Source organism: Carcharhinus amblyrhynchos, chromosome 1, assembly GCF_965287045.1.
Source record: "Carcharhinus amblyrhynchos chromosome 1, sCarAmb.v2.hapA, whole genome shotgun sequence".
Taxonomy (NCBI): Eukaryota; Metazoa; Chordata; class Chondrichthyes; order Carcharhiniformes; family Carcharhinidae; genus Carcharhinus; species Carcharhinus amblyrhynchos.
The window spans coordinates 153,675,998-153,820,176 of record NC_137324.1 but is presented as its reverse complement, the minus strand read 5'-3'; the positions used below and the strand labels follow the sequence as shown (position 1 = coordinate 153,820,176).

At 41.1% G+C, this 144,179-nt stretch overlaps 3 protein-coding genes across 5 annotated transcripts in view; 1 reads left to right on the top strand and 2 right to left on the bottom strand.

Annotated features, from left to right (window-relative positions):
- Positions 1–26,589, bottom strand: part of abhd18 (abhydrolase domain containing 18) — an 80,280-nt gene extending 53,691 nt beyond the window's left edge. The window contains exons 1-4 of the mRNA XM_080193828.1: positions 26,336–26,589; positions 13,658–13,779; positions 13,054–13,138; positions 5,531–5,631 (exon numbers count right to left, since the gene is read on the bottom strand). Of these exons, the coding sequence (XP_080049954.1) occupies positions 5,531–5,631; positions 13,054–13,138; positions 13,658–13,749 (278 nt within the window). The 5' untranslated portion in view covers positions 13,750–13,779; positions 26,336–26,589. The remainder of the gene's footprint in view (positions 1–5,530; positions 5,632–13,053; positions 13,139–13,657; positions 13,780–26,335) is intronic.
- A 23,924-nt stretch (positions 26,590–50,513) lies between these two features.
- On the top strand, positions 50,514–103,924 carry mfsd8 (major facilitator superfamily domain containing 8). Of its 3 annotated transcripts, XM_080193806.1 has the most exons (13): positions 50,569–50,666; positions 56,219–56,281; positions 60,922–61,013; positions 64,133–64,176; positions 64,901–65,141; positions 74,191–74,304; positions 77,848–77,992; positions 81,521–81,576; positions 81,669–81,777; positions 91,595–91,729; positions 91,821–91,924; positions 97,687–97,952; positions 101,092–103,922. In XM_080193806.1, the coding sequence occupies exons 3-13, from the start codon at positions 60,983–60,985 to the stop codon at positions 101,293–101,295; spliced, it is 1,449 nt and encodes a 482-aa protein (XP_080049932.1). In that variant the 5' UTR covers positions 50,569–50,666; positions 56,219–56,281; positions 60,922–60,982; the 3' UTR covers positions 101,296–103,922. The 3 variants fall into 3 exon arrangements, with proteins under 3 accessions (XP_080049940.1, XP_080049925.1, XP_080049932.1); XM_080193814.1 differs by lacking the exon at positions 56,219–56,281 and having other exon boundaries at positions 50,514–50,666; positions 64,901–64,985; positions 101,092–103,924; XM_080193799.1 differs by lacking the exon at positions 56,219–56,281 and having other exon boundaries at positions 50,514–50,666.
- A 588-nt stretch (positions 103,925–104,512) lies between these two features.
- plk4 (polo-like kinase 4 (Drosophila)) lies at positions 104,513–143,634 on the bottom strand. The gene is made up of 16 exons (XM_080193785.1): positions 143,568–143,634; positions 143,328–143,423; positions 141,629–141,724; positions 141,433–141,547; positions 135,569–136,616; positions 134,677–134,780; positions 132,373–132,779; positions 127,203–127,307; positions 126,769–126,871; positions 117,740–117,889; positions 117,518–117,648; positions 116,481–116,575; positions 116,211–116,331; positions 109,341–109,484; positions 107,570–107,676; positions 104,513–106,461 (listed from the first exon to the last, which is right to left on the bottom strand). Exons 1-16 carry the CDS (start codon positions 143,598–143,600, stop codon positions 106,353–106,355), a joined length of 2,964 nt encoding a protein of 987 aa, XP_080049911.1. The 5' UTR covers positions 143,601–143,634; the 3' UTR covers positions 104,513–106,352.
- Positions 143,635–144,179: the final 545 nt, after the last annotated feature.

The window sequence follows — 144,179 nt, the reverse complement described above, 5'->3', positions numbered from 1 at the left end:
GTCATTATACTGTTTACCCAGATTCGACTTGCCGTGACTTCACTCACGAGACAACCAATTAGAACCGTATAATGGGCCTTTTGAAGTCCATGTATATTACATACATTCTCTCATAACGTAATGTCTTCTGTTATTTGAAGGGTACTAATTATCGTTCTCCACAGACGTCCATATCTAGCAATCTTTCAATGATGTCACACAATCATGAGGCAAGAAGTGGCAGACCCCAAGAACTACCTTAGCCTTTAAAGTTAAAGTTTACTTATTAGTCACAAGTCGGCTTACATTAACATTGCAATGAAGTTTCTGCAAAAATCCTCTAGTCACCACATTCCAACAGTTGCTCAAGTATACCGAGGGAGAATTTAGCATGGCCAATGCACCTAATCTGCATGTAAGAACATAAGAAATAGGAGCAGGAGTAGGCCATCTAGCCCTTCGAGCCTGCCCCGCCATTCAATAAGATCATGGCTGATCTGAAGTGGCTCAGTTCCACTTTCCCGCTTTCTCCCCATAACTCTTAATCCCCTTGCCTACCAAAAACCTATCTACCCGCGTCTTAAATATATTTAGCGAGGTAGCCTCCACCACTTCAACGGGCAGAGAATTCCAGAGATTCACCACCCTTTGAGTGAAGAAGTTCCTCCTCAACTCTGTTCTAAACTGCACCCCCCGCGCCCCCCCTTATCTTGAGGCTGTGCCCTCTAGTCCTGCTGTCCTTTCTCAGCGGGAAGAACCTCTCCACCTCTACCCTATCCATCCCTTTCATCATCTTATACATCTCAATAAGATCCCCCCTCATCCTTCTAAACTCTAACGAGTACAAGCCCAGTCTATTCAGCCCCTCCTCATAGCTCAACCCCCTCAACTCCGGTATCAGCCTAGTGAACCTCCTCTGCACTCCCTCCAAGGCCAAAACATCCTTGCGCGAGTGCGGCGACCAAAACGGCACACAGTACTCCAGCTGCGGCCTCACCAGTGCCCTGTACAGCTGCAGCAAGACCTCCCTACTTTTATATTCAATCCCCCTCGCTATGAAGGCCAGCATCCCATTCGCCTTCCTGACCACCTGCTGCACCTGTAGGCTGGGTTTTTGCGATTCATGCACAAGGACCCCCAGGTCCCTCTGCACCGTAGCATGCTGCAGCTTTTCACCCTGTAAGTAGTAGTCCTTCCTACTACTATTCCTACCAAAGTGGATAACCTCACACTTGCCAACATTGTATTCCATCTGCCAGGTCCTTGCCCACTCGCTCAGCCTATCTAGATCCCTCTGCAGACTTTCTACACCCTCTGCACAATTTGCTGTTCCACTTATCTTTGTGTCATCAGCAAATTTTGACACCTTACACTCAGCTCCCTCCTCCAGATCATCTACATAAATGGTAAATAGCTGAGGCCCCAGCACCGATCCCTGCGGCACTCCACTAGTCACCAACCGCCAATCCGAATAGCACCCATTGACACCCACTCTCTGCTTCCTATTTGACAGCCAATCCCCTATCCACACTAACACCTTACCCCAACTCCATGCCCCCTAACCTTCTATAACAACCTTTTGTGCGGCACCTTATCAAACGCCTTCTGAAAATTAAGAAACACCACATCCACCGGTTCCCCTCTATCCACCGCACTAGACACATCCTCATAGAATTCCAATAAATTCGTCAGACACAACTTCCCCTTAACGAATCTGTGCTGCGTCTGCTCTATCAAACAATTCTTCTCAAGATGCCTCACTATTTCCTCTTTGATTACGGACTCAAGCATTTTTCCTACAACAGACGTTAAACTAACCGGCCTATAATTCCCTGCCTTTTGCCTGCACATCTTTCAGACTCTGGGAAGAAACTGGAGCACCCAGAGGAAACGCATGCAGACATGCGGAGAATGTGCAAATTCCATACAGACAGTGACTCAAGCCGGAAATCAAACCTGGGTCCCTGGCGCTGCGAGGTAGCAGTGCCAACCACTGTGCTGCCCCAGACATTATGGGTAGCCTTGCTGTCAGCATAATTAAAACATTGCACTCTAACCATCTGAGCTAACCAGCCATATGCATTATGTACATTGTATTATCCTCATTCACTTCAAAAAAAATAGAATGTTAGTCGTGCATGATTGCTTTTGAAAATCATTGATTTTTTTTATATATTGGGTTTTGACAACTTTTCTATTACATCGAGTGACATCCCCACTATATTTCTTGCCATGGATATTAAGCTAACTGGTCTATAGTTCCATCTCCCTTCTGATTATAGAAATAACATAGCCATCTGTCAGTCCTCAGGCAATATCCCCTTTTCTATTAAGTACCAGTATCTCTCCTACCGCTTCCTTAGATTTAAGTGTAGATGCAATCCATCTGGATCCATGATTACAATGAAGCTTTACTAAACCACATGCTATATTGCAGCTGGAGTTCAGAAAATGTTAAGATGCAAAATAGATTTAATGTTTATTACCAGGGATGTGGAGTGCAACTGCACAGCAACAACAGAATCTAGGATTGTTCTTCTCAGAGCAAAGAAGGTTAAGAGGAGATTTAATACGTGCTCAAATTAGGAATAATTTTGAGTTGGGAGAGAGAAACTGCTTTCATTGGCACAAGGGTCAGTAACTGAAAACATAGATTTGAGATTAAAAAAAGCCAGAGGTAGATATGATGGTCTGTAATGCACTTCCTGAAAAGGTGGGGGAAGCAGATTCAATAACAACCTTCAGCAGTGTATACAGTACATAGAAAAGATGAAAACTTAGGGCTATTGAGAAAGAGCAGGGGAACAAGGGTAATCATTAGCTGTTTCACAGAACCAGCTCAGACAATGGCCTGCTTCTGTGTTATATGAAACTATGTTTGATTAGTTTATTATCTCATTCCTTTCTATCTTAAATGTCTTAATAAGCATTTGATCTCTTTTTCTCTAAAGAGATATCTACCTTGTTATTCTCCCTGGTTAACAGGTAAAATAACTATTCCATACCTCTTGCATCTCACGACCATGACCTGCAAGTGTATTTTATTCTCATCATTTTTCTTTATGTACTAAACTGTTACTATTTGTTTTTATATATTTTGATAATTTAATTTCATAATTCCTCTTTGCCTTCCTAATCATTCAACTTCTTCAGGTTCACATTCATCATCCTCTCCTTTATGTACTTCGTGCACATTTTTGTTACATTTCAGTGTTATCCCTATCCCATTAGTGTTCATCCATGTCTTCATCAGCTAGTTTGTTCACAGGTTTACAAAACATACTTCTCTTGAACTGTACTAATATTCTTCTCAAATATTCCCTGCTGCTGTTCTTCATCTATCAATATTTTTTCAGTTTATCTTCCTTCGGTCCAACTTCATTCTTTTGTAATGAGTTTTTCTCCCAATTGCCGTCGTACTTATGTTGTTCACATTCATGATAAATCATTCAGGATAAATCTTACTTTGTTGTGATTATCATTTCCTAGATGTTCCCTCCCTTTTACTTTCCCCCTACTCCATTTGCATATTTCTCTAGTAGGATCTGGTTTGTTCCCCAATGTTAAATGCAGCAGTTATTCCTTTCTTGTTGAGCATCTTCTATCAGTTTAACTTCTGCATTCCTCCAGTAAAATCAGCATCCTTATGGTTTCTGGATGTTGGTCAAAAGCAATCAACTTAATATTGGCTAATTATTGCACTACACACTGTATCTAAATTAAAGGCTATCAACCATGGTAAAAATTGAGAACCAAAAATGTGATCTCAATAAATGGAACAAATGTTAGCTTTGTCCAGCAGCTTCCAACAAATTCAAATCATCAGGGTCATAACATGTGGTAGAGATTTCATCTGACTTTTCATGTGCAAAGTTTGATTAGGGAAACATTTTGCTTCATAAAAATGTATTCTTCAGCAGCACTAAATGTTAATTGGAAGCTATCTAAAAAAAAAATGCTGCTGAAGAATTCTGGCATAAAGTAGTCAAGTGACAATACATAGTTTACTAGTGTGCTACCCCTTAGTCAGGATGAAAGGAGATTATCTTGCAATTTTTGCAAACACTAGCTTTTGATCATGATCAAAGTATGAAGACCAAGAATGCAGAAGGAAAGAAAACTCAAGAAAATAGCAGGAAATGTAAAGGCATCAGTCACAGTAGGGTACATGGAGTTGGGGTGAAGTGTTAGCGTGGATTGAGGATTGGCCATCAAACAGGAAGCAGAGAGTTGGAATAAATGGGTGCTTTTCTGGTTGGCAGTTGGTGACTAGTGGCATGCCGCAGGGAGCGGTGCTGGGGCCTCAACTGTTTACCATATACATGGACGATCTGGAGGAGGGGACTGAGTGTAGGGTAACAAAGTTTGCTGATGACAAAGATGAATGGAAAAGCGAATTTCGTGGAGGACGCGGAAAGACTGCAGAGAGATTTGGATAGGCTGAGTGAGTGGGTGAGGATCTCGCAGACGGAGTATAATGTTTGCAAATGTGAGGTTATCCACTTCGGAAGAAATAATAGTAAAATGGAATATTATTTAAATGGTGAAAAATTACAACATACTACTGTGCAGAGGGACCTTGGGGGCCTTGTGCATGAATTGCAAAAACTCAGTCTGCAGGTGCAGCAGGTGATCAAGAAGGCAAATGGAATGTTGGCCTTTATCACGAAGGGGATAGAAAATAAAAGCAGGGCGGTCTTGCTGCAACTGTACAAGGCACTGGTGAGGCCGCAACTGGAGTAGTGTGCGCAATTCTGGTCCCCTTATTTGCAAAAGGATATATTGGCCTTGGAAGGAGTACAGAGAAGGTTCACTAGGTTAATATAGGAGATGAGAGGGTTAGCTTATGAGGAAAGATTGAGTAGATTGGGCCTGTACCCATTGGAGTTTAGAAGGCTGAGGGGTGATTTTATAGAGACTTACAAGATAATGAAGGGGCTAGACAGGGTAGAGGTAGAGAGATTCTTTCCACTTAGAAAGGAAACCAGAACTAGAGGGCACAGCCTCAAAATAAGAGGGGGGCCAGTTCAGAACAGAGTTGAAGAGGAACTTCTTTCCTCAAAGGATAGTGAATCTCTGGAATTCTCTGCCTATTGAAGTAGTGGAGGCTACCTCGTTGAATATGTTTAAGTCATGGGTAGATAGATTTCTGATTGATAAGGGAATTAAGGGTTATGGGGAGCAGGCGGGTAAGTGGAACTGATCCACTTCAGATCAGCCATGATCTTACTGAATGGCAGGGCAGGCTGAAGGGGCTAGATGGCCTACTCCTGCTCCTATTTCTTAAGTTCTTACAACATATGTCATACTATAGTTTTAGGGATCATTTCTATAGTTTCTTACTGGAGAAATGTGTACTAAATTGTCTGGGCAAATGAGTGGAAACATAAATAACCATTAAAGATTTCACTGGAAAAGACTTCGACCATTCAAGAATGTGTACATCCCAAACAGATGGATTCAACAAGTATTTTAAATGATGAAATATTTCATATAGTTCGGGGAGAAAATGCAGAAGTGAGAATTCAATTGTATGCCTTTACTTTCTTACCTAGCCGTGACAGATTCAGCTGGCATTATCCCTGGTAGATAATGATCCAGTGGAGACACAAAGTGCCCATCCAGGATCTGACAATCAGCCTGTTCTTCCATCTGTAACAAACAGTTTTCAGTTAGAATTTATTTCTTCGCAGACAGAAAGAAACAATTTATTTTTTGATTTACATTTTCTCACTTCAGACAGTGCCACGCCAAACATGCAGATCCAGATGTTGTGGGCAGCAGCAGAAGATCAGCACTTGCCACTAAACTCTTCAACATCTGCCTACAAAGTTTCTTAGCCTTTTGAGTGTAGACTTGCTTGAATCTGGATCTGATCCAGTACAACACCCGCTAACAAGACATCTGTGGCATCCATCAACCAACTTCAACCAATCCACATTTCTGTACTGAGTGAAATAAAGATTGGGAAAGACATTAAAATTAAGGTAGAGAAATGAAAAAGTAAGTTTTATATATGTCTCCAGCATTAATTAGCCTGTGAAGAAATGAGACTTAACACTTGTGAAATTAAATCTTGAGGCCTATAAAGATTTGGCAGCAATTATCATGCCACTAAAAATGAACTTATTCCTGAATGCATTTGGCCAAACTTTTACTGGGATATCTGCGGATTTCCACATTTAACTGCAAATATAGATGCCAGAAGAAATCATGTTACACAAATTTGATTGAGTTTTTTGAAGGGGTAACCAGGAAGATAGATGAGGGCAATGAAGTTGATGCTGTGTACATGGACTTTAGCAAGGCCTTTGACAAGGTACCGCACGGTAGGTTGTTGCATAAGGTTATATCTCACAGGATCCAGGGTAAGGTAGCTAAATGGGTACAAAATTGGCTTGATGAAAGAAACCAAGTGGTGTTGTAGAGGGTTGTTTTTCAAACTGGAGGCCTGTGACCAGCAGTGTGCCTTAGGGATTGGTGCTGGGTCCACTGTTATTTGTCATTTATATTATTGATTTGGATGAGAATATAGGGGGCATGATTAGTAAGTTTGCAGATGACACCAAGATTGGTGGCACAGTGGACAGTGAAGAGGGTCATCTCAGATTACAAAAGGATCTTTAATCAATTAAGCCAGTGGGCTGATGAATGGCAGATGGAGTTTCATTTAGATAAATGCGAGGTGATGCATTTTGGTAGACTGAACCAGGGCAGGACCTAATTCAGTTAATGTAGGGCGTTGGGGAGAGTTATAGAACAAAGAAATCTAAGAGTACAGGTTCATTGCTCCTTGGAAGTGGAGTCACAGGTGGACAGGGTGGTGAAGAAGGCATTCGGCATGCTTGGTTTCGCTGGTCAGAACATTGAACACTGGGATGTCTTGATAAAGTTGTACAAGATATTGGGAAGGTCACATTTGGTATACTGTGTACAGTTCTGGTCACTGTATTATAGAAAGGATATTATTAAACTAGAACGAGATTTACTCGGATGCTACCGGTGCTTGATGGTTTAAGTTTAAGGAGAGGCCGGATAGACTGGGACTTTTTTCTCTAGAGCATAGAAGGCTGAGGGGTGATCTTATATAGGCCTATAAAATAATGAGGGACATAGATCAGCTAGATAATCAATATCTTCTCCCAAAGGTAGGGGAGTCCAAAACCAAAGGGCATAGGTTTAAGGTGAGAGGGGAGAGATACAAAAGAGTCCAGAGGGGCAATTTTTTCAGAGGTCACAGAGGGTAGTGAGTGCCTGAAACATCGCTATGAGAGGACACAGGTTTAAGGTGCTGGGAAGCAAGTACAGAGGAAATGTTAGGGGTAAGTTTTTCACTCAGAGGGTGGTGAGTGAGTGGAATCGGCTGCCGTCAGTGGTGGTAGAGGCAAACTCACTGGGGTCTTTTAAAAGACTTCTGGATGAGTGTATGGGATTTAATTGGATTAGGAGTTACAGATAGTTCTATGGCTTGGTAGGCATGGATATGCGGCGCAACTTGTGGGCCAAAGGGCCTATTTGTGCTGTAGTGTTCTATGTTCTAGGTAGTAGTAGAGGCGGGTACAATTTTGTCTTTTAAAAAGTGTTTGGACAGTTACATGGGTAAGATACGTATAGAGGGATGAGGCCAAATGCGGGTAATTGGGACTAGCTTAGGGGATTTTTCCAAAAAAGGGTGGCATCGACAAGTTGGGCTGAAGAGGCCTGTTTCATGCTGTAAACCTCAATGACTCCAAGGTGCTGTCAGATTTCATTCTTTGTAACTGTGAGCATTTTAAACCTCACCAATATTAACAATGCAAAATTTGGAATAAACATCTCTGAACAAAGAAAGCAGTCAGAGACCTTGCATGAAAGATTTCATTTTCATCATGGGCATCTAGTTCCTCTACACACCCTCAACCCAAACTAGCAAGACCGAATGGCTCTTTCGCCCACTAACTGAAGTGCAAGCAGTCCTAATCCACCAGCATCCTCCTCTGCCTACACTGAACGACTTCTCCTTTGACGCCATTCACTTCCTCCAAACAAAAGGTACTGATGCAGAAACACATTTGGCTCCTAGCTATGGCATCCTTTTTATGATATATATGGAACATGCTTTGATCCAGTTCTATTCGGAACCCTCAATCAACTCTTGTTTCAATCCATTGAAGACTATCATTGCCATTTTCTTCTCTTGCACCAAATTTCAACAATTTTGCTTCTAACTTCTACCTTTCTCTCAGCTTCATATCATTGCAAACGTTTCCCTTCCTCAATTTCTCTACCTCTTGCTACAAAGATATTCTATATAGAATATTAATTTGTAATTTAATCAGCTGGTTAAAGGTAGTTATAAGCAACAAGAATGCTGGACAAATTATCATTGACGCAATGAGACCACTTGTTGTCCTAAGTTTATATAGCTTGGCACTGGTGAAAGACATTGTTGGTTCAATGGTATAAGACAAAAAACCTTATAGTTAAGAATTTTATGGCATAGCAAAAAACAGCAAATTATGCCTCTGTCATACTGATTTCTGCACTGTCCTCCCTGATGCAAATTTGGGATTACCTGGGAAACTACTTTGCATACTCTGCGACAAAGATAATGGTAATGCATTGGACTACGGAAAGTGGCAAGACCAATGGCAAATCCCAAGAATCTTGAGTGAAAACATAAAAAAAATCTCAAAACAGGAGTTGTAACGTATGAGGTGCCATGACACCTCATACATTACAACTTCTGCCTCTGCTTTTCCTCTATGATGATCACAGTGAATAAGGGAACATGTAATGGGATGCCCATTGAAACTTTCTTGTCCTTCTGAATGGTGTGAAGTAAATCCTAAAAAATAAATCCTTCAGGCCCTCCCAGGACTTTGATCAGGGAAGGGAAAAACAAAAACACTAAAGAAAATTCAGTTTAAAACAGCAGAGGTGAAGCTGCAAAATTTGAATTGTGCTGTCAGGTTGAGAATTGTCTGAGAGCTACAAAATAAGCTGCAAGCAGATGATGTCAGGCCCACCAGTGTTTGGAATTTTAAGTGAAATTGAATGTAATAAAAAAGCTCCAGTAAATCCACAAATTCAATCATGTAGAGGTTTTGAGTGGCATTTGAGTTACGTTAATGAAGTTTCTTAGATTTCAGGTAATATTTGGGCTAGGTGGTGCAGACGTTATCAGGAAATTAGAATGTGAAAATTGGCTTAACTCGTTCACACAAGATTTTCCTCATACTTTTCCACTGGAAACATGGATACACAATTGCAATGCTGCTAATTTCTAAGAAGTTATGGCTGACACATTTAACTACTGAAACAGCAGTGAGCCACTTCTATTTTGCAGCTAGCAAGTACATTAGAGAAAAAAAACTTGCATTAGCTACCTCAGACAAGAGGGTGCGAGTAGCTCTTCACAAAACCTCACACACTTAAATATACTCAATGTACAGGTTATCAAGTAAATCAAATCAACCAACATATCAGGCCACCAAGCCCCAAGGCAATGAAGAAGTGGCAACAAGACAAGTAGATGATGATACTGGGAGTCTACAGTCACAAACCAGCACATTTGATGCCTTAGTGTGATTGTCAATCTCCACACATCAGGGCAGATGTAGAATTTGTATCTTCCCAAGGTGACAAAGCATATCTTTAGCTACAATAATGTGCTCCCCTATCCGGTGAAGGAAAAGAAACCATAAACACAGTTTGTCCTCCCCCTCTGCTCTTGGTTGGTCACTAATCACTATAGTCCGAACAAAGAAAATATGACACTTAGCTTGTGAAATGTCACAACATGTCTTGATAGTAATACAAGGCCTGAATGTAGGACTGCCCTCACAGACAGAGTACTGGGGACATGTACAATATTGACATAGCTACTCCAAGTGAAACAAGATTTACGGAGGTGCCACATCTTCAAAACACAGGCACAAGCTACACATTCTACTGGACTAGCAAGTCCAAGACCATCCTTGATAGTCAGATGTGGGCTTTGCCATTCAGTCTGAACTGACACAAAAAGCTTGACTCACTGCTCATGGGTATCAACAACTGACATGGTACTTAAAATAAAAGTTTTGCTAGAAACTAATACACAACATTCTTCAGCACCAGTGCACCAAAAATGACACACAAAGACAAGATCAAAAAGGCATTGGTTAATCATGGCACACATCAACTCTGGTCTCTAGATTGCCTGGATTCACTACAGTTTGCCTATTACTACAATAGGTCTACAGCAGACACCATCTCCTTGGACCTACACTCACCCCTAGAACAGCTGGCTAACAAGATGTCAAATTCCTATTTATTGACTGCAACACAGCCTTCAACATTATCACCCCAACAAAACTCTGTGGCCTGGGGCTCGGTTCCTCCCTCTGTGACTGGATTCTAGACTTCTTACCCGCAGACCGCAATCTGTAAGGATAAGCAATGCCACATCCTTCACGATTGTCCTCAACACTGGTGCTCCACAAGGCTGTGTCATACACTTATGACTAAGCGGTCAAATTCCAACTCCATTTTCAAGTTTGTTGACGATACCACCATAGTGGGTCAGATCTCAAACAATGACAAGATGGAGTACAGGGAAGAGATAGAGAGTCTGGTGAAATGGTACAATGACAATAATCTTTCCCTGAATGTCAGGGAAACGAAGGAGATACCATGAATGGGTGGGTTATCTTATGAGGAAAGGTTGCAGAGGTTAGGTTTGTATCCACCCAAGCTTAGAATAGTAAAAGCTGACTTGATTGAAACCTTTAAGATCCTGAGCGGTATTGACAGGGTGGAGGGGATATTTTCTCTTGTTGGAAAATCTAGAACTATGGTTCAGTGTTTAAAAAGAGTCAGTCATTTAAGACAGAGATGAAGGGAATTTTTTTCTCTGAGGGTTGCAAGTTTCTGGAACTCTCTTCCTCAAAAGGTATTGGAAGCAAAATTCTTAGGTCCTTGATATTTCTGGAATGCTTCTAGTGTCTTCTACTTTAAAGTGAAGATGGATACCAAGTATTTGTTCAATACCTCTGCTATTTCCTTATTCTCCATTATTATTTTCCCTATCTCTTCCTGTAAAGGATCCATGCCTACTTTCACAAACATCTTCACTTTTACATAACTATAGGAGCTTTAATGGTCTGTTTTTGTCCCTAGCTAGTTCACTCTCCTGTCTTATTTTCTCTATCAATTTCTTGTTAATCCTCTACTTAATTTTAAAATCCTCCCAATCCTTAGACTTATTACTCTTTTGGCAATGTTGTAAGCCTCTTCCTTTAATCCAGCTCTATTGTTAGAAGTGTCCCTACTAATATTGGACTGACTGATCTATAGTTACCTGATTTCACCCTTTCTGAAAAGAGCCTCCAATCTTCATACTGGGGAATTTCAGCTAAAAGGAGACTGTACAGTTTGTATACCATTTTCCTATTATCTCCAGTAACTGTGCATTCTATTAGTATACTAACAATGTAAACAAAGAGGGTATTTTAATACATGGTCTATCTCAGAAGAGATCCTCATCTAAGTTCATGTACAGTTTCCTACATAGCAAGCTCTAAATCTCAAATATGGTATCACATATTATTGCCTGGTGTTGATTTAATACTGGTCCACAGAAATGAAAATACTGAGCAGCCACACATTCTCATTATCTTTATGTATCACCTTCCTGCACCACAGTTCAGTATGTAGAGAAGATGGTGAAAGGAAATACAATTAACAAACAACATCCAAAACTGAAATTAGTCTTTATTCCAATATTGGGTAAGTGGTTTTATAGGTTCTTATGTATGAAATCAATGGAACTTGATCTCCAATCTCTCCATCCAAATTCCTTAACACTTCTAGTTCTGCAATGATCCAGTGAATGGTCAGTGTCACCCAATAATTGTATTGTGAGTATAAGCTTATGTAAAGTGACAATCAGCTTTATTTCTCCACCACCCTAAATTAATGGGAAGTGCCTAGGGGAGGCTAGATATTGTTCCATAGGGATAAGATTATTCAGTCATGAATCATGCTTGACTAGCTGTGCTGTCTGACATGAAGTCATGATTGAATCATAACTTTCCTCACCTCAACACTGGCACAAACGAAGCTACTGTTCAGTTTTTGCCGGAAACTGGATTGTACCCTCTTCTTAGTGACTCACCAAAACTAAACCCAACAATATGCAACTTCTATGCCCTGCTCGACCCTATGTCGGGTTTCAGAATCTACACTCAGCTCATCTTCGACATAATTTATTTTCACCTACTTCATCTCCGCTACCACCAAAGCCCTCAACCATACCCTTCACATCATCAGATTTGACTTTTCCAACATCCTCCCAATCCACTTCCTCTCAAAAGTGTTCTAATTCATCAGTAACTGCAGCACCCACCATCCAATTGTACTAACTCAAATTCACTTAGTACTCTAATAGTAGCGTAACCTCCATGATACCTTTGTATCCATAGCATGCTGATTTAACTGACAAATCCTTTCATGGCTCAGTACCCTTCTCCATCCTCTCCCATGTCTAAATTCCAGCTCGTAATTTCTGCTCAAATCTGAGCCATGACTTACGCGCCCTCCCCCTATCCTATCAGTAGCAGCACTATAGTCTTCTTGAATTCATTTTCTTTCCTAAACCTCTTATTCTGGCTACGTTTCTCCCTACATTAGAAAAGAGTCTCAAAACTAACATCTTTGATGGTGTTTCTATCCTCTCCTAATTACCACTGTGTCTGATCTGACCTGCCCCTGTTTCTTACATTGAAGGCTCATTATCTAGTGAAAATCACTGTGTAATTAAACTCAGCTGAAGGCAAACATGGCTGCATGCAATTGGTACAGAAAATATCCATGTAACCCTACGATGGTTATCCACACTGTATTTGACCATTCATGAAAAATATTGCACGAGTGAAACCAAATTCAGTGCTTGTCTGCTTTCACAGTGGAGACCAAAATTTAATTTACTGGGTCATGCAAGTTAAATTAGGGCAAAATAAAATTCAAATGTTGTTTTACCTAATCCAGCAACATAACCAAAAACAGAAATATTGCACCTTTACAAAAGGCCACTGGTCACTAAATTGTTACCTTGTCAATGAATATAGGGTAGTCTTTTGGAACCAACTGTTGACATTTTTCTCTATTTCCTATTGTCTTCCTAAATTCAAACAACCTGCAATTAAAAAAGTACTTTTAAAACATGTTTATATAAAAATATTGAATTAAATCCAAGTCCCCATATCGTCCCATAACGTGCAATCTCCACACAGACAGCAAACCAAGTTGGGAAGCAAGCATGGTAAATCACAGTTCATCATATAATTGAAAGAAAACATTTAAAGTTACATTAAAAATGTATTTCTCATATTTTCCCCTCCCATCATCAGCAGCAAATTCTATCTCCGCCTCTACTATCCTTTGATTAAGATAAGCAGCTAGTCTATAAAGCAACAGCTGTCCATAGACACCAATTAAGCCTTATAGCAGCTTAAAAGGCGAGATGCATCAATGTTGCTGAAAAGGATGGAATCATTTCCCTACATACAAAAACAAAATTTGAATTTAAATACATGTACTAGCTTCAAAATCAGTTCCTTAAAAACTGAATCACAAGGATGTCTCAACAGTGCAACACCAGAACTACGCTTCAAGGAAGTCAATAAATGACACAAACAGTATCGTTCTACAGTACCTTCTGAGATCATCTGGCTTTCCCCATCCTTGAATGAAAAGTTTTGAAAGAAGGAACCGCCTGTAGAGAACGTCCAACTTACTGACACCCATCCGAAAGAGCAATTACTCTTAACAGCACATCTAATTAGAAGAAAGACACATTACTTTTTAAAAATATATAATCACAAAAGTATCTTAAAGATATTATATAAAATGGTTACTGTGACCATTTTAAGAAAAATCTAATGAGAAAAATACATTCATAAAATCTCGTTATTCCACACACCATTATAGTGGTCAAGCTGAAGTATCTGGCACTTTACAACCTATATATATCCTACAATAGACTACCACATTTATCCATCATTAATTAAAATACTGCAAAAATTCTCTCACCCCAAAAGTACAGAAATTCTGGGTAGCTCTCAACCTTGCTGGACCCTAAAAATCACAATAATAATTTGTCCATGGAGAAACTCATTACCTCAGTCCACATGTATCCCTTCAATAGAATCTTCCAACGCAGAGACAGGTCATTTGGGCGCTCATGCCTGTGCCGGCTCCTTGAAAGGACAATCCAACTAATCCCAATCCTCTGGTCTTTTCCCCACAGATCTGTGCATTTTTTTCAAGTACATATACAATTTCCTTTTGAAAAGTTACTACCCACCGTGCAGTGAACTATGTGTGGCATAAAAATATTCCATCTCGCCTCTGCTTCTTTTGCAGATTACTTTAAATCTATTCCTTTGGTCACCTACTCTGCTGTCAGTAGAAACCATTTTTCTAAAATTATGTGTGTGCGCGCGTGCACGTGTGTGTGCCTGGTCGCTGGCAAGGCCATTGTTTAATGCACACCTCTAAACGTCCCCAAGAAGGTCTTAATGAGCCATCTTCTTGAATCATTGCAGTCCATCAGCTGTAGGTATACCCACAATGTTGTCCAGTAGGATGTTCCAGCATTTTGGTTCTGATTTTTTAACATAAGGAAGAAAGAACAGATCGTGTTGGGCCTTGAACTTGCTCTGTTATTCAATATGTCTTTCATCTGAATTCCACTTGCCCTTCTTCCCCTAGTCCATGGATTCTCTGAAAATACATTGATTTTGGTCTTGAACGTACTCAGTGAATTAACACCTATCTGGAAGGAGAATTCCAAAAATTTACCAGCCTTTGAAGAAATTTCTCATTTCAATCCGAAATGGTCAACTCTTTATCTTGAGACTATGAAGCCTAGTTTTAGACTCTCGAGCTAGGAAAAAAACAGCCTTCCAGCATCTATATGATCAAACCTTCAAAGAATATTATATATTTCAATGAGGCCACCTCTCATTCTTCTAAACTTGAGAGAGAGGCCTATTCTCCTCAATCTCTCCACACAGACTAACCCTCTTAGCCCTGGAATCAAATTATGCCCCTGGAATCTTATTACGCTCTCTTTAGGTATATATTTCCTCTCTTTATTCAAGATGCGATTGCAAAGCTCCACATAAATGCAGCAAGACGTCTTTATACCTGTATATTTCGACCATCTTGCAATTAACATACCATTTGCTTTCCCAATTGCTTGTTGTTGCAGGATAATTCCAATCAAAACCCTTCATAATTATGAACACCTCTTCTGAATTGCCACTGAATTCTTTCTGTCCCAAGGAGAACAACTGGCTTTTCCAGTTTCTCAAAAATGTACCCTCACCAGTGAACTATCTACAAAGTCTTAATTTATTTCCATATTCAGTTAAAATCAGACGTGTTAGCAATGCAGTACCACATTGTTTTGTGACAAAACAATCACAATTCATAACATCACACTGTGTCATTATGACCTGGTCATAATGACCAAAAATTTCCAGAGTTGATATGTCATAATTATAGCAATTTTATAATATAGACTGACATTCTGTACTTGGTCAAAAACAGCACAACATTAACAAAAGGAGAAGACAGACTATGTTTATAAACTGATATTTTATTCTGTCAAGTCTTACAAATAAATAGGATGAGAAAAATATTTTTAAACATTTAAGATTTTTAAAACTTAACCTATAAAAAGGCCAATTGCTTTTATTCTCAGATGACTATTTAGTCAAAGAACTAAATTCTTGTGATTAAGTAGGAAGTACATCCAAGAAAGGAAATGATTTCCCTTTCAGATACAAGCACAAAAGGAAAGTAATAAAACATTACAGACAGCAACAATAAATTTACGATCAATAATTAAAATGCCAAAAACATGTTTAAAACAGAGTTCTCATTGCCACGCACAGATTTATCTACATTGAAGGCCACGCGCATGTTCTTGGCTAATGTGAAAAAAAATCACTATGAATAAAAAAGTCACAATTGAGTTAAAATACCCAATTCCCTATTGCCATCTCATGTCTTTTGATTTGGAACGAGGGGAACTTATGTTAAAGTCTAATTTAGCCAACTGTCATAGATACTTCCATTAAAAAAGATAATTTCTAAAAACAATCTCCAATGTATGCAATGGTCTAGAATCATAATTATAACCCACTACCAGCAACCTTTTTGCTTACAATTTCTACATTATAGCATATTTTTTAAAATTACATCTCTGTTTTCCAGTTAATTTTTCCATCCATTTTACATCCTAAAGAGAAAGCCCACCATAATCAACCACTCCAACAGGCTCAAGCAACATTTGCACACCAGCAATCTCCTTCCTCACATGATAGCTAGCTGACCAGCATACCACCCGCCCTAGGTGACACCATCCATTTGAAGAACTATTAGCAAAACCCCTAGTGAGCCAAAGAATCTCTCAACTCCCTCGTCCCCATTTGTGCTTCCTTCTTTCATTTCTTTCCCCTTCTCTCACTTGAATCTGAGGCTCCCATTCCCTCCATCACCCCACCTTCCCCCTGATTCATTTCTTGACCCTGGCCGCCTCCCTTTTAAGTTTGGTTCAACTAACACTCCACCAACTACAAAGTCAAATTAAATGATCAAGTATGAGAGACTGGTATGGTGCAACTCCTCCACACAATCATCCTTACCTGCCTCCAATCCATTAACCACACAATCTTCTTGGAGCGATGAAAATAATGGTAGGAAACAATGCTTGATCTAAAAACTGATTTCAGACCTTGACACGCCCTGTGTACCACATGAGACATTCATTAATGTCTTCAAAATTTTGCAATTTTGTAATTGTGTAATAAAACTAATTTCCAGCAGCAAGAGAAAACAAAAAGGCCAACAAAATCCACAGGATCAAGTCAAATCCTCTGAATTTAAAAAAAAAACTCTTTTCACCACCCCATTGGCTTCCCTGATAAATTTAGCACGAATTGCTGGAAATATATTTGTGAAATTGGCAAAGAAATTACCAGGAAATATAACTTAGCATATCCAGGGTCAATGTATGAAATATGAGCCTGTTATATCTGCAAACATCACTATTAGCTACAGCTCCCAGCATACACTTATCTGCTGACTGAAACCTTTACCGAGCAACTCATGTTTGTGGGCACAGCCCCATTTCTGAATTAGTTTACCAATGAATAAAAGGCCTCCTTCTGCTCTGTAAGGATCATGAGATTCTGTGCTGACAGCAGTGGAGCTTGAATCAAAGGAAGTTGCCAAATAAGCACTGGCAGTTAAATGGGATAAGCATCATATATATAAAAAGTGTCAAATAAATTTACTATTCAATTTATGGAGGTAAAGTGGTTTTCTATCCAATTTTTCTTTTGTTACTATTGCACATCTACTTTTGGCACTTCACCTAAAATGAAGCAGTGCAATTGAAGTCATTGAAAAGTATTTTATAAGCTAGTTGGTAAAGAAGGCTTAAGATCATGATGAACATAAGATAGCATGTCTCAGGGTTCCCGCTTTGTTCATATTACTTGCTTATTTAAATGCTATCCTTTGGCAACATTATTCAGAAGCACAAGTTCAGGTATGTTTGATAACTGCCATTCTATCTCTACATTTTTCCAGTAGTCCCAGCATTTCTCAGATTTTTGGAACTTTTACCTCAATACTTTCTATATGCTCAGTGCCAAAGATCAATTATAAGCGAGCACTTGCTCCCTAAACCGAATGCATCTTTTGATGCCTAGTACCTGGGTAATAGTAAACAAAAGCCTTACAATTTTGGCTTACAAAATACATCACATGATCTTGATCCTGCTAGAAATCTTAAAAATGATTATATTTTGTTAAAGCAGTGTTTTCACTTGTGGTGAATAGCAAAACTAGAGGCCAATCAGGTATCAAAATAATCTTTTCCTTTGTGAGGCTTCCACCTGAGTTTTCCTTGAGGACTGGCTCTTGACTTTCAAGGAGTACTTTTTGGTTTCGAAGATCTACTTTCTTATTCTCTAATTCTTTTGCTGACGTAGTCAAGGTAGCAATAGTAATCCTTTGTTTTTGTGTTGACATAAGCAGAATTAGAAGAATTCATCAATATCATCACCCCTTCCACTAAACTTAAAGCCAGAACACACAAGGAAAGCATTAATTTCTTAGAAACTACTGTATTTAAGTTGGTTCAAGAGAACAAGAAGCATGTTAGCAACAAAGTTCTTTTCAAAACAATTGACACACTTCTACACACAAAAAAAACCATCACCCTAATCACGCTTTCCGTGGACTGGGTCAAAGCTGATGTACTTTCATTGCACGTGTACAAAGTAGTAAGATTTTAACTAGGCAGTTACTACATCTCCAATCTCAATCTCAGTTTTAAATTTAACCGATCAAGCATTGATATTGATCTAACATCAACTGCTATCAGCAGAAAATAGTTCCAAATTCCTACCATCCTTTCTGATACCCAACCACAGGACTCCATCTCACTCACCCCCCAAAGGACTCCTCCCACACTCCAACCCCCCAGGGGACTCCTTCCACCACATCCTAAGTACCAGCCCAGACGGAAGCACGCATGCACATACAACATATGGCCTCATTCCCTTCAACTCAGCTGCACTTCAACATTCGGAACTAAAGGAAACCAGAAACAAAATACTACAAGTATGGTCAAAGAACAAAATCAGCCTGGGAAACAGGCCCTTCGGCCCAACGAGCCCACACTGCCATCTCAACACCACCTCCCTACCCATGACCCCTATCTAATGTTTTATGGCCATCCAGATTGAGGGAAAACTGATTTAGGGACAATTTATTCCTGCCAATTAGCCTAACAGCACATCTTTGGGGTGTGGGAGGAAACCGGAGCACCTGGAGAAAACCCACGCAAGCACGGGGAGAATGCGCAAACTCCCACAGACACCGGCCCAAATCCATGTGTCTGCACAGCAATCAGCGATAGTCACTGAGCTGTCGTCTTGCCCAGTATCTTGTCCAGTTTAGGCACACACTAACGACATGAAGCACTAGGCCAATCTCGAACAATCAAGAGCAGCCCCCATACGACCCATCGCGTGTATGCCCCTCGTTGGACATGAGGTGGACCGACTTAAAACCTGTGAATGAAAAGAGAAAAACATTATCATACTATATCCACTTACATTTCTAGGGACACCCCAATGCTAATGACCCTTAATTAAAAGGTTCTCCTATATCCACCCATCTCCAACTCAGTCATGTGCCTGTCTAAGTTACTCTTAAAGGACTCTAGCGTGTTTGCTTCCACCACCTTACTTGGCAGAGCATTCCATACCCCCACTACCCTGTGTGTGGAAAAACCTCCCTCTAATATCTGTGTTGTACCTCTCCCCCCTCACCTTAAGTCCATGGCCCCTTGTCCTACGTGACTCTATTATAGGAAATAGCTTACCTCTGTTTACTCTATCTATACCCTTCATAATCTTATATACCTCTATTAGATCCCCCCTCAGTTGGCATCTTTCAAGGGAAAAGAGCCCCAATTTCTTCAATCTTTCCTCATACCCCAGTCCTTCCATACCAGGCAACATCCTGGTAAACCTCCTCTGCACTCTCTCCAGAGTCTCCACGTCCTTCCGGTAGTAAGGCAACCAGAACTGTACGCAGTACTCCAAATGCGGCCTAACCAACGTTCTGTACAACTGCAACATTAGACTCCAGCTCTTATATTCTATACCCTTTCCTATAAAGGCTAACATACCATAGGCTTTCTTCACCACACTCTCCACTTGCACTGCCACCTTCAAAGACTTGTGCACTTGCACCCCCAGGTCTCGCTGCAACTCTATACTCCTTACAGGCTTACCCTTTATCACATAACTTCCCCCTACATTATTCCGGCCAAAATGCATCACCTCACATTTATCCGGATTAAACTCCATTTGCCACGTATCTGCCCAATCAACCAGCCTATCAATATCCCGCTGTATTGCCAGACACTGCTCCTCACTGCCCGCCAATCTAGCCATCTTGGTGTCATCAGCAAATTTGCTGATCACACCACCTACTCCCTCTTCCAGATCATTTATATACACTACAAAGAGAAGAGATCCCAGTACCGAGCCCTGCGGCACACCACTAGTGACAGACCTCCAGCTAGAAAAAGACCCCTCCACAACTACTCTCTGACTCCTCTTTGCAAGCCAGTTCTCTACCCATCTAGATACCTGACCACATATCCCATAAGCTTTAATCTTCTGTACCAACCTACCATGAGGGACTTTGTCAAACGCCTTACTGAAATCCATATAGACGACATCAACGGCTCGTCCTTCGTCAACCGTTTTTGTCACCTTCTCAAAGAATTCTACCAGATTCGTAAGGCAAGACTTCCCCTTGACAAAGCCATGCTGTGTATCCTTAATCAGATCGCAACGCTCCAAATGCGCATACATCCTATCCCTAAGAATCCTCTCCATCAACTTACCTACCACTGACGTTAAGCTCACCAGCCTATCCCTCCTACCCTTTTTAAACAACGGTACCACATTAGCTATCCTCCAGTCCTCTGGGACCTCACTTGTGTCCAAAGAAAAGACAAAGATTCACGTCAGAGGCCCAGCAATCTCATCCCTCACCTCTCTAAGCAGCCTAGGATAAATGCAATCAGGCCCGGAGATTTATCGGTCTTAATGCCCTCTAAAAGCCCTAACACTTCTTCCCTCGTAATCAATAGATCTTTCAATTGGTCTACTGCTCCCTCAATGACTGTACTAGACATCAAGCCCCTCTCCTTCGTGAATACCGATGCAAAGTATTCATTCAGGATCTCCCCCATTCCCTCTGCCTCTAAGCACAATTCCCCACGTCTGTCCCTGAGAGGACCGATTTTACCCCTAGCCACCCTTTTGTTCTTAAGATAGGAGTAAAACGCCTTTGGATTCTCCTTAACCCTACCTGCCAAAGCCATCTCATGCCCCCTCTTTGCTCTCCTAACTCCCCGTTTGAGATCCCTCCTACTCTCTCTGTATTCCTCCAACGCTCTCTCCGTTCCCAGCTGCTTAGACCTGGCATACGCCTCTCATTTCTTCCTAACCAGGTCTTCTATATCTCTAGTAATCCACGGTTCCCTAATCCTACCTTTCCCATCCTTTCTCCTAACCGGCACATGCCTTTCCTGCACCCTTTGCAGTTTTCCCTTGAAAAAGACTCCCACATGCCTAACGTGGTCTTGCCTTCTAACAGCCTATCCCTGTCTGTATCCCTAAGCTTCTGCCTAATCTGGCTGTATCTAGCCTTCCCCCAATTTAGCACCCTCCCCTTAGGACAGCTCTCATCTTTTTCCATTCGTATCCTAAAGTAGACGGAGTTGTGGTCACTATTAGCCACATGTTCGCCTACCGCAACCTCAACCACCTGACCCGGCTCATTTCCCAGAACTAAATCAAGTATCGCCCCCTCTCTAGTCGGGCTATCTACATACTGTTGCAAGGATCCTTCCAATACACATCTTACGAATTCCTCCCCATCAGACCCCCCCAGCCCTAGGCACCTTCCAATCCACCCCAGGGAGATTAAAATCTCCCACTACAACAACCCTATTCTTCCTACACTTATCCAAAATGTCCCTACACATACCCTCTTCCACTGCCCGCGGTCAAGCACACCAACTTTGTCACAGCCAGTGAAATTTCAAAAGACCAACCACAATCTGCACCAAACACAATTCCACCCAGGCCCTGTTCCCCTAACCCCACATATTTACTCTGCTAATCTCCTTGACACTAGGGTCAGTTTACCATGGCCAATCAACCTAACCCAGACATCTTTGGACTGTGGGGGGAAACTGGAGCATCTGGAGGAAACACACGCAGACACGGGGAGAAAGTGCAAACTCCACACAGATGGTGGCCCAAGGCCAGAACTGAACCCAGGTCGCTGGCGCTGTGAGGTAGCAGTACTAACCACTGCACCACCCTGCCGTCCATAATGTGCACTTCTGCACATTATTCTCTGAATATTTACACCCAACAACTCACTTCACTACTTTTAAAGCCTCCATAAATATTTTCTATTCCATAACTAATTTTAGCTTGCTTTTCTATTCTTCCTCCTTCTCTCCAGGGATATTAATCCCTGTGGTCCTTCATAAATAAATAAATCCATGAGCAAATGCAAATAATTGGGAAAAATATGCACCAAAATAAATCCACAACATTAAAGTGTTCTATGAAGAGGAGGCCTCACTTTTCGAAAGGTTCAAAGTGCTTAGACTAGTTTAAATCTTACTAATATATCAAGTTCAGTTCAGAAGGTGGTCATTTACCCCATCAAGTCTACACTGGCACTTTCAAAGAGAAGTCTCCCTGGTTCCACCACCCAATTCTTACCTAAATATTTCTCCAATTCCCCATTGAAAGCTACTATTGCATCTGTATCCATTGCCCTATTAGGCAATGCTCCTGCTAACCTGCATGGGCAACTGTACAGTGCCCTTAAAGATATTGCACAGGCTTTGTTCTGGGTTAAATAGGCACTTCACAGCCCCATAAATAAATTTAAAGATATTGAACATTGAAAAAAACTGTTCACGCAAAATAACGATTTTATAAGGGAGTTCCTCCTCAACTCAGTCCTAAATCTGCTTCCCTTTATTTTGAGGCTATGCCCTCTAGTTCTAGTTTCACCCACCAGTGGAAACAACTTCCCTGCTTCTATATTATGTATTCCCTTCATAATATGTTTCTATAACATCTCCCCTCTCTTCTGAATTCCAATGAGTATAGCCCCAGTCTACTCAGTCTCTCCTCATAAGCCAACCCTCTCAACTGCGGAATCAACCTAGTGAATCCCCTCTGCGTCCTCTCCAGTGCCAATATATCCTTTCTCAAGTAAGGAGACCAAAATTGTACACAGTACTCCAGATGTGGCCTCACCAGCATCTTTTACTGTTGCAACATAACCTTGTTGTTTTTAAAGTCCATCCCTCTAGCAATGAAGGACAAAATTCCATTTGCCTTCTTAATTATCTGCTGCATCTGCAAACCAACTCCTTGAGATTCCTGCACAAGGACACCCAGGTCCCTCTGCAGAGCAGCATGCTGCAATTTTTTACTATATAAATAATAGTCCATTTTGCTGTTATTCCTACCAAAATGGATGACCTCACATTTATCAACATTGTACTCCATCTGCCTGACCCTCGCCCACTCACTTAGGTTATCTATACGCCTTTGCAGACTTTCAGCGTCCTCGGCATACTTTGCTCTTTGAGCCTTCTGGTTTTCAACACTTCATCCACAAGAAACAGTTTCTCGTTATTTATTTTGTCTAATCCATCATAATTTTAAACACCTCTATCAAATCTCCTCTTAGCTTTCACTGTTCTAAGGACAGCAACCTCAGATTCACCAATCTACTGAAGTAACTGCAACCTGTCATTCCCTTGTCAACACCTTCAGCTCTTTCCCAATGTGTGTGAATAGACGTGGCAGGATTTTACAGAAGCAAATCGGGCTCTTGGCCAAGAAGACACCCACTTTGCCTCCTTTAGGGAGAGCCTATTGAATTTTTAGCCAATTAGGATATTAACAGGGCAGCACCAGGCCTTCCATTGCATCAGGACTCAAGGAATTGTAAGTCATGTCGACAGTTGTTGGCCATAGGCTGGCCTGTTCTTTTGTTCAGCAGTGCCATTGAGGAGATGGTGGTCACTGTTGGAACAACAACACTCAGAGGCCCAAGTTCACAGGAAGTGATCACGGGAAGGGTTTTGCAGGGCGAGGGTCATGACAGGAGATGGACAGGGAGATCAGGAGCAAGCACTGGGGGCTAGCTTTCAATGGGCATCCCCTTCCCAATGACAGGTCACTCAAGCCAGCACTGAGTGTCTTGGAATGAAGATCATAGAAATCATAGAAACCCTACAGTGCAGAAGGACATCGTTCAGCCCATCGAGTCTGCACCGGCCACAATCCCACCCAGGCCCTACCCCCATAGCCCTACATATTTACCCACTAATCCCTCCAACCTACGCGTCTCACAACACTAAGGGGCAATTTTTAGAATGGCCAATCAACCTAACCCGCACATCTCTGGATTGTGGGAGGAAACCAGAGCACCCATAGGTAATCCACACAGACATGAGGAGAACATGCAAACTCCACACAGACAGTGACCCAAGCTGGGAATTGAACCCAGGTCCCTGGAGCTGTGAAGCAGCAGTGCTAACCACTGTGCTACCATGCTGCCTGTCAATAGATCATCCACTTTACCCCACAAGAGACCACATGCTTTCTGGTCATGCTGTCTGCATGGCAACAGGACTGCCTATCACTGGTTTAATATTAGCAGCAGCAGAACAAGGCTCTGAAGTAGTCATTAAATTTCCCCTTCAGCGCTTCAATTTGCAGCATGGTGTGAAGGCTGTGGGGCAGTATGATGGAGCAGCACCAAGGTTTGATTCTAGCCTTGGGTGACTACCAATGTGGAGTTTGCACATTCTCCCTGTGTCTGTGTGGGTTTCCCCCAGGTGCTCCAGTTTCTTCCCAGAGGTATGCAGGGCAGGTGCATCAGGTATGGTAAAATCCATAGTGCTCAAAGCTGTGTAAAAGTGCAGGGATGATGTGGAGATGCCAGCGTTGGACTGGGGTAAGCACAGTAAGAAGTCTGACAACACCAGGTTTACTAAAAGTGAGTTTACTAAAAGTGCAGGGATAGAGATGGGGGATTTCATCATCTTGCCCAATTAAATACCTACACTCCATCACCGACTAAGCCCAAGCAAAGCCCAGAGAGGATAAAACAGCACCCAAATATTCTAACTGGAGTTGAACTAGCATTTTGATCTAAGTTTTAATTCCTGCATTTTGTACTCAGTGCCTCAAGCTCAGGATTCCATCTGCTTTCTCATCGTGCCCTGCCATCTTACAGATGTGTGAATACAAATTCATCTAGATACCAGTCCTCTCACCACCCCCTTCTCCCTTTAAAATGGTGCACTACAGCTTGTATTCACTTATTCTTTTCACAGAGAAAACCAAACTTGCAATTATATACTTCCTTTCATCTCAGGACATTCCACTTCTTCACTCAGAGTGGTTGGGGTGTGGAATGCCTGCTGTGATAGTGGAATTGAACACTTTAGGAACTCTCAAGCAGTTATTGAATAGGCACATGGAGCATACCAGAATTGTAGGGAGTGGGATAGCCCAATCTTGGGTTTGGACATAGCTCGGCATAACGTTGAGGGCCGAAGGGCCTGTACTGTGCTGTCCTGTTCTATGTTTTATGTTCACATTACTTCATAAAACATGTAGTCACTTTTGTAATGAGGGAAAATGTAATTTTGCGCAGAAAGGTCCCACAAACAACAATGAAATAATGGATTGTAGTTATCTTGGATATCACCGCTCTTCTTCGAAGAAAATCTTTTTTTGCATCCAAGTGAGGAGATAGACAGTGCCCAGCTTTAACAATAACCCAAAAAGCAAGTACTCCATCAGTGCAGCATTTTTTTTACTGCACTGATACATCATCTTAGATTATATGCTCAAATCTCTGAAGTGGAACTTGAACCTGTAACTTCCCGACCAGGAAACAAGAGTAACACCACTCAAGCACTGCTATCACCCTAGAAAATTATAATCCAAGTAAAACACATGTAAATTTTGCTGAGACCATTAAAAATATTACATGGAAACATTCTTCAATATTTGAGATCACCCCACAACGCAAGTGCTGGTTGCAAGTGTTGATATTTAAAACAAGCTTAACAGTGATTCCTTTTGTGCAAGTTTGAAGTCCTGTGCATGTATGGGAATTTTGAGGGAAATCTTACATCAAGTTACATGAATTATGCGTTTTGTAAACTTACACATTAGCTGGTTTACACGAATCTGCTCTCGACCACTTCAACAGCAATTCTTTACTACTTCCCCCTCCTAAAATCTAAAACTAAGTGTCCACAAATATGTTGTTTTTAAAAAATATTAACCCCAGTGTTCCAGAGCATCTTTCAGCAGCAGGAAAAGGCCGATTATGTCAATCGAAAAAGATACCCTCCAATGGCTATAATACACAAATATAATATATAAACACCACTAGAAAAAAGGCAGCCTCTGAGAGAGAAGATGCTGGAAAATCTCAGCAGGTCTGGCAGTATCTGTAAGGAGAGAAAAGAGCTGACGTTTCGAGTCCAGATGACCCTTTGGCAAAGCTTTGCTGCCAGACCTGCTGCAATTTTCTCTTTTGGTTTCAGATTACAGCACCCGCAGTCATTTGCTTTTATTAAGGCAGCCTCTAACCTTGGACTGCAATCCCCTTTAAATCCAACCAGTTACTTATTAACTAAAAGAGAGAGAGAGTAATCAATTACCAAAACTCATTAAAAATCTGTGCCGGGCCCTACGGAGCTCCCTAGCTGAGGTTAAACGTGTTGTCCTCTTTTCGCCAGTAGTTGTTCACCATCACCCCAGAGCGGGCTGGAGCAGGCCGGACCATCTGGCTAGCGGGCAGCCATTCAAACGGCCGCCTCAGAGTGAAGCAAAATGAAGTGGACGGACTGGGGCAGCTTGGCGCCTCCCCGGACCCTTTTGTCTGACAGACAAACAAACAGACAAACAAACACCAACCGCCGCTCCGTCAGCCTTTCAACAAGGCCTCGTCTCCCCGCAGCCAATCAGCACTCAGGACGCCGGGGTGGCTCAGACTATCGCGAGAGCTGGCCTGCAGGTGCCCAATGAGTGTAGTAACTCAGCCCATCCATCCATTCATTCATTCGTTCAGCGGAGCTTTAAAGTTTATTTATTTATCAGTGTCACAAGTAGGCCTACATTAACACTGCCATGAAGTTACTGTGAAAACCCCCGAGTCACCACACTCCAGCGCCTGTTTGGGTACAGTGAGGGAAAATTTAGCACGGCCAACGCACTTAACCAGCACGTCTTTCGGACTGTGGGAGGAAACCCACACAAACACAGAGAGAACCTGCAAACTCTGTACAGACAGAATTGAACCTGGGTCCCTGGCCCTGTGAGGCAGCAGTGCCACCATGCTGCCCATACGCTGCAGGTGAGGAAGGACCTATGTTCCCACAGTCTCCTTTTCTTCTCTATGAATGGTATGCTTTGTCTGTACACCACGCAAGAAACAATACTTTTCACTGTATCCCAATACATGTGACAATAATAAATCAAATTAAGTTGATCTTTCTCTGCACTCTAGTTATGGACTGTAACTCTACATTCTGTGCCCTCTCCTTCACTATGAACGGTATGCTTTGTCTGTATAGCGCACAAGAAAAAATACTTTTCACTGTGTACTAATGCATGTGACAATAATAAGTCAAATCAAATTGCTTGCATCCATTCCTCCTTCTGGATAGATCTCAATGTCCCACATTGTAAATGTTCCTTCACGACTTACCTGGATTCACTATAATAATCTATTCCTCAATGTCAGTAAAATGAAGTATTTGATTTGATTTATTATTGTCACAGGTATCAGTATATACATTGAAAAGTATTGTTTCTTGCATGCTATACAGAAAAATCATACATTTCACAGAGAAGGAAAGGAGACAGTGCAGAATGTTGTGTTACAGTCATAACTAGGATCTAGTGAAAGATCAATTTAAAATAAGGTTGGTCCATTCAGAGTTCCGATGGCAGCAGGGAAGAAGCTGTTCTTGAATCAGTTGGTACGTGACCTCAGGCTTTTGTATCTTTTTCCCGACAGAAGGTGACGGGAGAGAGAGTGTGTCCTGGATGCGTGGGGTTGTTGATTATGCTGGCTGCTTTTCTAAGACAGTGAGAAGTATAGACAGTCAATGGATCAATTCAAATCAAAGAAAGCCCACCTCTACATTCTCAGGAAACTAAGGACTCTCACTAATTTTTACAGATACACCCTATAAAGCATCCTGTCTGTATCACAGCTTGACATGGCTCCTGCTGTGAACAGGACCACAAGAAACTACAAAGGGTTGTGAACATTGCCCAGTCCATCTCTCATCCACTGATTCTGTCTACACTACCTCGGAAAAACAGCCAGCATATTCAAGGACCCCATACATCTCTGAGTTACTCTCTTCCACCATCTCCCAGTGACAAAAAGATAAAAAAGTCTGAGACCATGTATCAACCAACTCAAGAACAGCTTCTTCCCTGCATTCCATTAGCCTTTTGAATGGACCATATATTATGATCTTTCTCTACACCCTAGCCATGACTGCAACACTATTTTCTGCACCCTCTCCTTTCCTTCTCCCCTATGTATTCTATGGGCAGTATGTTTTGTCTATAACACTCAATAAACAATACTTTTCACCATATTCCAATTTATGTGACAATGAATCAAAGGCGTATAAAACCATAAACCCCGAAAAGAGGCCCTTCAGCCTATTGAGTCCTCTCCTCCACCCTATCCCCATAACCCCACACATTTACCATGACCAATTCATCATGGCAGCATGGTGGCACAGTTAGCACCAGTTTCCTCCAACTGTCTGAAAGATGTACTGGTTAGATGCATTGGCTATGCTAAATTCTCCCTCAGTGTACCCAAACAAACACCAGAGTGTGGCAACTAGGGGATTTTCACAATAACTTTATTGCAGTATTAATATAAGCCTACTTGTGACTAATAAATAAACTTTATCTAACCTGCCCATCTTTGGACTATGGGAGGAAATTGGGGCACCCAGAGGAAGCTAACACAGACACAGGGAGAAGATGCAAACTCCACACAGCCATCCAATGCTGGAATCAAACCCAGGACCCTGGCACTATGTGGGAGCAGTGTTAACCATTGTGCTACTATGCCACAATGTTGAAAAGTCTTGTGTAAAGCATTTTTCCCCACATCAGTAGTTACCTGTTGAACCTACAACCCCCTCCATTCTAATCTTGTAGATTGACTTCAAATATTACCTTACAGTGCTGAGTGGATGATCCATCTCAGCCTCCTCTAGGGGTCCCCAACATCACAGATTCTGCCAACTTGTTCACTTCCCATCAACAAGGCTGATGGATATAAGAACATAAGAACTAAGAAATAGGAGCAGGAGTAGGCCATCTAGCCCTTCGAGCCTGCCCCGCCATTCAATAAGATCATGGCTGATCTGTCGTGTCTCAGTTCCACATTCCCGCCCTCTCCCCATAACCCTTAATCCCCTTGCCTATCAAAAACCTATCAACCCGCGTCTTAAATATATTTAGCGAGGCAGCCTCCACTACTTCAATGGGCAGAGAATTCCAGAGATTCACCACCCTTTGAGTGAAGAAGTTCCTCCTCAACTCTGTTCTAAACCACCCCCCCTTTATTTTGAGGCTGTGCCTCAAAGATTATGGGCCCTAACAGCGATAGTAGGTGAAATGAGAGTGACTGTCCTTGATATCAAGACCACATTTGACAAGTGTAACATCAAGGAGCCTGAGCAAAGCTGGAGTCAATAGGAATCAGTGAGCGAGACTCCCCATTAGTTGGAGCCATACCTGGCACAAAGGAAGATGGTTATGGTTGTTGGAGGTCAGTCATCTCAGTTCCAGGACATCACTGCAGGAGTTCCTCAGGGGAGTATCGCAAGCCCAACCATCTTCAGTTGCATCATCAATGACTTTCCTTCCATCATGGGTTTTTGATAAGAGAGGGGATTAAGGGTTATGGGGAGAGGGCGGGAAAGTGGAACTGAGCCACGACAGATCAGCCATGATCTTATTGAATGGCGGGGCAGGCTCGAAGGGCTAGATGGCCTACTCCTGCTCCTATTTCTTATGTTCTTATATGGTCAAAAGTGGGGATTATTGGCTAATAATTGCACAACATTCAGCACCATTCACAACTCCTCCACATCAAGCACCAGACACGTTTCATACAAGTTGAACAAATTTATTTGTGATTGGGATTTACAGAAATGATGACTTTGGCAACATAAAGTATGAATTATAGTTCTGATGAATAGAATGCTCCCTTAATTGATCTGCCTGCTACTTCCTTCTATTCCATTCTGAGCTCTATTGGCATTAAACAAGTTACATGTGCCAAAGTACACTTAAATTCAAAATAAAGCATACCTTCAAACATTGCAGGAAATGCTATTGATGTACAGTGACACTTCCACTTCCCCTGGACTATAACACCACTACCAAATATTAAGCCATTGTGTCAGGACTGTCACTGACCTTACATCCTCAGGAGATTTTCTTTTACTATCTCCTATTACCTCAATTTACTATTTACTATTACCTCATAATTCCCCAGCCATGAACAGTCTGTTTCTACCTCCTTCCCGAGATCCATATACAGGACTGTCCAAGTTGACCCTTTGTTTCAGTCAGTTCCTGCCCCACTAAACTTATCTCTTCTGATCTCAACAGTTTTTTTCTCCCCTTGTGCAATCTCTTCCTATTCACGTTAGTGATTCTACTAATGCCATACATCACTTCAACACTTTACAGTTTCTTGTCCAAACCTCTTCCTCTTCACTTTGGACATCAAATCTCTCTACACCTTCGTCCTCCACCAGAACGGTCTCAGAGCTATCTCTCAATTTAATTGAATTCCAATTTCAACCCTTTCCTCACCTAGCCAATTTCTGACTTTTCTCTTCTGTTCTTCATCTGCTCTGTCTCCATTTCTGGGGATAGGCTATTTCTTAATGTTCATTACAAATCTATAGACTCCCACAGCTACCTTGACTATACTTCCTCACAACTTGTTCCTGTAATTACTCCATTGCATTCTCCCAGTTTCTCTTTATCTGTCACTTCTACTCCAATGCTACAATCTTCCACATCAGTGCTTCTGGTATGTCTTCCTTTTCCACAACCAAGGATTCCCAATGAACATGGTTGACAGAGCACTCCAATATTTCCAATCCGTTTTATGCATCTCTGCTCTCATACCTACCCTTTTCTTCGAGAACCACGATAGGGTTTCTTACCCTCACCGTCCACCCACCTCAAAGGATATTCCACCCATATTCAAAGGATCATCCGCCACATTTCTGTGAACTCTAGTTTGATACAATCATCAAACACATCTTTGCCAGCCCCTCCCTATCAACATTCCAAATTTGTTATGTTCGTGACAGCCAAGTTCACTCCTCAGTCACCCTCAAAACCTCCTTCCTTCTCTATGGCACTTTATGTTCAAGTGAAAGAGATGCAATACTTGCCCTTCTTACTGTCAAATGTTCCAAATATTCTTTTGGAGTGAAGCAGCAATTTACTTGTACTTCTTTCAATCTAGTTTACCATATTCACTGCTCACAATGTGGCCTCCTCTACACTGGGGAGATCAAACACAGACTGGGTGACTGCTTTGCAGAACATCTCCATTCAATTTGCAACCACAATCCTGAGCTTCAGTTGCTTGTCATTTTAATTCTCCACCATGCTCTCATGCTGACCTTTCTGTCCACAGCCTGCTACAGTAATCCAGTGAAGCTATACCCTAGCTATGACTGTAACACTATATTTTGCACCGTCTCCTTTCCCTCTCCCCAATGTACTCTATGAATGATATGCCTTTTCTATATAGTGCGCAAGAAACAATACTTTTCACTGTATACCAATGTGACTTTAATAAATCAAATCAATAAAAAATAAAGCTCAACACAAACTCAGTAATCAACACCTTGGGCAGGATTTTCCAGCCACGCTCACTCCAAAACTGAAAAATCCCGCCCGAGGTCAATGGACGTTTCCATGGCCTGTCTCTTGCCCGCCCCAATTTCTGTGATGGACGGAACAGGAATATTTGCCCCCATATCTTTTGACTCAGACCCTATCTAGCCTTCTAGAGTCAACATCGTGTTCAACAGCTTTAGGTAATAACCTCTGTCTCCATTTTATTGGGGTTTTTTCTCTTTTTTTGTTTTACTGAGTGATCTTTGTCTTCTTTATCTCTTCATTTTGCATTCAGATGCTTTTTACGTACTAATTAAGGCATCATTGAGACACAAGCTTTGTTTCTTTACAATATTTCCACTCACACTGCTTGTTGTGTCATGAAATATTTTGTTATTTGACTTCCTCTGCCCTCCACGCTACCACAGACTTTTCCCCTTTGTTATTCATCAGACAACACCTCATCCCCATCCAAATTCTGGCTTAAAACTTCTACATTTCCATCTTTATTCAGTTCTAATGAAAGATCAGTGATTTGAAACATTAGCTCTGTTTTCTCTACAGATGTTTCCTTACCTTAATTTTTTCCTGCTATTCATAAGGCATATTGGTGAAACAGTTTAAGCTGTGTTTTGCAAATCAATGCTGTGTTGTTAAGGGAGGTTCCATCCCAACAATGGCAACAATGTAATCAATAAATGAACAGTATTTTTTGTTGTCACTACTGTCTTGACTCTTTGATTGTGTCTCTAGTAATATGGCCCTGTAACAAAGTTACTATTAAAGGAAAGCTGCCTTACTTGTAATACATTCACGTGGTATATGATTTCAAGAGTATCTTATGCATGACATTGGCAATTATATTTTTTCTATTTTAATTTAATGTGGCGTTTATCAGTTTGAGAAAGTAGAATTGATTGGTTTATAAATAACTAACTATATAATTAATCTATTATCTTTATACATAATTTGTTTCCAGGCGACAGCAACTCAAAAATAGAAGCTGTAGCTCCAGTTTCAAATCCCTAAAGTATTGGAGAATTGACACCAGGAAACAGAGGATTAAAAATTATGGAGCTTTATTTACAGGATGGTATTCACTGCATGTCTACTTCTTCAGTCTGGCAATTTCCTGAGTTAGCAACCTGTGACATCACTTTCAGTGAATACATGAATATATTACTACAATGTATTCAGTGCAGCTATCAAAAATCAATATTAATACATAACATTTCCTCCCTCTTTAAATTGAACATGCCCAACAAATTAAAATGTGCACCATGAACAATAATCAATAAATCAGATGGTCTAGAGGTTGTCGCCCTCAAAACGGTTGACAGCGAACCTCTAATACCTTCTTCTTCATGCTGGTTGTAACCTCTGACATTTTTATCTTTGCATGAATACCAGAGTCCTGGCGAATCGTGTAGATAGGGCTTTAAACTAATTGGGGTGGGGGGGTGCGAGGGTAGGTGAAATTACAGGGTCTAAAGTAAAGAAGAGGGTACAGGTACGGGAAGAGGCCAAGGATGTCCCAATAATAAAGGGAGTAGGGGGTGTGAGTAAGGTTGGTGGCGTTCCTGGAAATAGGGTACAGGTGAAGGCTGGGATGAAGGCACTTTATCTGAATGCACGAAGCATTCGGAATAAAGTGAATGAGCTGGTGGCGCAGATCAGCACAAACGGATATGATCTGGTGGCCATTACAGAGACGTGGCTGCAGGGTGACAGGGACTGGGAGCTGAATGTACAGGGGTATCAAGTGTTTAAGAAGGATAGGCGGGAGGAAAAAGGGCGGGGGGGGGGCGTAGCTCTGCTGATTAAGGATAGCATCAGGGTGGTAGTAAGGGATGATATAGGAGCCAAAGAGCAGGAAGTGGAATCGTTGTGGGTGGAGATTAGGAACAGCAAAGGGAGGAAGACGCTGGTGGGTGTCATCTATAGGCCCCCAAATAATGATCTGGAGGTGGGGCGGGCAATTAACGCACAAATAAATGCGGCATGCAGGAATGGAACGGCAATAATTATGGGGGATTTCAATCTACATATTGATTGGTCGACCCATGCTGGATGCGGTGGGCTTGAGGAAGAGTTCTTGGAATGCTGCTGGGATAGTTTCCTTGAACAGTGTGTGTTGGAGCCGACGAGAGAGCGAGCTATCTTGGATCTGGTGTTATGTAATGAGGCAGGTAGAATTAGGGGACCTTGTGGTGAAGGATCCTCTTGGGAAGAGTGATCATTGTATGGTGGAGTTTCTGATGCAGATGGAGGAGGAGAAAGTGGGTTCCCGGACCCGTGTCCTTTGTTTGAACAGAGGGGAGTACGATAGGATGAGAGAGGAATTGGCGAATGTTGATTGGGGGAGCACATTGGAAGGTAGGTCTGCTGAGGAACAGTGGAGGATCTTTAAGGAGATCTTTCGTGGTGCTCAGCAGAAATTTATTCCGATGGTTAAAAAGGATCGTAGGAGGAGAGATAATCAGCCGTGGATAATGAAGGAGGTAAAGGAGAGTATTAAATTAAAAGCGGATGCGTTTAGAGTAGCTAAGAGTAGTGGGCGAGAAGAGGATTGGGAGAGGTTTAAATATCAACAAAGAATGACGAAGAAGTTGATAAAGAAGGGTAGGATAAACTATGAAGCTGGGCTAGCGCTAAATATATAAAAAGGAAGAGGCTGACTAGGGTGAACGTTGAACCCTTAGAGGATGAGAGGGGGGACTTAGTAGTAGGGGATGGGGAAATGGCTGAGGCCTTGAATAACTTTTTTGTTTCGGTCTTCACGGAGGAGGACGTGAATAGTTTGCTGGGGGTTAGTGATGGAAAGATGGTAGGAGTGGAGGACCTGAATGACATTATTGTTACTAGAGAGGCAGTGCTCGACAGACTGGAGGGACTGATTGTGGACAAGTCCCCAGGACCGGATGGAATGCATCCAAGGGTTCTGAAAGAAATGGCGGAGGTGATAGTGGATGCCTTGATGATTATTTTCCAAACCTCGCTGGATTCCGGGGAAGTGCCGGAAGATTGGAAAACGGCTAATGTTACGCCGTTGTTTAAGAAGGGTGCCAGGCAAAAGGCAGGGAATTATTGGCCGGTTAGTTTAACGTCTGTTGTAGGTAAAATGCTAGAATCTGTGATCAAGGAGAAAATAGCGAGGCATCTTGAGGAGAATTGTTTGATAGAGCAGACGCAGCATGGTTTCGTTAAGGGGAAGTCGTGTCCGACAAATTTATTGGAGTTCTATGAGGATGTGTCTAGGACGGTGGACAGAGGAGAGCCGGTAGATGTGGTGTTTCTTGATTTTCAGAAGGCGTTTGATAAGGTGCCACACAAGAGGTTATTACAGAAGGTTAGGGGGCATGGAGTTGGGGGTAGGGTGTTAGCGTGGATAGGGGATTGGCTGTCAAATAGGAGGCAGAGAGTGAGGGTCAATGGGTGCTATTCGGATTGGCGGGTGGTGACTAGTGGAGTGCCCCAGGGATCGGTGCTGGGGCCTCAGCTATTTACCATTTATATAGATGATCTGGAGGAGGGAACCGAGTGTATGGTGTCGAAATTTGCTGATGACACCAAGATTGGTGGAACGGCAAATTGTGCGGAGGGTGTGGAAAGTCTGCAGAAGGATCTAGATAGGCTGGGCAAATGGGCCAGGAACTGGCAAATGGAATTTAATGTTAGCAAGTGTGAAGTTGTCCACTTTGGTAGGAATAATGGTAGGAAGGACTATTACTTACACGGCAAAAAACTGCAGCATGCAACGGTGCAGAGGGACCTCGGGGTCCTTGTGCATGAGTCGCAAAAACCCAGCCTGCAGGTGCAGCAGGTGGTCAGGAAGGCAAATGGAATGCTGGCCTTCATAGCGAGGGGGATTGAATATATAAGTAGGGAGGTCTTGCTGCGGCTGTATAGGGCATTGGTGAGGCCGCAGCTGGAGTACTGTGTGCAGTTTTGGTCACCGCACTTACGCAAGGATGTTTTGGCCTTGTAGGGAGTGCAGAGGAGGTTTACTAGGCTGATACCGGAGTTCAGGAGGTTGAACTATGAGGAGAGGCTGAATAAACTAGGCTTGTACTCGTTAGAGTTTAGAAGAATGCGGTGAGATCTCATTGAGACATATAAGATGATGAATGGGATGGATAGGATAGAGGTGGAGAGGCTCTTCCCGCTCAGAAAAGACAGTAGGACTAGAGGGCACAGCCTCAAGATGGGGGGGGGGGTGCAGTTTAGAACGGAGTTGAGGAGGAACTTCTTCACTCAAAGGGTGGTGAATCTCTGGAATTCTCTGCCCGTTGAAGTGGTGGAGGCTGCCTCACTAAATATTTTTAAGACGTGGGTAGATAGGTTTTTGATAGGCAAGGGGATTAAGGGTTATGGGGAGAGGGCGGGAAAGTGGAACTGAGCCACGACAGATCAGCCATAGAACATAGAACATTACAGCGCAGAACAGGCCCTTCGGCCCACGATGTTGCGCCAACCAGTTAAAAAACATGGGGAGAATGTGCAAACTCTGCACAGACAGTGACCCGAACCAGGAATTGAACCCAGGTCCCTGGCACTGTGAGGCAGCAGCACTAACCGCTGTGCCACCATGCCACCCATGTGGAAAGTGGCGTTGAGACCGCAGTCAGATCAGTTATGATACTATCGGTTGGTGGAGCAGGCTCGAGGAGCCAAATGATCAGATGAATGACAGATCAGCCATGATCTTATTGAATGGCGGGGCAGGCTCGAAGGGCTAGATGGCCTACTCCTGCTCCTATTTCTTATGTTCTTATCAGTGGTTGGTTTGACTAGAATTGACATTGTAACCAGAGGTTGACTCTATGTTTGGTCTTCAGACAAGGTGTTGCTTTCAACAATAGCCTCTATTGGTGTCAGGAAGGTTCAGGTCAGGACTTTGCACAGTTCAACTCAGATTTTCAGCAGGTTCCATTTCCAGTGCATCAATTATCCCTGCCAACAGCTGGTCCACATGCCTCCTCCAGATGACATTATTTCTAGTTTTGATGGTATAAGAGAGAAGTCCAGCCTGAGCAAGGATCGTGGCAGGAACCAATTTCTCTCCTGTGAAGTAATTTCTGGCCAAAACTCTTTGTCCTTGGTGGAAGACAATATTTTGCTTTGTTTTCCCACATTTCTATCTGCCCTTGTTGTTGCTGTTGTATGATTTGTTTTATTTTTGGAGGTTTCAACAAGTTGAATGCCAAACATAATTGTCTCTTCATAATTAATTAATTCAGGCGAGGTCGAATGAACGGTATTCCAATACATTAGTAGGAATTGGTTAAGACATTTTATCAGTGAACCTTGTTCCCTGGTTGCTCTCAATGTATGCTTTATGCGTTGGACAAAATGTTCTGCTAGTCTGTTCATAGTAGGACCTAATGGGAATGATTTTCTGGCCCCATTCGCCACAGATGCAAATACCATTATGACCACTGGAGGGATTTACAATGGGAAGATCTTAGAATGAGATCTGCCCTGCCCCCACCAGTGACATAATCAGGTTCACACTCAGCAAGAGCATGAACATGATTACCATGAATTTAAATGTGCCTAAATGGCATAACGCCTCATCTTCCGGGTTTGCCATATGACCCTGTTACCACCACCCCTGCCATGATGCCATGCCAGTGGGAATCATTACTGGTTTCTAAAAACAAAAAAACAGTTATGATGACCATGCCAGGGGCCTTGGAGATGAGTATAGCCCCTGGGTGGCGAGGGACACAGCTGGGCAGTACACATTGGCAGTGCCAATCTGCTGTCTAAATTGCTCTGCAGAGGATTGTTACTGACATCCATTTTGCTCATTATGTCCAGAGCACATGCGAAGAACTTCTTTTTTAAAATCATCTTTTCCCAATATTTCTGGTAATTTTCCTCCTCTCTGGTGGCTAGCAAGCACTATTCAAAGTCCTTATCGTCAATTTTTACATTATAGATTGAAGAAATGACCTGGCCAAGTTGACCATTAACAAGTCCAGACAGCAGGTGGTCAAGGGGGTCAACTGACTGACTCGCTGCCCCTTTACCATGGCTACATTTGCAACTGGATGGCCTTAGAGCAAGACTGCGCAGAGTCTGCCAGCACCTTCAGAGATTCTGTGACTGATGAATACCCTGGGAGTTGTGGTGCATCAGCACCCCTGGGAATAACATTTTGATTTAATTTATTCAGTTTCCTTTGTTACAGTACCCCACCACGGGTTGTCACCACTGTCATTTTTGATTAATTTGTTTGTTTTATTAAAAAATGTATAATTTAGACTTAAGTTTTAATATCATCCCTCAAATTGTTAGTCAATCCTAGTTTGAGTAATTTCTTCTTGCAATTTAATCCTTAACTTCTGAAGTCCAGGAATCATTCTGTTCTTCCCCCCATGGCCAATACATACTTAGTAAGGTGTCGTGCCCCTAACTGCACATAATAGTCATCCTTTTCTCCTTCTCCAAAAACAATGACAATATCTAGAATGTATCAGTGTTACACTGCAATATCATATTTATTATAGTATAGAAAGGATTTAGATACTTGCCTGGAATAAATAGTTTGAAGGTTCTGAAACGAGGTGTTTTCTGTGAAGTCATTTAATTCTAAAGAAACTGGTCAAGTCAGAGATGCAAATTTTCAATGAGCTTTTCCAAATCTGTTCATAAAGAGTAACAAAATGAAAAGGTTACAATCAGCATCCTGAAGGAAAAAAGCTCAAGTTCTGAAGAAAAAAAAATACGATAATTACTATACATCACAGAAGAAGGAAACCCAAACTCAGCACAGCAGGGCCATTTGAACTAAGTGTTGAGTTCAAACATACCACATTTTGGTTGTTGCAAGGGCCTTAACCTGCAGTGTGGAGTAACAATTGGACCATTATGACCTGAAGATTTTTAAAAACTCCCCTGCTCTTTAAACTATTAAAAGAACAACTGCTTTAATTGACAGGCCAGCTGATGAAGCATCTTTTTTGAACTGAGACAAGGGTGAATATGAGGTTGGAAGCTCATCCTGGGGTCAGATATGACACCAGGATTGTAAACAGACTGGTTTAATCTCAAATTGTTACCAGGAAGAGGGATGGAGTCCAAAGCTAGGGAAAGGGGTTTGGACCGAGAACCAAAGTCAATGGCTTCAATGTTCCCCGTATTTAATTAGTCAAAATTTCTGCTCATCCAGCATTGACTATCAGCTAAACAGTCTAATAGATTTGCAACAGTGAATTTAAAACAGCAGCATTTGTTTAAAAAAAATTGAAAAACGATTCGAGGGGAGTTGAGATTTTTTAAATTACCCAGAGATTGGTAAGGGGCTACAACTCACAGATTGAAAGGATAGTAGAAGCAGAAACTCATATCACAATTAAATAGGGGCACTTGGATATTCACTTGAAGTCCCATAATCAACAAGATTACTGAACAGGAACTGCAAAATGGGAATAGGTTGGAGAGTTTTTTTTTGGCCTGCAACATTCATGCCACACAAAGGACAAGGAACGAACATCATCAATAAGAGACATTCTGAGCACCACCTCTTGACATTCAACGGTGTTACCATCATTGAATCACCCGCTGTCACAAAGCTGTGCTCCTGCTCCCGGCTGACAAGCAAAAACTGAAACTGGAGAATCCGTCAAAGAAAGTTGTGCAATGTTAGTCTGAGGAATCCGATGATCTCCTACGGGATTACTTAGAGTCAGTGGACTGGTCAGTATTTAAAAACTATGCGAGCGGCCTGAACGAATACACCACTACAATGACTGATTTCATTATTAAGTGTGTAGAAGACTGTGTGCCAAAGAAGCAAATCCATGTGTTTCCTAACAAGAAACCATGGATGAACAGGGATATCCACTGCTTGCTGAAGTCCAAGTCTGAGACCTTCAAGTCAGGTGACATTGACCTATACCAGAAAGCCAGATATGATCTAGGGAGATCCATCAAAGATGCCAAAAGACAGTACCGGAGCTAGAGTCCCAGGCTAGCTACATAAACCCCTGTTGACTATGGTAATGTCTGCAAGACATAACAAGATGAAGACATGTAAAAATCACCTGCATCGATCACCCCTCCCCAATGAGTCCAATGCATTCTATGCCTGTTTTGAGCAAGAGGTCAGTGAGAGCACACCCTCCACCCCAGGAATCTTGGATGAACTGATATCTGAGGTCACCACTGCAGATGTCAGAGCAGCCCTCTCAAAAGGTCAACCCACGGAAAGTGATGGGCCCAGATAGGGTACCCGGATGAGCATTCAGATCCTGTGCGGACCAGCTGGCAGGGGTATTCACAGACATCTTCAATCTCTCCTTACACCAATCTGAGGTCCCTATCTGCTTCAAGGAGATGACCATTATCCCAGTACCAAAGAAAAGCAAGGCAGTGTGCCTTAATGACTATTGTCCTGGTGGCTCTGACATCCGTCATTATGAAGTGCTTTGAAAGGTTAGTCATGGCACGAATCAATTCCAACCTCCCAGATTGCCTGGATCCACAATAGTTCATCTATTGCCACAATAGGTCCACAGCAGACACCATCTCCCTGGCCCTGCACCCAAACCTGGAACATCTAGATCACAAAAAGACACCTATGTCAGACTCCTATTCTCAACTACAGCTTAGTCTTCAACACACATTAATCCCATCAAATCATCTCAAACTCCATGATTTGGGGCTTGACTCCTCTCTCTGCCACTGGAACCTTCACTTCTTAACCGACAGGTAGCAATCAGTAAGGATAGGCAATAACACCTCTTCCAAAATCATCCTCAACATCGGTGTCCCACAAGGCTGTGTCCTCAGCCCCTTACTGTACTCCTTATACACCTATGGCTATGTGGCCAAATTCCCCTCCAACTCGATTTTCAAGTCTGCTGATGTTACCACCATAGTGGGTCAGATCTCAAACAATGACGAGACGGAGTACAGGAATGAGATAGGGAATCTGGTGAACTGGTATGACAGCAATAATCTTTCCCTCAATGTCAACAAAACAAAGGAGTTAGTTATCGACAGCAGGAAGTGTAGTGGAGGACTACTCTGTCTACATCAATGAGGATGAAGTAGAAATGGTCGACAGTTTCAAGTTTCTAGGCGTCCAGATTACCAACAACCTATCCTGGTACCCCCCCGATGCCGACACTATAGTTAAGAAAACTCACCAAGCCCACCTCTTGAAGGCCTCAGACCCGGACTTCAGCCCACCCAGCCTCTACTTTCTCAGAAGACTAAGGAAATTTGGCATGTCAATGACGACTCTCACCAACCCTTACAGATGCACCATAGAAAGCATTCTTTCTGGTTGTATCACACTTAGTATGGCTCCTGCTCTGTCTAAGACCACAAAAACTATAAAGGGTTGTGAACGAAGCCCAGTCCATCATTCAAACCAGACTCCCACCCATTGACACTGTCTACACTTCCTGCTGCCTCGGCAAAGAAGCTAGCATAATTAAGGACCCCACGCACCTCGGACACACTTCCTTCCACCTTCTTCCATCAGGAAAAAGATACAAAAGTCTGAGGACACATACCAACCAACTCAAAAACAGTTTCTTCCCTTCTGCCATCAGACTTTTGAATGGACCAATCTCACATTAAGTTGATCTTTCTCTATACCAAAGCTATGACTGTAACACTACATTCTGCAGTCACTCTTTTCCTTTTCTACATACAGTATGCTTTGTCTATATAGCATGCAAGAAACAATACTTTTCGCTGTATATTAATATGTGACAAAAATAATAAATCAAAAGTCAACATCCTTGGGGTTACCATTGACCAGAAACTCAGCTGGACTTGCCACATAAACACAGTTGCTACAAGGGCAGGTCAGGGGCTAGAAACACTGTGGCAAGTTACTCATCTCCTGATTCCCCAAGGTCTATCCACCATCTACAAGGCACAAGTCGGGAGTGAGTTGGAAAACTCCCCATTTGTCTGGAATGGGGTGCAACTCCAACACTCAAGAAGCTTGACACCATCCAGGACAAAGCAGCCCGCTTGATTGGCACATTTACACATGTCCACTCCCTCCACTGCCTATACTTAGTACACACTCCTGCTACTATCTACAAGATGCACTGCAGCAATTCACCAAAGATCCTTACACAGCACCTTCCAAATCCATGACCTCTTCCATCTAGAAGGACAAGGGCAGCTGATACATGGGAACACCATCACCTGCAAGTTCCCCTCCAAACCACTCATCATCCTGACTTGGAAATATATCACCGTTCCTTTGCAGTCACTGGGTCAAGATCCTGGAATTCCCTTCCTAACAGTATTGTGGATCAACCCACAGCACATAGACTGCAATGATTTAAGGTGACAGCTCACCACCATCTTCTCAAGGGCAACTAGGGATGGGCAATTAATGCTGGCTAGCCAGAGATGCCCATGTCCCACAAATGAATAAAAAAAACTTGTAAATTCAAGAAAGAAGAGTGAATCACCATTGGTGGAAAAGGAGGATGAAGTATGCAAATATTGCATAGCAATTCCAAGAATGGCACTTGAATCCTGTAAATATCAAACAAATTACCTCATGTCTCTGTATTTCATTTGGATTTACCCACATGGGAGCATCAGAACTGCTAAAAAAATTGGCAATTAGTGCAACACATATTCTGGTTCATTCAGACTGGGATGGGCTAGGCAGAAGGATATGTTAAGCACAGCTACTGACACATACCAAATGGTTGACTGTGCCTATTATCATTGTGTTTAAATCAAATGTTTTATTTTGAAACACCATATGTATCACATTTTATTTTTGAAGGAATCATAAGTATAAACAAACTGTTTCTTTGAAAAACCATGAACATCTATCCTTTCAGAACATTCCAGTTGATTGTTTATCTAAAGTAACGTGCATCAAAAGTACAAAGAAAAAAGGGTTTAAATGTATTTTCTTCAACACAAAACATTAAGTCATTTTAGTTGATCGAACCCACCTTTAAACCTTTCTGCTTCATCATGCTTTTTAAACATTAATTCAATGGATATGGGCTTCATTTGATAGACAAACGTTCTTTGCCCATCCCTAACTGCCTTCAAGAAGGTGGTGGTGAGCTGCCTTCTTGAACCACTGCAGCCTATGGTAGGTACACTCAAAGTGCTGTTGGGGAGGGAGTTGTAGGATTTTGGAATGGCAATATATTTCCAGGATCATGAATGGCTTGGAGGGGAACGTCCAGGTAGTGGTGTTCCATATATCTGCTGCCCTTGTCCTTCTAGATGGTAGTGGGTTTGGAAGATGCTATCTCAGGAGCCTTGACAAGTTCCTGCAGTGTACCTTGTAGATAGTACATGCTGCTGCCGCTGTTCGTCAGTGGTGCAAAAATGAATGTTTGTGGAAGGGGCGCCAGTCAAGAAAGTGGTTTTGTACTGGATGGCGTTGAGCTTCTTGAATGTTGTTGGAGCTGCACTCATCCAGGCAAAGGGCTGACTCATCCATGCAACATGTGACAGGTAAAAATAAGCATTTGTTTTGTGTGTGTGTATGTATCAATGACCTGTGAAACACGATTAATCTCCACAAACAGGAGCACTTAATTCCAGTGTACTAAATCTACTCACAGTAACGCTGGATTTTAATTTTTACAAGTTAGTTGATGTGGTAATTCAAAAGGGACAAGGTCAGAGGGGAATTATTATTGGTTCATCAGGGAGGAATATTCCATGGATCTCCACAATATATTCTATTTACAACATGTGTTCAAGCTCAGTTAGGTGGAGAATGAGGTAATGTTATCAAAGAGGCAAACACCCAAATCTGTCAACTTTCAGCTAGAGATTTAAATAATTGGAAGTGGTCTTCAGGATTCTGTTGTTTTTATTCTGGTTTTGCTTGAAGGCACATAAATGATGATTGTCAACATTATGTTAAGCGTTAAAATGTTTACTCAGTGAACATTGACTACAAAATGTGATTTTTAAAAATTTAAATCTTTGTAATTAATATATTTTGTAGGGAAAGGAACTTTTACATGTTTTGCAGAAGTTTGACAAGGGATTATGAAAAAAATTGTAGAATAGGTAATTACTCTGAAAATATGAAATTGCATTTATTTGACTAAACTGAAAAGTTTTGTACCGTAGCTAATTTATCAGAATAATTAAGCATTCGAACAAAGCTAAATTTTTCAGTTTCATGAAAGTTTGGTTTAATATTTTCCCAGTAGCCAAATGATATTTTCTGAAAAATTATTAAAGAACTATTTCTTTATTTATTAGCTAATCATGGCCTCACAGCGCCAGGGACCCAGGTTAGATTCCCGGCTTAAGTTGCTGTCTGTGTGGAGTTTGCATGTTATCCCCGCGTCTGCACGTGTTTCTTCCAGTGCTCCAGTTTCCTCCTACAGTCTGAATGATGCGCTGGTTAGGTGCATTGGCCATACTAAAATTGTCCCTCAGTGTACCTGAATAGCTGCTGGAGTATGGCAACTAGGGAATTTTCACAGTAACTTCATTGCAGTGTTAATGTAAGTCAACTTCTGACACTAAAAAATGTCCTGTTAATTTGATAAAAATGGTAGTAAAATATTGCACTAAGATAAAAGCAAAATACTACGGATGCTAGATTTATGAAATAAAAACAGAAAATGCTGGAAAATGTAGCTGGCCTGGCACCATCATCTACTGAGAGGGAGCTAAAGTTTCAAGTCCAATGTGACTTTTTTTTGGTTCCATAATTTCTTCACTCTGAGGGTAGTGAATTTTTGGAATTCTCAACCCCAGAGTGCTGTGGAGGCTCAGTCATTACATATATGGCGATGAGATCTAAATTACCATTTTCCGGAGAGGGGGCTGGGAACTCCTAGCAGGCATCAGGAGTTTCACACATATGCAGACTGAAGCTGGTGGCACAGATACAATGTGGCAGTTAAAGGATTTGACCACCCTGTTTTTGTATTCTTTCACTGGATATAAGCATCGCTGGTTAAGACAGCATTTAATGTGATCCCTAATTGTCCTTAGAGAAGGTGGTGAGCCACCGTCTTGAACAACTGCAATACATTTCATGTAGGCGCTGTTAGGAAAGAAGTTCAAGGAATTTGACTCAACAACAGTGAAGGAACAATGACATTGTTCCAAGTCAGGATGCTGTGTGGCTAGGAAGAGAACTTCCAGGTGGTGATGTTCCCATGCATCTGCTGCCATTGTCCTTCTAGTTGGTAGAAATTGTAGATTTGGAAGGTACGGTTGGAGCTGTCTTGGTGAGCTCTTGCAGTGGTACATACTGCTGTCACTGTGTTGGAGGAAGTGAATGTTCATTATAGTGGATGGAGTGCCATTTCATGTGGACTGTTTTGTCCTGGATGGTGTTGTGCTTTGAGTGTCGGAGTTGCACTCATCCAGGCAAGTGGTCTGTACTCAAGTCACACTCCTGACATGTAGATGGTGGATAAACTTTGGGGAATCAGGTGGTGAGTTATGCACCACACAATTCCCAGTCCCTGACCTGCTCTTTTCACCACTGCATTTATATGGCTAGTCCAGTTCCGTTTCTGGTCAAAGATTATCCCCAGGATGTTGATAATGGGGGATTCAGTGATGGTAATGCCACTGAATGTCAAAGGGAGATAGTTGGATTTTCACTTGTTGGAGATGGTGCAGATACAACATGCCAATTATCAGTCCAAGCCTGAACGTTGTCCAGGTCTTGCTGCTTATGGACACGCCTGATTCAATATCTGACGCGTGACGGATTATGCCAGATACTGTGCAATCATCAGCAAACATCCCCACTTCTGATCTTATGATGGAAGGAAGGCCACTGATGAAGCATCTGAAGATGGTAAGGCCTAGGAACTCCTGCAGTGATGTCCTGGAGCTCAGATGATTGACCCCCAACAACCACAACCATCTTCCTTTATGTTAGGTATGACTCCAGCCAGCAGAGAATTTCCCCTGATGTCTGTTAATTCCAGATTTGCTAGGGCTCCTTGATATCACAAATTGGTCAAACGCTGTTTTGATGTCAAAGGCAGTCACTCTCATCTCACCTCTGGAGTTCATTTGTCCACACTTGATCTAAAGCTGTGTTGAGCTAAAAGATGTACACCTGCAAACAAAAAGGAAAAAATAGTTTAAAAACCATGTCATGTGACCAGGAGCAGAGCACCATTGCCCACAGTGTCTGAGGCGGGGAAAGGGGAAAGGGAAGTTTCAATAAGGGAGGCAGCGAGGTTCCAATTGAGAAAAAAAAGAGGAACACAGAAAGAGGCTCAAATCAGAGAAAAGGCTGAAGTTCGGTGGTGAGGATTCAGGAGAAGCCCCTTAGCTAAGAATTATACCGACAACCTATTTATTATCAGTTGGACTTACAGTGTGTCTCACTTACATGTGCTAAAAGCTACAAATGTTCACAGACAGGGCCCTGTACTTCACAGCAGGAGCATCTCTGTGCACTGTGCCTTTTTCAACTAAGCAAAAGCTTATGGGACACTCATTCCCTGATTCCTGTGTCTGGTTGAATTTAAACAAAAGCTTGGCAGTTAACTGTCCCTGCTGCCACTCTTTATACAGCTTAGGCTGCATTGTGCTATTTTTGGGAATGGCTTTAGTAGGAACAGTTTCCAAACTGACAAATTTACAATAATAGCAGGATGAAAGATGGAGGAGTTAAACTCTTCAAAAGTATTAATTGTGCAAAAGTTGACTCCCTACTTTTGGGCTAAAAATTTAGTCTTAGAAACTCATTCTTTCTGAAAAAAAAAAGAACATATTGCACTCCATTGGCTATAAAGTGCTTTGAAATGTTTGGTGCCACAAAAGACTCCATATAATGCAGGTTGTTTTTGGTAAACAATGAGATGAGGAACGAGCTGCACTTAATTTCCTTTCCTTAGAGTTTCAAACTCACGTTAAGTTTTTGAATCTAAACATTTTCTCTTGATATTCAAAAGCATTACCATTGCTGAAATCCTAAGTGTTACCATGGAGCCGAAAATGAACTGGGCTAGCCATTTGCACACAGTGACTCTAAGAGTAGGTCAGAAGCTGGGAATTCTGTGGCACAATTTGGCTAAACCAGTGCAAAACATATTGGAATTTTAAGCACAAATTATGTTTAATGCAAATTAATTTTCCTTGATCTTATGTACTGGTCTAAAAAAATTTGGTGCTCAAAGGTAGTCCCACCCATAAAGCTGGCTACATCTCCAGGTCAAATTAATCACCTTGGTGAGTTTCCACTCATTGTGCCCATTTGGGTCCTTGCGGGGACTGTGAGCTGCTTCTTTTGGACTCAATTACATTATTGGGCACATTTTAGAAGCTTCACCTTCTGACTCCCCAGAATCTATCCACCGTCTACAAAGCAAAAGTCAGGAGTATGATGGAATGTTTGCTGCTTGACTAATAATTGTAACTCCACCAACATCCAAGAGGATTGATACCATCCACGATGAAGCAGCGCACTTAATTGGCACCCTATCAACCACCTTAAACATTCACTCCCTCTAACATTGACCCATAGTGGTGGCAGTGTGCACCACTTGCAAGATGCTTTTCAGTAGCTCATCAAACCTCCCAGAAAAAACAGCACCTCCCAAACAAACAACCTTTGCCACCTCAAACAGGGTAGCAGATGAATGAGAACACCACCATTTTTCCCTTCCAAGCACATTGTCCTCCAAGTCGCACACTATCCTGACTTGGAACTATACAGTTGTTTCTTAACTGTCACTGGATCAAAATCCTGGAACTTCCTTTTTAACAGCACTGTTAAGAAGTGCCTACACCACATGAGTTACAAAAAGAAAGCTCACCATTATCTTCTCAAGCACAATGAAGGCTGACCATGATATACTGGTCATCCAAATCCGATGAGCAAATAAAAAATAACTAAACAGGCTTTTAATATACAACTGCAGTAACATATATAAATATTTTGTTTAAACTTATCAAACAGAACAAATTGTGACGGCCAGGGTATAAGCCCTCAAATCCACATATCTTCTTGTATATCATTGTTAACATAAGAAATTGGAGCAGGAGCGGGCCATTTGGAGCTTCGAGCCTGCTCTGCCATTGAATAAATTTAGTCTGGCTGATCTAATTGGTACCTTAACTCCACTTTCCTGAACACGGCCCCGGCCCCCAAATCCACTTATCAAAAATCTAATTCAGCCTCAAATATACTCAATAATGATGAGAATGAAGGAGATAGTCATAGACTTCAGGAAACATCGTGGAGGTCATGTCCCTGTCTCCAACAATGGGATGAAATGGAAATGGTCGAGTGCTTCAAATCTCTAGATGTTCAGGTCACCAACAACCTGTCCTGGTCCCCCCACGCCAACATTACAATTAAGAAAGTACAGGCTTGGTAGGCTTTCTCAGGAGGCTGAGAAAATTCAGCTTGTCTGCTATGACTCTCACCAGCTTTTATAGATGCACCACAGACAGCATTCTTTCTGGATGTATCACAAGTTGGCATGGCTCCTATTCTGACCAAGGCCACAAGAAACTGCAAAGGGTTGTGAACGTAGCCCAGTCCATCACATAAACTAACCTCCCATCCATTGAGTCTGTCTACGCTTCCCGCTGCCTCGGAAAGTAGCCAACATAATCAAGGACCCCCACACACCCAGACATGCTCTCTTTCACTTTCTTCCAACGGGAAAAAGATACAAAAGTCTGAAGTCACATACCAACTGACTCAAGAACAGCTTCTTTTCTACTGCCATCAGACATTTGAATGGACCTAACCATCTATTAAGTTGCACTTTCTCTACACCCTGGCTATGAATGTAACACTATCAGCTGCTCTGGTTTCCTCCTGCAGTAAAAAGTCTGACAACACCAGGTTTTAGTCCAACCGATTTATTTGATAATAGACTCACAAGCTTTCGGGTTAGTCCCTTCGTCAGGTGAATGGAGAGTTCTGGCCTCAGACAGAGCATATAAAGCACAGACAGTTTAGAGATTACTGATTAGAATGCGAATCCTTACACCTAACCTGCTGTTCAAGACCTGAAGTGGCTGACAATGTGAGTGGAAGGAGCACTGATCACAGATAACAGAGATGTGTATTGTCTCCAGACAGTACAGTAAGTGAAGTTTTGCAAACCCAGGCAAGTCACGGGGGTTACAGATAGTGCGACATGAACCCAAGATCCCTGTTGAGACTGTCCTCATGTGTGTGGAACTTGGCTATCAGTCTCTGTTCAGCGACTGTGTCGTGAAGGCCGCCTTGGAGAATGCTTACCCGAAGGTCAGAGGCTGAATGCCCATGACCACTGAAGTGTTCGCCAACAGGAAGGGAACAGTCTTCCCCGGAGCAGAGAAGCTACAACATCTTCTCCGGAGTCTTCAACATATCATTGATGAAGACGAACATCTCGCCAGGGCTATCCCCACACCCCCACTTCTTGCCTTCAGACAACCACAAAACCTCAAACAGACCATTGTTCGCAGCAAACTATCCAGCCTTCAGGAGAACAGTGACCACAATACCACACTACCCTGCCATAGCAACCTCTGCAAGACATGCCGGATCATCGACATGGATACCATCATCACACGTGAGAATGCCATCCACCAGGTACATGGTAAATACTCTTGCAACTCGGCCAACATTGTCTACCTGATACGTTGCAAGAAAGGATGTCCCGAAGCATGGTACACTGGGGAGACCATGCAGACGCTACGACAACGGATGAATGAACATCGCTCGACAATCACCAGGCAAGACTGTTCCCTTCCTGTTGGCGAACACTTCAGTGGTCACGGGCATTCAGCCTCTGACCTTCGGGTAAGCATTCTCCAAGGCAGCCTTCACAACACACGACAGCGCAGAGTCGCTGAACAGAGACTGATAGCCAAGTTCCGCACACGTGAGGACGGTCTCAACAGGGATCTTGGGTTCATGTCGCACTATCTGTAACCCCCATGACTTGCCTGGGTTTGCAAAACCTCACTTACTGTGCTGTCTGGAGACAATACACATCTCTGTAACCTGTGATCAGTGCTCCTTCCACTCACATTGTCAGCCACTTCAGGTCTTGAACAGCAGGTTAGGTGTAAGGATTCGCATTCTAATCAGTAATCTCTAAACTGTCTGTGCTTTATATGCTCTGTCTGAGGCCAGAGCTCTCCATTCACCTGACGAAGGGACTAACCCGAAAGCTTGTGAGTCTATTATCAAATAAATCGGTTGGACTAAAACCTGGTGTTGTCAGACTTTTTACTGTGTTTACGCCAGTCCAACGCCGGCATACCCACATCATTCCTCCTGCACGCCAGAAGATGTGCTGATTAGGTGTATTGGCCATGCTAAATTCTCCCTCATTGTCCCCAAACAGGTGCTAGAATGTGGCAATTAGGCGTTTTCACAGTAGATTCATTGCAATGTTAACGTAAGCCTACTTGTGACATTAATAAAAACGTCCCTTCTCCTCTATGTGTTCTATGAACAGTATGTTTTGTCTACAAAGTGCACAAGAAACAATACTTTTGACTGTATACCAATATATGTGACAATAAATCAAATATGTTCCCTTAGGTAGGGAGACAAAACTATAGGCGTTTAACCAAGCTTCCATTCTCAAACCTGAACGTCTCTTTAATTTTTAATGTGTAACCTATTTTAAAGGAATACTAATAAAATAAAACACTGCACATTGATTTGGTCATTATTTTGGTCTCATCCCTTCGATAAAACATTCGTACAGGTTTTATTTCAAAGAGAACCTTTTCTCCAATTTTACTGAGCTAGATTCAAACCTGTTTGCCTCGGCTGTTTTCTTCTCAAGTTAAACTTTTAAAAAAATCAGTGATCTGTACACAACAAGCAGTGACTTTTTACCAGCCTCCCCCACAATTCAGCTGTAAAATTCTTTTGGTTTGTCCGGAACATTGTATCGAGAGTGCAGTTTCTTCCCTCTTGGTGGAGATGTTACACATCCTACTGTCCCACCAGCTTCAGTAGGCTTGTTCGCCGGGACCGTCACTTCCGATCATGAATAAAGAATTAAATTTGATGAAAGTCTGGAGATTTTTGTGAAAAATGGCGGAGATTCAGGCTGAGGTGGACGAGAGCACTCCGCTCTTAAAGTCAGCGTCGGGCAGGTGAGTGAGTGGAGAAGCTGCAGCTAAACATGCAGCAGGGAGAGAGATAGCCATTCGCTATTGCTGCTCTTTCGTCTTCAATAGCAATACATTAGCTGTAACATCAGAAACATGGTAATGCATAGCAAAGAGAAGATTGAGGAAGAAGTGACTTGTTGGCGCGATAATCCCCTGATATCTTACAGTCCCTCCTCTCTCCCAAACCTGAGCTCTCCCTGTCCTGACCCTTGCACTCACTGTGGTCTGCATTGTTTAAAGTTTAAAGTTTATTTATTAGTATCACAAGTAGGCTTACATTAATACTGCAATGAAGTTACTGTGAAAATCCCTTAGTTGATACACTCTGCCTGCCACTTTTTTGGGTACGTTGAGGGACAATCTAGCATGGCCAACCCAAGAAGAGTAAGAAGCCTCACAACACCAGGTTAAGGTCCAACAGGTTTATTTGGTAGCAAACACCACTAGTTTTTGGGGCTTTGCCCCTTTGTCAGGTGAGTGAGGAGTTCACCTGGGGTTGTGAGACTTCTTGCTGTGTTTACCCCAATCCAACACCAGCATCTCCACATCATGACAACCCAAGCAGATCACCCGACAAAGGGGCAAACCCTGAAAGCTAGTGGTGTTTACTATCAAATAATCTGTTGGACCTTAACTCAAGTAGACCCGGGGAAAGCGTACAGGCTCCACACAATCATCCAAGCTGGGATTCAAACCCAGGTTCTTAATGTTGTGAGGCAGCAGTGCTAACCACTGTGCTGCCCCTGCTAGTCCAGCAGTGGCACAATCTCAAAATTCTTACCTTTATTTTTAATTCACCTTTATACTTAATTCCCCTGAGTCTCCTGTCTTTTCCACAAACTGTGTTTTTCCAATTCTGGCCTACACAGCTTTCAATCCCCAACTGCTGGCAGGCTATGGAGGCCCAATGACATTATGGAGTGATCATGTGACTATGCTCCTAAGTGACTCATCAACTCACACTAAATCCCCAAATACATAACACCCAGCCTTCCAAACTGGGTAGTTTCAAAACAAAAGCTTTAATGTGCATAGCATTCTTTTATCTTGGATTTAATGTGCACTATTATCCTATACATTCTTAACAGTTGGTTTTTTGAAATGCCTGATTAGAGACTCAGCTAAGAAAGGAGCTGTTCACAAAGAAAGAACAATTTTCTCTAAATGACTTAGATTTTCCAATAGTAATGGATAAAATTAATGGGACACTGTGATCATGACAATCTAAAATCCTAGGCAATGTCTCCACATTATATACGTAAATAAATGAAATTAAAATGTTGCTTTAGAAAATTTTAAAGCTTGAATCTCATTTTCTTTTTATGTCTTCCTGCACCTGGTTTTCTATGAAGGCGTACTTTTGCCTATTTCCTTAGCTAGTAATTTCCGAAAGAGGTTGCTAGTTTCCTCTGGATGCTCTGGTTTCCTTCCACAGTCCAAAGAATTGGCCATGCTAAATCACCCCTTAGAACATAAGAACATAAGAAATAGGAGCAGGAGTAGGCCATCTAGCCCTTCGAGCCTGCCCCGCCGTTCAGTAAGACCATGGCTGATCTGTCGTGGCTCAGTTCCACTTTCCTGCCTTCTCCCCATAACCCTTAATCCCCTTGCCTATCAAAAATCTATCTACCCGTGTCTTAAATATATTTAGCGAGGCAGCCTCCACCACTTCAACGGGCAGAGAATTCCAGAGATTCACCACCCTTTGAGTGAAGAAGTTCCTCCTCAACTCCGTTCTAAACTGCACCCCCCTTATCTTGAGGCTGTGCCCTCTAGTCCTACTGTCCTTTCTGAGCGGGAAGAGCCTCTCCACCTCTATCCTATCCATCCCATTCATCATCTTATATGTCTCAATGAGATCTCCCCGCATTCTTCTAAACTCTAACGAGTACAAAGGTCAAAGTTTATTCAGCCTCTCCTCATAGTTCAACCCCGTCAACTCCAGTATCAGCCTAGTAAACCTCCTCTGCGCTCCCTCCAAGGCCAAAATATCCTTGCGTAAGTGCGGTGACAAAAACTGCACACAGTACTCCAGCTGCAGCCTCACCAGTGCCCTGTACAGTTGCAGCAAGGCCTCCCTACTTTTATATTCAATCCCCCTCGCTATGAAGGCCAGCATCCCATTCGCCTTCCTGACCACCTGCTGCACCTGCAGGCTGGGTTTTTGCGACTCTTGCACAAGGACCCCAAGGTCCCTCTGCACCGTTGTATGCTGCTTAGTGTCCCAAGATGTGTAGGTTAGACTCACTCAGAGAGTCAGTGCAGACTTGATGGGCTGAATGGTCTCCTTCTGCACTGTAGGAATTCTGTGAATCTAGTCTAATGCTGGGGGCTTATAAATTGAGGGGCACCACTCCACATCAAGCTGATCAGGAGTCTCTCTCGTATTTAACCATTAGGATTTACAGGTTGATGCACTCAACCTGGTTATCTATATTATGAACACACAATTTTCAATTCAATTATCTCTTATGCAATTAGAATCTATGATGTGCTACAGCGAGAGGAAAGTACTGCATTGTTTTGAAATATTCAGTATCTTTGACCTTTGAACCTTTGTAGGTTCTGTTTCAGATGTAATGGGTATACTCTGAAAACATTAGATAATGTGTTGGTATTCTTTGTTTTTAGTTTTTGTTTGAAAAATTACCCAATTTTGAAATAATCTTGTCTGGAATTAGATAATTGACATGCAAATTTTAATTAGACTATCATGTACAAAAGCATTGTTATGAAGTAGATATTCTTTATCTGACTATGTATTTGAAACAAATCATATTGTTCTTAATGTTCAAAGAGGATAAGGTAAATGTATTGCATTCACTGTCTGGGATATCAGTTGAAATCACCAACTATGGATTCACCATTTCATCCTATCTGGACATTGCAACTTACCCTTTAGATTATTCATGTACCAAGTTTACCTTAACCTGAATGTGTTACTCTCTGATCTTTTGGTAGTTAGAGGTTGTTGTGTCTTACACCAGTTTGGACTGGTATATCTTGTTCCCTTTCCAGCAGGTATAATTTCCATTTGGCTCCCTTTGATCCCAATGCTTAATTTGGGTTCTGTCAGAAATATTCCGTTCCTGATCTCATTACAAACTTGGCCCAAACATGGATAAAAAATTGAACCTGAGGTGAGATGAGGGTAGCTGCCCTTGACTTCAAGGCAGTGTAAGATTGAATATGACATCAAAGAGCTTTACAAAAAACCTGGTTAATGGGAATTGTGGGAGAAAACTCTCCATTGGTTGGAGTCATACCTGGCACAAAGGAAGATGGTTGTGGTTGTTGAAGGCCAATATCTCTCTCGTAGACATTCCTACAGGAGTTCCTCAGGATAGTGCACTGGGCTGAGCCATTTTCAGCTGCTTCATCAGTGGCCTTCTTTCCATCATAAGATCAGAAGTGGTAATGTTCACTGATGATTGCATGGTGTTCAATACCATTTGTGACTCTTAGATACTATGCAGTCCATGTCCATATGCAGACCGACAGAAGTAACATTCATGCCATACAAGTGTCAAGCAGTGTCCATCTCCAGCAAAAGATAATCTAACCATTTCCCTTTGACATTTAATGATATTACCCCACCATCTACATGCTGGATGTTACCCTTGACCAGAAATCTAAATGAATCAGCCAAATCGAGAGAATAATGGAATGTTTTCCATTTTCCTGGATGAGTGCAGCTTCAACAAGAAGCTTGCCACCATCCAAGACAAAATAGCCAGCTTGATTGGCACCTAATCCACACCTTAAATATTCATCCAGTCCACCACTGACACATAGTGATAGCAGTGTGAAGAATAGACAAGATGCACTGCAGCAACTTGCCAAGCCTCCTTTGAAAACATCTCCCAGTCCTGTGAGCTCTGCCATCTAGAAGAACAAAGACTGCTGACACAATGAAAGACCACCACCTGTATGTTCCATTCCAAGCCGCAACTATTCTGACTATGTTGTTGTACCTTCATTTTGGATTGAACTAGATCAATATCCCAAAACTCCCTTCCTAACAGCACTCTGGGTGTACCTACACAAGCTACATGACAGTGCTTCAAGCAGGTGGCTGACCATCACCTTCTCAAGAGCAGTCAAGATGGGCAACAAATGCTGGGCCGCGCAGCAATGTTCACAATCAATGTAAAAAGAGAAATATATCCCTTTCACACTCTTGCCCTACTCTTTACCTACCAGATGCATTTTCCATTCAAAAATTCCCTCCCTCCACTAGCTGGTCTTTTCATTCAAGCTACTGTTTAATTCCATTTGTAGGTAATAGCCCCCCACAGCTGGATTTCCCATTTTTACGACCACTTCATTACCATGTTAGCTGAGTTTCCTCTTCCTCAGCAACCATCTTGCCCAACATCACTATCCCTTCACTTTAGTAGAATTTTATGATCATTTGCTACACACGCTGAGAAGATTTCCTAGGCGGAGGCAGTTTGCTGAACAGCACCTTCTCCTATGTCTCTCCTTCTTCTCTGCTCATTTTCCTTTCTTTTTTGCCCCCTTGTACATCCTTTGCTTCCTCGATTTTATCTATTATCCCTTTCCACCTCCTTCACCCTCTTATGCTACTTCTGCCCTCTTCACCTCCCTCACATTTGTCTTCCTTCATCCTGGCTCCAGTCTTGCTGACTTACAGTCTCCAATATTTCCAACTTGCCACCTACATCGTTCCACCAGTTTTCCTTCGCACTTCTCCCCTTTCTATTCATCCTCCATATAATTCCCTTTTCTTCTCTCCCACCATCTATCTCCTCCTGTTCCACCTTCCTAACCATCTCTTCCATCTTCAAACCTGTTCCAATCCCTCTATCTGCCATTTTCTCTTTCATCTTCCACCTTTCTGAATCTCCTCCCTGTTGGTATAAAAAAAGCAAAATGCTGGAGATTTTGGAAAAACTCAGCAGGTCTGGCAGCATCAATGGAGAGAGGAACAGTGTCAACATTTCGAGTTGATTATGACTCTTTGAAACTGCAGAGGAATAGAAAAGTGGTGGATTTTTATGCTGTTGAAAGGTTGCGGAGGTCATAAAATGGAAGGTCAGGGATGGGTTAGAGATTGGGGGAGATAAAATTACAAAGATGTCAGAGAACAAAAGGCAAAGGGAGTGTTAAAAAAGCAAAGCTCCTTCCTATTAGCATCTCTCCATCCCTCTTCTTTCTTAGTCTTCCTACCTATCATTTCTTCCTTTTCTCCCTCAATCATCCCTCTCTCCTCCAATTCTTTCCTCCCTGCCATTGATCCTCCTCACCCATCACCTCACCATCCTATCTCTGTTCACCATCTTTTATTTCTCCGACCCTTTAACTCTTTCAAAGTTGAATATTGTGTTAGGGGTTGTAGGTTTTGAACAAAAAGAAAAGGACATGGTATGCATGTCCAATGTAGATTCCAATGAACAACAACAGATTTATTGAAAGAGATATTCTCTGCATTGCGTTGAGTACAAAATGAATCTAAAAGTGGGAATCTCTTCATCCAAACTCAAAATGCTGGTTCTATTCTGTTTCCACAGATGCTCTCAGTCCTGCTAGGATTTTCCAGCATTTTCTGTTTTTGTTGTTGAATAAAAGTCTGGGTATGTACTTGAAGGAGTCGAAAACATGTATTATATTGTGGACCATATGTAAAGTTGAAATCCCTCAACTCGGATTTATGCACCAAAAATTTATGCTTGAGGAAGAGTTCTTAGAATGCTGTCGGGATAGTTTACTTGAACAGTATGTGACGGAACCTACAAGGAAGTGAGCTATCTTAGATCTGGTGTTGTGTAACGAGGCAGGTAGAATTAGGGATCCTCTTGTGAGGGATCCTCTTGGGACAATGAACATAGGATGGTTGAATTTTTGATGCAGATGGAGGATGAGAAAGTAGGGTCCCGTACCTGTGTCCTCTGTTTGAACAGAGGGGAGTACGATAGGATGAGAGCGGAATTGGCGAATGTAGATTGGGGGCGCAGATTGGTTGGTGGGATGGCTGAGGAACAGTGGAGGATTTTTAAGGAGATCTTTTTCGGTACTCAGCAGAAATATATTCCGATGGTTAAGAAGGAATGTAGGAGAAGGGATAACCAGCCGTGGTTATCTAAGGAAATAAAGGAGAGTATTAAATTAGAAGCTGATGCGTTTAGAGTGGCTAAAAATAGTGGGCGATTAGAAGATTGGGAAAAATTTAAAAATCAACAAAGAATGACTAAGAAGGTGATAAAGAAAGGAAAGGTGGACTATGCAGCTAAACTAGCACTAAATATAAAAAAGGACAGTAAAAGCTTTTACAAATATATAAAGAAGAGAAGGCTGGCTAGAGTGAACATTGGACCCTTAGGGGATGAGAGGGGGGATTTAGTGGTGGGAGATGAGGAATTGGCTGAGGCTTTAAATAAGTTTTTTGCCTCGGTCTTCACGGAGGAGGACACAAATAGTTTGCCGGATCTTAAAGATAGAAGGATAGTAGGAGTTGAGGACCTGAATGCGATTACTGTCACTAGAGAGGTAGTGCTTGATAGACTAATGGGACTGAAGGTGGACAAGTCCCCAGGACCGGATGGAATGCATCCCAGGGTTCTGAAAGAAGTGGCAGAAGTGATAGTGGATGCCTTAGTAATTATTTACCAAAATTCGCTGGATTCTGGGGAAGTGCTGGAAGATTGGAAAACGGCTAATGTTATGCCGTTGTTTAAAAAAGCAGTCAAAAGGCAGGGAATTATAGGCTGGTTAGTTTAACGTCTGTAGTTGGTAAAATGCTAGAATCCGTCATCAAAGAAGAAATAGCAAGGCACCGAGAAAAGAATAGTTTGATAAAGCAGATGCAGCACGGATTCGTTAAGGGGAAGTCGTGTTTGACGAATTTATTGGATTTCTATGAGGATGTGACTAGTGCGGTAGACAGAGGGGAACCAGTGGATGTGGTGTTTTTAGATTTCCGAAAGGTGTTTGATAAGGTGCCTCATAAAAGGTTGCTACAGAAGGTTAGGGTGCACAGAGTTGGGGGTAAGGTGTTAGCGTGGATAGAGGGTTGGCTGTCTAATAGGAAGCAGAGAGTTGATATCAATGGGTGCTATTCTGGTTGGCGGTTGGTGACTAGTGGAGTGCCGCAGGGATCAGTCCTGGGGCCTCAACTGTTTACCATTTATATAGATGGTCTGGAGGAGGGGGTTGAGTGTAGTGTGATGAAATTTGCTGATGACACAAAGATGAGTGGAAAAGCAAATTGCATGGAGGGTGTGGAAAGTCTGCAGAGGGATCTGGATAGGCTTAGCGAGTGAGCGAGGACCTGGCAGCTGGAATATAATGTTAGCAAGTGTGAGGTTATCCACTTTGGCAGAAATAATAGTAGGAGGGATTATTATTTAAAAGGCAAAAAGCTGCAGCATGCTACGGTGCAGAGGGACCTGGGGGTCCTTGTGCCCGAGCTGCAAAAATGCAGGTGATCAAGAAGGCGAATGGAATGTTGGCCTTTACAGCGAGGGGGATAGAATATAAAAGTAGGGAGGTCTTGCTGCAACTGTACAGGGTACTGGTGAGGCTGCAGCTGGAGTACTGTGTGCAGTTTTGGTCGCCGCATTTGCGGAAGGATATATTGGCCTTGGAGGGAGTGCAGAGGAGGTTCACTAGGCTGATACCGGAGATGAGGGGGCTGGACTATGAAGAGAGACTAAATAGACTGGGTCTGTACTCGTTGGAGTTTAGAAGGATGAGAGGGGATCTTATAGAGACGTATAAGATAATGAAGGGGATGGATAGGGTAGAGGTAGAGAGATTCTTCCCGCTCAGAAAGGATAGTAGGACTAGAGGGCACAGCCTCAAGATAAGGGGGGTGCAGTTTAGATCGGAGTTGAGGAGGAACTCCTTCACTCAAAGGGTGGCGAATCTCTGAAATTCTTTGCCTGTTGAAGTGGTGGAGCCTACCTTGCTAAATATATTTAAGTCACGGGTAGATAGGTTTTTGATAGACAAGGGAATTAAGGGTTATGGGGAGAAAGCAGGAAAGTGGAGCTGATCCACTTCACATCAGCCATGATCTTATTGAATGGCGGGGCAGGCTCGAAGGGTTAGATGGCCTGCTCCTGCTCCTATTTCTTATGTTCTTATAGGAAAAGACAGAAATGCTGAAAACATCCCTTCCCGAAATTCAAAAGGATCAAACCAGGAAACAAGAAATGCAAGGACATGTAAGGCTGAGTTGCTTGGACATCAAAGGCTGAATTCTCAGGGCTTGGGGGTCATACGTGTACCACAGGCTGCTGTTTGGAACACCTGTCTGAAGTTTTCTATACCAGAAAACTGGTTGGTAAAGTGTAGAATTGGAACGAATCTTTACACACATATATATATATCCAGAAAATTACACGTGACAAGCATACACTTCCTAACCCAGCAATCGCAAATTTAGTCTTGTCTGTGTGGGCTTGAGTGAATCCCCAGTTAAGACCCCCACCCACCACCTGCATACAATTAAACACACAATTAACACATATTTAACACAAATATATGTAATAAACTTGGTTATAAAAGTCATTCCACATTTTAAAAGCTCCTGATGTTTGTTGTATTTCCAATTAGCTATTTTCTATCTCATGACACTTGAACTAAAAGAACTGAATGTTACCAACACAACCACAATGTAGAGCATTGTGCTTCATGCAGTACATTTTTTGCTTTCAGGCAGGACACTCCCGAGCCCCTATAGCGTATTGTTTATTTTACTGATTTTGTGGAAGCTGCATTTTCCTTCAACAGGCTTCCCAATGACAACAATAGCTTTTAAAGACCTCCCCAGCTTGTGCTACACGTGTGAAGTAGAAAAAGCTTAGTTGGCTTGAATACTACACTCAAATCTGCACATCCAGCATATTTGTATATGTCTTTCATAGAAGGTTGTGGCTAGGAAAATAAACTATGGTAATTAATCTTGCCTCACTCCTACATTTTCCTATTGACACATCTCCCAGTTCAGTATTAAATAAATAATAAATTACCATGGTTCCAGTGGTTCAGTATATTGACTCCACAAGAGTAGATTTGGTTAGATAGAAATTTGTCTGCATGCATATGACTACAACTGTCATAGCAGTCAACAGCAATTAAACAGTTGCTTTAAAATGTAATAGTATGTTATTACTATTATTTGGTTAAAAGTAATTCCTGTTATGAGTTGTGTCACTCTCACCACCTTCTAGATATCAATTAAGTCCAGTGTCTGAAGCTCAGGGACGGGGGGGACTGTTTACATGGCAGTGAATCTGACAGTGGTAGGTGGTGTGGTTTGGCACCCTTTTGGTCGAGATGTGTCAGTTGATACCAAAGCTGCTTTGCTGTGCACAGTTTGGGCTAAATATATTACTGTGTGTCATTGCCAATCCAGCTGATTCTGGTTCCAATTTTTGAACCACAGCACAACCATAGTGTTGCAGGAACCAGTGTTAACATAAGGCCTAGTTAAATTAAATGCTCCCTGTAACTTTAGTATTTAAAACTTCCTGCAAATATATTGGGTTTCTTAAAATTTTAAATTTAATTTCCCTCCAGAGCTGATTTTTGGTGTTATACTATATTTTTCCAATAGTAGGTTGGGGGGGATTTTGATGTAAGAAAACTAAAGGGTCAAGTTATTTAACTTATCATTTAAGTAAATTAGGCACAGTACTGTGGACTTTCTGCTGAATTGTGCTAGACTTTTCAGCACCATTAAGCCAAAATTGGCAAAAACAGTGTAAACGATTGCAAAATTTTAGGTGCAAATTGTATTGGTGCAAATTGCGATCTTTTGTGCTCGCTTAAGAAATGACAGGTTAGAAGCTGACCTACCCACAAAACTGGCTACACTGTTACATCAGATTAATCACCATTGTGAGCTTCCTGTAACTGCTCCTGTTTTCAGGCCTTCGAGGAGACTCTGAAGTTTATGATTTTTTTAGACTTAAAGCAAGTTCCAAAACTCTTCTTTATTTATCAAAAAATTGCTAACTGTATGCCAATAAAATGAATAAATCGTTTTGTATTTATTCTTAACATTCATATTCAATTATTTAAAATTCTTTTACTCACAGGTGATGAGCTAAACACCAGTTAGTGTTTAATAGCATTTTAGTCATTCATCACGTTAAAAATCTTAAAACATGAAATCTGGCCATGTTATCTTTTTCAGTGGTCTGTGGAAATTGTAATAAACTAAACACAAAGCTAAACAATATTTCCATATAATTGGTTTATTTTTCAGTGAAGATGCATTGTTCGAGAAACTGCAGGAAAATCGGGACCGCTGGAGGTCAATCCGGATCATGTACCTCACGATGTTCCTCAGTAGTATAGGTAAGTATTGCACTCAGGGTTAACCAGTGAGATTTAATGTGAAAACTTCACTTTAGGCATAAAGATTCATTGTGACGTAACTGAGCTATATTTGAGTTGAATTATCTTTTAACCCCACTCCAGTGGAGTCCCACCTTAGAGATTGAGTGCAAAGAACTAGACTGACCTCCCCCCCCAGTGCAGTACTGAGGCCTTGTCAGAGTACTTTTGGTGACTCATTAAACTGAGGCCCAGTCTGTTGTCTTAGTTGGCATGAAAGAGTTAACCATTCCAGGCACTGCTTCTCACTCTTGTCATAAAGGTACTTAAAAAGAACAGGAGAATTATCACTAGTGTCATGACCAATGTTTATCCTTTTTCAGTGTCACTAAAAAAAATCCCAGTATATCTGGTCGTTCTCTGGGCAGTTATACAGTGGAATTTTCCTATCCCGCCTGCCACGATAATCATAGCGGGAAGGGGACTGACCATGCAAAGGTCCATTGACCACAGGTAGGATGCTCGGACTTGGGAAGAGCGTGGCCGGAAAATCCTGCCCATAGTGTGTGACTTGATTATTGCCTTTGCTACTCTACAACAGTGTCTACAGAAGGGATTTTTTGGCTCCACCTAATACAGGACCAAAAATTCCTACCCAAAGTCAAAGGATCTTATGCTGGTCCGTCAAATTTTCTATCCTGCCCACGACGATTCCTGTGGCAGGTGGGCGTGGAAAATCCCAGCCTACGCTTCAAAAGAGCATAGTGGACTGTAAAGTGCTTTGGGATGCCCTGAAGTTGTGAAAGGTGATGTAAATACAAGTCTTTTTTGTTTGTCTGACTTGAGGAGAGCAAACACATTTAAGTATTGATATGTATAGTCATCCTATTTTACACCTAAAGTATTAGATAATAGCTGGTAAAGATCTGCTTTTCGAAATCCTTTAAGTTAATATTTTTCATTTAGCATTTCATTTTCATTCTTCCCCTGCTCTGCCTGTTTTATTTAAATATTCTGTTCCTGTGCCAACCTAGGGACTGGGCAGACTTTCTGACCCCAGGTCAGTGCTGCTTTTTAAATGGAGGTGTTTGAGACAAGCCTGCCACTTACAATAAAGTCCTGTTCGCAAGGATTGTGTTCCTACATAATCTCTCAAATGGTGAAATTGTGAATGATGAGCCTGTTTTTCAATGGGAATCAATTAGATAGGTACCGGCAACGTGAGGACAGCGTTGATTTGTGCAATTACTGTACAGCAAATTGTGGTACAGTAAGAGGTGGGGGAGTCTCTCCATAGTGCAATGTATTGAAAATGTTAAAAAGAGACAATTATCATCTGAGGAGAAAAAGGAGTCACCTCAAAACTGGCAGATGAAATTGGTGAACATTTCAAAATTGAACAAGAGCTGTTAATGCAGCTCTGGACTGAGGGATTCAGACATTTCCAGGTTAATCTCTCCATTTGGGCTGCACTTCAGCTACAACCATTCCAGGCACAGCTTCTCACCCCCTGTCAGCAAGGTGCTTAAAAAAGGGAATTAAATGTCTATAGCCAAGATGGCAAGCAGAAGGAACCAACTTCTAGAGACTGCGATGCCATCTCCCTGCTCAAGTGTGTTGAGGCCTCTGCTCTATTGTGGCTCAGGGCAAGGAGACAGAGGGGAAAGAAAACATGATAAGCGAACAATTGCTTGTGATAGGTGATGTAGTGTAAAAAGGCTTTAGCTTGGGTAAACGAATACATGAACCAGTACGTAATGAAAAGCAGGACTTTACCGCACTTCCTCTTTCTCTGTCCCCAGCTTTTGGATAAATCCCTAATTGTACTGATGAGGAATTATTGTTGATGCTCTATAACATGTAGATTTTACTATATTCTTTAACTGTGAGCATACCAGTAGAATAGCCTTATTTTCTGACGTGTTAAAATGAGTGAACAACAACATGCACAGGAGCACCAGTGTGATCTTAGCAGCATAAGCAGTGAGGTGATAACTGGAGGCAGGAGATTTCAGACAGGAAGCTGTTAGTGGATTGATCTCAAATATTTCCTGGTGGACTCGTCCAAGTCAGCCTTGCTAAAGGACAGGAGCTGTTGCTACTAAGATCAGAACTTGAAGGGGGAGGAAATATGTTTTGTTCAAAGTGAGTAGCTTAAAAAAAAAGGGCTGGATTTTTGCACATTTGCAAAGATTCCACGGCTCTTTCAAAATGACGGGCAGGACTTGGACAGGCATGAATCCTGAATTCAGCAGGGCCATTTGAAATTCATGCCGAGTTCAAACAGACCCCCACTTTGGCTGTTCTGAAGGCCTTAACCTGCAGTGTGAAAGTCCTGAATTGATGGAATTATTGCTCTAGAAGGGTGGATAGGCCTGTTAATGTGTCATGATCTGAAGTTTTCTTTTAAATCCCCTGCTTGGTAAACTTGAAGAAAAACTGATGTAAGCTGTCAGTGAGTTAAAAATAACATTGTCTACCGGACTGTTTGACAGGCTATCTGATTTGCCACCTCTTTGTGCAGTTTCAATAGAGTTCTTGTTCAACATTTTCAAGGGCTATTATTATGTCATGATGATTTACCTGAGCTTCAAAAACTATCTCAGAGGGAGCTCTGAGTTCAGTTTGATTGGCAATTTAAGAGGATATTAAATAATTAGTTTGGTGAGTGGCAATGGAGGTGGCATGGGGGTGGTGAGGTAATGAGCGTGCATGGACATAGGCAAGCTGGTATTAGGAATGAGGGATAGAGGGCCTAAAAACTTCTAAAACAACTGGGATGAAGTCCCAGAGAATCTAGACAGGCCTTCTTCCCAGCCTACCTTGATACTCACCTGCTCCATGACCGCTTTGCTTCCGGAACAGGTGCGTAAGACTTGATCCTGCCCCCATCTTCCTGGAGTGAAAATTGGGTTTAATGGGTCCTTTTCACCCAAGGTAGGACTGTCGAGTTGGGAAATTTCTCAAGTTAAGCTACCCACCTTGGTAGAAGAAATCTGGTACATGGTCTTAACATATGAAAGATAAGAATTACAATATTCATTTGATTTGTTATGTATTTAAATAACAATGACTAAAACATAAATACTTTACGAAGAAGATTGCATTGGCTATATCTAATAAATGATCTTTTTCTGCAGGCTTCTCGATTGTAATGTCTTCAATATGGCCATTTCTTCTAAAGGTTCGTGACTTTCTTCTGAGTCATTTCAATTTGAATTGCATAGTTTTGTATGAATCACAATTTCCAGTGCATGTATAACTTCAAGTTGATTTAAGGTCAGGATTATTTTGGCTGTCAGCCTTGGTTATGTGGTCACACCTTTGCCTCTAAGTCAAAAGTTGTAGGTTCAAACTCACCTCCAATACTGAAGGAGAGCTGTTGAATGAGACAGTAAACCATGTGCAAATTGGCTGCCATGCTTCCCTAGACTATAGTTCAAAACATACATGCTTTGGAATTCCCTGAGGTTGTCAAGGACACTATATGAATGCAAGCTATTCTCTTATTTTTCGCTAAAGAATTTCTGGCATTTTCTAATATAGATCAATATGCTAGAGTAGGTTGTACCATATCATTGCTTCCTGACATCAGTGATTATCTGGAGGATGTATGTTTTTTGCAGCATGTCACACTGCCACTCGAGTATGATTGAAGAATGCTTCTTGAAAATGAACCTAGTTCACTCTCACACAGATGGTACAGTAAAGATATTAACACTAAGCACAGACTGAAAACGTATTGCTGCCTCAATCACAAGAATGTCATTAAATTTTAAGTAGAAAGGTTATACTGAAGTTCCAGATAGAGACGATGGAAAACGTTAGCCATCCTTAAAAGTCACTGATCAAGATTGTTTACATACAGAGAATTGATTATAACATTGTTCCATGCTTCCTTACTGCAGGTGGATAAGACTGCTGATGCCAGTTTTCTTGGATGGGTCATTGCTGCTTACAGCCTGGGCCAGATGGTTGCTTCTCCACTGTTTGGTGCATGGTCAAATTACAGACCAAGAAGAGAGCCTCTTATTATATCAATTTTTATTAATGTTGCAGCAAACATACTTTATGGCTATGTACATAGCTTTCCATCACATAATAAGTACTATATGCTGCTGAGTCGTGCTTTTATTGGATTTGGAGCAGGTAAGACCAAGCTCGTGTGAAAGAAACACAAGTTACATAGTTATATATTTTAACATAATGGACAACTCTGGGGTAAAGAGTTTATTGGTTACAATAACATTGTAACCTTAAATACATAGAACAACAGGATAATTAAAACAAAACTTGCTTTGTTCTGTTAAAATCTTTCCTGAAATGATTATCACTTCACTTGTCTTACTCAGTTTTCTTTATATCAGTGAAAGGCAACCTAGGCTAGTGAGTGGGCTGCATGAGTGGCCCTCTTTTATCTTTGTAGACCACAAGATTGAAATCAGGCTTAACCACTAACCGCAATCCTATGAATAAGATTAAGTGCATTAAATATATGCCAAATATTTCACAACAAGTTACAGAGAATGCTTATTCAATTATATGTTAATAGAACCATCATCAACTTGGCAGTGGCATGATGGTATTGTCACTGGATAAGTAATCCAGAGACCCAGTTCAAGGGCAATTGGGGATGGGTAACAAATGCTGGCCAGCCAGCATTGCCCACATTCCATGAACAAATTAAAAAAAAACTTAAAATGGTAAAAAAAAATTTACACTTTGGACTTGGAGGGAGCGCACAGCTCTCACAGTCAATGTGTGCAATCAGCATGTACCTCACTTCTCATGGCCTTGCTTTACATCAATATCACTTCGGTCATACCAGTAGGAAAAAATTACATGGATGGAAATCAGCAGAATGTGGCAACCCTGTGCGTGGGCAATGGTTAACAAAATGTCTTGTGAATGCACTCCGAATCCAGATGGGCCGCATGTGGCCCTGGGCTAGATATCATCAGTGCCAATCAGCTCCAAATGTCATTTACCCCACTAATTAATTGCTTTGCTAATGATCTTCTGAGATAGTTCTGCAAGTTGGATCTTAAGGTGTTGTGAATCATTTTTGAAATTAAAGTCCTCTTAGAAATGTGCTGCTGAGATTGTTGTTCTAATAGCAATTTTGCAGAGTGTAACAAGTTCCTGGTGTGAATGAAGGATTCTGTGCGTGTCTTTAAACATGGCAGGTTATTCTTGCTGGGATTCATCTGAAACTTTAATTGATTCCGTTGATGTGTTATTTCCTGTTTTTGTTAGGGAAATTATTTTTCTTCAGCAAACAGTTTGTTTCATTCCCTACCCTCTGTTGCTGTTGCATTTAAGTGTAAGTTATGCTTTAAGTTCATTTAATAGTGTTACAAATAGGCTTACATTAACATTGTAATGAAGTTACTGTGAAAATCCCCTAGTTGCAACACTCCGGTGCATATTTGGGTACACTGAGGGAGAATTTAGCACGGCCAATGCACCTAACCAGTATGTCTTTTGGGCTGTGGGAGGAAACCCATACAGACATGGGGAGAACGTACAGACTCCGCACAGACAGTTGCCCAGAAAACCCTGCCAAAGTCAATGGACCTTTGCATAGTCCGTCCCTGTCGGCTATGATTCCTATGGCTAGCAGGATGGGAAAATTCCTGTCTCGCTCAGCTACCCCTTCAGGCAATGAGCTCCAGATTCCCACCACCGACTGGGTGAAAAGTTTCTCCTCAACTTCCCTCTTAGCATTCTACCTCTTACCTTAAATCTATGTCCCCCCCCCCCCCCCGGTTATTAACTCTTCCACTAATGGAAAAAGTAACTTCCTATCCACCCTATCTGTGCTCCTCATAATCTTGTACACCTCTATCAGATCGCTTCTCAACCTTTGCTGCTTCAAGGAAAACAGCCCCAGCCTATCCAATCTTTCCTCATAACTCAGAACCTCCAGCCCTGGCAGCATCCTGGTAAACATCCTCTGCACCCTCTCTAGTGCAATCACTTCCTTCCTATAATATGGTGACCAGAACTTCATGCAACACTGCATTTGTGGCTTAACTAGCGTTTTATACAGTTCTAGCATGATCTCCCTGATCTTGTATTTTATGCCTCGGCTGATAAAAGCAAGTATCCAAGATGTTTTTTTTTAACCACTTTGTTTACCTGGCATCTTCAAGGATCTGTGGTTTTGCACACCAAGGTCCCTCTGATCCTCAGTGCTATAAAGGGTTTTTACAGTGGCCATTTATAGTGTAATCTGTTGCCTTGTTAGCCCTCCCCCAGTGCTTTACCTCATTCTTTTCCCGCCTCGCTTCCCTCATTTAAGGCACTTCTTAAACCCTACATCTTTGACCAACCTTTTGACATCTGAATTAATATCTCTGGCTAATGGCCCAGTGTCATACTTTGCTTTATGATGGTCCTGTGAAGCACTCTGAGATTATAATAACTGCAGTAGTTGGCTGTGAAGGAATTGTGCTTTTATTGCACGAAATGATAATAAACAATAACAACAAGCCTGTGGTGAACAACATGTCCCAATCAGGACTAAAAAGTTAATGAACCTTCTCAGGGTCTTGCTTTATACAGAGCTCAGTATACAAGTTCCATCTAGTTGGTTAATTACCAATCCCCAGGGAGCTTGTATTCAATGAGCCCAATTTGGAGGTCAATTAGTGACACCCCGTGCAGATCATGAGGTTTATCACAGAGATGTTGCATTATGTTAAAGGTGCTTTAAAAATATATGTTGCTGTATTGGCTTTTGATTCAAGAACCAGAGGGCACCAATTAACATGACAAAAGGCATCTTGAGAAAACATTTTTATGCAGTGTGCAGTTAAGATCTGGAATGCACTTCTGAGATTGTGGTGAAGGCAGAGTCAGTTGTGGCTCTTAAAAGAGAATTGGACAATTATCTGCCAAGAAAAAAAGGAAGGGGCAAGGAATGGGACTGGCTAATTGGCTTTTGCAGACAGCTGGCACAAATTCAGCAGGCCATATGGCTACCCCTGTGTTGTAATCATTCTCTGTTTCTATTTGCTGTTTGCAGGAGCTAAATATGTACAAAATATGCTACATTACAACAGCGATTACACTTTACACATCACACTTCAAAAATGACTGAAAAACAATTGGAACATCCTGAGACTGCAAAAGGCTTTATATAAATGCAAATTTTTCTTTCCTTTTAAGCATGTGCATTTTAGCACAGAGACATTTTATTTTTTGTTAGAAATGAACAGCTGTTTTTTGTTATATCAGTGCAAATTGTTCTACTTTTCATTTGTAGAGTTTGCAAAGGCTGTTGAGTTAGGGTTTAAATAAAGCTTAATGAACTTGGCATCGTGATTTACCGGAAACAAAATTCTCAGTTAAATATTCAATTTATTGCTGGATTTTAAAGCTGAACTTTTTGGTTTTTCATCTTTTAAGCTGATTTTGGAATTTGGTAATACACAACGTGATTAATTGGAAGTCATTTAAGTAGAGTTGGTCAGTTAAAGGATTGAAGGATTGTGAGTCAGACATGTATGGGGATCTAGAATGTAGAGTTGGAGGACTTTGACCAACAGGCATAATGTACTTGCCTCTTCTGTAGATAAGTCTAAGGAACGCAGGGTGATGAGCAAACAAGATTGTGTTGTCTGCCCTAGCTTGTGGCTGGAGATAAATTTGGAATGCGAAGGGAAAGATCTAGTTGTGGTGCACTATATTGGAACAAAGGCATCCTCACTGGCTGCGGGGGAAGTCCCAGAAGAGTGGAGAATAGCCAATGTTGTTCCTTTGTTTAAGAAGGGTAGCAAGAATAATCCAGGTAATTACAGGCCAGTGAGCCTTATGTCAGTGGTAAGGAAATTATTGGAGAGGATTCTTTGTGACAGGGTTTACTCTCACTTGGAAATATGCGGACATATTAGTGAGCGGCAACATGGTTTTGTAAAGGGTCATGTCTCACTAACTTGATTGAGTTTGTCAAGGAAGTGACGAAGGTGATTGATGAGGGTAGGGCAGTGGATGTTGTCTACATGGACTTCAGTAAGGCCTTTGACAAGGTCCCTCATGGCAGACTGATACAGAAGTTGAAATCGCAGGGGATCAGAGTGAGCTGGCAAGGTGGATACGGAACTGGCTCGGTCATAGAAGCCAGAGGGTAGCAGTGGAAAGGTGCGTTTCTGAATGGAGGGCTGTGACAAGTGGCATTCCTCAGGGAGCAGTGCTGGGACCTTTGCTGTTTGTAATATATAGGGTACTTCAGGACAGTAATAGCTTAAAGGAAAAGGCTCATAATGTTGCAAAGAAAGGTGTTAAACCTAAGGATTGTGAATGTTTTAGAAACCAGCAAAATGTTGACAAAAAGAAAAAATATATAATGAGAGTAAACTGGGATTATAAAAACATATTGAAAGAGCTTTTGCAAGTATATAAAATGGAGGAGAGTAGCTGAAGTAAATGTTGCTCACTTAGAAGCCAAGAACAGAGAAATTATCATGAGGGACGTGCAAATGGTAGTGACATTAAACAAATATTTTGTGCCTTCATAGTGAAAAAAACCATACCAGAAATAAAGCGTAACCAAGGGGCTAATGAAAAATTTAAGTAATTAATACCAAAAGAGAAAACATATTTAACATGTCTAATAAATGTAAGAGACTAAAGTCTGACAAATCTCTGTGACCCAATGACCTGTGTTCTTGGGTTCTAAAAGAGCTAGCTGCAGACATAGTGGATGCACTGATTATAACTTTCAATAACTTTTAGATTCTAGAACAGCCCCATCATTTGAAGTTAGCAGATGCAAATCCAGAAAGGAGAAAGAAAATAGGGAACTTATAAGTCAGTTAGCCTGATATCAGTTGTTGGGAAAATGCTAAGTTCTATTATTGGATATGTCTTAACAATGTGAGGGTGATCTTATCAAAATTTGACAGTGTTAGGCTTAGTCAGAAAAGAAGTGTGTAGAATTATCAGTTTTCTCTCCAGATTTTGAGCCTCTTTAAAGAAAAAAAAATGAGCGAGTGTGGTTTACCCCATCACTCTGGCAAGGCAGGGATTCATAAAGCCGGCAATAGGCTCCACAGAGTTCTTTAAAGGACGTCCCGATCAGAAATTAAAATAAGCTCCCCGCCCCACCGAGCCATGGTTTAATTGGCTCTCCACTCTCCCCGCCCACCAACAATCATCAATATAGTTCCCTCACCCCAACTGTACACAATCACCAGCATTTCAACACTACACCCCTCTGCTTGGTGACTTAACTCCCTTATATCACCCTCCCTCCCGCCCCCCCAACCACAATTGGGCTCCACTAAGGCCGGGGTTCGCACTGCCTGAATATGTCACATGTCGCTGTTTGGGAGCTATACTTGCCTCTACGCCCCAAAAGTATTCCCTTCACAGGTTTACATCTTGCCAAACCTGTTGTAAACCTTGCTGACGTTTGAATATTTAGTGAGGGGGTATTATGTGGTGAGGGAACTACTTAATCACATTCAAATTTATTAAAATCTATTTTACAGATGGGGGGGGAAGGGGGTGGAATGATGTAAAATTCCAACGGAAGAGTGGGGATAAATGTGGCATTTTCAAGTTGCAAGTCTGTGACTTGTGGACTGCAGCAACAATCATTGCTGGATCCTCAGCTATTAACATATATTAACGACTTAGATGAAGAGACAGAGGACCCCCATTTTGATTTAAATGCCGCGTGGACTGGAATCTGGGAGTATTTCAGATTTGACTTTTAAACCTCTTCTCAGGTGCCCCCATACACACTCTGCCTGTAAAAATACCAGCAAGTCCGAATTGTGCTGCCCTGTGGGAGGAGCTTAACGCACCCGAAACCCTGCAGCTCTGATCAGCACTTCCAACTGCGCATGCATAGAAAAAAAAAGATAGAATGCAGCTTCCCTGCTACATCGTTCCTGGACCGGATAATTCTTCCCCCTGACTCCCACAGATATTGCCCCACCACCCCCAACATTACTGACCCCCTTATTCCTCTCACCCCCTCTGCCTCACAGAGCGATCGCGGACCCCTCCCCTTTTGCCCCTCACTGATCTCAGGCAGAGTGACAGCAGACCCCCTGTTCCTCCTCCACTGATCTCAGGGTGAGTGGCAGCAGACCCCCCTTCTACCCCTTCATCGATCTCAGGCAGAGAGCCCGGCCCTTACCTCCTCAGTAACTGGAGCGCCCGAATCAGACTTGTATGGAGCATGTCTGTTTTACGCCGATTCTGGAGGGTAAACTTGGTGGTAAAGTTGGGCATGCAGCCCATTAAGTCAATTTAAATGCAAATGTGTTTAAATGGCTGTTGCACCGTTACAGGTGTGGCCCCAATTGTGGCCATTTTTGGGCCTTGGTCAAGGGGGAACCAGTGTGAAGGTGGGTGCAGATCGCGCTACTCGCTTCATGCTCAACTACCAAGTTTTCACGCCCAAAAACTGTCACAACTTGATGGTAAAATTGGGCTCAGAGAGTAATGTATCTAAATTTGCTGACAATACAAATCTAGGAGTGCATATGAGCTATGGGAACAACACAAAGAGGCTGCAGAGGGACATAGATTAATCACATGAGTGGGTAACAAGATGGCAGATGTAGGTGAATGTGAGAATGAAAGGCAGTCTCATTAAAACATGGAAGATTCGAGAAGGATTTGTCAAGGTAGACGTTGAGACGTTCTCTTTGACTGGAGAATCTAGAACACCAGGTACAGTGTTAGAATAAGAGGCCAAAATGTCTTCATTTAAGAGGTTGTGAATCTTTGGAATTGTTTAGTTCAGTAGGTTGTAGATGCTCCATTATTGAATTATTAATTATTCATTACTAGTAATGAATTATTAAGGCTGAGAAAGACAGATTTTTTGGTCATTTGGGAAATGAAGGGATTGAGAAGTGGGCAGGAAATGGAATTGAGGCAAAAGACCAATTATGATTGTGCTGAATAGTGGAGCAGGCTTGAGTGGCCATGTGACCTACTCCTATTTTTAGTTCTTCTATTTGAAGAAGTGGTCTGGCAGCACTGCCAATAGTGAGCTGTATACCCATTTAGAGTTCCTGTATTTGCCACTACATCTTGATTCGTTTTTACAAATAAATAGGTTTTACTAGATGTGAGTTAAATGCTGCCTCTACATGGACGTCCTTTATAGTCAATTGCTCAATATTGGAAGGGAAATGGGTACACAAATTAGATCAGTACTTTTCTGTATAATTTTAGTTCTTGCTTCCTGATTGTAGGCTGCTACCAGTTGCAGCTTTAGACAAGGCTGCAAAGTTAATAGTTTCACCCTGTGTGACATAGGAACACATTGTAGTTGGGGAGGCAGCAATAGCAATTTAATTTCCTGTTCTGTCCCTTGCCACTCTAGTTCTTATACCACTTAACTGATCTGTGAAAGCGCAAGTGTTGAATTAATACATTTAGGATTTTTACTGTGCAATAGGCAGGTTGGACTGGTGATAAGGTTGCTTGAATGTGTTTGTTGATTTCAAGAAATTGATAAGAATCACCTTTTATATTACAGTGGCATTTAGGCTGCTGGAAAGCAAAGCCTAATTTCATACCATTTGGCTGCAAAATGTAGCTGTTTAGTGCTATTGATTTCAGCATTGTATGAGCAGGGAGCAAAATAATAATGTGGGACACACTCTTAATGACCTCTAACATGCCCTATGCCAATCTGCATCTTTTGGAGATGCTACAGAAGCATACAGAGTAGGCAGTTTGCAACATTAACACCTAACATTGATTTGACCCATGACCTGCCATTTTGAATCTTTCTAGTTCTGTTAATACTGTCTCTTAAATTTGTGTAACTGAACTTGCGTTTAACTGATCAGCTAACACTAAAGAAATTGCCATGGAACTTTTAGGTCAGATGATTTTGAGTTTGTTTTGCTGCTGTGGAGTTAGTGGAGCTTGTCTATACTAAATTGCTGGAGGAATTGAAAATTTTCTTTGAGCCAGAATGTAGTGGCACTCGACCTTTGGAAGGTGTGGATTTGAAAAGCCTCTGAGCAGAAAATGCCCTCAGTCTTGGCGGTTTCAGTTCTAGTTCCTCTTTGGCTGCTTTAGTCATCCAGAAGAGGCAATAGAGAGAAGAAGCTGTTCATGAAGGAGGAGAAAGGTTCTTACCTGGAGTCTTTGATGAACACTTCTCTTACCTCCACCTCAGCTAGGAGCATTGTCTGCAGTGTCTACGCTTCAGCAAGAAGAAGGTCATAGAAATGCGTCACTTCCTCGAACTGGACCTGAGTGACAAAGCAGGGTAAGGACAACACTGTCAGTGGATATCAAGATTGCTGTGATCCTTGATTTCTACATCAGGAAATCCTTCCAAGCCAAAGCTGGCAACATCACAAGCTTTCTCTTTTGCCCTGTATTGCTACACCTGAGCGGTAACTGAATCCCAGTACATAAGGAGAGGGGAATTAATTGTAAATACAGAAAAATCTCAGAAGAGTCTGACAACATCTGTGGAGCGAGAATAGAGTCAAAATTTCGACCCTGGATGACCCTTTGTCAGAGCTAATAAACCTCTGATGAAGGATCATCCAGACACGAAATGTTGGCTCTATCCTCTCCCCACAGATGCTGTTAGACATGCTGAGATTTTCCAGCATTTTCTGTTTTTTGTTTCAGATTCCAGCATCCATGGTATTTTGTTTTTATTGGGGAATTAATTGTCTTTTCTCTAAGCAGAGAGATGCAGGGGGAATGGGCACATAGTTTTGCTGGATTCCCAATGATGCAAAGTGTTATTGATTGGATACCACATTTCAACAAGGGTTTTACTCCCTGAATGTTCATCTGCTGTGCAATCAGACTCAACATCACGTTAATAGGCCTTATCCAATTTTTAGCCTTCGAGTGTTAACCTACATTATGAGATCCATGATGCAAGATGAGTATTTTAATTTCTCTATTCCAGGAACGTTAACAGTCATAACTTAATAGCTAAATGGGCTCAATACCTATGTCAGCCGTATGAGTGATGTAATATCAAGATATGATTTCTAATTTTATCTTATCAGATTTACAGCTTTAGTTGTAATTCAAAAACAGGGGCCATCTCAATGAAGTGAAGCCATTTTTGTGTAAGGAATACATTTGTGATTGTTGGATCTGTGGTAAACCCCTTGTGCAGACAGACTGAACTAAATGTTAAGAGCATGCTTCTATTTCTTGATGTACTGCTATCTCTTTTCTTCAGGAAATGTGGCTGTTGTAAGATCGTATGTTGCTGGAGCAACTTCACTTCAGGAAAGGACCGCTGCGATGGCAAATATCAGTGCTAGTCAGGCACTGGGTTTTATACTGGGTCCAGGTACAAATCTTGCATTTCTAATAATGCTTTGGCTGTTAGCGAGTCAATACTGATGAGATTCACAAGTGGACACATTACCTATTGTCACTACACCCTCCTCCTCCATGTGTGTTTCCTGCTATTTGTTTTATTTTCCATCTTTTTTTTGCCTTTTAATTTCTTTACTGTTATTGAATTTGTTCTTGTTTAGTTACTGAGTTAATTGTGCCATATTTCGGGGAAATTGAACCTCTAAGTACAAAGGAACCATTCTGATATTGCTGATAATCATGTTGCAACAGAAAAGGAAAAGTTAGAATTGGGTTTGGTGTTAAGGATCCGATCAGAAACTCCTAGGTTATTGATGAAGTTAGCCTAGACCCTAACTTTTAGGGTCTATGCTAGGATTGGTGAGTGTACAGTGTTTCGCTCCAGGTATGATTCCAGTGACCCACTAGAAAACCTTTATCAAAACAAGCTTTATTTAAGAATAGAATAAAAATAAAATATAACAAAAAGAATTAACATAACTTTTACCTATTAAAATACTTAAACATGACAAAGTTTAATTCTTAACAGCTAGCTACCTCTACTGTTCCATTTTGGCAGTATCCCCACAGACATACACCCTTCTTAAGAATTAGTTAGTACAAAATCAAGCTTGCTCACATGATGCTGGACTTTCAGCATTTTAATATTGCTGGACAGAGACCCAGTTTCCAGATTTTAAAGACAGAAGGGGACACCTCCCTCTGCAGCTTCCAAACAGCAACTAACTTTGAATTCTCAGAGAAAGATCAAACTAATGTTTCATCAATTCATTAAAAGTTCTGTAGTACTTTTTGATAAAATACGAGGAATTCTCCCAACAATTTTTCTTGACCAGCACCATCACAATAGATTATTGATCGAATTGGTATTTCCCAAAGATCTAACGCACATCTCCATGCAAGGAACACATCTATCGATGGATCAGCATTTGCCTGAAACATATAACATCATGAGAGGTGTTGACATGGTGGATGTGAAAATGATGTTCTCTCTTGTGGGAGAATCTAGAACCAGGGGTCACTGCTTAAAAAATAAAAGGTTGGCCATTTAGAATGGAGATGAGGCATATTTCTTTCTCTCAGAGGGTAATGAATCTTTGGAATTCTCTTCCTGAAAAGATGGTGGAGGCAGATAGTCTTTGATTTTTTTTAAGATAGATTCTTGGTAAGCAAGGGAGGGCGGGGAGGTGATAGGTTATCAGAGGTAGACAGGATGTCAATTTGAGGTTACAGTCTGATTAACATCATTTTATTAAACGGCCAAGCAGGCTCGAGATGCCTACTCCTGCTCCCTGTTTGTGTACTCATTACTCACTCCTTAGCTGATAATTCCACATTAATCAACTCCCTCCAGATTTCACATCTGTTGTGTGTACAATTTAAAATTCCTGTCATGAATCAGTGACTGACTCATTACATCATGATCTCCTCTATGCCATTTCGTGGGAAATGCGTATTAGATCTTTGGGAAGTCCCAATACAACCAATAATCTATTGTGTTGGTGTTGGTCAAGAAGAATTGCTGGGAGAATTCCTCACATTTCATCAAAGAGTACCATAGAACTTTTAATGAGCTGATGAAACATTAGTTTTTACTTTCTTTTGCAAGATTAATTATAGCTGTGATCACTCGCTTTTGGGTACACCCTGAGCCCTCATCATCTCCATTGATCTTGGGTGGAACTCCTACGACAATGCCTTTGCTAAATTTACTTCCAAGAAACTTGACTCAGCTTTCATGGCAAGCCTTATGGGTGGAATTTTGAGACAACGGGAGGTTTTTTCTCTGTTTTTTCCGGTGAAGTAAGTAACATGAGTTTACAACATTCTGTGCAACACAGAGGCCGTAATCTGATTGCTACGTTGGGGTGGATGGGGGCAGGGGATGGGGGGAGGCAAAGCCTATTCATGCTGGGAAGCTGAATGCACACTGCTAGGGGAACCATTGCACAGTATTCAAGCCTTGGATGACCCTGGTTTAAATAGAAAACAATGACTTGTTGAGTAGATAAATTGGGATTTTTTTCATCCCTTTGCGCTGGTCGAGTAGTGTAGCGGGGCAGGAAATATGAAGGAGAGGTGAAAAATCGGGCATGGCGGTCCCAATGTTACCGGCCCTGTTCTGCTGGTGAAATCAGTCTCACACTAATGACGTGTTTTACATGTCATTAACATGCGTGGAAACATAACAGTTCAGGTTAAATGATCTTTCCAGCCTCACTGGTAGCGGTCCTGTGCCTTTTATTGAATTATTCAGATATGTACTGGGAGATCTGTCAACCCACCCCCCCACAAACCCCACAGACATCTCCCCCCACTCCCGGTTGCAGCACCCCCCCTCCAGATCACCACACCTCCCCTGATTGCTAACTTGCTGATCGCTGGCTCCATCCGTTCATCGTCCCCCTGATAGCGGGCCTCCAGATCGCTGGTTTCCTGATTACTGGCCCCACTAAGCAGCCCCCACTCCTTGATGCATTGTTCTCCCTTCCCTCTTATGGACCTCCCATCCTGCCTCCCCCTGTCTGGCCCTGTCCCCAGTGCCTGGTGGGCAGTGCCAGGGTACCAGGCCAGCACTGCCTCATGGCCACTGCCCGGCCCTTTCCCGACCACCTGGGGGGGCTTTGGTGGCCTCTGATCCCACCGGCAAGACGATCACTTCTGGTCCCCGTTGGTGGGGACCATCTGTGATTCTTGTTGGTAACGACCTCCACCGGTGTGGTTGGAAAGGTAAGTGAACCCAGGCTCGTTAATGACGTGTAAAACGTCATTAACGTGAGGTGATTTTGCCAGCAGAACGAGGCTGGCAATATCTGGAGAGGCATGTCCAATGTTTCACCTCTTGCTCATATTTCCTGCCCGACTACGCTACTCAACCAGCAGAGAAGGGTGGAAAAATCCTTCCCTATATTTCTACTCAACAAGTCATCATTTTCTATTTAAACCCGGGTCATCCAAGGCTTGAATACGCTGTAATATCAGGAGGAGTCTTTCTAACCCCTTCTTGAGAAGAAATTAAATGTTTGGTATAAAATATGAAGCCAAATTTCTTTGAGTCAGTGTTCAAATATGGGAATTCCAGATGATCTATTGGAGATGAGTGGAGATAATGAGGTAGCCTGAAGAGGTACATGACTCCATCAGAACAAAATGAGGAACAAAGTGTAAGAAACTGATTGTTTGGGTGACATTAGCTACCCCCAACATGGAGAGTTTCAACTCATTTAGAGATTCAAGGATTGAGATGCATTTCATTTAACTTGCCTTCATTGGTGGAAATTTGAATATTGTTTGAAGGCTCAAAAAGTGGTCTGTTGTTTATTTGTGATGGATATTCACTTCCAGGAAAAGAATTATGTTCACTTGTGCAATTCTATTTTTAATCATTGTGCTCTATTTGGAATTAATATAGTTTATTGATATTCACCAACAGGACAACTATTGCACTGATTACTTTGAACGTTGATAGTCACAGAGGTAGTTATGTTGCTTTTCTAAATTTATTCTGGTTCAGCTTTGCAGGCTGCTTTGACAAGCATTGGACAAACTGGAGTCTCTTGGAAGCTAATTGACCTTGAGCTGAACATGTACACTGCACCAGCTTTCCTAGGAGCTTTGCTAGGAGTTGTAAATATTGTGCTTATTATTGGATTATTCAGGTAAATACTAATGGATGCTTTATTTTGCCAAGTTCCATAATATACATAATAAGGTACTAGTAATAATTAAATACTGCAGTTGATTCTAAAATTAAAATACTTTTCTCTGCTAGTTGTTAAAATTTTGCAATGGGATTTTGTTGAAAGGTGATTTTGTAGCAAAACTTGTTATTTTTTAAACACCTTTCTTTAGGTGCTTCCTTGTCTTGGTGAAATTCAGCATGGCATGTGGTCGCAGGAGAGATCTGTTGTTTTTTCCCACCAATGTTCCTCTGTGACCAGTTGTCTGGACGTTACATGTGTAATGGGAATTATTTTTCTCCCTCTTTCCACCCTTCTAAATAAGATTTCATTCCATCAGAAAGGATGTGAGATTGCATTCAGGACTCCCATATTTTGTGTCCTTTTGGGCAAGTTACCAAATGGAGTGGTTGTATTTCATGCCCTGGTGGTTGGATTAAGTGTCGTCGCCTGGAATGAATAATCTACTGACTGCCTTGTGAAGCAATGAATGCTGAAATAGTCAGGCACAAAGAGAACCATGTGAAACAAAGTAAAGCTATTGAGACATAATGCTGGTGTCTGAGTTAGGAGGCACAGTTATTGCTGAGTCAAAAACTAGAGCAGATCTAGTTCAAATAGGGGGAGTAAAAGGATTCCCTTTGTCTTCTTGCTAATGGGAGAAAATCATTGGGTCAAACTACTTCTGTTCCTAATGGAAATCAGTCCACAGCACAAAATTGGCATCAAATTGGCAATCACATTCACAAGTGTATCTGATTCGGAAAACTAAAATGTCTGATCAGCAGAAGAGAGCAATTTTTTCCTCTGCGACTGAGTGGTGAGTGCCTAATACCAATGCAGAGTGTCTGAAATGGAAGGTATTCTGTCTACCAGTACTAACACTTCTCACTTTAATAAGTATAAATATTTCACAATCTCACAATTGAAAAGAAATATGTGGAAGTTGCATACCAGCAGTCACGCAGATTCAGTTCTTGAATTGTCAAAAAAAGTCTATTCCATAAAAGTTGGGATTTCTTAATATTAAAACATATAAAAATTCTGAAAAGTTAATGTTCAGTGTAGCTTGCTACACTCTTAACAACATTATGTTGAAATCTGTCCCAAAGTGTTATGATCATTATAGAATTATATATGTAATTTTAACATTCAAATCAGAGGCGAATTTTTATATGAATTTCTTTTTTCAATTGACCCTAAAGTTTGTATTTTCAATATGTCTCATCAAGATGCTCATCCAGAGCAGAAGTTCCTGGATCTAATTCTTAGAGTCTAAGGTTAGGGTAGGAAAAAAATCAGTCTGTCTGTGATTGTTGGGAGCACAACTGCCATAATGTCAACTGGGATACAAACAATGGGATGGGCATGGAGGGCACAAAATTCTTGAATTGCATTCAAGAAAACCTTTGTGGCAAGTACATAACAAGCACAGCGAGAAGATGTGCAATTCTAGATTTAGTCTGAGTAAAGGAAGTTGGGCAAGTGGATGAAGTAGCAGTGGACATGTTAGAGATAGTGACCATAATATAGTTTATATTTAACATCATTAAGGAAAAGGACAAAGATAAAACAGGAGTGAAAGTTCTAACTTGGAGCAAGACAAATTTTAAAAAGCAGAGAGGTGAATTGGTGAGAGTAGATTGGATATAGCTTTTGGAAGGAAAGCGTAAACATGTCCCCACAGAGAAAAAGGGTGATACTGCCAAATCTAGAGACTTCTGTTTATCCAGAAGCATAAAGGCCAAGATAAAGCAGAAAAAGAAAACTTATGACAGTCACAAAATACTTAAAAGCCCAGAAGAGAATGTATAAAGTTGAAGTAAAAATGAAAATTAGAAAACAAAGAGAGACATGAAAAGATATTGACAGGTAAAATCAAGGAAAATCCTAATTTGTTTTAACAATATACTGAGAGCAAGGGAATAACTAAGGAAAAGGTAGGGCGTATCAGAGATGTAGATGCCATGTTAGGTCAAAACTCCCACAATCCTTTGAAAGTCTTAGCCTTCATTTCCCGGATCTGACTTTCACCAGCAATGTTCACCTCAATGACTCCTTGTTCCTTTTAATCTCCAAAAGTTCCATTGGCTCCATACGTAGAATCATAAAATCCCTACAGTGCAGAAGGAGGCCATTTGGCCCATCAAGTCTGCACAGACTCTCTGACAGGGCATTTATCCAGGCCCTTTCCCCTCACCCTATCCTTGTAACCCAACACATTACTATGGCTAATCCATCTAACTTACACCTTTCCTTTTTGAATAGAAAATCAACTCTCATTAGCATTCAGCTTGTTTGTTAATGCAGAACAGTGCTTAGCTGCCCCTCACACGACAGCTGCTTTGCTTCTCTACACTACTCTGTGTCGCAAAAAGTAGCTGTCCCAGTTGTAAGAACTGTCACTTGATATTTCAATAGCTTGCTTTTTCAATTTCTCCCCCATGGTAACCAGATCACATAGTCATGTCTCCAAGCTGGTGTGTTTCCAGAATACTCTGTCTGACCTTAAGATGAAGGTGACATTTGCAAACAAAGCCATCTTGTAAAGAATGGCGTTCTTAATAGATGATAAGTCAAGCTTGGCATTCAGACATGATTGTCTTGGATAAACCCTTGCTTTACCTGTGGCCCAGAATTTGCAATGAAAATAATTATGAGACTATCATTGCTCACTGTTAAAGAGCAGAAATTTGACATTGACTTCTGTGGTAATGTGCGGGTGCAGTTAAACACTGTTGTTAGAGATACCTGAATAATTCCACAGGGTGTATTGTTGAAGTCCTTGCCAATAGAATTGGCATTCAAGTTATTGCATTTTGCAAATAGTTTGGGGTTTTTACCCATGAGAAGCATGATAAAAATGGCTGAATAGCTTAACGTTAATGCGTTTGGGGCTAAATGATTTTTTTTTAAGGCACGATAGTTACTGCTGAACAACCACTCTGGCCCATCAAAATTAATGTGGAGTCTCATTCCTTCAGGAAAGGATTAGTGTTGGAGATTTTCCTTTTACTTTGTCAGGTTTCTCTTTTGTCTCTTCCTCAATCTACTTTGATTTGTATTTCCTAATTTTTATTGCGTTTTCGCTACACCATTACATCTAACCTCTATCTTTTTCCTGGTTTGGATGCTGTGAAGATACTTGTACTTGATTGGTTGCCGAGCCTTGTTGTTGTCTGCCCTGTTTACTAGAAGTCACAGATACCCTATAGATTATTCTAAGCTGGAAAAAGTGCTGGATCAGTGAAATTTATTCTCCCCTAATGTGCCCACTGAGGGTCTCCGTCAGCGAAGTGAATGACGAGCACGATTCCTTTGTCGCTGAGAGAAAAATCCAGACCATTGTAGCAATAGGGCCACAGCAGACAACTGTTGTAAAGTTTATGTACCATTCTAAAATTTTAAATTAAGTAATTTATATCCAAAATATAATTTTAAGCATCTCTACAAGAAGAAAGGCCCAGATGTTAATCTTAAATATGTATCTATTTTCCCCTCCCACAGGGAGCATTGTGGCATTGAATTGGATAGAATGAAAGATGAAATTGGTAATATCCAAGGTAACTCATTCACATGTTCTTGAGATTTCTGCAGAATCAAATTATTAAGATTTGGCAAATGTCTTATGCATTGATTCTGTGTTTCTGTGTAGATGTTCCTGAGACATTTGAAAATTCATCTGGCAGCATTGATCTGATTGCAGTGGTGACATCCAACATCCTGTTCTTCATTATCCTGTTTGTGTTTGCTATTTTTGAAACGTAAGTTTCTGCACTGTGCTCGATTAACTAGCTTGATTCTATATGACCCAGAGCTTTTTTTTAATTCCAGGATGTGGGCATGGCTGGAAAGGCCAGCATTTATTGTCCATCCCTAATTGCCCTTGAGAACGTTCTCATGAGTTGCTTTAAACCGTTGTAGTCCATCTGGTGCAGGTACACTCAGTGTTGTGTTAGGAAGATTTGATCCGTGTCAGTGAAAGAGCAGCAATGGAGTTCCAGGTCAGAATGGTTTGTGACTTGGCATGGAACTTGCATCTGTTATGCTTGTGGTACATGGTAGAGGTTGGAGATTTGGAAGGTGCTGTCAACAGAGGCTTGACGAGTTGGGGCAGTACATCTTTCAGATGGGACACTGTGCGCCATAGTGGTGTAGAAAGTGAGTATTTAAGGTGGTGGATAAGATGCTGATGAAAGGAATTGCTTTGTTCTGGATTGTGTCGAACTTCTTGAGTATCGTTGGAGATAAACTCATCCAAGCAAATGGACAGTATTCAATCTCCTTGCGCCTTGTTAATGGTGGAGGCTTTAGGGAGTCATGAGGTGAGTTGAATTCCCAGCCTCAGACTTGCTGTTATAGCCATGGTACTTACAGGGCTGATCCAGTTAGGTTTCTGGTCAATGGTAACTTCCACTATGTTGTTAGCTCTTCTTGCCATGAATAGATAATAGGCAAATGAATAAGCCATTCAGAGAATTTGCTTTTTAACTTATCAAATATGAATGAAAATAATGGCACAGTGGTTAGCACTGCTGCCTCACTGCTCCAAGGATACAGGTTCAATTCCGGGCTCGGGTCACTGTCTGTGTGGAGTTTGCATTTCCTCCCCATGACTGCGTGTGTTTCCTCCCACAGTCTTAAGATGTGCAGGTTAGGTTGATTGGCCATGCAAAATTAACCCTAGTGTCAAGGGGATTAGCAGGGTAAATATGAGAGGTTATGGGAATAGAGCCTGGGTGGGATTGTAGTTGGTGCAGATCCGATGGGCCCAATGGCCTCCTTCTGTGCTATAGAGATTGGATCCTTGAGCTTTGGTTGAATGCATTAACTGCAAGCCCATAGCAAAGTGGCCCCATATTTAAAGAAAATGTATAAAATTATAATGTTGAGGTTTAAAAAATAGATAATTAAGCCCCCATGGTGGTTGTGGCAGCAATGAATAGCTTATATGTCTTGACTCTAAATTTTACATTTAAAAGGTATAAGAGACGTGAGAAAATAAATAATTCAGGCACGGTGGGTAATAGCAGCTTTTGCTAGTGAGGAGATTGTACCTTTTGGCCTAGGACAATAAAAGTCCAACAATGTTGGTTGAGGTTCCTTGAATCGTTCTTCAGAATTAGCAGGACAGTGGAGGAAAGAGGTTTTCATCGGATTGAGTGCAGAACAATATAAATTTCCTGAAAATGCAGAAAGAAGTTGATCATTTCTCTTTCTGAAAACCTCTCCCTCCAGCGGTTCTCACAGATTACAAATTGTTGTCATCTAGGTTTTTCCATTCACGCATCCACAGCAAGCAGAGCTCCTTTTTTTTTTAAGGATTTATTGCCGTCTGCCAAAACAGAGGCAGTGTAGTATTGTGCTATTTAGCAGTTACGTGGCGTTCTTAACCTAGGCTTCTTTACCCTTTGTCCACATTGTATGGCAGGATTGGCTTTTGTCTTTTAAACAGCTATTTGAGAACTTCTTGGCAGATCAGAGTTGATGTATCAGAAGAATTATTGCCATTTCCTGTCCTCTTTGTCTGTATTTAATTGATTAGACTGCACTTTTTCACCCCGAGGATTCCTGAATCCTGTGACTTCTACATTGTTCTGGAACTTTCCTTTTCCGGTTCTATCCTTGTTTTCCCCAGCAGATTGAAACTGATCTCCTTTGTTATTTACAAGCATTGCAGGAGCTGTTAAACTGAATTTGAAGTGTATTGCTTGGAAAGTACTTAAATTTGAATGGATCGGTTTAGAATTTCTGTATTTCTATATTTAATCTGTGCACATATTGAAAGTAACATTTGCACCACACAAATGCCAGGCAATGATCCTCTCCAACAAGACAGAATCTAACCATCGTCCCTCAACAATTGGTGACATTACCATCGTGGAATTCCCCCACTGTCAACATCCTGAAGGTTACCATTAACCAGAAACTGAACTGGGTGAGCCATAAAAATACTGTAGCTACTTGAGAAGGTCAAAGGCTAGGAATCCTGCAGCATCTCCTGACCCGTAGATGCTTGTCCACCATCTATAAGGCACAAGTCAGGAGTGTAATGGAATACCCGCCACTTGCCTGAATGAGTGCAGCTCCGACAACACTCAAGTAGTTAGCACTGCTCCTTCACAACTCCAGGGACCTGGATTCGATTCCCAGCTTGGGTCTGTGTGGAGTTTGCATGTTCTTACCATGACTGCATCCTCTGGGTTCTTCCAATTCCTCTCATAGTCCTAAGATGTGCAGGTTAGGTTGATTGGCCATGGCAGATTGCTCCTTAGTTTCCAGGATGTGCATGTTAGAGGGATTAGCATGGTAAATATGTGGGCTTTTGGGGGTAGGGCCTGGGTGGGATTGTTGTTGGTGCAGACTTGATAGGCTGAATGGCCTCCTACTGCACTGTAGGGTTTTTATGATTTAGCTTCAACCAGGACAAAGCAGCCCACTAGATTGTTACCTTCCACAAACATTCACTTCCTCCACCACTGACGAATAGTGATAGCCATGTATATCATCCACTAGATGTACTGCAGGAACTCACCAAGGTTCCTTAGGCAGTACCTTCCAAACCACAATCACCACCATCTCGATGAACATAGGCAACAGATACATGGGAACACCACCACCTGGGCATTCCCCTCCAATTCACTCACCATTCTGATTTGGAAATATACTGCCGTTCCTTCACTGTCACTGGGTCAAAATCTTCGAACTCCCTAATAGCCCTGTGGCTGTACTTTAACCACAGGGACTGCAACAGTTCAAGAATGCAACTCACTACCACCTTCTCAAGGGCAACTAGAGATGGACAATAAATGCAAGTCTTGCCAGTGATGACCACATCTGTCTATTTAAGTTTCAGGTCAATTATGACCACCCAGGATGTTGATGGGGGGGAATTTTAGCTCCTTTTGGACAAGGCTTTTTCAAAGTGGGGATTGAGACCTGCAGATGGGTCACAGGATGTTGAAAGTAGGTCACCAGGTAAATTCTTGCTGCCCTATAAACTGATCAAAAAAAAATGGGATGTGGATGAGGGGGACAGTTATGTTATGGGGGTGGGGCAGCGTCTGTGGGGGGGCCATTGCTCCCACCTTTTGCTCCTGGGCCGCTTTATCCACTTTTTGCAGCCTGACAATGATGTGACGGGCGTGTTTTTGAATTTTTTTTTTACTATGCAGAAACAGTTCAAAGGTCCGATCGAAGCTGCGGTGTTTCAGACGCGATAAGCCCTGCTTACAAAAATCTCCTTACAAAAATGTGATCCTTTTTAAAAAAAAACACGGGGTGTTCTGTTTATAGCGCACATTTTGTAGAAGGCAATATGACAATGAGGGCTTCAGACAATGACATAGCCAGCATGAGGACTTTTGATGTGGAGGAAAAGCTTAGTATTGCCTGATACAGTTCAAGTTACTTGCACTTTCTGAAAGGAAAAGGTAAGAATTAGGACAGAGATCTGCTTTTAAATGCACAGTTAAATCCCCTTTAGACTGTGACTGTAGCAACAGTACTGCAGCTTGCCTGATCAGTGGACTCTGCCTTAGTCTTGAATTTCCCTGAAGGCAGGCTATAACTTCAGAGCTTGACAAGTATAGTCATTGTCTCACAATCCAACTCGTAATTATTCTCCTGTATGCATAAAAATATTTGCTGTTGGATCAATTTAAAAATGTCTAAAAAAAACAGGAAAACTATCAAAAAGTTTTATTTCTTTTTAGCTTATGGCTGAGAAAGGATAATCAACACAATAACCACAGCCTTCAATTAATGCAGCAAAATGTTGTTGTTGATGTGACATATCCCGCCTACCAGGGAGGTTTATTGATGGGATGATGTGATAACCCCCACGATCTGCATGGGGAGTCAATAATTGACATCCTGGTTGGGCTCATTGAGTACAAGCTCCCTGGGGATTGGTAATTAACCAACCAAGTGGAGCTCGTGTACCAAGCCCTGTATAAAGGGAGATCCCGAGAAGGTCCGCTAACGTTTTAGTCTCGGATGGGACCTGTTGCGTTCATCACAGGCTTGTGGTTATTGTTTACTTTCATTGTGTGCAATAAAAGCACGTTCCTTCACAGCTGACTCCTTTAGTTATTCTGGATGGGTTGGTAACAGATAATTGGTGACTGCTGTATTAAATTTTCACAGAAAAACAACATGTTTATCCGGTGAGCTCTGCATTCCAAATGTGCATCTTAAATGAAAAATCTGTCACAAATAAATATCAGTCAATTTTCTGCCTATGGCTGTTGCACAGTAATTGAGTGTATGGTTTGATTTCAGACATTTATTTTAAATATATATGTTGACGAGGTGGGGGGGCGGGGAGCGATCTCAGCTGATGTATCAATGTTCCTCTATGTTGAACACCACTCGCAAGCAGAAAGCGAGGACACAGAATGTACACTGGTTGAATTTCAATGACTAGTCCCTCCAGCACTTTCTGTTTTTATTTCAGATCCTCAGCATCCCCAGTATTTTGTTTTTATTTAAGGACGTCTTCGGTATTTTGTGTGACAGCATTAATGGTGATTTCATTGGTGAAAGTTGCAATATCATATCCTCTGGAAGAGATGGGTTTCTCTAACAGCACGTTTCTCATTTTCACAGTTCACTGTGTGTTCGGGTTTGAAAAGCAATGGAGGCCAGATCGTTCTCTGCCGGGGGAGGAGGGGAGAGGAGAAAGGCCAGATGAGTGTCTGTGTGTGTGTGTGTGTGTGTGTGTGTGTGTGTGTGTGTGTGTGTGTGTGTGTGTGTGTGTGTGTGGTGGGGGGGCGGGGCGGTGGCAGAGAGGGTCTGCTGCCACTCTGCTGGCTATCGGTAAAAGGAAAGGGGCTGGGGGTCGCGATCATTCTGGGTCAAGGAAGGGTGGGTGGATAAGGGGGACAGTTATGTTATGGGGGTGGGGCAGTGTCTGTGGGGGGCCTTTGCTCCTGCCTTTTGCTCCTGGGCTGCTTTATCCACTTTTTGCAGCCTGAGAACGATGTGACAGGGGCGTGTTTTTAAATTTTTTTTACTACGCATACACAGTTCAAAGGTCCGATCGAAGCTGCGGCGTTTCAGACGCGATAAGCCCTGCTCATAGCATGATTCAGACTCGTGACCTTTTTTTCAAGCTAAGTGTGTGTGGGAACAGATTTACAAGTCGGATCTGAATTGCGCCCAGATTCAGCCTTAGAACTAAAATGGTAAATTCTCCCCATTGTGTCTATGGCTGCCAGAAATTGCTGTCAGTTTGCTCAGATAATGGTGAGTGTTGACAGTCCAGCCATTATTACTACGGCAAATTGCAGGCCAGTACAAACTACAGAGCTTAGCTGCTGAGTGCTACAAATGAAAAGTACTCATTAAAAAATCAGTTTTAGCACATTCGGTGCTTTAAAAAAAACTTACCTGCAGATTGACAGAGTTATAAGCCTGTCACAATGAATAGAAACTATGTAAAAGAGGCCGTCTTTCCATAATCTTATTGCTGTGTTCACTTGCACCACAAGTGAATTAAGTTAGTTTCTGATTGATCCCCTGGGAGGTCAAGACAAACCCCAATTTGTTTGAAATGCGTAACTTGATCCTACCTTCTGAGAAATAATTCAATGGTCAGGATTTTCCTGATATTGGTAAGGGCCCACATCAGACAGGAAAAGCAATGTTGGAGCCGTTGATGGCAATGGCGGCTTTCTCCACCAGAGAGTGTTGAACTTTGAAAGAAAGTTCCCAGTCACAGGACCTACGATGTATCACTGGCTCTGATTGCCTGCTGCGCCATCAACTCATATGCTCCAGGTGCTATTTTTAAAGACCACCCCAGCTCTAAGTGCCATGAAAATCACCTGATTCAGTTGTTAATATTTAATATATAACAATAACAGAATTCCCTGTGCATATAGTTGCATTTCAGTGATAAAACACAGGAAACATTCCTCCTTCCAATTTAGTTATTTTCAAATTTAAGATTGATAAAAATTATTTCAAGTTGAAGATTATTTGGCTCAATGTCTTGGTTCAAACTTGTGTGCAACTTTGGCAGAAAGACCAAAAGGGCCAGTGTTTAATTTCCCCAATCTGTGTTGAGTTTGACAATTTCACTCTGTGTGGTGTCTGAGCTCATTGATCTAGGAGTAGAGAAAGGACTAGAGTTTGAAACAGCAAATAGGAGCAGAAGGAGGCCATTATGATCGTGGTTGACCATCCAACTGAATAGCCTGATCCCTCCTTCCCTCCATAACTGCTCCTTGAAAACAAACAATGTTTTGGCCTCAACTATTTTTTCTGCTGGCAAATCCCAGAGACTGACCACTCTCTGGGTGAAGAAATTTTATCCTCATCTCTATTTTCAGACTGTGACCCCTGGTTCTGGTCACCCCCACTATTGGGGACAACCTTCATGCATTTACCCAGTCTCGTCCTGTTAGAATTTTACAGGTTTCTATGAGATTACCCCCTCGTTCTTCTGAACTCTCGCGAATACAGTCTAACCAAGTTGGTCTCTCCTCATACGTCAGCCCTGCCATCCCAGTAATCAGTCTGGTAAATGTTCTTTGTGTTCTGCTAGAGCAAGAACATCCTTCCTCAGATTAGGAGACTATAACTGCACACGCTATTCCAGGTGTAACCTCACCAAGCCCCTATATAATTGCATCAAGACATTTCTGCTCCTGTACTCAAATCCTCTCGCTAAGAAGACCAACATACCATTTTTTACTGTCTGCTGTACCTGCATGCTTACCTTTAGTGACTGTGTACGAGGACACCCAGGTTTCATTCCCCTATCCTAATTTATGGCCATTCAGATAGTAATCTGGATTCCCATTTTTGCAACCAAAGTGGACAACCTCGCATTTAACCAAATTATACTGCATTTACCATTCATTTTACTCACTCACTCACCTTGTCCAAGTCATACTGAAGGATCTCTGCATCCTCATCACAGCTCACCCTTTCATCCAGCTTGTGTCATCTGCAAATTTGGAGATATTACATTTAGTTCCCTCATTTAAATCATTAATGCATATAATGGGTAGCTGTGGAGCTCAGCACTGTTTCCTGTAGTGCCCCACTAGTCATTGCCTGCCATTTGAAAAAAAAAGACCCATTTATTCCTCCTCTTTGACAGAGTTCCTAAATAGAGTTCATGTTCCGGATTGCCAATTACTGACCATACTGGTGGGCAATAATAGTTATCCCCCATGATCAAATAGTTTTCCAGCATTCACTACTGAGGACCATACACAAATAATGGATACTTGGATGACGTATCAAAGGGCACCCACTGTCCATGGAACCATATCCAAGAAGGAGTTATTCCCTCAGGACAAAATGTGAAATAATGTTAATTTCCTGTTATACTGGTAAAAATGATTATCAATATGATGAACACTAAAAATAATAGACTTCCAAAAATATCAAAATAGTAATAACAAACCTATAGAACTTGTTCGATCAAAATTGACTGTAATGATTTGGATGAGAATATAGGAGGCATGGTTAGTAAGATTGCAGAAGTTAGTAAGATTGGTGACATAGTGGACAGTGAATAAGGTTATCTCAGATTGCAAAGGGATCTTGATCAATTGGGCCAGTGCACTGATGAATGGCAGATGGAGTTTAATTTAGGTAAATGCGAGCTGATGCATTTTGGTAGATTGAACCAGGGCACGACTTACTCAGTTAATGGTAGGGCATTGGGGAGAGTTACAGAACAAAAAGATCTAGGGGTACAGGTTCATGACTCCCTGAAAGTGGCGTTGCAGGTGGACAGAGTGGTGAAGAAAGCAGTCAGAATGCTTGGTTTCATTGGTCAGAACATTGAATACAGAGATTCGGACATCTTGTTGAAGTTGTGCAAGACATTGGGAAAGCCACACTTGAAATACTGTCTACAGTTCTGGTCACCCTATTATGGGAAGGATATTATTAAACTAGAAAGAGTGCAGAAGAGATTTTCTAGGACATTACTGGGACTCGATGGCTTGACTTACAAGAAAAACCCAGCCTGCAGGTGCAGCAGGTGTCAGGAAGGCTAATGGGATGCTGGCCTTCATAGCAAGGGGGATTGAATATAAAAGTAGGGAGGTCTTGCTGCGGCTGTATAGGGCATTGGTGAGGCCGCAGCTGGAGTACTGTGTGCAGTTTTGGTCACCGTACTTACGCAAGGATATTTTGGCCTTGGAGGGAGTGCAGAGGAGGTTTACTAGGCTGATACTGGAGTTGAGGGGGTTGACCTATGAGGAGAGGCTGAATAAACTAGGCTTGTACTCGTTAGAGTTTAGAAGAATGAGGGGAGATCTCATTGAGACATATAAGATGATGAATGGGATGATAGGATAGAGGTGGAGAGACTCTTCCCGCTCAGAAAGGACAGTAGGACTAGGGGGCACAGCCTCAAGGTAAAGGGGGGGCGGTTTAGAACGGAGTTGAGGAGGAACTTCTTCACTCAAAGGGTGGTGAATCTCTGGAATTCTCTGCCCGTTGAGGTGGTGGAGGCTGCCTCGCTGAATATTTTTAAGACGCGGGTTGATGGGTTTTTGATAAGCGAGGGGATTAAGGGTTATGGGGAGAGGGCGGGAATGTGGAACTGAGCCACGACAGATCAGCCATGATCTTATTGAATGGCGGGGCAGGCTCGAAGGGCTAGATGGCCTACTCCTGCTCCTATTTCTTATGTTCTTATTATGTAAGAGTCTGGATAGACTGGAACCTTTTTCTCTGGGGCATAGAAAGCTGAGGGGTGATCTTATAGAAGTCTATAAAATAATGAGGGGCATAGATCAGCTAGACAATCAACATCTTTTCCGAAAGGTGGGGGAGTCTAAAACTAGAGGGCATAGATTTAAGGTGATACAAAAGAGTTCAGAGGGGCAATTTTTCAACACAGAGGGTGGTGAGTGCCTGGAACAAGCTGTCTGAGGTAGTAGTGGAGGGGGTACAGTTTTGTATTTTAAGAAGTGTTTAGGCAGTTAGATGGGTAAGATGGGTATAGAGGAATGTGGGCCAAATGCAGGCAGTTGGGACTAGCTTAGAGGTTTAAAAAAGGGCGGTATGGACAAGTTGGGCCAAACGACCTGTTTCCATGCTGTAAACCTTTATGACTCTATATCCCTCTGCTGTGAATCTGAAGGCAAAGGAATCAAAGACATAGGCAACAAACGGATGGCACAGTGATTAGCACTGTTGCTCCTCAGCACCAGGGACCAAGGTTCAATTCCAGCCTCAGGTCACTGTCTGCGTTTTTGCACGTTCTCGTGTCGACGTAGATTTCCTCCTGGTGCTCCGGTTTCCTTTCTCAGTCTAAAGATGTGCAGATTAGGTTGATTGGCCACGCTAAATTGACCCAAGTGTCAGGGGATTAGCAGGATAAATGTATGGGGTTGTGGGGATAGGGTCTGGGTGGCATTGTGGTTGGTGCAGACTCGATGGGCCAAATGGCCTGCTTCTGTACTGTAGAGATTCTGTGATTTCACAAAATAAATGTATAATTAGAAACATTCATAGTAAAAGAATAAGTAACTTCAGATTTTACACGTGGCTAAATTGTTAGCACAGCTGTTTTTAAAAGATGATTTTGTTTCAAATCCTTTGCAGGATAGCTACCCCGTTAACCATGGACATGTACGCATGGACTGGGAAGCAGGCTGTCCTGTACAATGGGATTCTCCTCGTGGGTGTTGGTATAGAATCTATTATTGTTTTTATGACAACAAAACTTCTTTCAAAAAGGTAACTGTGTAATGAAGATTTTTGAATGTATTTTCATAAATTTTTGAATTTAGATTGATTACAGTCTCCATTTGGTTTGTTTCCTTAACAGATTTGAGGATCGTCTTTTACTGCTTGGAGGATTTGTTGTCCTTTTCTTTGGCTTCTTTGTTTTGCTGCCATGGGGAGATCAGTACCCTCAAATCCAGTGGACAGGTATGATTTGATTAATCTTCAAAAACTGAAGGAACTGGTGGTGTTTTTAGAGTCATTGAGCTATATATCACAGAAGGAGGCCCTTTGATCCATCACTTCTGTGCCAGCCATCGAGCACCTATCCTAACTTTGTTTTCATTGAATTTTTTATTATTTGTGCGTATGTAATGTGTATTAGTTGTTATCTTTTGCTTTTAAATGTGCTGATTGTTTGTTTAGATTTTTTTGTGAATTTTAATTTTTTTTGGCTGTAGGCCCAGGAGGACATTTTGTTAATTGCTGGAAATTTTCAGCAGTGTAAACAGGAAGTTTTGTTTCACATTATTGTTTTGCTTTTGCATTAGTTAATTATCTTCTTGGTAAATTCAGCTTAAGAATGAAGTCATGTTACTTTTGAAAATGACTGAGCATTAATAGATTCATGTAACTTGGCACGACATTTGAATTCACAGAAATATGAAGGGGAACTGAAAATAACTTGCCTACCCTATTGCTAAGGAGATCAGCCCACAGCAGTTATGGTAGTTATTTAATTTGTATGGAAAGAGAAGGTCACTTGATTTTCAGCTGAATTCTTCACTACTCAATGGTTACTGGTGAGGTGCTGTAATTACTGTTTGGGCATGCTGAGTTTAGGACATCTGTGAATGCTGAAACAGCCATGCATTATTAATTTGTACAACATTTTTTTAGTTAGTACAGTTATACTTCCAGCTGTATCTTGAATTTTTGAATGAACTAGATGAGTAGTCATATGACTATCACTTAAAATGTAATTTAAAATAACTATTCATTTTAATTTGCATCATAAAATGCACCCATAATAAATGTAAGAGATCTTGGAGGCTGCCCTTCTTTTTATGATAGGACTTGGAAGTCTGCTTCAAGCCTCAGTTGCCTTGGACATAATGGATTATAATCTCTTGTGAACACACTTTTTGGGTGTGTGAATGTGTGCATAAGAGCTGTAGATATTTCTGCCTTTGTGAAACTATAGTTCCTATCACGCAGCATGTCGACCAGGCTGATCTACAAAATGGTGGAGGGAAATAAGTGTTCATACAATTGAATTTTGAACTGAAGGCATTTTAGGATACATTTTCTAACATTGCTAGGGTGGGGACCTGATTTGTAATGGGCTGGCAGGCATTGTTTATAAGGCTGAGTCTACAGTCACTCAGTCAGCTTGTACCAGACTGCAGTAAGTAGCCACCTGTTTAAGCTTAGTCATTTGGGACTTGACGTTTGGGAAAACTCTCATGGACCCTGTTGCACAAATAACTGTTTCAGCAACCAAAAGAGAAAATGCTGGAAAATCTCAGCAGACCTGGCAACATCTGGAGAAGAGGAAAGAAAAGAGTTGACGTTTCGAGTCCAGATGATCCTTTATCAAAGCTAAAAGGCATGGAAAGTGGGAGATATTTATACTACAGGGTGGGGGAATGAAAGATGAATCATAGCCATAGAAACCAGGGGGAAAGGCTCTAATGGATGTCCACAGAGAAAATAAAGGGTGTGAATGGCCAAACAGCAGAGAAGCTTAAATCAGAGGGCAAGCTGTGACAGATGAAGATGTTGGGGTGGTGGGGGGGGGGGAATGGATGAGACAGAGGTAAAATTTAGAAAAGGGAAGGGGGATAAAGTAGGGGGTAAGAGTGGGGAGGGGAAGAAAAATGATGAAAGACAATAAATAAAAGGTAGCGAACTTTAAAAAATAAACAAAAAATAATGAAAACAAAAGGGTCGAGGTGGGATAGTTGTTGAATTTGATGTTGAGACCAGAAGGCTGTAAAGTACCTAGCTGGAAGATGAGATGCTGTTCCTCCACTTTGCATTGAGCTTCACTGGAACATCGCAACAGCCCAAGGACAGACGTGTGGGCATGGGAACAGGATCATGTGTTAAAAAGGCCAGCAATGGGAAGGTCAAGGTCCTGACTGCGCACAGACAGAAGGTTCTCAGCAATGTGATCATCCAGTCTATGGTTGGTCGCTTCGATATAGAGAAGACCACATTGGGATACACCAAACTGAAAGAGATGCAAGTGAAATGCTGCTTAACCTAGAATGAATGTTTTGGACCTTGGATAGTAAGCATAGAAGAGGTAAAAGGGCAAGTGTTACACCTTCTGCTATGGCATAGGAAGGTGCCATGAGTGATGGGAGAGGTGTTGGATATAGTGGAAGAGTGGACTAGGTTATCCTGGAGGGAATGGTCTTGTGGAATGCTGACGGAGTGAAGGGAAGATGTGTTTGATGTGGCATCATGCTGGAGTTGGCAAAAATGGCGGAGGATTATGCTTTGCATGCAGAGGCTGGTGGTGTGAAATGTGAGAACAAGGGGGACTCTATGATTGTTCTAGGAGGGAGGGAAGGGGGTGAGGGTTGTGACACGAGAAAGGGACTGCACATTGTTGAGGGCCCTGTCGACAATTGTAGATGGGAATCCACGATTGAGGGAAAAAACCTTGACGTCAGCTCTTTCCTCCCCTTGTAGATGCTGCCAGACCTGCGGAGATTTTCCAGCATTTTCTCTTTTGGTTTCAGATTCCAGCATCTGCAGTAATTTGCTTTTATCAACTGTTTTACCAAAACTTTTAACTCCAAGAAGAGGAATTTTTAAAAAAAATTAGATTTATGCATATTGAATTGACCATGGTGGAAACTATAAATAAAGCATTTGCACCTTAGAACATGTACTGTGGGAAGTAGCCAAAGCTAGGAATCTTAAGGTGTTAGATAACTTTATTCCATTGCAATGTACAGTGAAATAATACACTGAACACAAAAAATAGAAAGCAATAGTGGGCCATTTGGCCCTTTGACCCCATTCTACCATTCAGTTAAATCATGGCTGATGATTGTGGCCTTAATTCCACTTTCCTGTCTGCATAACCATAACCCTTGACTGCCTTGTCAATCAAAAATCTATCTAACTCAGCCTTGAATATATTCAATGACCCAACCTCCACTACTCTCTGAGGAAGAGAATACCATATAATAATAACCCTCTGAAAGAACAAAATTCTCCTGATTTCAGTCTTAAATGGGATCCTAATTTTTTTTAAACTGTGTCTTTTAGTTCTATATGTCCCACAAAGGGAAATAACCTCTCAGCATCCATCCTGTCCAGTTCCCTCAGGATCTTCCATGTTTTGATAAGATCACCTGTGAATATTCCTCACTGCAAGGGATTGTGCATTTAATTACAAAGCATCTAAAATTATTATTGGTCATTAGAATAATTAAAGGTTCACTACCTTCAGGAAGAGAATTTTGTAGATGGACAGAGGCTTTGTAAAATTTCAGCTTTAGACCAGAGGAAACCAGCAGTTTTGATGTTTTATGTTAATTTGTAAAGGTATCATCCTAATAACTGAAAGACGTGGTAGACAAACAGTATTACAAATATTAATTCTTGTGATTCCTGTATCATTTAGTGTCAGTAAAATGTGGAATATTTTTATCTTGTATCAGTCATGTAATGATAGATATTCCTTTGATATATTTTTAAAATTACTGAACCGTTGTTGTATATGGCTGCTGTAAAGGCATAAGTACAAGAAGTTTGTTCCAGCTCCTAGATTATTCATGACCAATACCATGGGAGATGTACCAATAACCGTTAAATCAGAGAGATTACAATTCAGAATGTTGACATATTATTTTGGACTATAATCATTGTAGGAGTTTAGAAGGTTTGCTGTGATATTTCTGGCTTTCCTTTCGTGTGTTTGTTCATTAGCATATCTACATTTGAAATATTGATTACATGGGCGACAATATTAGTCAGATTCAATAAATAATGGATATAAAATACTGGCAGCATGTTATGAAGCAGTGATTCATTGAGCATGTCTGATAGAGTCCAATTTTGTATTGAAATTAATGTAGTTTATAAATGCTAACACAGTAAAGACTATCTGATTCCTTTTAACTGGTATTGTGAGCTGATGATAGTATATTACTGGCATTTACACAGTGTTTTTTATATGCAAATAATAAAAGTTACACAGAATGTGTAATGTAAGCTCCCATGTATCTTCTCTCTCACCCCTCCCATCACCAGCAGTCACGCAGTAGATTGATGGATTAAGTTATTTTAAATAAAAATATGCAAATTCTGTGTTTTTGGTGAGAATGATAGGATTTGGATAATTATGATATACAGCCATTAGGTCTGTAGTGATAACCTAACACAGTCAACCCCAAAACCTTTCCCTGATGTTTATGGAGAGAAAATCTGAATCTATGGCAGCATTTTCCACAGATATGAGCTGCAGCATAACTTAATTTTCCAGGGTAAACATTATTCAGCAAAAGTATAAATATATTCACTTCCTTATCTGTCACTGTTTCTGTCCTTGAAGGAACTTAGACATTAGTAGAACTGATTGAATTAATGGTTTCTGATTTACACAATTAAAGTTGAAATATCAAAAAATAACCTTTGAAACTTGCAAGAATATATGTCATGCTTCAGACTATTAAATAATGTGAGTGAGTTTTGTTTACAATAATAATGGATTAAAGGTAAGCAGGAATTTTGTAGTGAGTTGTATTTGTCAGCAATATCAATCTCATTCATTTTAGAGTCCCTTGGTCTCTTTTGATTATTGTGCAAAATGTTAGGCTGTGAAAATGGACAATGAATGATGGTACTGCTGTCTTATCACCATTGCTGGGCAACTGGATGGGCCCTGGCTCAGCAGAACCATGATGGGTTGCTTTGTAGGATGCACCTCTGGCCTGCTGCCAGGGGAGTCACCATTATTCGATTCCAGTAAAAAAAAATCCAAACACCGTGAAGAGCGCCCTCAGCTGGCACTTTGTCAAAATTGGCTACCTGCCATTCGTGAATGGGTGGGTAACTGTCACTTCCCAAAATCCACCTCCCTGATAATAGGGTGTAGGCAGGAATACAGCCGCAGGCCAACATGCCTGCCAGTAGCAAGAAATTGCCAGCACATCCAGGATGAAAATCATGTCTTTAATCTCCTTTAATTAAACTTCGCTGAAAAGGAAGTTAAGCTGAGTCAGAATTATATTTACATTTTTTTAGTAACATTGTACATATTTTTAAAAAGAAAAGCTTCAGAAAAATGCCTGAGAAATTACAAGATGGGCCACACCAGCGTAGGATTTTTAAAAAAAATCTGAACATGATAGACAATGGATTGCACCAACTACACTCCAGGCTTGGCTACATAAGAAAACCACTGGTGACAGATTAAGTGATGTGCTTACTAACTTTAATTATTTTTCAAGTTAAGGTCACATTGCATTTTGCATAAAGAAGCCAGCCAAATATAATTCTACTTAAGGTGAAGTCCAAAGGATGGAGGATTTTGGACCAGGATGCTCAGATGGCATTGTCACCATTTTAAAATCCATACGTTTGATCCTTATTTTTGTGTAATACTTTGTTTTTCTATTTAATATTAAATCATCTGGAAATTTAAGATGAGAAGCAGAGGAGCATAGAGATTATCTGTAGTACAGACTGAGTGCTAGGAGATAAAAAACTTAAGTGCTGCAGCACCATTATTGGCAGAAATGTATCATTACAAGTGCACATGGGTTGTTTTATAAAGATAAACCTAGTAACTTATAATGGAGAAAAATGCTGGATTGTGCATCAGTTGCAAGGTACTTGAATGTGGTATTATGTTTATTTGTATTGTTTTTCCTTGAAGCAGCTAATGGCAGAGTCAACTCTGTGCATTAAAAAGAAATAACAATTATTTTTTCTATCATTGACAGGGATTAAGAATGCTTCCAACTACTCTTCTGTTGAAATAAAGTACAATGAAGCATCCATAGTTACTTGGAATTTATTCATGCAACCTTCACTCAGCCTGAGTGCTGAGAGAACAGGTTGTCCTGTGGATCAAGTGTGGTGTCAGTATACTCCCATCATCCATCTAACTCAGTACATTCTTTCTGCTATCCTGATTGGAATGGGGTATCCAGTTTGTAATGTTATATCTTATACATTGTATTCAAAAATTCTTGGACCAAAGCCCCAGGTAAGAGATGCTTAATTATAGTAAAATGTCAAAAGACATGTTTAATAAGATCAGAATCATGAAGAGATTCAGTAACACAACTGCATGGTGGTATTTGTATTATTACTTTTTTGTTTTATGATTGTAGCTTTGATCCTTCAGTTTCCCACGAATGTTCTCCCATTTTAATTTGGTGTAATCCAAGATCATAATTAGGGCAAATACTTTGCTGAGACAAACACCTGCAATTTTCAGATTCCACACTTCACTGGCACCTTAATTGTAACCAATAACATATCTTTAAAGGGTGATACTCTGTCTTCCTTCAGCCAAATAACACTGAAGCAGTTTCCAGTTGATTACTGTACTGGCAAGTGTGCAACTCCACTCAACGTTGTTAAAATTAAAATCTAAATGAAAATCTGAGTGAGCAAAATCAAATCAATGTAATATAGTGTCAGAGGTTTACAGCATGGAAACAAGTCCTTTGGCCCAACTTGTCCATGCCACCCAGTTTTTAACCACTAAGATAGTCCCACATTTGGTCTATGCCCATCTTACCCATGTAACTGTCTAAATGCTTTTTAAAAGACAAAATTATACCCGCCTCTACTACTGCCACTGGCAGCTTGTTCCAGACACTCACCACTCTGAAAAAATTGCCCCTCTGGATCCTATTGTATCCCTCCCTTCTCACCTTAAACCTAATTATGGTCTTGGATTACACCAACCTCTAGTTTTAGACTTCTCGACCTTTGAGAAAACATGTTGACTATCTACCTCATCTATGCCTCTCATTATTTTATTGATCTCTAAGATCACCCCTAAGCCTCCTCCGCTTCAGGGAAAAAAAGTTGTAGTCTATCCAGCCTCTCCTATATAACTCAAATCGTCAAGTCCCCGTAGCATCCTAGTAAATCTTTTCTGCACTCTTTCTAGTTTAATATCCTTTCTATAATAAGATGACCAGAACTGTACACAGTATTCCAAGTGTGGCCTTACTAATGTCTTGTGCAATATCAACAAGACATCCCAACTCCTGTATTCAATGTTCTGACCAATGAAACCAAGCATGTCGAATGCCTTCTTCATCACCCTGTCCACCTGTGACTCCACTTTCAAGGAACTATGAACTTGTACTCCTAGATCTCTTTGTTCTAAAACTCTCCCCAACACCCTACCATAACTGAGTACTTACTGCCCTGATTCGATCTACCAAAATGAATCACCTCACATTTATCTAAATTAAACTCCGTCTGCCATTCATCGGCCCACTTCCCCAATTGATCAAGATCCTATTGCAATCCTAGATAACCTTCACTGTCCACTATGCCACAAATTTTATCATCTGCAATCTTACTAACCATGCCCCATAAATTCTCATCCAAATCATTAATATTGATAACAAATAACAGAATACACAACACTGAACTCTGAGGCACATTGCTGGTTACAGGCCTCCATTTTGAAAAACAACCCTTTATAACCATTCTCTGCCTTCGAATTGGTTATCTCACCTTGGATCCTGTAAGATTTAACCTTTTGCAACAATCTACCATGCAGTACCTTGTCAAAGGCCTTGCTAAAGTCCATGTTGGCAATGTCAACTACACTGTCCCCATCTACTTTCTTGGAAACCCCTTCAAAGAACTCAGTCAAATTTGTGAGACATGATTTTCCACTCACAAAACTATGCTGACCGTCCCTCATCAGTCCATGCTCCTCTAGTGTCTGTAGGTCCTGTCTCTCAGAATTGCTTCTAGCAGCTTACCCACTACAGACATTAGGCTCACCGGTCTGTAGTTCCAAGGCTTTTTCCCTGCAGCCCTTCTTAAACAAAGGCACAACATTTGCTACCTTCCAATCTTCAGGCACTTCACCTGTAGCTGTGATGATTCAAATATTTCTGCTAGGGGACCTGCAATTTCCTCCCTAGCCTCCCACAACATCCTGGGGATTTATCTACCTCAATATGCTTTAAGACTTATAGCACCTCCTTCTCTGTAATATGTATACTCCTCAACACACCACAATTTATTTCCCCGACATCCATGCATTTCTCAACAGTAAATACCAATGAGAAATATTCATTTAGGATCTCACCCATCTCTTGTTGATCTGCACATAGATGACCTGGTTTTAAGATTACTCTGCTCATCAATATTTCATAGACTAAAACAGTGGAACTGATGGCCTATTGTCAGACTAACTCTTAAAGGAACCAGATGGAAATTTCCCTCATTTGCTAACCAGCAGAGGGAGACAGACCACTCATACTCAGAAAAACATGGGATGAAAAAAACAGGGTTTGATACCAATCTGGAAAATGTCCCATTCACTTTAAAGTCAGTTTTCTTAGCTGTACTGTTGTATTGTTAATATATTACAAAACTAACGTACTAGTGGAGTGATAGAATTTATTGATCCAAATCTCCAGATCAAAGGGCCAAGTTTATATAGCTGCGCATGACAACTCCCCCATCTTCTGTGGTGGTGAAATGTAGGTATGGAATGACACCATGGAACAAAAAAAATTGTTGTACTGTAGTATTATAGATTATTTAATGTCTACAACAGCCACCCCTATAGGTGGGTTCCTGATCTCAGCCAGGATCTTAGGAGTTAAATTGATATGCTTTTACAATTTGGACATCAGAGATAACTTTACACTAAGTGACTAGGATGGGAATATGAAACTTAATTGTAACAGTATGTTTTATAATCAATTTTCACTTCCAACAGTGTACCTATATCTTTATTTTGGGCTAAACAGCAACAGCACATAACAAATGCTTCAGGTGAAAAAGAAACTATCTTGCCTAACTGGGCAAAACAGGCATTTCTCCCTCCCTCAGCAAGACACATCCCTCGGTTGCTTTGAAAACTGCAAATTTGCCTCTTAAGTAACATGGTTTCATTGGTGGTTGTGAAGATACTTAACATTAAGAATGGGTGTTTAATCTCATCACCACTGATCAGAAAGTATAATTCCCTGCACATTAATAATTCTTCCTATCCTGTGACCATTATTATAGCTAGTTTAGAACTAGATGGATGGGGGCCAGGTAGAATTTTGGAAACAGATTCTGCTGTTACTTAAATATTTTGTTTCCTTGAGTAGAGTGTATGACATCTAACCTTCTCATTTTTAACCTCTTAGGGTACTTATATGGGCTGGCTAACAGCCTCTGGTAGTGGAGCACGTACCCTTGGACCAGTGTTTGTTAGCCAAATTTACACTCATTATGGACCTCGATGGACATTTGGCCCCATCTGTGGAATAGTGCTTGCTGCTATAATATTAATAGGTGTGATGTATAAGAGACTCATAGGATTCTTAATCCAGTACCAGAGAGTGCAGTAATGATGGGCTAAAAAGATATAGTCTTGAAACCAAATGATAAAACCTAACTAATTTGCACTTTATATCTTATATTGATACTGCTGTAAATTAAATGGTACAGAAAAACTGTCATTCTGTTTTATATCTTGATGTAATCTTTGTTTTTATGTACTATTGTTTAATTAGTAACTTAAGTTTTTACACTAAAACTGGTGTATCGTAAGGAGATTTTCAAGTGATAGTTTTATATAAAGTTTTATGATAATAACCCATTTCATTCAAAGCTGAAATAGTTAATTCAGTCTGCATAACACCCCACTTCATGCCACATTATCAACACCTGCAACAAAATTGATCATACTAAAGCTTAACAGAGGCATTAAAAGGAAATATTGTGATTGGCAATATTCTGGATTAAGGTTACGGTACATTTTATTTGTACACATTTTGGTGAATAATTCAAACTCTCTAAAAGCACCTCTTGCCAGTCTCAAAAAACTTAATTTTAATAGATTAAAAAGTGCCCTCTGAAACCACTGACACCTGTCGGTTTACAACTTAAACCATGAGTCATATAGGTAATTGCAAGGCATCAGTGAATGAAAATCTTAGGTTGCAAACTTTTCCAATTATGCATAGCAGCAAATAAACTTAGAGTTCTGCAAGTATTCAGTTCTATCACAAGGATGGAGGCGATTCTCTGCTGCTATGGATACTGGGTAAAAATATCTCCATTATACATAAGCTAGAAATTAACAATCCAGGGAGAAAAAGGAATCACAAATCCAAATAGAAAGTTAACTGAAATCTCATCCTTCCAGAATTAGGCAGTGCCAGGTCAGGGTGACAAGAAAGAATGTTACAGGAAATGATACCATGCTAGGATATTTGGCTCAGTTAACTATACATACAATAACTATTCTGAAATCAAGGACATGTGATAACAGATACAAGTCCTGCAGCTGTAACTGCTTAACAAGTTTCACTACATTATGCACAACCATATTTACAAGCATCCGGAGAAATGGAGGTATATTGTGGTGTGGAGCTTCTGCTAGTTTGGGCTGGATTTTATCAACAAAGAACAACCCAGCACGGGAAACAGGCCCTTCGGCCCAACGAGCCCGCGCCGCCGCATCACCCTACACCTATTCTACCCTGCGTGTCTACAAATGGAACCCCTAACTTAGCCAGATTATCAGGTTAGTGTAGCTGAAATCAGCCAAAACAGCAAATTTAAGAAGCAATTGAGTTGCCTAATCTTTAACGCCTGTTTTTAAAAAAAAACATTGTGCAGGAGGCTTCATCACTCTAAAGACTGGCTGCAACCCAGATTGAAATTATTTGCATGGCAAATTCCTACCTGCCAGTTGTGTCAATGCAAGGATACTCCTCAGTTTATTTTGGCACTCAGGAATTACTAGGCATGATTTTAAAAATACCTAATTTACTAAAAACTCAATTAGCATACACTAATAAAACGAGATGTGTTTTTGTTTGTAATTTTCAGCTTTAAGATCAGGTTACAAATGGGAGAGTTTAGAAACTTACTGAAAATACTTAACTACAGTAATATGCCCTTGGAGAGGAAATACTTTGTCATCTCAATTAACACAACCTAATTAGGAAGCAGTGTTAAATTCAAACTGTTGAAAATTTCTTCTCAACATCAGATGCTTTTTCTTATTGGCCTCCAAATTGGCATTTGATTTCCTTGCTCCTGCTTTTGCCATCTTCCTGTCTACATTTACTCTAGACACCTTCTTAATTTTTATTAACTGAATTGTCTTCCAACCTTTGAGTTTCTGCTTTATTTGAACATTTTTAAATGTTACACATCTATTTAGTTAATTTTAAATGCAATATATTAGTGTAGCCTCCTACATTAGATACCTGCTACTATTTATAATTTTAGGTCTGCTGTAGGTAACTTCTTTGGCTCACTAGCAGTTTTACACAGAGTCTGAATCTACCTGATGGTATATTGGACAAAAGTAACACTATGATCTGTACTGGGTATTTGTGGGTATTGTACATGTCTTTTCAATCTCTTTGAATGTGAACCACAGAAATATGTGGGGAAATAAAATGAAAATGCTGCAGAGGCTGAAAGTCTTAAATAAAAACAGTAATGGTAGTTCATCAATCTGATGAACTCTTCCTCTCCACAAACGCTGCCAGATTTTGCTTTTAATTTTGGTGAAACAAGGCCAGATACAATTAAGTGTGCTTCATTTCACAGCAAGGTGAGTATACAGAACAGCAATTATGATTGAATTTAAGAAGCCCAATTTATAGAAGTTAATTGTGTATAGAAAACAAAATTTGGAAAAACTGCTGCTACCTTAATCATTGATTGACTGAAACAAGATGGTTTTTAAAGTATCCTCTAGCACTTCTAATACATTCCCTTCCATGGAAGTTAACTTTTGCCAAAACACTTTTTTTAAACCTTTCCAACTGTATATAGAATACTACAGCACAGAAACAGGCCTTTTGGCCCTTCTTGGCTGTACGAAATCACTTTTCTGCCTAGTCCCACTGACCTGCACCTGGACTATATCCCTCCAGACCCCTCTCATTCATGTACCTGTCCAAGTTTTTCTTAAATGTTAAAAGTGAGCCTGCATTTACCACTTCAGCTGGTGGCTCATTCCAGACTCCCATCACTTTGTGTGAAGAAGCCCCCCCTGCCCCCAATATTCCCTTTAAACTTTTCACCCTTAAACCATGTCCTCTAATTTTTTCTCCCCTAGCCTCAGTGGAAAAAGCCTGCTTTCATTCACTATCTATTCCCATCATAATTTTATACGCTTTGTATATCATTATTTGTAACTAAAAAAGGGGAAATGGTGACAAATATAGATGACGGATTTTATTGTTCTGACAGTTACAAATGGAAAGCATCAATGCCACTTATTATCATTTTAAAGGGCAGCATGGTGGCAGTGGTTAGCATTGCTGCATCACAGGTCCGGGTTCAATTCCCAGCTGTGTGTGTGTGTGTGTGTGTGTGTGTGTAATTTGCACTTCCGCCCTGTGTCTGCGTGGGTTTCCTCCAGGTGCTCCGGTTTTGTTCCACAGTCTGAAAGACGTGCTGGTTAGGTGCGTTAGCCATGCTAAATTCACTCTCAATGTGACAGAAGAGGCACTGGAGTGCAGCAATTAGGGGATTTTCATAGCAATTTCATTCCAGTGTTATTGTAAGCCTACTTGTGACACTAATAAATACAAATTATCTTTCAGCTTAGCCTCTCTGTTGAAATAAATTGTATGACTCAGTATACCTAACAGTATTATTTTTTTCAAAGTTTGTGTAAAAGTCAAAACACCCTGAAACGTGACAGGTCTCCCTAAAGGAAGGGGAGTTGAGAAAGTAAACTAGACTAATAGCATCAAAATACAAAGCAATCATTGTATTAGAATTGTCAACTATATACAAGAGAAAATATGATACAAATGTTACACACAATTCACAGTTCACAAGCAAAATATGAGCCATCTAGACTCCAGTTCCCACAACAGAATTTCTGTACACATTTTGCCTTCCTTCCACACCAATTATGACCAATACCACACAAAACAGAAACAACTTATGTCAGCAATTCAATTTCAGCTGATCATTGCTTCTCAGCTACAGACCAAGGTTGGACCCCAGAGTTCAATAACGAATGAGCAAACATTTAATATTTAATGCTTTTTTAAAAATTCAAATGTGAGTTTGGACATACTGTGGTCAATTTTCTTAACATGCTATGCACATTAACAAAATATCAAAACATACCAGGCTGGATCCTTCAACAATTTGAGGGAAATAAAACAGAAGCCAAGTGCTTGGCTGGCTACTGCCTCCATCGTCTCAGCCCATCCAATCAAGCATTAGATGGCCAAATAGTGACCATTTGGCAGGGTGACTGGAAGTGCAAAGGGGAGAGTTCTATGCCCAAGTTGAAGTCTGAGCCAGGACATCATGTGGTAAGTTGGTCATGGTATAAGGCTATAAATTTAAAGGTTCCCCCACCCCCCACTGGAGCCTGCCATCATAACAAAAAGTTAAAAATTAGTTTATAAACATATTGACACTGCCACTTTCGTTAGCAGACTCTGCTGTTGAATTGAGACCTGGTCACGGTGGAAAGCTTCTTCTTATTCCTTTTCACCATCTTATCATAATTGCTGTAAAATGCTCACATCTGTTGCCCAAAAGATGCAGTGGGCAATGAAAAATGGTAGATAATTGGGTTGCTAACAAGCTGTTGAGCTTGAAATTATTTTAAAATTCCACACCCCTTGTCTTCTGTAATTTTGGACACTGGTATGATGACATTGTATTGCTGACCTAAAATCAGTACACCCTATGATCAGTGCACCCTATTTTACATTTGTATAGGGAGATTTGCAGTTTCAAGATTATCAATTTGTACAAGTATGTTTTTAAAAAATCCAAAATAAATGAGGTATGTCATGTATAAAGATATTAAGTGAAATTCCCAGTTACATTTTGGGAAAGAAAGTGTTCTACTAACAATGGATGAAAATGTAAAGCCAACATGTCACAAGTAGATAATTGCTAAAATAGTTGTAATCAGAATGCATCCACTACAGAAGTATATAAAATATCTATATAAAATTATGTCTTACAAAAACAAAGTTCATTTACAAGCTTTTTTTTTTATATATAATTTGTATAAATCCCTTTTATACACAAAGCAGATAAATACAACTTAACTGCCATTTGAACTGTGTTAACACTACATTAATGTTCACTCAAAAATACATTTTTAAATGAGCATAGAAAAAATAAAAATCTTTCATTTACATTAACATGCATTACAAAATATACAAAATATTTACAATATTGGGTTCAATATTTACACATTGCTACATCAAAGCATGTTAGCTTTGTTTTACAACAATTTCCAGTTTGAACTTGGTTATTGTTACAACACAAGCTTCAAACTACTTTTAGAAAAGGGAAAAAGGAAGTATATCAGCCTCTCTCTGGGAAGCATCATTATGCAGAATACCAGAAGAAAATGTTGCCAAATTTCTGACTTCACATTACAGATGAGTTTACTTCACTGAATTCTATGTTGGTTTGTTTGATTTGCCAGCAATCCTAGGATTGAAGACAGGCATTGCAGCTTCTCCTTCACATGGTCAGGAATCTTCTCATTTTGTCCATACCTATCAACACAAACATTTTCATTTTTCATGGAGATGAGGAAGTGGACATTCCTATACAAGATCAGCATCATTATTAGCTTTTAGAAACAAGTAAGAAACAGTAGGCATTCTGTAATAACATCTTCAACAAAGGAGCCAAGTGTAGAGATGACAACAAGACAGAACATGTAGGAATTTCTAACAATACAAAGATGGAATATGCAGCAATGTGTACCAACAGGAATGTGCTAGAGCAATAATTAGTTTATAGGCAGATGAGTGCAGCATACTGCATAATAAAACTGTAAATATGAAATACAACCAGAAAAGAAATGAAGAGTACACATCCAAAACAAAACCTCTTTTCATTGACAATTAGAATTCAAGCAAGCTTGTTTAACTCGGATTTAAAATTCTAAATAGAAAATTCTCAATCCACGTTTTCCTCCCAGCACTTTATACAATGTCAAGAATTTTGCCAGTTAACATAGCAGAATTTAAAGTTTCTGAAAAATTCTGAGTTAGAATTACTCTGTCCACCACGTATTACAATTCTGTTACAGATAGTCACTAAGATTTCTCTTTCCCTGGTTCTTTACATTATAGAACTTTGAATCTCTATTCATTTACAGCAGCTTTATGATCACTTGCAGACTGAATATTTAGGACTATGCTGCAGTGATTTCACACAAATTCCCCTTTGGAAACATTTTCAAGATGGCAACTGGATTTCTTTGAAGAGAATGCCTTGGGTATTCTGAATATGTACCTCATGAAAGACATTTGACCTCTGAATATTAAGATTCCTAGTTGATTGTTTTGTTATTTTAAAACAGCTAGCACATACACAGGGGAACTGTTGCTGTAATTTCTGAAGTGCCGTAGAAAACAGAGATCAGAAATAAATATATCAGTATTTTATTATGTGTTATTTAAATCCAGTTAGTTATCATGTTGAGGGAGCATGTCAGCAGGTAATTGGGTAAATATACGAGTGAAGTTTTGGTCTGCATCTGTTTTTGTAATATGGGTTAGATATAATAGCATTCCATATAAATGAACTTGTATTGAACAACAGTGGCATGTAGAACACTGGCATGTAGAACAATATATTTTAAAAAAAAATTACCTGACTGCTTGGCCCTCAGGAGATGTGTAAACAACAGATACGACTCCAGCTTGCACCAGGAGCTGCGAACCATCATTAAACTGAACCCAGACCTCACCACTGATTAGCTATCAAACAGTAATAAACATTATTTGTAGCTTAACCTCTTTATTTCATCAATTACTTCAAATTCAGTACCTTAATTGAAACCCTCAACTTTGGTTTCAAACCAAAATCATCTTTGATACTTGGTATTAAAATACACATTTCTCTCTTCCGAGTGTGTGAGTATCAAACAAAGATGGGCTGAAAACAATTTTTAAATATAGTATCACCTTCTGTTTTAATATAAACTCCTTCTACTGGTTTAATTGTTCTCCCAAGACACCAGTCAGTATAGTCACTCTTATCCCTTAGGGACAGTCAGTGGTGTAATGGTACTGTCAGTAGACTAGTAACCTAGTAATGCTCAGTGGTCCTGGGTTCAAACCCCACCATGGCAGATGGGAAATTTGAATTCAGTAAAAATCTGTCATGAAAACCCACCTGCAGTTGACACTCGTTGCTTAACAGAGGTAATAATGGTTACAAAAACAGGGGTACTAATTCATATATATATAATTCAACCATGATTGATCTAACTGGAGAACAAGTTTGAATTCATAAAATCAGAGCAACCTTTCTTTTTCCCAATTCTTATGGATGTGGGTATTGCCAACGTTTGTTGGCCATCACTAATTCTCTTGAACTGAGTGGCTTACTAGGCTATTTCCGAGTACAGTTAAGAGTCAATGTGGATCATGTCACATGTAGGCCGTACCAGGTATGAATGGCAGATTTTCTTCTCTAAAAAGGTCACTAGCAAACTACTTGGGTATTTATGACAATGATAATTTCATGATCATCAATAATGAGACTGGCTTTCAATTCCAGATTTTACAGTGAATTTAAATTCCACCATCTGCTGTGGTGGGATTTGAACATGTGCCTCCAGGACATTAGCTTGGGATTACTAGTTCAATGATATTAACACATCATCCTCCCCTTCGCCAAACTTAAGGTACAGGAGGGCATTCATTATAACATTCCTGTGATTCTGAAGCGCAAACATGCTTAGTCCCTGATCCTTGATCTGCAACTTTGGTGCATTCCTTATTCTCAAGTACCTGTCCAATTCATTTTTTAAAATTCTGATCTACTATTCTTGTTTGTATGAAACAGAAAATGCCCATTCTTAGCAAAGGGGACCACCAACTTCTTTAAGGTCATAAGTACAACGCAGAAATAGGAAACAAAATAGGATTAGGTTTCTGTTACTTTCCTCCAGGCCTAGATTTATTAACATGATCAATGCATATTCAGAATTAGGAACATTAGGGCTCACAGTTAGGGAGATATGAAAGCAGTTTTATTTTCGTAAAGGAAGAAGCAAATCAGTTTTTTTTAGAAAAGGGAGAAGAGGGAACCTGCAATTGAATAATCAAATTTGCACCTTGGATGGATCAGATTTGAAAGCCTAATAATCTTAAACTTGCATAATTGCTGGTTTTATTTGCTTCAGCTCTCTCATTTTAACTCAAATTCTCAATTTAATGAAATTGGCATAAAATTAAACTGAAGGTTGCACCTTCACTTTCAGAGAATTTGCTTTTCAAAGAGGAAATCCTGCTACTTCAGAGTGGCACTGAGCCATGTTATAGAATTCCACTAGCCTAACAATTACAAAATCATTTGAGGTGGGCATAATTGTAAAAAGTATAATATTTTGAGATGAATGAATGATAATGCATACCTGGGAAGCCCAGCCAATATTGGGTACAAATACAGATTTCAGCACTTGTCCTGGACTTGGAGATACTACAGTCTGTGCAGAAGGTGCAGATTTATTTTTAACAACAGTGGCAGTTGTTAAATTAGAACTTTCACATGAACAAATCTGCAAGGACAGAATAAGCAACAAAGTGCATGTTATTCCAATTTGAAAATAGCATTCCTTTTGCAACTAAGTATATACAATGTGTACACCATAGATGAAAATAGATACTCAAGCACTTGGAGAACTGTACCATACATCATGAAGCAGCAGCTTCTCAAAAGGCAGAGAGAAAATTCAAGTTTAATTATTGAAAGTAGCAATTATAACTAAAGCAATCTGCAGTAGATGGACTTCATAAGTTTTTAAATCTCAGATCTGGAGCCACATGGAAATAAATGGGATTTGATAGCAATTACAGAAACATGGCTGCAGGAAGATAGATTGGGAGATGCATACGGAAGAGTACAAGAGATTTAGGAAGGACAGGAAGCAAAAAAGGTGGAATGTTCATTAAATAATAGTATTAGCACAATAGAATAGGATGACCCCAGTTCAGGAAACCTGGATGTGGAAACAGTTTGGGTAAAAATGAGAAGCGGTAAAGGCAAGAAGCTACGTATGGGATTTGTGTACAGGGCCCCTAATAATAACCACAAAGTGTGGAGCAAAAGGGAAAAAAAAAATGGGAGATTGTTAGAAAGACAGTGAGAGTCACGGGAGATTTTAATTTATATATAGACTGGAAAAGTCAGATGGGCAAAGGTGAACTGGATAAGGAGTTCCAAGAATATTCTAGGATAGTTCATTTCAACATCAGGTTTTGGAGGTAACCAGAAAGCAAACTATACTAGACCTAGTATTGTGCAGCATGATATTAATGGTCTCATAGTGAAGGCAATTGGAGCAATCATAATATCACTTCACAAATGTGAGGTAATGCATTTTTGGAAGGTCTAATACAGATAGGAAATATACAGTAAATAGCAGAACCCTTAAGAGTACTGATAGGCAAAAGGATCTGGGTGTACAGGTACACAGATCACGGAAAATGACAATGCAGGCAGAGAAGGTAATCAAGAAGGCATACGGCATGATCAGCTAGTTACCATTTATATAGATGATCTGGAGGAGGGAACCGAGTGTAGGGTGTCGAAATTTGCTGATGACACCAAAATTGGTGGAAAGGCAAATTGAGCGGAGGGTGGGGAGAGTCTACAGAAGGATCTAGATAGGCTGGGCGAATGGGCCAGGAAATGGCAAATGGAATTTAATGTTGGCAAGTGCGAGGTGGTCCACTTTGGTAGGAATAATGGTAGGAAGGATTATTACTTACGTGGAGAAAAACCGCAGCAGGCGACGGTGCAGAGGGACCTCGGGGTCCTTGTGCATGAGTCGCAAAAACCCAGCTTGCAGGTGCAGCAGGTGGTTAGGAAGGCGAATGGGATGCTGGCCTTCATTGCGAGGGAGACTGAATATAAAAGTAGGGAGGTCTTGCTGCGGCTGTATAGGGCATTGGTGAGGCCGCAGCTGGAGTACTGTGTGCAGTTTTGGGCGCTGTACTTACGCAAGGATATTTTGGCCTTGGAGGGAGTGCAGAGGAGGTTTACTAGGCTGATGCTGGAGTTGAGGGGGTTGAGCTATGAGGAGAGGCTGAATAGATTAGGCTTGTACTCGTTAGAGTTTAGAAGAATGAGGGGAGATCTCATTGAGACGTATAAGATGATGAATGGGATGGATAGGATAGAGGTGGAGAGACTCTTCCCGCTCAGAAAGGATAGTAGGACTAGGGGGCATAGCCTCAAGATAAAGGGGGGGGACGGTTTAGAACAGAGTTGAGGAGGAACTTCTTCATTCAAAGGGTGGTGAATCTCTGGAATTCTCTGCCCGCTGAAGTGGTGGAGGCTGCCTCGCTAAATATTTTTAAGACGCGGGTTGATGGGTTTTTGATGAGAGAGGGGATTAAGGGTTATGGGGAGAGGGCGGGAATGTGGAACTGAGCCACAACAGATCAGCCATGATCTTATTGAATGGCGGGGCAGGCTCGAAGGGCTAGTTGGCCTACTCCTGCTCCTATTTCTTATGCTTGCCTATATCGGCCAGGGTATTGAGTTTAAAAATTGCCAAGTCGTGTTGCAGCTTTACAGAACCTTAATTAGGCCACACTTGGAATATAGTGTTCAATTTTGGTTGCCACACTGCCAGAAGGAAGTGAAGGCTTTGGAGTGGGTACAGAAAAGATTTACCAAGATGTTGCCTGGTATGGAGGGCATTAAGTACGAAGAGAGGTTGAAGAAACTTGTTCTCACTGGAGTGACGGAGGTTGAGGGGAAACCTGATAGAAGTCTACAAGATTATGAGAGGCATGGACAGAGTGGATAGTCATAAGCTTTTTCCCAGGATGGAAGACTCAATTACTAAGAGGCATAGGTTTAAGGTGCAAGGGGCAAGGTTTAAAGGAGATGTAAGAAGCAGATTTTTTTTTTTTACAGAGTAGTGGGTGTCTGGAACTCGTTGCCGGGAATGGTAGTGGAAACAGATACAGTAGTGACTTTTAAGGGGCGTCTTGACAAGCACATGAATAGGATGGGAATAGGGGGATATGGTCCCCGGAAGGGTAGGGAAGGTTTTAGTTCAGTCGGGCAGCATGGTCAGTGCAGGCTTGGAGGGCCAAAGGGCCTGTTCCTGTGTTGTAACTTTCTTTGTTCTTTGATTGAATTTTACATTCGGTTTGAGGGAGAGAGGAGTGGGTCAAAGGCTATGTACTGAACTTAAATAAGGGCAAGTACGAGGGCATGAAAGCAGAGCTGGCTAAAGTGAATTGGCAAATTAGATTAAGAGATACGCCAATAGAGATGCAGTGACAAACATTTGCGGGATTACTTCAGAATAAACAGAACACATACATCCAATGAGGAAGAAACAGTCCAAGGGAGAAACACACTACCTGTGGTTACCAAGAGGTTAACAATAGCATAAAACTTAAAGGAAAAGCTTATAATTGTGCAAAGCTGCATTGTTGGAAGATTTGACAGAATACGAGAAGCAGCAGAGAATGATTAAAAGATTAATAAGGAGCAAAAAAATTAGACTAGAAGGGAAAGCTAGCAAGAAATATAAAAATAGATAGCAAGAAATTTTATAAATATTTTTGAAAAATGAGTTAACAATGTGCACATTAGCAAGAGGGGCGAGAGAGGGCGAGATACAGTTAAGAGACAGAGAGAGGGGCAAGAGTGTAGATGAGAGAGAGTGAGAGAGGAGAAAGGGATCAGTGTCTGCTATGTGAATCAGATTTCTAGCATTACCCCATACATTAAAAATGACAAAAAGTTAAGACTTTTAATAAGGTAACTTTTTAATTATTTACCACATTACAATTTCTAAAGTGGGTACTGCTCAGGGTTAATGTTGAGGTCATGGGAGCATGGCTTGGCCAGGGGCTGCAAGAGAGCCACATAACTGGATTTGGGACAATGTGCCACCTTCTAATTCCTCTCAACAACATTTACAGATGCAGCATAGAAAAAATCCGGATGTATCACAATAGCTCCTGCTTTGACCAAGGCCGCAAGAAACTGCAAAAGGTTGTGAACGTAGCACAGTCCGTCATGCAAACCAGCCTTTCATCTACTGACTCCGCCTACACTTCCCGCTGCCTCAGAAAAGCATAATTAAGGACCTCATGCACCCAGACATACTCTTTTCTACCTTCTTCCATCAGGAAAAAGACAAAAGTCTGAGGACACATGCCAACCAACTCAAGAAGTTTCTTCCCTACTGCCGTCAGACATTTGAATGGGGTAGAATATTCAAGCTGTGAAGAGAGCTTGGATAGGCTTGGTTTATTTTTGTTGGAGCAGAGAAGTCTGAGGAATGACCTGATTGAGGCGTACAAAACTATGAGGGGCATGGACAGAGTGGATAAGAAGCAGCTGTTCTCCTTAGTTGAAGGGCCAGTCATGAGAGGACATTGTTTCAAGGTGAGGGGCAGAGGATTTAGGAGGGGGATGTGTAGAAAAATGTTTTTACCCTGAGGGTGATGATGAACTGAAATGTGCTGCCTGGGAGGGTGGTAGAGGTAGGTTGCCTCATCCTTTAAAAAAAACCTGGATGAGCATTTGGAATGCCATAACATTCAAGGTTCAGGGCCAAATGCTGGTAAATGGGATTAGGTGGAATGTCAGGTGTTTCTTGTTTGTGGCACAGACTCGATGGGCTGAAAGACTTCTTCTGCACTGAGATTCATTTCAATATGCCACTCCAAGAAATACAGAATCCCTTCAGTGCAGGAGACCATTCAACTCATCATGTCTGCACCAACTCTGACAGAGCATCTCATCCAGGCCCATTCCCCAGTTTATCCCCGTAATCCTGCACATTTACCATGGCTAATCCACAAAATCCAAAATACGGTTTTGTGAAAGGCAAATCATGTTTAATCAGCTTAATAAAATTTTTTGAGGAAGTAACATGCTGTGGATAAAAAGAACTGGTGGATATACTGCATTGTAAATTTCCAGAAACCATTTCATAAAATGCCACAAAAGTTTTTGCAAAAAAATAAAGGCACACGGAAAAAGAAGCACAGTGCCAGGCATCCAATTTCAGGTCTGACCATTGTTTTTTTCACTAAAAGAATGTAATTAGTGGCAATGTAATAGATACTTTCATTCAGCAAATTATCTCAATACTCGTTCACACTGCATACTTTATTACTTACGTGGAGAAAAACTGCAGCAGGCGACGGTGCAGAGGGACCTCGGGGTCCTTGTGCATGAGTCGCAAAAAGCCAGCTTGCAGGTGGTCAGGAAGGCAAATGGGATGCTGGCCTTCATAGCGAGGGGGATTGAATATAAAAGTAGGGAGGTCTTGCTGCAGCTGTATAGGGCATTGGTGAGGCCGCAGCTGGAGTACTGTGTGCAGTTTTGGGCGCTGTACTTACGCAAGGATATTTTGGCCTTGGAGGGAGTGCAGAGGAGGTTTACTAGGCTGATGCCGGAGTTGAGGGGGTTGAGCTATGAGGAGAGGCTGAATAAACTAGGCTTGTACTCGTTAGAGTTTAGAAGAATGAGGGGAGATCTCATTGAGACGTATAAGATGATGAATGGGATGGATAGGATAGAGGTGGTGAGACTCTTCCCGCTCAGAAAGGATAATAGGACTAGGGGGCACAGCCTCAAGATAAAGGGGGGGCGGTTTAGAACGGAGTTGAGGAGGAACTTCTTCACTCAAAGGGTGGTGAATCTCTGGAATTCTCTGCCCGTTGAAGTGGTGGAGGCTACCTCGCTAAGTATTTTTAAGACGCGGGTTGATGGGTTTTTGATGAGAGAGGGGATTAAGGGTTATGGGGAGAGGGCGGGAATTTGGAACTGAGCCACAGATCAGCCACGATCTTATTGAATGGCGGGGCAGGCTCGAAGGGCTAGATGGCCTACTCCTGCTCCTATTTCTTATGTTCTTATATCCACATATATGTCAACCCTTTTACACATTTGTTGGCAAAATGGTGAGGCAACATCTGGAGAATGCCTAGGCTCTTTGACAGTTTCTGTGCCATACTGCCTTGGTTGTTGCTAATTAATTATCTGCTAAAATGGCATCTTGCACAAGTGAAATTGCTAGACTTTAGCGATAATATTTGTTATGTCAAACTCGGCAATAATGGCTCCATGATAGAAGGAAGCTAGCCCAACAAAAAAAAAAGCAGCTGCAAATGGGCAAGTTATACCAAAGAATAAACCATATCTAAATGCACTCTAGACAAATAACTGGCTCATGTGCAGGCATTCAAATGAATAAAGTATCAGTCAACTGATGGACAAAGACCTAGAAGCTGCATTATGAGGGGCTGAATATGATAAATTCAGGCCAAATTTCCAAACTTTGGCAAGTGAGAAAGAAAGTGTGGTTTAGCATTAAATAATGTCACATATCTATTGAGTAAATATGCACGAGTATTTTTATCTAAAAAGGCATTTGTTACTCAACTTAGGATTTATATGGCTAAATGCTAATGCTGTTGTTGCTACACTTGTGGTAAGTCTGCAATTTCTATTAAACAGCCCTGCTTCAATTTCGTGCCAGAAAAAAAAATCATTATAAAGAAAGAAAATTGCAAATAAAGCAAAATCCTGCTTAGGGGAATGGAGAGAAGAGGTAAACAAGTAAACCACCTGACTGCAGTAAATTCAAAAAACCACAAATTCAAAAAACTCACCACACTAACTCTTTAATATTGACAGATGTATAGGTATTGGTACCAAGACGGTATATTCTATTTGTACATATCACAAAAAAGGGCATGGAGCACGTCTATACAGATTTTAAAAATCACAATGGAACACAAGTCTTGACATTAGCCTGAAGCATAGCAGATGCTGCTTTCTGAAACTCAACCTGACTCCAACAAAAGGGAAATTTATCTTTTAAAAAAGATTACCCATCAAGCTAACCGATCTATCAGCAAGTGACTTATATAAGCTCTTCCTGAATGCAACTTACACAGAATAATGTATTTACTCTTAAGAATTTAAGGTGCATGAGTCCAGCCAAACAGGGCATAATCTACGCTGCATCTTTAATGTATTTTGGCAGGCTTTCAGATATAGTAAATGATCTAAAGCACTGCATTTACCACTTGAAATCAGGTGTGAACCATTTTATTTTAATGTTATCCTATTAAGACTTGGATTAATGGAAAACAAATGGATGACACTAAAGTAATGATATCAAAAACATCCAAAAAAGCCTATTTCTAAAATCTTATTCCTCGTTGTAATTATATAGAAAAATGTTGGTCATATGAAATTTTGCTTGATGTATAAAATATATAGATTGGTTACTTACAGAGGGACTACTGCCTGCAGCCTGGTTGGAGATATGTTGAATTAGTGGCTGCTCCACTGATGCAGATTTTGGGTCCACTAAAGGAGTTGGGGATTGCATTGGATCTGTGTTGGATGGCCGTCTACATTAGAAAAAATATAGAATTGTCAGGCAATAAACCATTCAAATAGTGACCATTTAAACAAGTCCTGTTTGACTGTCAATTGTACTTTTAAATTATTTGCACTTTTTTTCAAATTATACACAACAATTCATAAATCAATGTTTTACCTTCCAATGATTATTGGAAAAAATGACATCTGTCTTTCCATCCTTTCTTCTTGTACAGCAATAATAGATTCCAGATCAAGACAAGTCTGATGAGCCTACAGTAGATACAAATAGCTATTTAGAATTGAGAGTTATTTGTATTTCAATTTTGAAGTACAATTGTGTTACTCTTTCATACTTGTCAAATTTGTTTTCTAAATTCATTCGAAAAATTCCTCCTTTACATCTCCAAGTAATTTTCTCAACAACCCTCACTATATTGCATGTTAAGGGATTGGAATCCTGTGGATGTTTTTCTTTTCTCAGGGTCAGGGTTTCTGAATTGACTGTCAAAACGTAGATTCCCACAAGAAATCAATTAAGGGACCTCAAGAATACATAGAGGAAAGGAGCAGATACCGAAAGTCACAGGTCTTATTATTAAAACAAGAGTGATTCCCAATTGGTAGATTAGTTTTGTTGACAAGGAATTTTTATAATTATCATTGTTCCATTATGTATAGGCTTTGGCTTCTATCTCTACCCACAAGCTGTTGAAAATAAATTTTTTGGAATTGAGCAGCATTTAATCCTAATAATTTAGAGCTAAGTTAATTTTCAAGGTGACAATTTTTACCCTATAGCACAATGCTTATGTAGTTTATGGTAACAACTAGAATTTATTTATGAAACATATATTTATATATTAATTTGTTTGGGATGTGGTTCAATTATTACCTTGCGTTTTCTAGTGCTCATCAGTATTGAAATTGCTTTTACAAAAATCTCAAACTGTAATCAAAGCTTTGATCCATTTAGACCAAATCAGGACAGGCAATTGTACAGTTACAGGTCACAAAATGCATTATATGGATTGCCCCAATTACAAATATCCCAGCTAGGTCAGAATTTATATGAATTACATCAGGTCAACTGCAAGAATGCCATACAAATATTTAAAAAAAATACAATTATGCATATTCCATGCATTACACAAATAGAGGATATTTAACAACAGCAGGCAAAAAGATTGACCACATCAGAAATAGCTTTTTTACCTCACATGCATGTTCCACATAAGAATTTACTTCTTCACTTGGTCCATTCATTTTTGCTCCTTTGAGAGTGTGAGATTTCCCAGACTTCTCTATGATTCGAATAAATTCTGATGTCTTATTAATCTTGGCTCCTGTTAACAGGTTGTCAAAGTAGTAAAAAAATTCACATGCTAATAGTGTCAGCAGCTTATTGTGCACAATATTTAAGCACTTAAGACTCACCATCGTAAAAGCAGACTTCAACATCAGCTTGTGGAGTATTCTCCATCAGCATGCATTTGGCATATTTCGTGTATAGAGTAATCTTTGGGGTTTTGGATCTCACCAAATGAACAAACTTAGATGCATATTGATATTTCTTCCAGTATTTTTCTGAAACCAAATTTGTAACAGTAATGGTAAGATACAAATGAAACACAAAGCCAATTATTCTACCTGCTAGTTTTTAAAACCAAGCTCAATATATTCGCTTTATAGAAGAGCATATCCAAAATAAAAACAAAACACCCGCAGATGCTACAAATCTAGAACAGAAAAAGCTATAAACTTTCAGCAAGTCAGGAATATCTGTGGAGCAAAACAGAGTTAATAGACACAATTTTAATTGCTAAGGGGAAGCAAGTTCATGCAAGGGGTTAAAATGCAGAAATTTGGCATCAGGTTGGAAACATGATCTCACCCCATTGCTGGGGTTTCAGGTGAACAGGAACACCCTATTAAGCAATTGGATAAGTAATTAAAATAATCAAATGTACATGTACTCTTGCTTTAACCCATTATTCGGTGTAGAACTCACGAGGGTTAACTTGGCCAGTGCATAAATAATAAAGACACCTATGTCAGACTCCTTTTTATTGAATACAGCTCAGCCTTCACCACTATTATTCCCACGAACTCATCTCCAAACTCCGTGGGCTGGGCCTAGGAACCTCCCTCTGCAACTGGATCCTGACTCACAGACCACAATCAGCAAGGATAGGCAACAACACTTCCTCCACAATAATCCTCAACACCGGTGCTCCACAAGGCTGTGTTCTCAGCCCGCTACTTTACTCCTTGTACACCTTGTGCAGCCAAATTTCCCTCCAATTCAATTTTCACGTTTGCTGACGACACCACCGAAGTAGGTAGGATCTCAAACGATAATGAGACAGAGTACAAGAATGAGATAGAGAATCTGGTGAACTGGTGTGGCAACAATAATCTCTCCCTCAATATCAACAAAACAAAGGAGATTGTCATTGACTTCAGGAAGCATAAAGGAGAACATGCCCATCTACAACAATGGGGACGAAGTAGAAAGGGCGAGAGCTTCAAGTTTTTAGGTGTCCAGATCACCAACAACCTGTCCTAGATCCCCCCCATGCCGACACTATAGTTAAGAAAGCCCACCAACGCCTCTACTTTCTCAGAAGAAGGAGGAAATTTGGCATGTCAGCTATGACTCTCACTAACGTTTACAGATGCACCATAGAAAACATTCTTTCTGGTTGTATATGGCTTGGTATGGCTCTTGCTCTGCCCAAGACTGCAAGGAACTACAAAAGGTCGTGAATGTAGCCCATTTCATCACACAAACCAGCCTCCCAGCCACTGACTCTGTCTACACTTCCCGTTGCCTTGGCGAAGCAGCCAATATAATTAAGGACCCCACGTACCCTGAACACTCTTTCTTCCACCTTCTTCCTCTGGGGGAAAAAAGTCTGAGGTCATGTACCAACTGACTCAAGAACAGCTTCTTCCCTGCTGCTGTCAGACTTTTGAATGGACTTACCTTGCATTAAGATGATCTTTCTCTACACCCAGCTATGACTGTAACACTACATTCTGCACTCTCTCGATTCCTTCTCAATGAATGGTATGTTTTGTCTGTATAGCGCGCAAGAAACAATACTTTTCACTGTATGTTAATACATATGACAATAATAAATCAAATCAATGGGGAGTTCTTGTACAGTAAAACTCAGGCTGAGAAAGACTACAAAGTAGTCCTGTCTTGGGGCTGGTACTAACACCACTTTGGGGAGTGTAAAAATAGTGCTTGACTGGTGTTTTCCAATTTCTTGGAAATTATTTCACCCTTTTTGGATTTCATTTATTTTGACCTGCGTTTCTTTGCCATATGGGAGCAACTTATACAGCAATGCTTTGAAGTGCTGATGAGATACAACAGGAGCAATGCCAGCAGCAGTTGCCTTCTCCTCAGACACTGACTGGTCCACATGATAGAGGGGATGGACACTAATGCAGATTGGAGGAGGAAAAGCCCTTCGGGGGCCTTCAGGATGAAGATCCACTCTTGTTGTGCGAGCAAAAGTGCCTCAGTAAGCACAGCTGTAAGCAAAAGTCATTGTTAATATACACAGGCAATATTGCCAGTGGACCAAGTAGGCATGCATTATCAATGGCCAATTTGGCTCTTGCTGGAGAGGCCTTCTTAAAGCTTGTCACCTCTCCTGGGGTCATGTAATTCAGCCCTTGCAAGGTGAGAAAGAAGAGCATGCAAAAATAGATTTTGGGCAGAAATGGAAGGAAAACATCTGTGGAAGGTAATTGTAACACACGTTGGTGAGGTGATACAAAAATTAATCTAAGGCTGCAATCTTATGACCTCGTCCCACCCAACTTTCAGCAAGGTGAGGTGGTAAGATCAGGCAGAAGGCGAAAAATTAGGTTCATGTCTGGTTTTCCATCTCCCTGATGGGTGAAATTCGCTGATTTAAATATTAATGAGGGGGATGGGGGGAATTGGAGGCCATTGAAGCCCCCTGGTAGCCAGGGGCAGGGGCAGGGCCAGGCAATTCTCAAAATTTCTTAAAACCCAAGGTGGAATTTTCCCAAAAAAAATTCTGTGCCAAATTTGCATAAAAGCTAGAGTAATCCCATTGCCTTTTTTTCCTCAGCTGGACTTTCAAAATGAATCTCCCATACTCAGTGCATCAGATTGCCCCAATGTGAATCACAATCAATAGCTAGAGTCAGGACCTATTCCCACTAGACAGGCTGGCAGCATTGTGTTGAGCAGGCCACTGTACATGCGCTGGTCTGTTAATGCCAAGATTGGCACATGCGCAGTAGCTTGCACTGCTGGCCTCCTGATTGCTGACCAGCTCAATTACTGGCCAGCCCTGAGACCCTGCATCGCTGGCCAAGCACTGACCCCCTCACTTCAGCAGGGTTGGACTGCCAGCTCCAAGTTATCAAAAACTTGTTCGAGTGTGTATTTCTGATCAGATTACTCCTTCCTAATCACTACCTCACCCCAAATGACTGGATTTTAAAATGGATGAAAACAAATAGGGAGATTAAGGGAAGGGGATATTAAGCAAAGATTTATGGAGTTGGGGTGGAAACTAAAGGCGAAGTCAGAAAGAGTAGTTATATCTGGACTCTTGCCTGTGCCACGGGATAGTTTAGAGAGGAATAGGGAGAGGGAAAGTTTGAACTCGTGGCTGAGGGGATGGTGCAGGAGGGAGGGGTTCAGGTACTTGAGCAATTGGGGCTCATTCTGGGGAAGGTGGGACCTCTATAAGAGGGATGGTCTACACCTGAACCAGAGGGGAATCAATATCCTGGGGGGTAAATTTGCAAAAGCGATGCAGGAAGGTTTAAACTGATTCGGAGGGGGGGAGGGATAGTGAGGAAAGGGGGTGAAAGTGAGGGGGACATAGTTGGGGAATGCAAGGCACGGCATAGTGGGGGTGGGGCGGAGCAGGGTTTGAAATGCGTGTACTTTAATGCGAGGAGTATTCGCAATAAAGTGGATGAACTTGCAGCGTGGATCAGTACCTGGGACTTTGATGTTGTGGCCATTTCTGAGACATGGATAGAGCAGGGTCAGGAATGGATGTTGCAGGTTCCGGGGTACAAATGCTTTAGTCGGAGTAGAGAAGAAGGTAGAAGGGGGGGTGGGGTAGCATTGCTAGTCAAGGACTGTATCACAGTGTCGGAGAGAAAGTTTGATGAGGACTTGTCAGTTGAGGTAGTATGGGCGGAGATTAGAAATAGGAGAGGAGAGGTCACCCTGTTGGGAGTCTTTTATAGACCTCCTAAAAGTTCTAGAGAGGTTGAGGAAAGGATTGCGGAGACAATCCTGGTTAGGAGTGAAAGTAATAGGGTAATTGTTATGGGGGACTTTAACTTTACGAATATTGATTGGAGTTGCTATAGTTCTAGCTCGCTAGAGGGGTCAGTGTTTGTACAAAGCGTGCAGGAAGGTTTTTTGTCTCAGTATGTAGACAGGCCAACTAGAGGTGAGGCTATATTGGATTTGGTGCTGGGAAATGAGCCAGACCAGGTGCTAGACTTGGAAGTTGGTGTGCATTTTGGTGATAGTGACCACAATTCGGTTACGTTCACCTTAGTGATGGGAAGAGATAGGCATGAACCTCGGGTCAGCAATTTTAGCTGGGGTAAGGGCGATTATGAGGCTATCAGGAGTGAATTAGGAAGCATGGATTGGATTAGGGGATTGCAGGGACTGGGAACGTCTGAAATGTGGAGTTTTTTCAAGGAGCAGCTACTGCGAGTCCTTGATAGGTATGTCCCTGTCAGGCATGGTGGATTTGGTAGATCTAGGGAACCGTGGTGCACTAAAAGAGTTGAGTCGATGGTTAAAAAGAAAAAGGAGGCTTATGTTCGGATGAGATTGGAGGGCTCAGATAGTGCACTAGAAAGCTTTAGATTGGCTAGGAGGGAGTTGAAGAGTGAGTTGAGAAGGGCTAAAAGAGGACATGAGAAGACTTTGGCTGATAGGATTAAGGAGAATCCTAAGGCGTTCTATAGGTATGTCAAGAACAGAAGGTTGGTCAGGGCAAGATTAGGGCCAGTTACAGACAGCAGGGGGAAGTTGTGTGTGGAACCGGAGGAGATTGGAGAAGTATTGAACCAATATTTCTCTTCGGTGTTCACGCAGGGGGACATGAATATAGCTGAGGAGGACATTGGGTTGCAGGGGTGTAAAATAGACAGTATTACGGTTGATAAAGGGGATGTGCTGGAAATTCTTGAGGGGCTGAAAATAGATAAGTCCCCTGGTCCGGATGGGATCTACCCTAGGATTCTCTGGGAGGCTAGAGAGGTGATTGCAGAGCCTCTGGCTCAGATCTTCAGGTCGTCATTGGTCTCTGGTGTAGTCCCGGAGGATTGGAGGATAGCGAATGTTGTCCCATTGTTTAAGAGGGGGAACAGAGACTTTGCCGGGAATTATAGACCGGTGAGTCTTACTTCTGTTGTGGGCAAGGTTTTAGAAAAAATTATTAGGGATAGGATTTATAGTTATTTGGAGTGTAATGAATTGATTAGAAATAGTCAGCATGGTTTTGTAGCGGGTAGGTCGTGCCTTACTAACCTTATTGAGTTTTTTGAGAAGGTGACCAAAGAGGTGGATGGGGGCAAGGCAGTTGACGTGGTATACATGGATTTTAGTAAGGCGTTCGATAAGGTTCACCATGGTAGGCTTCTGCAGAAAATGCAGATGTATGGGATTGTGGGTAATCTAGGAAGTTGGATCAGGAATTGGCTATCAGATAGGAGACAGAGGGTGGTGGTGGATGGTAAATATTCATCATGGAGTACAGTTACGAGTGGTGTGCCTCAGGGATCTGTTTTGGGGCCACTGTTGTTTGTAATTTTTATTAATGATCTGGATGAGGGTATAGTTGGGTGGATTAGTAAATTTGCTGATGACACCAAAACTGGAGGTGTGGTAGATTGTGAGGAAGGGTGTCATAGTCTGCAGGGAGACTTAGATAGGTTGCAGAGCTGGGCCGAGAGGTGGCGGATGGAATTTAATGCGGAGAAGTGTGAGGTAATTCACTTTGGTAGGAGCAACAGATGTGTCGAGTATAGGGCTAACGGGAGGACTTTGAATAGTGTGGATGAACAGAGGGATCTAGGTGTGTGTGTACATAGATCCCTGAAAGTTGGGAATCAAGTAGATAAGGTTGTTAAGAAGGCGTACGGTGTCTTGGCGTTTATTGGTAGGGGGATTGAATTTAGGAGTCGCAGTGTAATGTTGCAACTGTACACTACTCTAGTGCGGCCGCACTTGGAGTACTGTGTGCAGTTCTGGTCCCCGCACTACAAGAAGGATGTGGAGGCGTTGGAGAGGGTGCAGAGGAGGTTTACTAGGATGTTGCCTGGTATGGTGGGGAGGTCCTATGAGGAGAGACTGAGGGATTTAGGGTTGTTTTCGTTGGAAAGAAGGCGGCTAAGAGGGGATCTTATTGAAACATATAAGATGATTAGAGGTTTAGATAGGGTGGATAGTGATAGCCTTTTTCCTCGGATGGAGAAAGCTAGCACGAGGGGGCATGGCTTTAAATTAAGGGGGGGTAGCTACAGGACGGATGTCAGGGGTAGGTTCTTTACCCAGCGGGTGGTGAGGGATTGGAATGCCCTGCCTGCTGCAGTTGTAAATGCGTCTAGTTTGGGGGCGTTTAAGAGATCTCTGGATAGGTTTATGGACGAAAAGGGATTGGTATAGGCTAGTGGGTCATTGTTTTTGTAACTGGTCGGCGCAACATCGTGGGCCGAAGGGCCTGTTCTGCGCTGTAATGTTCTATGTTCTAAATTCTGCTCCATAAGTATCAATAAGAACTGGAAGTAGGAAGAGGTAATTTAGTCCCTTGGGCCTGAACTGCCATTTAATATGATCATAGCTGATCTCATCTCAGCCTCAACTCCACTTTCCTGCCTGCTCACCTTAGCCCTTCAAACCCCTTACTAAATAAAAATTTGTCCACCACTTCCTTAAATTTACCCAAAATCCCAGCATGCACCACATTCTGGGATAGTGAATTCCAAACACTCACGTCCTTTGATGGTAGTAATTTCTCCTGATTTGTTTTAAATCTGCTACCCCTAATCCTAAAACCATGACCTCTTGTTCTAAATTGCTCTACAAGAAGAAACATCCTCTCCACATTTACTTTGTCAATTCCCCTTACTGTCTTGTACACCTCAATTAGATTTCCTCTCATTTTTCTAAACTCCAGGGACCAAAGGCTTAAACTGCCCAATCTCTCTTCGCAAGTCAAACCCCTCATCTCTGGAATCAATCTATTGAATCTCCTCTGAATTGCCTCCAATGCAACTAGATCCCTCAAGTAAGGGGACCAAAACTGCATACAATACTCTAAGTACAGTCTTACTAATGCTTTGTACAGTAGCAGCAACACTTCACTACTTTTATATTCTGTTCTTTTAGCAATAACTGCCAAGATTTCATTGGCCTTCTTCATTACCTGCTGTATTTGCATACTAGATTTTTGTGACTCATGCACAAGAGGATCCAGATCTCTCTGTATCGAAGCATTACAAAGTTTCTGCCCATTTAGATAATACATTGCCTTGCAGTTTTCCTATCAAAATAGATAACCTCACACTTAACCACATTAAACTCCATCGGTCACATTTTGCCCCATTCACTTAGTCATATCCATTTGTAAATTTCTTATTTCGTTTTTGCAACTTACTATACACCTATTTTAGTGTCATCTATAAATGTGGCTATGGCATCTACTATCCCTGCATCTAAATTATTAATATAAATTTCAACTAGCTGGGGCCCAAGGACCGAAACCCGTGGCACCCCACTAGTTACAGCTTGCCAACCCGAGAAAGACCCATTTATCTCAAATCTCTGCTTTCTGTTGCTTAGCCAGTCCTCTATTGAAGCTAATACATTATCCCTAGTCCTATGTGAATTAGCTTTGCGTATTAGTATTTTGTGTGGCACCTTATCAAATGCCTTCTGGAAGTCCAGATATATTACATCTGCACAATCCCCATTATCCAGCTTGTCAAGTCTTCTAAGAACTCAAGCAAATTAGTTAAACACGATTTAACCTTCAAAAAAAAACCATGCTGACTCTGATGGATTGCATTTTGACTTTCTAAATGTCCTGTTATTACTTCCTTTATAATGGATTTTAACAACAGCAGATGTTAACTAATTGAACTATGGTTTCCTACATGTTGCGTCCCTAGTCGCCACACTCTGGCACCTGTTCGGGTATACTGAGGGAGAATTTAGCATGGCGAATGTATCTATCCAGCATGTCTTTCGGATTATGGGTGGAAACTGGAGCATCCTAGGATGTAGGCCATCAGGCCCTCTTAGTTCCTTTCCCTGATGATATTTTTATGTTCTTCCCTTTCTATAACATCTGCAATTTCTGTTACTATTGGAATAATACTGTTTCCTCTGCTATGAAAACGGAGGCAAAATATTGATTTAGTGCCTCAGCCACTTTTGCATCCCTCACAATTAACTCCCCAGCCTCATCTTCCAGAGAATCGACATTTACTTTAGCTACTCTCTTCCTCTTTATATACTTATAAAAGCTTTTGTTATCTGTTTTTATATTTTGCACTAGTTTTCTTTCATAATTTACCTTTGTTGTTTTTATTACTTTAGCAACCCTTTGCTGATCTTTAAAAGTTTCTCAATCTTCTAGGTGTGCCGCTGGTCTTTGCAAGACAACATGCCTTTGCTTTTGTCTTTATGTTTTCTCCTCCACTTCCTTGCTTAGTCAATGAAGTCTTTCTCTCCTTTTACCATGTTTCCTCCTCTCTTAAATATGTTTTAGTTGTGAAGACTTGGATAGCTCTTTAAATATCTGCCACTGTTCATCAATTGTCCTACCTTGTAATGTTTCTGCCCAGTCCACTAGGGCCAAATCTGTCCTCATGCCTACGTAATTTCCTTTGTTTAAATCCAGGATACTAGTTTGGGACTCCAGTTTCTTGCCCGCAAGTTGAATTTGAAGTTTTATCATACTGTGATCACTCTTCCCTAGAGGATCTTTAACTATGAGATCATTAATTAAATCCTCCTCCTTACACAACACTAAATTTTTCATTACCTTGACTCTCATAAACTTGTTACTTTGCCAATATAAATTATAGAGACTGGAATAGAAACCAAAATAAAACATTAAACTGTTACATTCTTACTTATCCTTCTATTTAAGGTTGATCATGAAAATCAGTAATTTTAAAAGGAAACACATTAATTTAGGCTATGACAACACTAGCCGTGCATATTTAACAAGTCTGTTTATTGGATAACTGGGATGTGTACTATTTATACATAATCTACACCAATATGACAAAAATACTCAACTAAATTACGCTGTAAATAATTTCTTGCTATCAAAGCTACGTAATCTGGCCTTCTATACATTTTAAAAGGATGAAAATGCAAGAAAACCTCAGCTTTAACATTGTCTATTAACAGTGGATACCTGGCAAGTTGTCAAAACTGTAAACAAATACATCATCTGGTGGAGATGGAGGTCTGTCATCCAGTGGGAAGCCTCTTCCCTCATTTGGGTGATATATATGGACCTGTAGAGAATAATGTCAAACACATGAAACACAGATTTTGTTGGCAACATCTAATGAAATGTATCATAGCATTAGCTGTACATCAATGAAGCCTGGAGTGAAATCGAGATATCATTGATAAAACAATGTAAATGATTCACAAAATATCTTTCCTCTAGATTAAACCAACTTGAATATAGTTACTGGAATGTATTAGAGTATGACACATAGAAACTATAAACTATTGGCAGAATTATCAAAACAACTTGTGTTTAGGAGAAATCCTCCCACACCCACATACAGATAATCCAAGTCACTGAATCAAATTATCAACGTTTCTTAAATAACTAACCGTGCTTCCATCAGAAGATATTCGAAGTACTTCCTTCACACGCTCTTGAGTTCCACTCCCTTTCAGAAGTTCCATACATACTTCTTCTGAGTCGAGAATACTCACCTGAACAACAAGTTTAATTACATATAGCTGTATGTCAAAAATTGAGGTATTCAAACAGAATAATCTATTGCACAGGAACAAGACATTCAGACCAATTGGCCTGTGCAGGTGTTTATACATCTTTTTAAAATAATCAATTTAACAAAATCAAATGAACAGAGGCAAGTCTGTTCCCATTTTACTTATCCAATTTCCACTTATTAAGCATATCTTCCTTATTCTCATGTACTAGTTTTGTTTCATTTTGACAGCATCAAAATTATTTGACTCAACCACTTCCTGTAGTGGCTGCTTCACATTCTAACCTTCCACTAAATGGAGAATTCTCTCCTTATTTCTATAGTAGATTTAATAGTACTACCTTGTATTTATGACTCTCAGTTTTGGATTTTCCAAAAAGTGTAATCATGCTCCTCATCTCAGCCCTGTCCAGCCCATTCATAAAGTTCTCCAGGAGGTCACTGCAGAGTAAAAAGCTCTGATCTGTTGAATCTTTCCAGACAGCTGTAGTCCCTGACTTCGTAATAAGTTATCCTAACATTACTTACAGATAGTTGATTACTTACTTCAGGTATCTGTGGTGTCAAAACCAAAGATCTTTCACCACTTTCTTATGAAATTGCTGACCATTCAACTTTCTTCTCTGCTCCTATTCAAGTCAACTGGGAATGTTTCCTCTCTCATTCATTTTCAAAACCAGCAGTTGTCCCTCTTGAAAAACCCTGCTCAACTTTTATGCCTTCAGAAATCAAAACCAATCACCAACCTCCCTGTCCTCTTCAAAACTCCTAAACATGTTTTTACCTACCAAACGTGTACTTGCTTATAACTCATGTCTGAATCTCACCAAGCAGGTTTCTGCCCATGCCACAATATAAAATATCTGAAACATACCAACATACAGATGACATTCTTTCTGACTAAACTGCTTTACATCTCTAACCTTGCTGTGGACTTCAATACAGTCATGATACAATTTTTGATCTACATCTTGCTGGAATCTGAAACAAAAACAGAAAATGATGGAAAAACTCAGCAGGTCCAGCAAACATGTGGAGAGAGAAAATAGTGCAAACATTTCAAATCCATGATTCTTCTTCAGAGCTAAGAGGAAGAGGAATACAAAGAACAAAGAACAATCCAGCACGGGAAACAGGCCCTTCGGCCCAACGAGCCCGCGCCGCCGCATCACCCTACACCTATTCTACCCTGCATGTCTACGAATGGGACCCTACTCAGTCAGATTCAGGGAAGAAATAGTGTCAATTTGGTGGAAACCAATTAGCCTAAGAGCACATCTTTGGGGTGTGGGAGGAAACCGGAGCGCCCGGAGGAAACCCACGCAACCACAGGGAGAATGCGCAAACTCCCACAGACACAGGCCCAAATCCATGTATCTGCACAGCTAGCAGTGCTAGTCACTGAGCTGTTGTGGAGCCCGTCTATCGGTCCAGGATCAAGCACACACACCGACATGAAGTACTAGGCCACTCCCAGACTTCCAAGAGCAGCCCACGCACAACCCGCCGTGTGCATGCCCCTCGCTTGACACGAGGTGGACCTCCACCTGTGGAATAAAGACAAAACATATTAATCATACAGCCTGCCCTTCCGGTGTCTCCTGAGGTTTAACCCTATTTAATAGCCCCTACCATATCCCTCCATTCTCGTTTCACTCATATGCCTATCTAACTGCATCTTAAACGAGTCCAACGTGCCTGCCTCCACCACCCTACTCGGTAGCGCATTCCAGACCCCCACAACTCTCTGTGTAAAGAACCTTCCTCTTACCTCCAAATTATACGTCCCCCCCCTCACCCTTAAGTGATGACCTCTTGTGTTCGTACCCAGTCTAGGGAGCAGTCTCTCACTATTAACTCTATCTATTCCCTTCAGTATCTTATATACCTCTATCATGTCCCCTCTCAATCTCCTTCTTTCCAAGGAGAATAGCCCCAGTCTCTTCAGTCTCTCCTCGTAACCCAGTCCCCCCATGCCAGGCAACATCCTGGTAAACCTCCTCTGCACCCTTTCCAGAGACTCCACGTCCTTCCGGTAATAAGGTGACCAGAACTGGACGCAGTACTCCAAATGCGATAGATTGTGATAGATTACATACTGTTTAAGAGTGGGTGTAGCAGCTGAAGCAGAGTGGTGGAAGTTTCAAGAGATTGCAATCATTGTCACAAGACAGAGGAAGTGTTAATGGCAGGAAAAGGTGCTAGCAGTCGCATAGACATAAAATATCAGAATGTGCTAATGAGAAAATAAAGGTTAATTCTCAGTGAAAGCAAAATTTAAATAATGGGTGACAGATGGTCCAATTAGAGTGGGGGAAGTTTGCGTTGGGACAAAAAATATTTAGGATATAAAAAAGTCACGATAGAAGAGAAAGGTCAGAGTATAAGGCTCATTAACTGTGAGGAGTGTAATGTGCCTAATCAGAAAATGAGGTGCTGCTCCTCCAGAGTGCATTGGGCTTCACTGGAGCATTGCAGTAGGGCAAGGACAGACATGTGGGCATGAAAGGAAGATGTTGAGTTGAAAGGACAAGAAACAGGAAGGTTGAGGTCATGTTTGCATGTGTTCAGCAGTCACCCAATCTGCAGTGCTAAGGAGACAGCATTGGGAGCAAAGAATACAGTAGACCAAACTGAAGTACAAACGAAATGTTGCTTCACCTGTGAGGGTGAAGGGTGAGGAGGGAGGAGTTAAAGCAGCAGGTGCTGCACCTTCTGCACATACAAGGGAAAGCAATGAGGTGTTGCGGGTGCTAAAGGAGTGGACCAGGGTGCCATGGAGGAAGCAGTCTCTACAGAATGCTGATGGGATATGGGGAAAATTGGTTTTGTGGTGGCATCATGCTGGAATTGTAGGAAGTGGCAGAAGATAATACGGCACTGATGGGATGGGAAGTGAGGGCAAGAGGGATGCTACCATGGTTCTTGATCAGAGGCAAAAGGATGTGAATCAAATCCGGTTGGACTAGCCTATCAACCATGGGGCACGGTCCTTACGGGAAGCAGGATGTCAGGAGCTGTAGCTGAGGTAGCTATACGGGGTCGGTGGGCTTGTAATGAGTGTTGGTGATCAGTTTATCACCAGAAACGGATGCAGAGGGAAAGGAGGCGTCAGAGGCGGACCATGTGAAGGTAAGAGAGGGATGGAAATTGGAAGGAAAAGAAATGACAATTTTTTTTCCATATCCAGAGAAGAGCATGAAGTGGCATCAATACAGTCATCAATATAATAGAAAAAGAGTTGTAGGTGAAGGCCTGATTAGGATTGGAACAGGAAATGTTCTATGTAACCCACAAAAAGACAAGCATAAATAGGGCCCATGCAAACACCCATCGCTACACTTTCCATTTGCAGGAAGTGAGATGAATTAAAGGAGAAATTGTTAACTGATAGAATGAGTTCAGCCAAGTGGAGGGAGACTGTTAATGGACAGGGATTGCCTCCACTGTCCAGCTCACTGGGATTGCCTTCACTTATTTTGCTCTTACCTAATTAACCATACCCAGAAAATCTCCAGTGATCAGTTCACTTCCCACCCTGTAAGGTTACCCAAGTCCATAGATGTGCTCTTCATACTTATCCTATAAGCTTCCCCTGGATGACCACCCACAGATGTCAGCTTTAACTTCTTGATCGACAGAACCCAGCTCTATTTCTTCATCTGTCTCAACCCTCATCAGGTTTGCTGTCATCAGTAAGCTGCAATTTTCTTCCATTAAACTTTGAGAAGACCCAGGCTACAAGATTTGTATGTCAAAGATTCTGATTTCTTCCTTAGCCACTGATGCAGATCAAACCAGCCTGTTCGTGATCTTGGTGCCTTACACAAGCTTTTCTTCTGAACCTATAATCTTACTCACATCTGCTAAAATGCTTACCCATGTCTTTATTATTCCAAAACTTTAATACTGTCCTGGCTGATTTCCCTTTCTTGCGAATGCATAAGCTTCAACTCATACAATCTCTGCTGCCTTTACATTATCCTGCGCTAAGTCCCACTTGTCAATTATTCCTCTCCTTGCTAACGTACTTTACCTTCTGGTTCCCTCAATACCTAGTGTTGAAGCACAGTATCAGCATTGGATCAGTACTCATATATCATGTACTCTCCTCCCAGGGAGTGGGTCCAAGCCCTACTGCAGAGACATGGGCACAGAAATGTATACTGACACTCCAGTGTAGTACCGACACAGTGCTATATAGTCAAAGGCACCATCTTTGTATTGCAAAATTAATCCAAGGCCCTGCTTGCCCTCTCAGGTATATGCAAAAGATTCCATGGTACTATTTTGAAGAGCAGGGGAGTTATTTTTGGTGTCCACACCAATGTTCATTTTTCACATTGCTTTTGCAGGACCTTTCTGCGTACAGCCTATAAAGTGCAAAACACTCTGGGAGTTCGGAGATTCTGAAAGGTGCTATAAAAATATCCAACAGTTCAAATTTAAAATTCCAAAACTGATGCTCAAATGCCTTCATGGCATTACATCTTATTGTTTCTAACTGCCTCAAACTATGCAATTGCCCGCATTCTACTTTTCTCTGACAGTGCTTCTCCACTTCTTTTTGCCACTCCATTGGCAGTCATGTGTTTCACTAACTAGCTTCATGCACTGAAATTCACTCTTTAAACATTTCCTTCTCCCATCCTCCTAGATTTCATTAAGGCTCGTCATAAAACTTACTTCTTTGGCCAAGGTCTTGACCTTTGTTTTGCTTGCACTCTCTGGCACAGATGGCCAACTGACCATCATCTACTTTTTGAGTTATACTCTCCAGGACTGTGACGGTCTAATCACTTGACACACGGCTTGCCACAGATTGCAAATCCATCCCAACTCAAGAACAGAGACTAATTATTGTATGCTAAGTACTATTTTTGTTGAGGTCAATGAGGCCTAGAGTTTCCTGATGTAGATGGTATTAAGTACTTTTCTTTATTATTATTAACCTGTGTTTCAACTTAATATCAAATCAAGAAATTCCCATACAATTTTTACAACTAACTCATTTGTTAATAGTATATTGAAGTTGTAATCCTTACCACCGCATTTTTGGTTTTCTGACGGATCGGTTTAAGTCTGTGGGCCTTCAGTGGTGAGACCAACTCTTGCAATGTTCTCATCTGATTCTCAACAGGCTGTCTTTCTCCTTGTACAAAGCTGTGCTGTTTCAACACTTGACAGCTATACTGTGCGTTTGCTTGCCTGTTGTCTCCTTCTGCAGAGCTCCACCCTGCTGGAAAAGGAACCCCATCATATTTCTGAATTCCCATCTGTTTTCTGCAGCAGCTCTCTTCATAAAAAGTATCACTTTTTATTTTGTTGATGGGATTCTTTCCCCATGTATCTGTTGATCCTTCTTCTTTGGTAATCTGCTGCTTTCTTTCACTGTGGAAACTTCCACCAGGACTACTTGTGGCACTAACATCCACTGTTCTTTTGAGAGGAGCTAGGAGGTACAAAATGATACACATTTACTTAAATGAACAAATCTTGACAATCTAAGTTTGCCCAATTATTGTACACATTTATGTACATTACCCATATGACACTTCCAGAAATTTCCCTTCAGGAAACTGAGTACTACTTCGGTTAAAAAAACCTTAAATTACAACAGGCTAGAATTTGCACTATCCTGCCAAAGTTTAAAGGCTGGGACATAGGGCTCAAAATTTAGCACACATCTCTATCACCACCACCTGCAAGTGGTGGATGAGGTATTTGGGCTTAGAGCCGCTTAAACTAAGCATCCAATTAATGACCACTTAAGGGCCCCAACTTACCACACCCGATACTATCTTTTCTGCAATCAGGAGAGGCCTACAACATAAGTCTGGCAGATACAGATGCATAGGTCACTACTGGGCAGGAGGGGGAACTCCTCTTGCACATCCCTTGTGTCCATACGTGGCAACCCCTTCCAAAGATCACCATCATCTTTACCCCACTCCAAAAAGACCACAGCCAAACTGAACCCTGGTAAATTTCCACCCCCACCCCCACCAGTTCAGAATGATGTCCAGCTCCTGTGGCAATCTCCACTAAGGGGACTGCCAGTCACCCTGGAAATGACTATTGCTCTGACCTGGCACTGCTAGGACCATTGGGAAGTGTGGAGTGAGTGTCTGCCCTGGCCACCAAGGCAACATTTGATTGAGTATGGCATCAAGATGGCATAACAAAACTGGTCAATGGGAATTGGAGGAAAACGCCCCAATAATTGGAGTCATACCCAGCGGTGGTTGAAGGTCAATCATCTCAATTCCAGGGCATCACTGAAGCTCCTCAGGGTTGTGTCTCAGCTTAACCATCTTCAATTGTGTCATCAATGACCTTTCCGCCATTGTTAAGGTCAGAAGTGGGGATGTACACTAATGATTGCACAATGTTGAGTACCATTCACAATTTCTGAGACATTGTGTCCAGATGCAGCAAGACCTAGGCCACATTTGGAGGGGCTGAAAAGTGGCAGGTAATATTTGCACCACACAAGTGGCAGGCACGACCATCTCCAACAAGAGAGAATCCAAGCATCTCCCCATGACATTCAAAGTCACTATCATTGTCCCTACTATCACCATCCTGGGGTTACTATTGACTAGGAACTGAGCTTGACTAGCCATCTACTGTGGCTACAAGAGTAAGTCAGAGAAAATCTGGAGTGTCGGTCCACCATTTACAAGCTACTAGTGGAAGTATGATGGTATACTCTCCACTTGCCTGGATGAGTGCAGCCTCAACATTCAAGAAGCTCAGCACCATCCAGGACAAAACAGCCCACTTTACTGGCATCCTATCCATCACCTTAAACATTCAGATCCTCCACCACTGACAAGAGTGGCAGCAGCGTGTACCATCTACAAGATGTACTGCAACAACTCACCAAGACTCCTTTGGAAGCACCTTCCAAACCCACAACAGCTCTGCCATCTAGAAGAACAAGCTGATGCATGAAACACCATCACCTGAAAGTTCTCCTCCATGCTATACAACCCATCCTGACTTGGAACTATATCACCATTCTTTCACTGATGAGGTATCAAAATCCTGGAACTCCCTTTCCAGCAGCTCTGTGGATGTACCTGTACCAGATATACTGCAGTGGTTCAAGAAAAGTGCCTCACCGCCACATTCTCAAGAACAATTCGGGATGGGAATAAATGCTTTCCAGCAATGTCAACATCCCACGAAAGAATAAAAACACTAAGTATGCCTGCAGGTCGCCAGATAATCATCTCAATCCAAAAAAGATGCCCGGCACAGACATACAAGAGAAAAAAGTTAAAATGAAAGTAGCATATTTGCCATTGTATTAACTTCTGAAATGACGAAATTTAATTGCATACCATTATGTGCCTGAACATTTTCAAACCAGTGTTGTGTTGTACCAATCTGCGATATCTGCTCCAAGAATGTCCCACTGGACACAGGCTGATAAGCGAAATTTGACCTGTGAATAAAATTAGGAGAGGTAAGTGCCTTATTAACAACTTGAGGGGTTGGCTCCTAATAAACTAAAGAATTTAAGGCTGACAAATGAGAAGAGGCCATTTAAATTTTCATAAGGCTGTTCAATAATGAAAAACATTCACTCAAAAGGTACCACTGCCAATGAAACCATTGAACATACAATTTTGGCACAGTTCAAAGCCAGGATGTTTCTAAGCTTGCCAAATTACTACCTGAAGCAACAAAATGTAAATATACGGTTTATGTTACACAAGGTTTTGCTCGAGCTCCCAACTTTCATTTAGCTATCCAGGACTCCGACATAACATGATTTACTGGAACCATATCTCAAGGCCATATTATTTCATAGCTGTGTCTTTTGCTCCTATCTAATGCTTTGGCTTTGATCTGCCAATGCCAAATCAATATTTCATATCCCATCAGTTTTTAGCTCTCACATTCCAAAACAAACATGTCATAAAATATCACAAAATAATTAAGTTTTCTTTTCTTAAAATTGGTTGCTGTGTTTGTAGTGGAGGAAGGCTGGTGTTTGCATTACAGCATGAAAATCTTGGAGTCCAAGACTTGCCCATATTAAACTGAATTCATGCAACAGCAGGCAGGTAGAGATCTACCTGTTAAAACACATGTTCTATAAGATAACTATAGAAATAATTTATTGCCATCAATTTTATCCAAGCCTTTACTATCTTTTTAACCCACAGCACCCAGTGTTAGATGACAATGGACGAAGATTTGATATATGGCAAAATAAAAAGTACTTACTTTGCTGTATGCTTGACAGGCGGAGATATTGTGGGTTTATCACGTAAGCCAACAATACTTGAAACGTCTCTACTGAATTGCTGACTATCCATATAACCATCGCCATACAAATTTGCAGGATGGTGCATTCCAGATCTGGCAGACTTTGTCAGTGCATCAACAGAGTGACATCGCTCCAAAATACTAGAGGGCTTTTCTAGATTCTGGGTTTGAAAAGTACCAGATCGATCAGTGGAGTGTGCCCTGCGAAGCCACCTAGAATGAGGTCGTTCTTCCTCGGAGTGTTGCACAGTTCTGCCTCTGCCACCTCTGATAATTTCAGAATTTTGTACACTTTTCTCACTAAAGACTGCACTACTTTCCATGGATGAAGTATCATTGATAAGTCTATTGTGTGAGGTAATTACTGCCATTTTGTTTGGGAGAAACTGTCCTATTACTTGCTTAGTCTTTTGATGCAAGCGTCCCATTGTACTAGCACTAGAGGATCCTGTTCCAGTGGTAAATCCTGTTGAAATTGTGGCATGCCCACTATCCATAGAGTCCTCCACAGTTTCTGAATTTTTACTTCTGGATGCAGGGCACTTCACCATGAATGAATGGTCTAATACACCAGAAAGACTGATACGATCTACTGGATTTTTCCGAAGCAACTGGTAGATTAGATCTCGAGCCTCATTCGAAATGAACGTTGGCATTTCATAATCTGCTAGCATCACCTTGTTCAGTGTATTTTTAACAGTGTCTGTATCAAAGGGTGGCTTTCCCACCAGAAAGGTATAAAACATGCACCCAAGAGACCACACATCAGATTCAAGGCCATGAGCACTATGGGTTGCAATTTCTGGTGCAATGTAATTGGGGGTACCACACATGGTGAAGTGCTTTTCGTTTGGCATTTTCAGCTGTGCTGCTAATCCAAAATCAGCAATCTTTATGTTCATATCGCTTGTGAGTAGAAGGTTAGAAAGGGTGAGGTCTCGATGCAGAATACCATGTGAGTGGAGGTATAACATGCCAGTAACAATATGATGCATGAAGTGTCGAGCTATGGAAAAACAAAAGTGCATACATAAGTATTTCAAATATTTCACATGGAAGCAGTTCCCTTCTTTGCTATGAGTTACTTTCCTTAGTTTATCTTTGAATAATTAAAGTCACCTATTATTAAAGCCTTGTTATTTTTGCATATGTTTCCAATTTGTTTACACCGCTCTTCCTCCATTCCCACTGTTGAATTCATAGTAAATTCTGAATAGATTTGTTTCCTTATTTCTGATTTCTAACAAATTAAGTTTCATCTTTTCACGTCACTTTGGCAACTACTGGATCCATTGGTTGGTTAGCTGGGAAATTGGACTAAAAAAAAAGAGAGAAGTGTTTAATGTAGAAAAATGCAAAGGCATTAAAGCAAGGGACACATAGTAAAAGTAAAGAACAATGGGAAAAATGTGGAGGAGAGGAAGTTGACTCTACACACAAGCACAATATACAAAAGTGGGGAAAATGGTCAGTAACATTTAAGTAGAGCTCAGCAGATAACAGTATAAATCCAAGGAAGCAATAGTTGGCTTTCACAAAGTACCTCAGAGTAATACACAAATCTCTCAACACTAGAGAGGTTCCTGACTTCTGAAGGAATATAGGGGAGGCTAATTTGCTAAATGGAATTTGACACCTGTGCTATGTTGCAAGTCCACAACTTGAATTAAATGGCATTTTTAAGGTGATAAACATTAAAACATGCTTCACAGAGGCATCAAAACAAAACAGGATACCAAATCACTTCAGGATTAATGACTAAAAGCTCTTTAAAGAGGTAAGTTTAGGTATAGATGGGGAGGTTGTAAATTGGATTAGATACTGGCTCAATGGAAGAAGCCAGAGAATGGTTGTGGAGGACTGCTTCCCTGAGTGGAGGCCTGAGACTAGTGGAGTGTCGCAGGGATCGGTGTTGGGTCCATTGTTGTTTGTCATCTATATCAATGATCTGGATGATAATGTGGTAAATTGGATCGGCAAATTTGCTGATGATGCAAAGATTGGAGGTGCAGTGGACAGTGAGGAAAGTTTTCAAAGCTTGCAGAGGGACTTAGACCAACTAGAAGAATGGGTTGAAAAATGGCAAATGGAATTTAACGCAGACAAGCGTGAAGTATTGCACTTTGGAAGAACAAACCAAAGTAGAACGTACAGGCTAAATGGTAGGACTCTGAAGAGTGCAGTTGAACAGAGGGATCTGGGAATACAGGTACAGAATTCCCTAAAAGTGACGTCACAGGTGGATAGGGTCGTAAAGAGTGCTTTTGGTACATTGGCCTTTATAAATTGGAATATCAAGTATAAAAGTTGGAGTGTTATGGTAAGATTATATAAGGCATTGGTGAGGCCAAATTTAGAGTATTGTGTACAGTTTTGGTCACCTAGTTACAGGAAGGATGTAAATAAGGTTGAAAGAGTGCAGAGAAGGTTCACGAGGATGTTGCCGGATCTTGAGAAGCTGAGTTACAGAGAGAGATTGAATAGGTTAGGACTTTATTCCCTGGAGCGTAGAAGAATGAGGGGAGATTTGATAGAGGTGTATAAGATTTTGACGGGTGTAGACAGAGTGAATGCAAGCAGGCTTTTGTCACTGAGGCTAGGGGAGAAAAAAAACCGGAGGGCATGGGTTAAGCGTGAAAGCAGAAAAGTTTAAAGGGAATATGGGGGGGGGGGGGGGCACTTCACGCAGAGAGCGGTGGGAGTGTGGAACGAGCTGCCGGATGAAGTAGTAAATGCAGGGTTACTTTCAACATTTAAGAAAAACTTGGACAGATTCATGGATGAGAGGGGTGTGGAGGGATATGGTTCAAATGCAGGTCAGTAGGCAAAAAATGGTCTGGCACAGACAAGAAGGGCCAAAAGGCCTGTTTCTGAGCTGTAATTTTCTATGGTTTTACGGTTTAAGGAATGTCTTAATGGAGAAAAAGTAACGAAGATAGATAAAGAGTTTTAAGGAAAGGATTTCCATGCTGAAGGCATAGTGACCAATAGAAGAATGAATAAAATCAGGGATGCTCTGGAGGGCAGAATTAGAGCACAGGTATCAGAGGGTTGTACAGTTGAAGATTACAGAATAGGAAGGAACCAAAGATTGGCAGGATTTGAAAACAAGGGGAAAATTTTAAAATGGAAGTCTTGTTTAACCAGAAGCCAATGTAGGTCATTAAGCATAGAGGTAATGAGTGAATGGACATGGTGCAAGCTAATAGATAGGCAGAGATCTGGACTAGAAGTTTATTTTAGCTGGTACATTAGAGTCTAGCCAGGTGAGTACTAGAAAAGTCAAGTCCAGACAAAGGCACACATGAACAGTTCAGCAGGCAGGAAGGAATTTGTATGAAGATGCAGCTAGGCAGTCTCATGGAACAGAAGACAAGAATTAGGAACAGGGGTAGGCTATTTTGTAAGATCATGGTTGATCTGGATATAAATGTTTATATTCATAAATATTTATCTAAATATTCAGATAAATAACATGAATGAAAGATCGAGATATGTAGGTAATTAAGTTGTGAAGAGGATATAAGGAAACTACAAATGGAGTGGACAAAGATCTCATGAATGGAGTGCAAGTTGCGAAAAAGTGAAATTGTCCATTTCGGCATAAGTATTAAAAAAAGCATATTATCTAAATAGTGAGATTGCAGAGAGATCTGGATGTCCCAGTGCATAAATTACGAAAAGCTAATTTGCACGTATAGCAAGTCATGAGGAAAGCTAATAAAATGTTCTGGTTTATTGCAAAGGGAATTGAATACAAAAACAGGGAGGTTATGCTTTGTTTATACTGGACATTGGTGAGATCACATCTGGAATATTGATTGTGTACAGTATTGGTCTCCTTATTTAAGGACAGATGTAAATGCATTAGAAGCAGTTCAGAGGTTTACTGAGGTAAAAGTTAAAAAAAAATGCAGGTTATCTTACGAGGGAAGATTGGACAGGGTAGACTTGTACCTGAAGTTTAGAAGAGCAAGGGGTGACTTGGTTCAGACATATAAGATCCCCTGGGATCTTGACAGGGTGGCTATGTTTCCTCTTGTGGGAGAATCTAGAACTAGAGGGTCCCCATTTAAAGCAGGGTCTTTGAATGTTTTCAAGGCAGAAATAGATAGATTCTTGATAAACAATTGGTTTATAGAAAGTTTAATAATATCAAGAGTAGACTTACATTAACACTGCAACGAGGTTACTCTGAAAATCCCCCAGTTGCCATGCTCAAGTGCCAGTTGAGTACACGGAGAGGGAATTTAACATGGCCAACGCAACTAACCAGCTTGAGTTTTGAACTGTGGGAGGAAAACTGGAGCACCCAAAGAAGACCCATGAAGACATGGGGAGAATGTGTAGGTTCCACACAGACAAGTTGGGAATTGAACCTGAGTCCCTGGCACAGTGAGGCAGCAGTCATAACTATGTGCAAACATACTGCCCCTAAAGATGTGAAAGGTTACTGGGGGTAAGCCAGAGGCTACAGTCAGAACAGCTTGTTGATCCAGCAGTAAGAATACTCCAGTTACAAGCAACAAAATAACAAACTTAAGTAAATCAAAGTAAAGGTTTAATAAAGTAACTTCATTACACCACACTTGGGCCACAAATGCTCCGCACAATCCTCATCTGCTTTCTAGTTATACCAGGTCATCTGACCACCACATCCTATTACCATTGGTTACATTATAACATACTCCTGCTCCTAGTTCACGTGTTTACATGACTGTGGCCTGAACGCCACTTTCAGCAAAGTGCAATCTGACAGTTTGGGGGCTACTGCGCATGCGCGGAGACCTGGAACTGTCGCACTCTGGCATGAATAGGCCCCGCCTCCCCAAGCTTTTAAATGAGATTCATGATTGTGATCTCTGCATTGCAGAATGTGTAGATTGGGTCTGAAGTTGAATTGAAAAAATGGTCGTGATTTACACCATTCTCACCAATTCAGCACTTTTAGAAGAATCACATCCCCCAATGTCCTCTTTACATCATCAGCAAATTTAACTACCATACATTCAATCCCTTCACACAAGGCATTTACATAGATTGTAAACAGCTGAAGCCCCAAAGCTGATCCCATTGACACACAGCTGGTTATAGCTTGCCAACTATCCCTATACTCCATTAGCTAATCAATCCTCTTTCCATACAAATAAGATACTTCCTACAGCATGAGCTCTTATTTTTATACTCACCTTTGGTGTGGCAATTTATCAAATGTTATTTGGAACTCCTGGGATACCAGAGCTTCAGGTTCCTCTATCAACAAGGTTGGCAGAAGAATAGTATTTTGCAAAAATCAGGGGTGGGGTGATAATGGCAGAACTGAAGAGGAAGGTGGCGGTAGCTGAGGAGAGGGAACTGTACAATATCAGCTAACAATAGGTCGTAAACAAAAGTGGGGTGGTCAAAAATTTGGTGGGCATGGGGATGAGGAGGCTGGAGAGGTTGCACAGATGAGATGAGCACAGCAGGAGATGGGAAGAAGTCCAGAAAAAGATGCAAATTCAGTGTTTGATCAGTGGAGAATATTCTGAGAAGCTTAGTGCCTTGGGCTAGGGGGAAGGAAAGAAAGCAGTAGAGGCAGGTGAATGCGTAGTCTCCATCTTTGTGACCAAAAAGTCTATGAGTTCTTCACACTTGTTATTGGAAGAAGGCAGAGGAGGCACAAGAGGGTATTTAAGACAGTTTATGAGAGAAAACAGAAGGTCAGTGTTCTGCATATTAGTTTTTTTATTTAACAAACGGAGAATCCAGAGGTTCAGGAAAAGTATCGCTTCTTAAAAACTTTCATATGCCCCCCTTCAATATTTTCAGATGGTAGTTACCTTCATCTTCAGAGAAAGTGGCTTTCCTGTTTTTTAAATATCTGCTCATCTCTCCATTGTGACACATCTCCAACACTAAATAGACGTAATTATTGTCTTCAAAATAATTGTAGAGCTGAAAGAAAACAAGAAGCATCTTCAAGTATTTTGACAGATTAGACTGAACAAAAACAGTTAATAAAAAGTAGCAATTTACCTCCAATATAGAGGGATGCTTCAACTGACAATGGATCTCCACTTCGTTCCGGACTCTCTGCACCATTCCCACTTTATGCATGGCCTTTTTGTCAATCTGACAACAGAAAACCACTTTGCATCAAGATATGCAGCAATGCTAATAAACAGTGCTAATAAGGTTACCTATAATCAGTAATTGGTTGTTAAAGCACTAGCCTTATGAAAATAAAATTCATTAACTGCACATTTATTAATAAATTATTTAATAATTTATTATTATTGTAATAACATGTAACTTCAATAATATGTAAATAGATTAACTAAATTAGTGCTGTTTATTCCAACAGTACTTCAGAACTATTTTAACATTTCACTGGAATGCAAAATTGTATATCTTGTTAGGGAAAGTAATTATTCATTCTTTTCATACATAATGGGTGTGAATTTACCAGCCTGTTGATTGGCGTGGCAAGCCGGAAAGGGGCCAAAGAAAAATTGTCAGTGTGAGAAGATTGCAAACTCATCCAAAAAACACAGAATGTAACGCTCTGATTTTCAGACTTTTTGGACACTTAGAATTTTTTTGGTAAGATTGCAGTTTGCATTAGTAGCACAGTAGAACAGGAACTGCAATTCTTTACTTCATGCTCCCGCACATCAAAACATTGCCAACCAGATATGAGATATTTTCCCACATTATAAGGCATCAGTCAACTAGTATTACTTCTTGTTCATTGTTCTATTTTGCTTGAAATTTATCCAAGTACTTTTCAACAATTGGGTTTACAAAAAATATTTAACAATATTGATGAACAGTTACTGGGCCTTTCAAGTGTCTGAAAGTTAGACTGTAATGTTGATTCCAGGCAAATAGCATAATTACATTGCCTGGCTTGAATTCCAATTATTCTTATCAAGAGTGCATTTTGCACAGATCCATTCCTTGCAATTAAAAGCAAATATTACCAATGCCCACAATAGTTAAACATTTTCATCAACTCCAGAATAGTTAAAAATATTCATGAGTTCCAACAGCGTTTTGACAGTTGGGAGAAAAGGAAGAAGTGGAGCTGGATGTCATTACCATTCACACAAAAGGACATCATGGTATGGGTCCCTTGTGGGCCTCTGATGATTGTGTAGAAGGGAAAGTAGAAGGCACTGTTGGTAATGCACTGGCTATATTCAGATATGTACAAATGTGCCCAGAGGATGGATATTGAAAAAGACTAGTGTGGTTAACTGTGTTACATGCAGTACAACGAGTGAGAAGGCTGAAGGGTGATTCATCACAATTGCACTCAAAGGTGATGCCAATTGTTATCGTGTTGTTTTGTACCAAGGGAAGATGAACTAGAAGATGAGAGTTCTGGGAAGGATGAGCACAGATCTGGAAGTCAGGATATTGAGGGCTTCAGAGAGAAAAAAGTAGTTAGGGACTGGATCCTTGGAAGGCGGAACTGGTTAAGTTGCTCGAGAAATAATCACAGCAATTCTAAGGCATGCAATGTGGCTCGAGGAAAAAGACACGATCAATTGACGATGGTTAGGTAGTTTCAAGTTGAAATTTAAAATAGATTCTGTTGACAAAATATTGGAATTTCTTCTCTTTACAGACTTAGCCAAAATATAATCATTGTCAGTTGTTCTTGTATGGATTTTAAGTCATGGCATTTACATGTCAAAATGTACCTTTAAAAAGATTAATATAATCTTACCATTTTTATCGCCACCTCCAGGCCAGTGCTCACAGACTTTGCTCTGTAAACGCATGCAAATGAACCCTTCCCCAGTAGCGTTAAAACCTTGAAGTCCTGTGAAATAAACATTTCAAAAGATAATAGTTTAACGTGGATTTTATAAAAAAAAGACACTTTTCCATCAGCGATTACAATATAACGATGCAGTTGTAACGATTAAGCTACGTGCAAATAGCTCGTTTAAACGGTCCTGCTCACCTCGATCGTATTCTCGCCATCTGTAACTGACATCCTCACATCGCCAGAGACCCCACTCTTGCATTTTAAGAAAATATAATTCATCACTCGATCAAGCATTTTAGGACAATTAGCAGAAACAGAGACACGGCTCGTTTGAGTGCATTACCAGGCGGCTAACGATCAAATGGAATCGAAGGCAAATAACTGAGTCATTAGAACACAAGCCCGGCTTTATTCCCGCGTTAGAACCAAAATCAACGGCTTCTCATCGCCAAGCAACAACCTTAAGTAGTTGCGAGTTCTCCAAGGACTCACCAAGCGAAACATCAACAGTCGTTATTGGATATTTAAAATGAAATATAAACTGCCGCCTTAAGTAATGTTCAGAATACAATTGTCACGTGACACAAGTTGTTCGTAAACCAAGTATCTCAAGTTATATTACAGTAAGCTTTTTGTTGTAATCACCTAGTTTCTATCGGTTATCTAATGTTGAACTCCATGGTACAAACGCAACACTTGCAATTTGTCTACAAAAAAAAAATCCATCATTAACCGTCACTCATTACTTGCAAAAAAAGCATCTTTCTGATCGGATATTCCATACATTGGCCACTTGGTGTAAATAAA

Coding starts and splice junctions, on each gene's coding strand:
- mfsd8 (XM_080193799.1), top strand. CDS start 50,605: ATGGCGGAGATTCAGGCTGAGGTGGACGAGAGCACTCCGCTCTTAAAG. Junction 50,667..60,921: donor TTAAAGTCAGCGTCGGGCAG/GTGAGTGAGTGG, acceptor TTTATTTTTCAG/TGAAGATGCATTGTTCGAGA. Junction 81,778..91,594: donor GTGTTTGCTATTTTTGAAAC/GTAAGTTTCTGC, acceptor AATCCTTTGCAG/GATAGCTACCCCGTTAACCA.
- plk4 (XM_080193785.1), bottom strand. CDS start 143,600: ATGTCAGTTACAGATGGCGAGAATACGATCGAG. Junction 132,780..134,676: donor AAATGTTCAGGCACATAATG/GTATGCAATTAA, acceptor TGTACCTCCTAG/CTCCTCTCAAAAGAACAGTG. Junction 109,485..116,210: donor CTGCAGGCAGTAGTCCCTCT/GTAAGTAACCAA, acceptor CTGTCCTTGCAG/ATTTGTTCATGTGAAAGTTC.